Source organism: Harpia harpyja, chromosome 15 (genome assembly GCF_026419915.1).
Source record: "Harpia harpyja isolate bHarHar1 chromosome 15, bHarHar1 primary haplotype, whole genome shotgun sequence".
Taxonomy (NCBI): domain Eukaryota; kingdom Metazoa; phylum Chordata; class Aves; order Accipitriformes; family Accipitridae; genus Harpia; species Harpia harpyja.
The window spans coordinates 7,001,226-7,106,384 of NC_068954.1; the positions used below are offsets into that span (position 1 = coordinate 7,001,226).

At 39.7% G+C, this 105,159-nt stretch overlaps 2 protein-coding genes across 4 annotated transcripts; both read left to right on the forward strand.

Moving 5' to 3' along the window:
- Positions 1 to 607: 607 nt before the first annotated feature.
- On the forward strand, positions 608 to 85,721 carry CD2AP (CD2 associated protein). Of its 2 annotated transcripts, XM_052809568.1 has the most exons (18): positions 609 to 818; positions 24,585 to 24,745; positions 39,958 to 40,111; positions 43,828 to 43,928; positions 48,440 to 48,560; positions 51,086 to 51,270; positions 54,933 to 55,041; positions 59,079 to 59,170; positions 61,811 to 61,915; positions 64,391 to 64,427; positions 64,812 to 64,874; positions 68,298 to 68,457; positions 71,962 to 72,104; positions 78,497 to 78,612; positions 79,488 to 79,574; positions 80,226 to 80,410; positions 81,567 to 81,630; positions 83,374 to 85,721. In XM_052809568.1, exons 1-18 carry the CDS (start codon positions 815 to 817, stop codon positions 83,413 to 83,415), a joined length of 1,929 nt encoding a protein of 642 aa, XP_052665528.1. In that variant the 5' UTR covers positions 609 to 814; the 3' UTR covers positions 83,416 to 85,721. The 2 variants fall into 2 exon arrangements, with proteins under 2 accessions (XP_052665530.1, XP_052665528.1); XM_052809570.1 differs by lacking the exon at positions 79,488 to 79,574 and having other exon boundaries at positions 608 to 818.
- A 1,467-nt stretch (positions 85,722 to 87,188) lies between these two features.
- LOC128151848 (adhesion G protein-coupled receptor F4-like) lies at positions 87,189 to 100,973 on the forward strand. Of its 2 annotated transcripts, XM_052809567.1 has the most exons (9): positions 87,189 to 88,161; positions 91,662 to 91,760; positions 92,679 to 92,715; positions 92,858 to 93,018; positions 93,608 to 93,898; positions 94,640 to 96,004; positions 96,721 to 96,762; positions 96,864 to 96,923; positions 99,070 to 100,973. In XM_052809567.1, exons 2-9 carry the CDS (start codon positions 91,686 to 91,688, stop codon positions 99,073 to 99,075), a joined length of 2,037 nt encoding a protein of 678 aa, XP_052665527.1. In that variant the 5' UTR covers positions 87,189 to 88,161; positions 91,662 to 91,685; the 3' UTR covers positions 99,076 to 100,973. The 2 variants fall into 2 exon arrangements, with proteins under 2 accessions (XP_052665527.1, XP_052665526.1); XM_052809566.1 differs by lacking the exon at positions 99,070 to 100,973 and having other exon boundaries at positions 96,864 to 96,968.
- Positions 100,974 to 105,159: the final 4,186 nt, after the last annotated feature.

The window sequence follows — 105,159 nt, forward strand, 5'->3', positions numbered from 1 at the left end:
TGAGCCAGGAGGAACGGCCGGGCCCCTGCAGCCAGAACCGACCCCGAATCTCACCACTTTTCTGCCCAAAAGGGGCTTCCCGGATCCATCCCAGGGCGGGTGTTTTTGGGCAAAGGGCTGGAGGCGGGAGGCTGCTGGGGGAGGAGGTGGGGAAGCCCCTGGATGCCTGAGGCAGCTCGAGGGTCTCCCTCGCAGGGCCGGGGTTTTGCTGAGGGGCTGGAGAGCCGTGAGGCGGCTCCTTCCCGCGGGGGAGCGGCGGGTGCGCGGGCCGAGGGCAGGGGGAAGGGAAGGGGCCATCGCCCCTCTGAGGCGGGGGGTGCCTCCTCGGGAGGGCCTGAGGAGAACTGACGGCGGGGCGGGCGGCAAACCCGGCAGAAAAACCGAACCGGGGCAGGCACAAGCGGGGCGGCAGCGGGGCAGCCGGCTCCCGCCGCCGCCTGAGGAGAGCCGCGGCTGGGCGGGAACGCAGGCGGGGAAGCGCCGGCGACGTCATCCCGCCTGGCAACGGCGGCACGGCGGCCCTCGGCTCTCGCGGGATTTGGAGACCCCCGCCGCGGGCGGGGCGGGGCTGCGGCTGGGGCGGGGCGGGGCGGGGGCGGGGCCGCCGGTGCCGGAGCTCGCCTGAGGCGAGGCGGTGAGCGGCGGGACGGGACGGGTCTGCGGCCGCCTCTCCCCCTGCCCCGGGCCGCCTGGCGGCTCGGAGCGGCCCCTTTCACGCCCGTAGCGGCACGGATGGAGCCGCCGTGCCCGGCTTGAGCGCGTCGGCGGGACCCGGAGCCGCTCCGCCGAGCCCGGGCGGGCGGGCGGGCGCAGCATGGGTAAGCGCGGCGGGCAGGCGGCGAGGCTGGTCCCCTCTTCCCGCTCCCCCCGGGGCCGCCGCCCTTTGTCTGAGGGGGAGGGCGCGGAGCCGGGGTGCCCGGGAAGCGCCGCCGCTTCGGGGCAGCCCCCGAAGTCCCCTGGGGAAGGAGCGTTGCCGGTGCCCGCTGCCTCCGCGGAAGGCGAGGGGGGGAGGCCCGGGCCCGGCGGGCGGGAGCTGGCGGCGGCAGGTGCCCGCAGGTGCGTGGGTAAACGCTGCCGCCGCCTCCTCCTCCTCCTCCTCCTCTCTCCTCGGCGGGACGAGGAGCGGCGGCGGGGCTGGGAGAGGCCGGGGCCGCTCCCTCCTGCCCGGCCTGGCCCGGGGCGGGAGGAGGCGGGGGTTAGCGCCGGGGGTTACGTGGTTTTATGATGGGGAGAGCGAGGTTTACAGCCGTATAGCGAAAGCTGACCCGGTGCTGGTTGGAAGGAGCTTGGTTGGAGTGGCTTGGTGAAGGGTGGAAGTTTTTCTGATTAAATCGAGCGGTTTCACCTTTTTTTTTAGCTAGCTTCAGTTTGAGCTGCGCCTTCAGCCATCTCTCCAGCAAGGTGTTGGCTTAAAAAAAAGCAAGCGTACAACAAAGTATTCCTATTTTCGTAATGTGCTAGGTCAGGCTTACGATTAATTGAAACACTCAGTTGTACTGGGTCTAATTTTTAACGTAAGAGCATCTGCACAGGGAAGTATGAAAGAGTGACTCGAACACCTCTTCGGAGCCCTCTTTCCTTATGCAGAGTTCCCCCACTGGGGTCCATGAAGGTCCACTGACCATTTTGTCTGCGTTATCTCCACTCGTATTGTATCCCTTGCTGTGCCATCCTATATACCATCAGCTGCTTAATGTACTTCTGGAGGGTGTGCGTGAGAGCGCGTGTGGCGTGTTGTATGAAGAGGCGTCTGTGTGCTTACGCTGCAGTGTGCAAACATGCTGCATTTGAGCACGATTTAAGCTTTTAAAGTGGAAGGATACCTGAGATTTGGATAGCTTTGCTTCTTCCCCCTTGTGCATAAAAAGAAGGGAAGAAGTGCATGGTGTGCTGATGAAACGTGCACTTAGTGAAGTGATACACACTCCTCCTGGCTTGTGTTCCTCCTGATTATAAAGAAGTGCTTTTGATGTTTTCATCTTGGTGAAAATTGTCTTATGTGGTCAAAGCACACTTAAAATGAAGTCTGAGAATATAAAGTGAAATTGTTGGTTTAGGTTCTGATACAAACCAAACTCTAAAGAATTCACTTTTTGATGCTTCTTTTGATTGTCTGAAATAGGTAAGAATTACTGTTTCTTTCTGGGCTGCACTGCCTTACTTGCAAGTGAGAATTGTGTTGAGGTCATTGCAGTGACCTGTGATGGTATTTCCGAAAGCGTAAAGGTTTAGTGTGCTAATTAAACATTCTGAACTCAGACTGCATAATGCTGAAATGTGAAATACCTGAGGATTTACATATGGTAGGTCTGGGTTATTAAAATTATTAGTATACAGTTAGGAATACTGTATAAGACTGTTAATAAAAGACCAAGTCCAGTTTATGACTAATGATTACTATATGACATTGTTTTATGTATTTTTTTTTTTTCCCTCACCTCTCCTTTTCTTAAGTGTGGCTTCTTTCTCTGCCTCTTCTGATTACAGTAGTGAGCATATTATTACTGCTCCAGAGGTGACTGAATTGAGCGGGTGCATACACTCTGTGTCAAGTATTGTTATTGCATGGGTTGTTATAACCATAACGATTTGTGTGCATGTGTGGTTATAGAACTGTTTCTGCCAGAATGCTGGCAAACCTCTATAAATGATTGCAGGATGATCCCAGAGCCTTTTAAATAGATTTTCTATGAAGGTGTCATCCTTTATTCAGATTTTCAAGTGTTTCTCTCTTGTGACCAAAAGTGGAGAGGAATGTACAGTAAAACATCTCAAAAAATAGTAGTGGAAAAAAACCTACCTGTAATTGCACTGTACTCACTTTATTTAGTGATGGCCTCACGTTTACCTTGAGAAGTCATTAGTTGATTGTTTTATTACTGATGACATGGTAGAGCTGGCTCTTGATAAGAGATTGTTTGTCTTTTCTGTCAGTTTATGGAAGAGCTTTTATGTGTAAGAGGTGGTGTAGACGGGACCGTTGAGGTATCTGTTTGACAAACTCAAGGGTTTCTGAGATGTATGGAGAAGAACGAGGCAGTATGACTCTGGAGGAACCAAAAGGAGAAGGGAAGAAATACAAAATGCCTTAGAACAGGTTCTTTTATGTTCTTGTAGTAGCTGGAAACTAATGTTGCAAGAGCATGTGTCATTCAGGTGCTTGAAAGATGAGGAGGAGTTATCAGAGGTGACAAACACTAGTTGCTAGTAATGCCCAGTTACACGCTTAAGCTCTGTCATTGTAATTTTTTGCCTTCTGTACTAAATTGATCATGTGGATTCAATATATGGCTGTACAAATAGATAGAGAAATAGATTAATTAAAGTAAAAAATGTATTCAGATGTTCTGGGGAAAAAAACTTTATTTGATTGAATTATCTTTTTCCTGTCTTGGCTTGATATCCACTTAAAGGGAGGTAGAGTTCCATGTCTTGGTGCATTGTAACATCTGTCCAGTTTACTTCTGTGGCTCAATAACAGATAATTTTCCTAATGATAGTTAAGAAATGGTTTGACTATACAACTTGTATCTTAACAGGAAGGTTGAGCTAAATTCGCAGTGTCCCAACTGATTTTTGTATGGCTTCACAACTAAGAGTGAAATATTCTGGCAACAGCTGAGAAATTGCCAGTGGTACACTGAAATCTACTGGCCCTCTGTCAGTATCTTCTTAGCTATATGCATTTTTCACCCCCCCCCTTTTTTTTTTTATTTCCAAGAATTTGTGCAAACTTTGATTTGTGGTTCCCGTGAGGTAGTACATTTGAATTTGCTGCATTTCTTGTTTAGAAAGTTTTATAACTTTGGAATACTTTAAGACGCCAGACATACTTCTTTGTTGCTAACGGAATGAGTATAAATATATGTAAATATATTTGGTCTACAGAAACTATTTAGTAAGTTCATTGAACGTTAAACATGTGTGAAGCCTTTTGCTTTCTTCACCTTCATGTTGGCAACAGAAAAAAAAATCCAGAAGGTTTTTGTACTTTTAACATACTGTCACAGGGACAGTGACAGATTGTTTCAGTATTCACTAGTCATAGTACAAGAACCAATTAAAACATTACTTCAAGGTTTGTTCTCTGATAAAAAAACCAAACCAAAACAAAAAAACCCCCACCCAAACAAAAAACCAACCCAACACTCCCACCCCCACCCCCTCCCCGCCAAAAATCCACTCCAAACACCCCCAAACAATGGGATAGGATAGATGGAGAGTCCTTCCCCTACTATTTTTACCAAGAAATACATGATGTACAGTTGAACTTTATTCACAGTAAACTACTGAAGAATAAAATGACTTAAGTACAAGTTATTGCAACCCGTCGGTACTAGGGTACTTGACAAGCCTAATGTTCACAGGCCAACTGTATTTGTAGTAGCAATGTGCTTTCTTATTATCATTTTCTTTATTGTAGACAAAACTATAAGGGAAGATGGTGGAAGGTTGACCTCTGGAAGAGAGGTGCCTAAGCTACCGGGAAACCAACTTACAATAACTGAGAAGAGTTGATGGATACTGGGTTTGGGTCAAGGTAGAAGAGAAGTACCATCAAAAGGTGCTAGAGATTCTGTCTGCTCGGCTCTTGCCCTTTTGTTTTTCCAAGAATGTAAGAGAGCTGCTGTGCTGAGAGTCCTGTCTGTGGGGCAGGTAGGGAGGAAAAGGATATGGAAAGCAGGTCCATCATGGAAAGTTCCTTTTTTTTTTTTTTTTTTTTTTTTTTTTTATAAAAACCCATGGTCTGGCAGTTAGTAATTTACGGACTTGCTCAAAGGTGTTTGTAGTTTCACCGGACCTTTTTTATAGATAGGGGTGGACCATCAGGGACTTGTACAAAGGAGGACAAAGAGGAACGTGGCTCTTGCCCCCCACAACTACCTGTGGCAGTGAGAGTCCCTGTTTAGCATGAATGGGCGTGTGTGGGTAAAATATGTCCTTTCAGTGTGAGGTATTTTCGCTAAAGCTGCTGCTTGTTCTGCCTGACTCCTTTGTATTTTTTGAGAAATGGTGGATGATTGTTTGGTGGCTTCAGACTGAGAAGTCTCTCTACATCTGCTTTCCCCGTGTGCCAGCCATTCTGGGTGCTGGTCCCCTTTACTGGATGGTTATTTTAATTTTGATAGCACTTTCATCTTGTTGTGGAGAGTTGTTCAGGACTGTGTATGTGTTATTCAAGACTTAACTCCATGCAGGGGTGTAATTATATTTGCTGTCTTGGTTTCTTTTGTTTTCCTAACAGTTCTTAGAGTTTTTGTTTCAGCTAGGTAGGATCTTCCCTTTGAAGTCTCTTCACCTTCACTGGCCTTCTTCAGTCTGTTGTCCACCTGTGTTAGGGCTTTTTTGTCCCTTAGTGGGCTTTTGTTGCATAAACAGAGGAAACACATGGTTGGGCACACTGTACTGTCTGGGGCTAAGCAAGGCGGCTGCCCGGTCTGCCCCGTTCTGGCTGTCATAGCTCTGCTTTTCCCATCCATTTTGCTTCCTTGTAGATGCTGTCACATATGACTGCTGGTCCGGTATTTCCCTAACCTGTTTTCATAAAAATGATTTGTTAGAAAAGAGCAGCAATGAAAGTGCTTAAAGTTACTTGGGTCATCTTGACAGAAGTGGGTAAGTCAACCAGGTGAAATTTGTTGCTAGTGGGTCTGGGGTGTAGCAATTTCTAGCAGCTAGTCCAACCTGTGATCATGTCCTGGGCACTTAAAACATGTCTCTGGTCCACTACAGGGGTTTAGCCCTTTTCTTCTGTTCCTTGTAAAGTGGTGTGTTCGGTTTTGTTTGTTTGTTTGTTTAACTGCCTTCCTGTATTTTCTAATGTAGTTAAACTACGTTCAACTTTTTTTCCCCCGACACTCTTCCTTTCCATGAACACTGCTTTTATCTTCTACTCTGAATTGTGAATTTGCTACTGATCTAAAATGTGCCCCACTCCCTGTAAAGGGGATGCCTGTGCCTTTGTGTCCTTTATCTTCTTGGACGTGCAGTGATGAGAAATCGTTTTACGTAACTTTGTCACTGTGATGGTATGAGCCTAACCCTGCTTGTGCATCACCCTCGGCTGTCCTGTCGCAGTGGTTGTTAGCAGGACTGAAGTATACTGAAACTGCCTGTTCAGTTGCCTGTTTTCTAGAGTGATCCCTTGCTATGTTAAATAAAAGTGTACCAAAGATTTAACTTTGATGCTAGCCTTGCTTTGAGCAAGATCTTTGCCTAGATGGCCTCTGTAGGTTCCTCTCACCCTAAATTATTCTGTGTTTCTTAGCGTAAACTTCAATTCATTTGAATAATGTGATGCCAGCACAGCTATTTACTTTCTCTGACTAATGCCAATAAGTATTTTTGGGTGGGATTATGTTTTTATTGCTGTAGCCATATGCAGAATTGCCTTTCTTTATATAAAATCAATATGAAATGTTGCTTTTTCAGAAATCTTGAATGAAGAAAATGAAGCATTGTAGATATTTTTGAATAGTATATCTGCATTTCCTGAAAAATTTTAAGACCTGTCACTCCCAGAGTCCTAAATCAGACTAAAAGAGAAGTCACAGTATGTGTCTGTCTGCCAAATGAGTTAAATCTTTCCACTTTTGGGGTGATGTACACTGGAGAGAATATAATATGAGGTCATTTAGAATATTAAGTTAACTTTTCTTAAGGGAATATATATTGCCTATAACATGCTCAAGGTATTAGGCAGGATTGCTTTCAGTGGAATAAATTAGAATCTAATATTTTGAGTTACTGAAAAAAATGAACCATTTTCCTTTAATTTCAGCAATTTGGACAGTGCTGACTTGTGATGTTACAGGGAAGGGTTGCAGCTGGAGCTCTCCACTGAACTCTGGAGAAGGAATCGGGGATCTGTCTGCTTGTGTGCCTTAGTGCTGAAGAGCTTTCTGATAGTAAACTTTGAGTTTAAATTTGACATGACTGTTAGAGAAACTCAAAATGAATTTTATCACCTTTATTGCTTCAGCCAGATAAAGTATTATTCTAAATTATTTAAATGGCTTAAGCTCAGCTGTTTTCTTAACAGTACCTAAATTGCCATGAACATGATACTTCTTGATAGTAGAGGAATATGTAAATGGTTTTGGAATTAAGCAGTACTAGGTAATCTCTTTTTTTTTTCTTCCTTTTTTTTTTTTTTTTTCTGCAGCAGCAGCCAAGTCTCGGCTGCTGTGACTAGATTTTTATGGATTGGAATTATTAATGATTTTTATTTTATTTTTAAAGAAGGCAGTTCTGCCCAAGTTCCTGGAAACTTGCCTGGCTTATCATTTAAAGAAGACTCTTAAGTCATCAGTTTCTACCTCTTGGATAAAATTACTAAGTGGTCAGTCTTAGTTGAATGTTTTTGACTGTATATGTAGCTTGATCTTTTTAGGCTTGCGCTGAAATAAAGTCTCACCCTTCCTTCACTTAACCTCTGGCTAGTGAGTATTGTCCTCTTCCCTTGCTTGTACAAGCTGAATCTTCTGAAACTTCCCTGTCTTCCTAGATTAGCTTTCAGCCAGGCTGGCTCTCCAGAAACTGAGACTAAGCTCATGGTTGCAAAAAGAGTGAATGGAAGCAGGAAGAGGATGAGGATGCTACTTAACGCGGTGTCAGCCGCAGCACAATTACAGCAGTTGTCAAAGTTGTGCCTGTTGGAAATAACTGTCTTCCAATTTTAATTCTTCAGTTCCGTTGTGGATTTATTGGAGACATACCAGTTTACCTTAATTCCGCTTAGTGTGGGGTTTTTTTTGTTTTTTTTTTTCCAAGCTGCATTGTTTCTTCATTTTGGGGGGAAAAATACAAAAGCAGAACAATAAGCAAACTTCTCAGAATGGTTCAAGTTGTTTCCGCTCAATGCATCTTTGGGACTGGGGGGAGAAAAGTCTCCATCTTTGCTGCTTGAAGAAATGAAACTGCTAGTTTCATGAAGTTTGCACTCTCTAGTGAAGGAGAATCACATCACTTAACTCTGAGCTTGTATCTTTAGTTATGAGAGGATTTGTTTTAAGGCTACTTTGCATGTAATCTCTCTTCTCCTGAAGTCATCCTGTGGGTGCGGTTTCACATTGTGCTTCAGCAGAGATAACTTTAGGCTGCTGCCAAAAAGGGCCAGAGCTTTGCGATGCCTCTTCCTGGCTTGCCAAGGCTCTAGCGGTTGTGAGTCCACGGTGTGAGCTGACAAGCTGGCTGGTGTGGAAGAAACGCTTGTGCCAGGTTTGCCATCATGTCAGCAAGCTGAATGGCCTTAGTCTGACTGCACAGTCATTAGCTCCTGTGCGGGAGAGTGGATGGGACTGTACTTCAGGAGCCAGGGAACAGAGTGTGTTTCTCCTTTTCCATTTTAGCCTTCAGTTACTTTGCACTAGATCCAAGCTGAAATTTCTTGAGTTCCTTCTGAGTGTCTATACTAATTGCTCTCCCTAAGCGTTCATGATCCAGCAAACTGATTATTTCACAGCTTGCTTGTTCCTGATCTTTAAAATGCTTTTTTTAGAACTCCTTGTCATCCTTTCCCATCCATTTTAAGCCAGCCAAGTGTCCTTTTTAAACTGTGCCTCTCACTTGCATTCTTTTTTTTTGTTGGTTTAATAATACCTTTAAAGAGAAAATAGTTCCTAAACAGCTGGAACTTGTTATTGAGGTGCTTTTTGTATTTCTGTGGATTTTGGTTTTGGTTGTCCTCAGTAATGTGTATGTTTTAAGAAGAAGACTGAGCACAGTATGTTAAAAAAAAAAAAAAAGCCTCTGTGCTTCTATATCCAGTTTTTCCACAGTGGGACTGGACTTTAATGTTCCCATCACTTTTATGGAGTTTGGCTTATTTAGTACTGTCATGAATCAGTAAATGCAAGATTAACTAGAATAAGCCTGCCTAAAACTTAGGGTAAATTATACTGCTGTTTGCATTCATTTTAACATCTGAATGTTTCTATTGGGGAAGTTATTAACTGCTAGAACAAATTGCCAAGGGAAGTGCTAGATCCATCATTTTTTGATATGGTCAATCCCCTGGATGATGCCCATATCAGTGTGGTGTTTAATCTTCCCTTTTGGCAGATTTATTGATCGTGTGTCCATGGGATGATCTAGTTCAAGACACTGGCCAGAGTTGAATCCAACTGGAAGAGCACCAGCTGGCTGATTTGGCAGCAAACTAAACCGGCACACCCTGGAGCAGCACAACTGTGAGACCAGCACAAGAGAAGAGGCAGTGGTATGGGAATGAGTAGGGAGAGAGTGTGCAGGGTCACTCCTTCATCCTAAGATTGTTGGAATCATTGTAACAAACTCCATTCTCTGTAAATGACTAAAGAATCCGTTCCTGAAAAGCAGAGCCGATCTGATTGGTTTCCTAAGTGTTTTTTTAGTACAAGACTTCACAAATTTAGCTAGATTTGCAAGCTGCCTGGGAGTGTCGGTGGAGTTTCAGATGACTCCCTGAAGAGTAGGCCATGGGCTGTTTGTTTGAAACCTTAGTGTCCCAAACAACACTTCTTTTTGTGTTTATCTGAGTTAGTGCTCTTCTGACGCCAGGTAAAATGAGAAGCTGTTCTGAAATGGGGGCAGTGGTAGAGCTGAGGGGAGTAAGTCTTTTGTAGACATGAGGACAAGAGCAAGTATGTTAATCCCATACTATCATGGGTATGATAGATAAGGAGACAGCAGGTCTTTCAGAGAAGTGCAAACAGCAGAATATTGTCCTTTTATTAAGCATAAATTATTATAAATTGTGCTTTTTGGCTCTTGAAAATCAAATACGGTGCTTTGTTTGCCTGACTCAAACTATGCGTGCTACTGAAAGTATACCTTGTCCTTCAGCACAGGGAAGGAGAGTTTGTCTGTGAAGTGGAAGATCATAGTTAAAAACATTACATTAACATTTTCACATTATGAGAAGCCTAAGTATAACAGGATCTGCTTTTACTGCATACCAGTATCTGTGTAAGGCTGTGGTGCAGGGAAGCAGAGAAATTGAAAACTGTCTTGGATGAAACCCTTTGCAGCTTGAGGAGAGCTTGAAAGCATTTCTTGTAGCTGTATGTGCTATAGGGTTGTATGTGAATTAACAGTGTGGTTTTTCTCAAGTAAAAGCACAATTGAAAGTGCATAAAATTGCCTCTTCATTTTCACCTATTCATCATCTTACTAGATGCTTATTTGTTGGAAGAAGGTTTGCTCTTTCAATCTTAATGCTTCATCCTTACTGAGAGAGAATCATAAAATATATATATATGGATTATAATGTAAATGGCCTCTAATGTGTAGGTAGTAGAAGAAAACCTGCCCTGGTGGATAACTAGTAACATGAAGCCTCAGGCTTGATGAATAGCAGATGAAATAAAGCTGTTTATGAAATATGACATGTGCTGTCAGTAGAATAAGACAGAGCCTGCTGTCTCCATGCAGCAAGAAGACCGTGCTGATTTCCTATGTAGACAGAGTTGCTGGATCTTGCTATATGCTGCTGTATCATGCTTTTGTAGTTCTGAGCAGTGATTGAAGTGGTAAACCCTGACCTGAAAAGCTGAGGTTATATTGCTGATTTTTTTTTTCTCTTGATTTTACTCTTTATTTTTGTGTGTTGTGTCACCAGGGTTGTGCCTGGTAGTTGTGAAATATGTGAGGACAGTCAAAATGATTTCCTTTGTGTTTCTGAAATCCAAACTGCTACTTCAAGTTAATGTGTTGAGAATGGTGGAGGTGAGGGTTAGCTTTTTGTGAACTTGTGTTCGGGTGCTTTGTCTCCTGACCGCAAGGACTGGTATCTGTTGCCCCAGACAGCTTTTCATAACCTCCCGTAATGCCTCTGCTCCCTCCTCAAATTCTTCAAATACCGATCGTTCTGTGTTACTATCAATTAGCTGTGCAAGACACAGCACATGCTGTAGCTGCTTCCAAGCTGCATATTTGGTGATTAGCCAATCATCAGGTTAAAAGAACAGGAGTGTTGGGGCAGTTCTTAGGTCTTTTCCTCAGGGACGACTGTGATTTGGGTGCTTCAGTGCTGAGTCTGGAGAAAAAAAAAACAAACAAAAAAACCAAACCAAATACCAAAAACCCCCCAAAACCAAAAAACCACCAACTCTTATTTTTGAGATGCTCCTCTTCTGGCATGTTTCAACCAAATGGGTGTATGGGGGAAGAATTATTGGGAGTGAAGCAGGAGAATAGGCTGATAGGGATGCTCATGCGAGCCTGGTTTCTTCAAGTGCTCAAGATTATGTACAGGTACCTAAAAAACCCCACAGTGAATGAAGGGGGGATGGTTGATGTACCACAGTAGTACTGGGAGAATGGTCCAGCAGGAACCTCCTGCAGTTCCAAAAAGACAAATGCATAATCCAGCATCTAGGAAAGAACAACCTCGCTGTCTACCAGGTGGCACGAGCAGAACAGTAGCTAGCAGGTCATGGGGAGTGGTTGTTCCCTGCTACCCGGCACTCACAAGGTTGTCTTTAAAATACCCTGTTCAGTTTTGGTCCTCCCTCCCCTCAGATGCAAGGGGGATGCCAACAAACTGGAGAGTTGAGTGTGGTTAAGAGGATAGTGCATATAGTGTGCAAGAAGTTGATCTAGCCTGGTGAAGAGAAAGCCATACTCTCCTTGGAGGCACAGTGGGAAAATGTAAATGAATGGCTGCAAGTTAGGACAATGTTAATTCCTATTGAATATAATGGGGAAAAATTACTATGAGAATTGAGTACCAGAAAAGGTGCCCAGGGTGGCTGTTTTATCTCCATGCTTTGAAGACTTTCAAAATTTAGCTGGACAATGCCTTGAGTGACCTGATTTGACTTTTGAGGTTAGCCTTGCTCTGACCAGTTAGGAGTAAGTGACCTCCAGAGGTCCTTTCAAACCTTGTTTTTCTGTGATTGGAAGTATTGCAAGCCATGCAGGTTTAAATCATGGTCTTAATAAGATACGCTTAAATCCTTCTAAATTCCAGTTACAAATGGATGTTTAAAGGACCCGATCTCCTAGCTTTTAGAACATAATTGAGCTAATGAAGCAATTTTATTTCCTTTAAAACTATCTGATTGAAATTGTAGGGTGCCCTTGAGCATTTGCCATTTTGACTGGCTTTTGTAAAAATCCATTGCATAAGGATTTCTCTCTGTGCTTTTTAATCAATGGTTCAGTTTTTTGTATTGACTAAAATGTCCACACTAAGAAGTAAATTAACTTTATTAATGCCATAATTAGTATGGACTCTCCTGACAGCCTGGAGTCAGATAGGAACACTTGTCCCTGTTTTAATGCTAAGCATATTTTGTGGTTTTTGCAAAATCCCAATCTGGGACCATTCAGACTATTGCATCATGTCTGTTTTTAAAGATGAAGGGAACACTTTGTGCATGCTCCGAATGATGCTTTTAAGTTTCCCTAAATTTATTTCAAAGCTAGATTCTTGCCATGTTTGCAGAAATACTAATTGTCATTCTAAATTAGATATGTACCAAATCGTAGGCCATCTATCAAAGCATTTTTGCATTTTTTTTAGAGCGTGAAAGGAGTTTTCTTTTGGTTTAAGCCCAAAAAGCTTTCAGAGACTTTCTTGTTTTTGTAACTCATGAATTCATAACCGGGAGCTATGATCATGCTATCCTTTTTGGCTAGAAGAGTCCTGAAAAAAATCTGCAGGAGGACCTGAAGCTTTTGTAGTAACATGGGGTCCTGATATTGAAGGAAGGGAACTTCTATAAAATTCAAATACAGATTTTTTTTTTTTTTTTTTTTTTCTTGGCGGGTGGGGAGGGAAATGACTTTGTAAAAAGAATTCTACCTAAGATAAGTGTTGGAGTCTTCAGCTTCAAACATATTTTCATGAGCAAATTATCTGGCGGCAGTTTTAAGGGAAAAACCTCTAAATATGGTGTTGACCCTGTGCTACTTTTACTGCTTATTTGGTGCTTTGGATTTGAACTAAATCTAAATGAGGTATAATCTTTTTGTTCTTCAGAGCTTTTTGGCATGGCTTTGTTTTAGCAGCTTTTGTAATTTGATGTTTTGTGACTCACCTTGAATGTTTTGCCAAATAGATGTTATAAAATTAACTTAAGGGAAGGAACGGAGGAAGAGGCATAAATCTATATATGGAACAGTGTCAGAGTCATGACTTAAGAAAATGTGGGGTGCTTTTTTTGAAGTACATTCCCCTGTGCCCTCTAAGATCCCTGGTTTTCTCTGCATATTAAATTAATAGTGGTTTTTCACTTTTGCTTGTGAAGACATTTGCTACCTTTCCTGCTGGTGTCACCTCTCATTTCCAGGCTGGTTTCTTGCAGTGAGCTCTACTCAGGAAGGAAATAACAGGTACCACAAAACATCACTTTCTGCTTAATGTAACTTCCCAGGTAAAAACATTTTGACCTCTTCTGTCCTTACAAGGTAGTATCAAATACCTCTAGGTGGTAGAGCTTTTACTCGAATACTTCCTATTTCATGTCTTCTCTTGCTGTGAAAGGAGGAGTCTGGCAATTCCTGCTCATAGAATCGAGAGGGTAAATCAAACCCACAATTTTAACATTTATTAAATTTGCAACTGATTTTAAGAAAAGTATTTCTGATAATATTGGAGAAGACGTGATCAGAGTCAGTTTAACATTCCTCACTCCAGGTCTATATCACTAAAACGCTTTTTTCCCAGCTGGCTGGTAATGATGACTTATCTACAGGATACAGTTGTAGAATTATGAGGGTATGTGTGGAAGTGATTTGATTTAGGAAGGTGAAAATTGACAAACTTAATTTTTTAACTGTGTTCTATCATACACAGTGGTAAGCACTAGAATGCACTCTATAAAATCATGGGAGCCTGGAGTAGGAAAATGAGGCATGCATGGTTTGCATCTTTAATGCTTCAGGGCAGGCTGCTGGGCAGGATTTCTGCTATACTGTTTAATTTTCTTCACAAAGTATCTTGCTAATAGTACTGGAGCCAGCTAGAGAGGCTGGTGTTTGAGATGGTTACTGTTAGAATGCAATGAGTTTCTCATTACTTGAAATAGTTTGGGAGGAAAAGCGTACATTTTTACAGTTTTCAATTGTTCATTTTCCTAATTACTTCAGCCATTCTTATTGGGCTGTAAAACTAGGCATAGTCTTTTATTAAAAATGTGTGGTGAGTCATTCCTTGGAGAATGCACCATTGACTTCCCCAATCTAAAAATGCCAGGCGGATTCAGGGCAGCTTCCAGATGGACCAGTTCTGTGCTGACAGAACCAAGGCTCCTGGCTTTAGACTGTCTCAAGGGTAGACTGCTATTTTTGTTTTTATTTTACTTTTTTTACGCAAGCTATTGATGTAGAGGGATTGTTGCTCTAAGCAGAAAATGTTTGTGCTAGAATGGGGTGATGCAGCATAGAGCAAGTTACAAAAGGAGTAAGGAAAGATAGCAGACACTGCAGGATGGAAAAACAGAAGAAAAAGCGAAACCTTACTCAGATTGCCTTGTCACTGCCTTTGACAGCAACTGGAGCTGGCTGAGAGTTCATGACTGGGACGTCAATGGCATAGCAGCGAGAAGGTATTTTTGGGAGAAGTGTTCAGTGGCTGAAATTAATTAAAGTTTGGCCAACTTCTGCAGAGTTGTGTGTCAACTGTAGATGTAAAATCAAAAGTCCAAGAAACTTTAATGAGGGGTCTGACAGATCTTGTGGATCACAAGAAGTCTGTGAAAGTCACAGGATGTCTCTGAAAGAGAACATGCTAAAGCCAGTTACTGATAAGTTCTTTTATTTGTATGGTATATCTAACACCTAAGTAAAATCTCAATAAAAGATTTTTGTGTCTGAATCACAGAATGGCTTGGGTTGGAAGGGACCTTCAGTGATCATCTAGTCCAACCCCCCTGCCATTTGCAGGGACGTCTTTCCCTAGATCAGATTGCTTAAAGCCCCATCCAACTTGGCCTTGAACACTTCCAATGATGGGGCATCCACAACTTCTCTGGGCAACCTGTTCCAGTGCCTCACCACCCTCATCATAAAGAATTTCTTTCTTATGTCCAATGTAAATCTACCCTCTTTCAGTTTAAAACCATTGCCCCTTGTCCTGTCACTACAGACCTTGGTAAAAGGTCTCTCTCCATCTATGTTATAAGCCCCCTTTATGTACTGAAAGGATGCAATAAAGTCTCCATTATCATTAGAAAGTATAAAATGTGGTGGGACCCTGGACTTCAGGAGAATAACAGAACTACCTTTTATTCCAGCTTGTTCCTTCCCCTTTTCCAATGGTAATTTTTTTCCCTTGAAGCTCATGGTGTTTAATCAAAACGGGAAGCTGGTGCTGAAGTTTGGGCAAGCAAAGGCCCAAATGAGATATTGGATATTGTGAGACTTAAACAATATGTTTGAAAGTTGTTTTGTTGCTGGGTTTTTTTAAGTGTTTCTCCCCCCACCCCGTGTGTTTATTCTGACTTTTTTTTTTTTTTTTTTCCTAAAAGCTATCTTCATAACAGCTTAAAATACCCTCACTGTAAGCACTGGAGTGTACTCATTAAATTTTTAACTGATCTTGTAAACCGTCACATATATCCAGCACCTTTTTGGTGGCAACTTGTAATAGAAAAGATATACTGTATTCCAGAAGAATGATGTATTTTCTTAATAACCCAGTGCTATGGTCTTTGATTGGAAAGACTTTGATTTTTAAATTCCCTTCTAAAAAGTTGGTGTGGTTTTTTTTGGTTGGTTTTTTTTTTTTCTTATCTGATAGAGGAAGGGGGGCTGGGGCTGGAGGACTGAGCTGCCCCAGCACAGCGCTGCATGAATGTGAGCTCAGGCGGCGATGGTGCTCTGTCTCATCAGCTCTTATGCTGGGGAGGTGGAAAGGGGGCTTATTGGGAATTTGGCCTGACTCTGTAGCATAGTGGCTGATTGCCATAGCTCATGTAATGCTGCATCAAACCTAATGAGCCTTCTGAGATGTGGGGTGTGTTGGAGTGAGTATGAAGGCTGTTGCTTCAAATGGAGCAAATCCTGTTGGGATCCAAACTGAGTCCCTGCTGGGTGGCAGCAGGGTGTTTGTAGTGCTCCCAGACTTTGGGTGGACACAGCTGAGCTGGTTTTATGTAGAATCAGCTTGGGTCCAACAGTGCATATTTGTTCCTATTGAAGGTGTCTTTAGTGCCTGAAAGCAATGTTTGTTTGCCCAGCACCTGAGCTAATAAATTCTACAGATTTAGGTTCTGTCTTTGAAATAATCTGCTACTAGAATAATCAGCTTACAGCAAATTGGGAGTTAATTGTATGTGCTTAAAAGAAAATGTACATAGAATGGCATGAAAATCTTTCAATTCCATTGGCATTATGTTGTTTTATTATGAGCTAATGGAAGAATCCTGATGGCTCGGGGCACTTTGCTTAAAACAAGACCTTAAGTTAATATTTGAATATATGAGGTCAGCATTATCTTAAACTGCAGAGTACCTCCTCTGCCACATCCTTTCCTTGTGGCAGCAGCAGTTTGCTTGGCTGGCATATAGGGGATCAAAGCTTCAGGAGCAGGAAGCAATGTGACTGCTTTGGTACAGAGCCGTTTATCAGGACTGGAGCTGGCATGACTGGTATGGCTCACTTGGGAGTAGGCACAGGTAGAAATGGCTCTGCTGTGTGTCACTGCTATTTCTGAGGCCATACAGGAGGCGTCTGACCTCCTTTTGAGCTACTGTGAAGGTAGAACATCTTACTTGTGATGCTGAACACTTTCAGTAATCCTCGTGATGCAACTGTTCTGCAAGTCCTTCATGTGCAGCATTAACGTGATGGCTCTGCATGGCTCAGCTTGGTTAAGTGACTGCTGTTCTGTATAGTGTGACTTAAAACTATTGACTTATTGAAGGCTGTGGTGAACTGTACTGTAAAATATGTGTAGACTGCATGGTCTCCATTGGTTAAATATACTCTTTCCTTGTTCGGTTTCTTAATAGCTTGGAACTGCATCCCTACCATCAGAGTTGACAGGAATCCAGTGGCCTCATATTGTTTATGCATTATGTTAGGATGTGGTTTCATGGCACATTTCGGCTATGTGCAAAGCAGCAAGTGGTGAGGGGCAAGATGAGTGCATCCGTAGGGGGAAACTGCTGGTGTTAGGGACCTGCATGTTTTGGACGTTTATGTATCATCCTAGTTCTAGTCTTATCCCACGGACTTAATGCCCATTAAAGATTAGCATGCATTAAGAGTGTTCCTGGGCTGCATGTCTTTGATTTAGTTTCAGTGAAAAGAAATCCAGGTTGCTTGCTCTGAGACTGTTCCACACTGGGAACTGAAGCACAATAAATGAGGACGGTTTGGAGCTTCACTGAGAAGCATGTTGCTGATCTGGACTGTAACAATGATGTGGATGTTGATCTAAGTTGGGTTTGATGCAGTCCTGTGTCTCTGACCCTGCAGTGAGCCATCTTAGGGAGATAAACTTGCAGAAAGTTGGCACTAAATAGTTTTCTCTTGGGCTGTTTTCTTTATCTGATTCATCAGTAGTATAAATAAGTACTAATTTAAGCGCAGAGCAGGGGAAAGGAACTATGTGAATGCACACAGAAGAGAGGATGGGATCACAGCATCCTTGGGTTGAGATGTCTTAGAAGTACAACTTTGCAGGTTTCCCGCTTTCCATTGGTGATGTAGCTGTATTGTGCACCATGAGAAAGAAAGTAGGAAATACTATGTGTTTGATCTGTTCAAGGTTCAGTCCCTAGGCTGCTTCTCATGCTTATTGGTTTTGGGGCATGAAAGGAAGGGAAGCAGCTTTTTGCACAAGACCAGTGGTCAGAGCGGTTTCCCCAGTAGTGGGAAATGAGGTGCTTCCCTACTCGGTGTGAGGAAGACCAAACTCACCTCTGTATCCCCAAAGAATACTTTGATCTTTGGGGAATTGGTTATTATGGTCATTGTGGGTTGTTGTGTAAACAGGAGAGTGAATCACCCGAGCAGATGCAGAGTGCAGGAGGAGCCTGGCAGCAGAGCAGTGGAGGCTCTTGGCCAGGAGGGATTTGTCCTTGGTTGCCAAACCCTGGTGCTCACCTTGTGCATGTGTCTTACCAGTAGAGCTTCAGGGGGACAAAACTCTGGCAGTTTTGGAAGCAGGGGCTAGAATCTTAAGGGCAATGGGGAGTCCACCTGTTCTCTTTATTAGAGCATATGGGTTGTCATTAGTGACTCAGGTCAGGGTACGGGGAATTATGTGGTGTTGAAGTGGAAAAAACCCATTCTTATAACTACTACTTGTGTTTAACACTTACGGAGGTGTTTTCATTGTTCAGCATTTAAACACCTGAACTACTTTTTCAGTGTTAAGATTTGTCTTCAGTGGCCAAATGTATACTATGGTATTACTATTAAAAAAGCTGGAACTCATATCTCACAAATTGTAGGAAAGTTTCTGGGGAAAGCAATTGGAAGGAGCTTTCTCCTTCAGTCCAACACCTGATTTTGAGATAGTCATGAAGAAAAGTTGATAGTTAAAAAGTTAAGATTGTGTCTTCTGTTGTCTTTTGTCTCTAGTGTAAGCTTGCTGTCTGCTATAAAACTAAATACCTTTGTAACTCTGTGTGTATGTATTCATACATAATAACAAAAATGTTAGCTTGGTTTTATAGGAGACTAAACTTTGTTTTTTTTGTGATAGGTGTACAAGTGGAAATAACAGTACTAATAAAGTTTGTTTCGGGCATCTAGCAACTGTCTGTTACGATAAATTGGAAAAGCAAAATCTCAGTTTCTAATGTAACTGCAGTTCTGCTGGCAAGATGCTTTTGGAGGCCACACAACTTTCCAGGGTTCACATTCCAATAAATGACTTTGAATCTGAACTGACCTAAAACCTGCCTGAATAAAACCTGCCTGAAGAGACCTTTATGGAGCATGGCATGCAACTCAAGCTCCTCTTGCTGCTTGATGTTGGACTCTGTCCCTCCAGGTCTGCAGCAAGTTTCAGCAAGGCTTCCTGAATAGCTTGAGATTTATATGCAAAGATTTCAGTTATCCCACAAATGATTTTTTAAATTTTTTTATTTTATTTTATAAGCTATTGAATGTGTTTTTTTTCATGAGATTTATTTTATATCTGGTTTGTGTCTTTTTCTGGCTACTACAGAAAGGTCACTGGATTCTGACAGTATTGTAATATCCTAAACAAAGTACCAAGAACGTAAAATTGTGCTTTTTGCTGGATCAGTGTCTGATACTTGGTTATTTCTACTGAAGACACAGGCATGCTAGAATTTCAGTATATTTTCCACTCTTTTCCTTGCTTTATTTATGTATTTTTTTTGTAGGGCTCCAAGAGGACCTTAGTTACCTATGATAGCCAACTTCAGAAAGAATCTGACTAGCTGAAGACTCCCTTTGTTTAAAATCAGTGAAGATGGGTGTTACATGGCCATACTTATCGGGAGGCTTGGCTTCTGCTTTGGCATTGGGTTGTGGTTGGCAGAAGAGCCGGTTGTGTAAGTTTTGGAGAAGCGGAGAGTCCACCTGTGCCAGCAGTGAGTGAATGCCTTGTACAGGCAGCATTGCTATGTTGGCTAACAGCGTGAGCTATTTTGTCAAAGATGCAGTGCTGTTAGATAGGATACTTTTTGTCTTTGCCATGGGGAACAATGTAGTCTGTAGTTGTTGACTGGGCTGACTGGCTTTGACATGTTTGGTCTGTTTTATTGTTTCATTAGGCAGGCTGTCATCTTACTTGAAAGCAAGAGCTGAACAGACCACTCCCTTAAAGCCTGCTAGAACCACCTTTCCCCCAAAGATGTCCAGTCAATATTTTTTTACTTAGCACTGTTGATTTAATCGATCCCCTGCCCCTGAAAATGGGTCAAAACCTTCAAAAAGCACTGTCTGGGAAGTTCTGAAATTATGTTAGAAAGCTGTCATGGCTGGATGACAGAAAGCTGCCACCTAAGGTATATCTTTGGATCGAATCAGTCACAGAATCACTGAGGCTGGAAGGCACCTTTGGAGATCATCTAGTCCAACTCTCGTGCTCAGAGCAGGGTCAGCTACAGCAGGTTGCTCAGGACCATGTCCAGTTGGGTTTTGAGCATCGCTGACTACGCAGCCCCTCAGGACAAACTGTTCCATTGTTTGATCATTCCCGCAGTGTGCATGTATGTAGATGTATGTGTGTATATGTATGTTTAAGTGGAATTTGTTCTCTTTCAGTTTGTGCCCATTCTCTCTTGTGCTTTCACTGGGCGCCGCTCAGTCTTTTCCACACCCTCATCAATAAGATCTCCTTGAGCCTTCTCCCAGTGCTTTCAGCCTCTCCTTGTATGAAGATACTCCAGTCCCTTAGTCATCTTTGTGGCCCTTTGTTGGGCTCACTCCAGTATGTTTGTGTCTGTCTTGTACTGGAGAGCCCAGAACAGGACCCAGCACTCCAGATGGGTCTCACCAGTGCTGAGCAGAGTAGGAGGATCACCTCCCTTGACCTGCTGGCAATAGTCTTCCTAATGCAGCCCAAGATGACGTTGGCCTTCTTTTGCTGCAAGGGTGCATTGCTGGCTCACGTCAACTTGGTGTCCACCAGGTCCTCCTCTGCCAAGCTGCTTTCCAGCCAAGCAGTCCACAGCCTGTACTGGTTGTTCCTCCCAAGGGGCAGGACTTGGCATTTCCCTCTGAACTTCCCTCAGCCTGTTGAGGTCCCTCTGAATAGCAGCACACCCATCTGGTCTGTCAGCCACTCTTCATGGTTTTTTATCATCTGCAGACTTGCTGAGGGTGCATTCAGTCCCATCATCCAGGTCATTAATAAAGATACTGAACAACTCAGCATTGACTCCTGGGGCGCATGACTGGTGACTCTCTTCCAGCTGGACTATGTGTCATTGATCATTACCCTTTGAGCCTGGCATTTTGGACAGTTTTCAGTCCATTTCACTTTACACTCATCTGGCCTGTACTCCATCAGTTTGTTTATGAGGATGGTATGGGAGATGGTGTCCACTGCCTTCCCCTCATCCAGTGAAGTAGTCATTTCATCGTGGAACGCTGTCAGGTTGATCAAGCATGATTTCCTCTTCATACATCTTTGCTGATTCCCATTATCACCATGCTGGTGCTTTTGGGTGGCACTGGCTCAGCTGCCTCTGATGCTTCATTGAACAGAGCTTCCAGCCCCTCGACTGCTACCAGGGCACTGAATGTAGTCCTGTGTTTCTAAATCTGTTCTGTCAGTTCTTACAGTCTGTTATAATTTATTTTCTATAATACCCTAATCGACCTGATTTTGATTTGGCTTGTCATTTTTTTTGTTTCCTTCCCTCTTTTCTTGGTTGGAAGCATGTGCCAAGTGACGTCTTCTTTTTATATTTGAATTCTTGCCAAAACAAGATTGCCACTTAGAGATCTAGGATAAAGACATCTTCTTTGCAAACGGTGTAGGAGGTCGTTTGTGATGGCCCATGCTGCCTGTGAAAACTCAGGAGAATGTCGTCTCCCTCTCAGGTGAGCTTTGGTCCTGCTGGATGTGCAAGAAAGGCATGGTTAACCTCACAGTGTTCATGCTCAAGCTTGAGAAAACTATTTTTCATCCAAGACTCGGTCATTATGGGCTTTTAAGCTACAGATAATTGATTTGAGTTGGTTTGAAATTGAGAAAGCTGTGTAGAAAGCAGAGGGGAGGTAAGATAGGTGGTTTTGGTAGTTTGTGTTGCTGAGGTGTTCTGCTGCACCTTCTATGAATTGAGACTTTGCCGTTTTTGAAGGTTTTGACCAGCTTATGCTACTGCAGTCCAACTTACTGCTGACTGATTTTAGTATCACATTTGCTCTTGAGTAAAGCTTTTAAGTGAGAACTTGAAGCATTCAGATGTATAATTCAGAACTACTTCAAGCATTCAGAAGTGTAAGCTGTGGACTGACATGATTCCTAATTATTGTTGTTATAAGGAGTTGTGATTCCTTAAAACCATTTCCGTCACCACTGGACACTGTTTTTTACTTGGGTGAATATTATGCTTGAAGACTTTTCAGAGGCTTGTTTTACCTGGACTGTTTCGGTAGTAGAATGGTTTCTTGCCCATCACATTGCAGTCTGAATTACCTGGACGGTTCATCTAGTGCTACTTGCTAATATTGAAAACCAAAACTGTTAAGTGTTCCTCTTAAGGACCACATAATAGTGAGGTGTGTAGCTTCTTGCTGTTTCTGTGTCATCACAGGAAAAAAAATATATGGGATGAAACTATCTTGACATTCCCTATGACCCCTCCCACTTTACAGGTGAGAAAGCAGAGTTTAGATCTGTTTTGTGTACATATCCATGAGAGTGAAGGTAGTATTATGTATCACTGACAAATAAAAGAGGAAATTCAGCACCTAAATTTCAAACGTAAAAAGCTGATGTTCATTTACTGCTATTTGTCTTTGGAACACAGAGACACATGGATGATGACTGGGAGGTCTTGAGATCCTCCTTTGGTTGTTGGCATGACCGAGTCCATGTTTTACAGTCTGGAAAGGTGACCAAAATGAATGTGTTGTGCATTTCAATCGCAAATATAGAAAAGTTCCCTCAAGGAAATAAAGAAGCTTTCAAAATAATTAGTTCATGTTGACATAGTGTGGGTATGATTACCTACTACTTCAGTGGAAAAAGGACCAGGCGTTTGGCAGTTCGAGTTGTAGTCTATGATGCTGTAAGCATTTACTATGACTGACACTGTGTTCTGATCCATTTTCCATGTTTAACTTCGTAAAACTGTCCTGTAGTGTGTATATTGAAATATAATACCTGCTAATGTGCTTAAAAACAGAGTTTATCATGAGAGAAATATGTGACATGGATATTTTTACTTTTTAATGCATTTTTAAGTTTCCAAAATGGTTGGGTTGAGTTGGTTAGAAGATGACATTTTTATTTCTAGGCTATAGGTGATGAATGGCCATTGTCTTTATGATCTGTGGCTGCCAGAATTTCCTATCTGTTGGGCAATATTTCATGTCAGCCACTCAAAAGACAACTAAGTGCAGAAGCAAGACAAAACTACTATGCTTGCTGCAGGCAGTAATGGGGAAATACGATGCTTTGAAGCAAGCTTAGAGAATATGTTTGGCAAAAATAAATGTATACAGTACAAAAAAAAAAACTATGTTAGGAGTTCCAGAGTGTGTATCACGAGCAGATAACTCTGGTGATGACTTCTGTTCATAATGAAGAAAACAAATTTTCTTTCTTAAAGGAAAAAAAGCAAACTAAGTCTTCATGTTTATATTCGACTGGTTCCTTTGTTAATGGGCGTATTCAGAAAATACTTTGCCAGACAGATCATTCTAGCTTCTCTTGTATTCATGGTACCATCATGTAGTTCTGTTTTTTACCAAGGTTTTTCTGACTTCATCTATAGGCAGCAGAGGGATAAAGGCTATGTTGCAACATGCGTGCCACAGCACTTCTGATATGTGGAGAGTTTTGATCAAAATTATACATTGATTTAATGGAGCTGTAAGTTCAATACCAGGAAATAATACTTCTCCCATTTGAATCCTTAATTTGTGAATTAATTGTTGGATATTATTATGCACTGATAGAATAAAGAGTAACCTGGGAAAAAACTTATACAGCCATTCAGGATTTCTGTCTTTTAACCCTGTTGTGCTCTTGGCTTTATGCATGTTTGCTGTGGTCTGCAGAGGAGAGGGAGGTTTCAGTGAGAACAGTGTTAAGTTTGGTAGTGCCTGGGTATCCTGACTGGATTCGAGGGAGAGAGAAGATTATTTGATTGCTGCAGGTTTGTGGAAATTTCTGGCATAAACAGAATTTCTTGGTGAACAAATGAGCCTTTATTGCCAAACAAGCCTCAAGCTGTCAGTAAGCAACTCTCATGGATCTTGTGCAACAGATGGATAAGTATGTAAATACATTGCTATGCTACTCTGAGTAAACTTAATTATATTAAAATTAAAGCTTGTGTGCTTATTCTTCTTCACACAAAACCAGATGAATCTGAAGGAGGGTGCCTTTTACATGTCTGTGGAATTTGTGTGATCTTGTCAATTGCACACCTTCTGGCTGTATTACGTTTCTTGGATCAAACTTGCAAAAATATCGTGTGTGCAGCAATCAGTTTTTTGCAGATACAATAGCAGATGCAAGCATAAGAATTGACAAAGCGTTGCATGTACATACCATACATGCATAATTTGAACCTTTCTCCCTCTTTGGCCCCAAACATGCATTGAGTAACAAACGCTTGCCCTGTGGGGAGTGATTCATAATCGGTATATCTTGGATTGGGACTTGGTGGGATGGGGGACAAAAACTACTGCCAGCAATCCCTTCCACCACACATGCGCAAAAACCTACCTACCACCACCGAAATATGACCTGGTGTCATATTCCTAAATTTACTTTATACTAATAGGTGACTGTCCAGTTTTTTTCCCCTCTCCAAAATGGCTGGAAACACTACAATTCACAAATGAATGTTTCTGTAAGGGACACACTTGTTCTTAGCATTTGTTGTTAGGTCTGCCTTTTTGTACCTGCATGGCTTTCACATTGCATTTCCACGTCTGAGTTGCATTCACTGTGGTTTTTTGTTTTGTTCTGTTTTTTTTCTTTTTAGTGGACTATATTGTGGAATATGATTATGATGCAGTGCATGACGATGAGTTAACGATCCGAGTTGGGGAAGTCATCAGGAATGTGAAAAAACTGGAAGAAGAAGGATGGTTAGAAGGGGAACTAAATGGCAAAAGGGGCATGTTCCCTGACAATTTTGTCAAGGTGAGTTTTCTGCATTGACTTGGTTTTACTGTGATTGTACGGGAGGCTGGTTACTATTGAAATGGTTAGAATATGTTAGTTGTATTTGTAACAAGATAATTTTTTTCACTGGAAGACCTTTTGGATTATCTTTTTTTTTTTAGTACGCTTTTGAAGGCCTTTTTTGTTTGAGTAGGTTCTGCTGTCTGTTCTTATTCACTCTAGCATTTCTTTTGGTCTGTGCCCTTGCACTGCATGTTCTGTCTCCTTCCTACTGCTGCAGTGCACTAACAGTTGTCTGTAGCCATGGTTACCTGCTTTAGTGAGATGAACTGATGCAAAAACCAAAACCACAAAAAACCCTCAAACCTACCCCTACAGAAGACATCAAGTCATGAGAGAGTTGGAGAAAGTGGGGTCACAGTTCAGCCAGCTCGGCTATAATGAAAAACTACATCCTCAGACTGTGGTTGTGTGGGTGCTTCAGCCTGGATTAAGCTGCTTAAGGAGCAATTCTGCCCTACCCTGGACTCCGTGCTGCTGGCACTGCCTTTTTTGTGACCCTGCAAAGGGACAGGGCAGGGAATGGAACATGTACAGCTGAAAGGTAACTGTGCAATCAGGTTGGCTTTCAGCTTGTTTGATTTCCTGACTGGGCTCCCCATGTAAGTGCTCTATTGGGCTGCAGCACGGTCGTGTCTTCGGATTAGTCATCATCTTTCTAAATATGATTCTCTTCTCTGGGATCTCTATCTCGCTCAATGTGCGACTGACTTGCAGTAGTTGTCTTCTGCTATGAGATATTGCTTCTCAAACCTTTTATTTAACCTTTTATATTTATTCTGTGTTTGCGTCCTGTTTTCTCTGCAAATTTTCTAAATGTAATACTGAGTATGCACCTATTTATTAGTCACTTGTCTAATATTTTAAACTTGTTTGTAGTTTAGTTCAAAATCCATTTCCAGTTTTGAGTCCTGTATAAATAGTAATTTTACCTTAAATGGTATTTTGATGATTACCGTGTTGATGTACTTAATTAGCACTCAAGTGCCATAGAGGGAGAAAGCATCAGACATGGCTCTTGTCTGGTTCTTCTGTCATCAAGACTGTCTTTCTACTGAACAGCAGAGTGATCAGATGTGGCATGTTTCCATGTTAAATACTAAACTTGTTGGGTGTTTTCTTGCCCTTCTGCACCTGTGGCTGTTATAAACTTTGTTTTAAATTATCTCCACCCTGAAAAATCTTTATGCATCTCTGCTCCAGGTATTTTTAACTATACAGCTGTTCAATATGTGCATGGCATGGTCAGATATCCTGAATTACAGGGGACAATCAGTTTTCTAGAAGGTATAGGGATTTGGAGAAGTAGAAAGAAGTGTACAAGAAAATAATCTCTTTGGTTTCATGACAACAGGTGATAACTTGCTTTCTTGGTGCTGGAGTTGATTGCAGTTATGAGGCTGATCTTGGGAACTTTTAAGATGGTACGCAAAGGCTAGACAACTGTCGTGCAGTGATGAGATGATAGGGCAACCAAAATGTCAACAGGAGGATCATGGCTGCATGCCGCCTGGATGTGCTGGGTGCCCCGGATCCAGACTGTATCATCACCGCTAAAGCGGATCAGTCCCCTTCTGTTCCCTCCTTCTGGGCTCCGCTAACACATAGGATTTACTGACATTGTACACAACTCCTCATATTTCGACTTTGCATGCTTTGACAAATGTGTCTTTTTCTGTTTGAAGTAAGACCAAGTGCTATCAACTTCATTTTGAATTGTTAAAGTCATGCAGCAAATAGCTTCATATGCAGAAGGGAATGTATGGAAGCTTCCTGTGGATACTGATGTGATGCTGATGCTTGGTACCTTATAACATCTGTTGGTAGCTTTTTGGTTGGGCTTTTTTGGCTTCTACCCAAACTTTTTGCCCATTGGCGGTGAGATCCTGCAGAAGGATCGGAGCTTGGTGGTGCTTAGTTCCTAGTGCCAGCTGGGACCGGGGAATTTTCTGTGAGCTCATCACTTGACGGGTTAACCAACAGTCTGAGACGGTCTGTCCCAAAAGGTGCAGTTCTTGGTGCTGACTTCCACTTGGTTGTTTTGCATTAAAAGAAAGAGAACAGGTACACTCAGTTAAGGGGAACCCCATAAAGCCTCCAAAATATCCTCAGATACTAGTGTGACGGTGTCACTGCACTGGATGGAGATCAGGAGGTATTGTAAAGGTTGGGAGGCAGGTCAGGGGGTGGGATGTCCAAAACAGTCCTGAAACCAGAGCTCAGGTATGGTGGAGAAGCTTGCAGTGACTATATAGTTGAAAACAAGTAGGTTAAAAAAAAAAAAAAAAAAAAGTACAAGCAACTACACTGCCCACTTGTGAAGCTCATTTCCTTGAATTCACTTTTCAGTACTAGGCCTTTTTAAAGATTTTTCTGCCTGTATTGCAGTGTTGGATTTTGGAGTGCATAAATTTCCAATTTTATTAACAAAACCTGATTTGAAATTCATGTTTGGACTGTGTATATATATGCTTTTAGTGGGCTTGAAATACTTGAATTAGAGTTCTTGTTCCTGACATTGTTATTGCCATTTTCCTCCCTCTTCCTGTATGGCCAATTTAAAATAAACAACTTCACAAATTCCTGAAAGGAATCAGCAGTGGAAACCTAGCAGACTTTTATTGTTTTCTTTGAAAGTGGCTTTTCCTTTCTAAAATTCACCACAATGCAAAATGTGCACACATTCATCTCCAGTATGTGTTAGAGCAGTGCAGTAACCCTGTTAGATTGAATGTGTGAGGTTTTGGGGAATGTTAAGGGGTGTGATGTGGAAGACTCTTTGGTTTTTGGGTTGTGGTTTTTTTTGTTTGTTTGTATTTTGTTGTTTGTTTGTTTGTTTATTTTTAGTAGCTCTATTCACTCTCCAGCCAACTGTTGTGTTGATAAGATGGAAGTGATGATTTGGTGTTCATCCTTTGGCTCATTTTTGAAGGTTGTTCTCTGTACGTAGCTTAAAGATTTTAAGAACTTGCTATCTTAGTTTTGTAATTAGCTATATTGTGAGTAATATGGCTTTTCACAGTAGTAAAACCAGTTCGATCATAAGCTCGAGGCTGTAACTTGAATGAGAGAGGAGCAGCGGATAGGTTAATTAGTAGCTTTCATCAGTTAAGGTAGAAAAGTTCACCAGTAGGCTTCGGAGGCATTCTGGTGAGCAAGCTGGACGCTTCTACAAGTGTGTTTGGAATATGCACCATTTCAGCTGCCCGCTTAGCGGAGGATGTGTCTGTGATAGAGCTGGTTCAGAGAAAACTTTTTGCCTGTGCAGGTGTGTGCAGCTGCTCCTGCTTAGCTTATCGCTGAGCCTGGTTCCTTTTCAGGTTAACACGTGAACTTTGCTCGCTGTGACATTTTTCTTCCTCCCCCTAAATAAAAAAACCTGTAACACTGGGTGTGTTCGAGCAAATATGTCCTTGGAAGTGGTAAGCTTGCTTTATTTTCCATATGTTCTTAATGTCAAACGTAAACAGACTTTGCACTTCAGGGCAATGAATGTGAACAGCAGCATAAATTTAAAAGTTGTGATTGCAATATAATTTTTACATTTTATTTGATATATAATGTAAATTGTTGGCCTTAGAGTTGTTTGTGTAATAAAATTACTTGAGTTTGGTTTAGCTTATCTACCATGCTGTACTGTATAGAGATGCTTAGGAACTGCAAACTAGGGTGCTTGCATGAAGAATTTCTTTTAGAAGGGGTGATTTGGTTTTAGGAGTTACTTTCTCGTTCAACTTCCTGGTCTATGTGTTTGTCCATGTAAACAAAACAAAACCCAAGCCCCTTTCCTTCCCTTAAGAGCCCCCCTAGACCAAAACTTTAGAGTATTAGCACAGCTGACCTACCTTCTTAAGACTGCATCTTTGCTGCCTCCTTCCTATGTTCCTGCTGGTGGGATGCTGTTAAGCACTGAGCGTGCTGTGAACCGGTGAGAGAAGTTTTGGCTGAAAACTCCTTCAAGCATAGCATCTTCTGTAATCCATTTTCAAAAATAGAAAATTGACCTCGCCCAGAACTTTAAACAGGAATCATGGAGTCAGAAGGGATTGCGGGTGAGACAGTGTCACTCTCTTCTGAGTTGTTCTTAATTCTAACCTAGGCATAATTAAATAGTGTAGTAACATTAATTAAAAAAACGGATTAATAACCGCAAGCTTTTAAGCAATGTATATAGGATAAGCCACATGCATTTAGTTTGAAGTAAGTAGGATGTTTTTATAGAATGGAATAAAACACGTATCTATTTCTAGAAATTTGGGGTTTGCTCCTCTGCTAGGTGTTCTGTCTGAATTCTTTGCATCCAGGTAAGGCTTGGAGAAAATTAGATATGCAGTAATTTAACAATCCTATCAGTCAAATGATATTTCAGTTTATACAGCTTTTTCCTTTGCTTTATTGTTGTTTTGAGGAAACTGTCATTGCAGTGAGTTGTGTAGGGAGGTGAGACTGAGGAGCACGGAGGTGTCATTACCTTCCCAGGGAGAGGTAGGCAGCTCTGCCAGTAAGATGGTCATGCGTGCTTTGAGGTTGGCAGTTCTTGGTTTTCAGAAACAAAGATAACATGCAAGATAGAAAGCCATATTAAGTAATTTTGGTTTCAGTGCTGAGTATATGAGGGAAAGGATGGGTGTAAGGTGGCTCTTTGTCTCCTGGCAGGGAGTGAAGCTGAGTGTTCAGGCTGAAGCTTTAAGACCTGTTGCCGATATGGTGGTGCCATCCATTGTACCTGCTGATTTTTCGTCTGGCTTTTGGAGAAAATAGTGCCACTGGAGAGTGTGTTATCAGGGGGTGCCATGTGGGTTCGCCTGAGCTGCTCCCACTAATCCTGTCCATTGGCATGTGTCTGGGATTTGCGAGAATGGTGATAATGATTCCTGTGCTTGTGGGGTGAGAGACAGGTCTCTACTAGCCAGCTATTTTGGCCTGAATAAACAAGGAAACAGGTTTCTTCCAACCGGAATGTCAGGATAAATGGCTTGGGTGAGCCTTTCTTCTGATGGGGGAACCATTGTTTCTAAAAATACTAAAAAAACCAAAACCAAAACCAGCTGAAAACATTGCAGATACAGCCAATGGCACCAATATATAGGCATATAGTCATATATAAGAGCTTTTGCTGGGATTCAGAGCTCATCATGTATTGTTCTTACTCCTGTGACTTTTGCAGTTGAATCACTGGATTGACTGCTTGGGTTTATACCAGTCAGGTTCCAACCCTGTGAATTCCTTCTGCAAGCTGACAGTATCTGGCATGAAGAGGGGCAAAGCAAAGTCTTGAGGTTGATTTGAGTCTGCAGATGGTCTGAGACTTTGCACTGTAGAGCTGCTGTTGCTCACACAGGTAGGCCAGCACAGCCCCTTGTGGGCACCTGTGTGCCAGGTGGTCTTTTTGTATCGTCACTATGTCCACACTGGAATTTTACTGCCTTATTGGTTTTGGTTGGGGATGTGTAAATTATTTCATATTCCAAGGCAGTATAGGTATGTTGATTAGAAAGATATGGTGTGAGAAAGTTATGTGGCTATATGTATTATTTATTTTGATGGATTATTAGATCTGAAATGTCATAGATGCTTTCCTTAAAAGTTAACTACAAACAAAAAGTTAAATACAGAAAATTTGGTGAAATGATGTGGCCCATTCCCTGTTCTAGATAAGCACCTGTGCTTTAAAAAGTTTTAAAAAATCACCTGTCAAGAAGGTTTCAGTTTGCATTTGCAAATTGTTGTTTCACTGCAAGAGTAAAAACCTGTAGCATTGTGAAGTCTTTCCGTGGCTGAATGTGAACACAGAAAGAAGAAAACACTGGTGCTTCTTCTAATATTTAATATTTAAAAAAATATTTATATATTCTGTATTTTAAAATACTGTGTTGCCAAGAGCACGGGAGAAATGAAAAGAGCTCCTAAATTTTGCCTCGGTGGCAGTACTGGTATGGAAGAGAACTTGAGGTACTGTTCCGAAGGTTGGCAGGATAAAACGTGATTAATGACTTATGAGAATCCTGCTTGATATACTAATTATTCTCTCTGATTTGAGTTATCCAAGTTTCTTGATTGTACACGTGCCTCTTGCTTCTCTAAATGGCATATTGGCTTGTGATGTTACTCTGTTGTAACTGCACACTCCTGGATATTCATCGTGCTGTTCAGTTTGGGTGTAATGGTTTGTTGCACAAGCTAGTCTGGAAGGGACAACAGGTATGTACAAATAGTTATTCCTTTAATGACATGAAACAGTCTGCTCTTTTGTCCTTCCTTATTTAGTTTTTACACTTGATTTGTGCGTAGCTTTATAACTTCCTCTCTGAGCAGCAGGGAAAGGTAACCATTCTCTGGCTGGAAGCTTGCAAACAGGGTGTGTTCCATCAGATGGTGTTTGCAGCCATCACTGAGTTAACTCCACAAAGCATCGCCAGCATCTTGGTCAGCAATAATTGACTGGACGTGTGCAGAAAACTAACCTTGACTGTATATAGAAGTCTAAAATACAGCCATAAATATGTACTCTGGAATTAGCATATGTAATAATACCAAGAAGGTCAGTTATCCAGGTACTGTAATATGTAATGTTTGTTACATCTTGGGAGGCTCTGGGCATGGATTTCAGAGCTGTATTTTTAGTACTCTGCCATATGTCTAATAAATCAACATGTGTGTACACCCAACATGGTTAATATTAAATCTGTTCTCTTGCTTTTTTTTATGAGGTTGAATGGAGTAAGCTACTTGTGAACTTGAAACTTAAACTTGCGTGAGGCTAGCTTATCTGGCCTGTCATCTTGTAACATTTGCACCACTTGTGAATTTTTTTTTTTTTGGGTGGGTCATTGTTTTGGAGGAGGGAAGTTAGCTCTCTTGTACCGTAGTGTTTTCAGTATTAAATTTATTTTTGAATGTATGTTTTCCTTCCTTGAACACTGGGCTCTATCTAATGTTATGAGCTGATCTCAAAGTTAGGTGTGGTAAATGTTTTTTATGCTGAACAAGCTTTTTGCATACTTTTCATTTTCTAAAAATATTATTTTAGTGTATGTATGTGAGTTCATGAGCTTTGGACTTGGTGTAATAAGCTTTCAAACTTAGAAACTGATGATGATGGGCAGTTGCCCTGTCACCTAGCTGCTTACAAAACAGGAGCAGAAAGCAAGATGCATTTTCAGTTAAAAGTGATAGTTAATGTGTGAATCTTTGATAAAACTTAATCTTTAAACCTCTTTTAATCTCCACTGAGATTTTGAGATTTATATTTTTAGCCCTTATTCAGCAAATCTCTTAAGCATGTAATTTTGTGTCTTAGGCAAGAGTTCTGATGGGACGTAGATGTGGCAATGTTTTAACTTGCTTTAACCTTTGTGCAGAGGTGGCCACGAGTGAAGTGCTGGAGGTTTTACAGGGATTGGAAAGAGATGGGTGCCCTGGAAAAGGGATGCGGGGAAGAAAAGCTGAGTACGACAGCAGATGCAGGAAACCAGGAAGATGGTGAGAAGGAACAAAGGATGTTCTGAGTTAAACATCAAAGTGGACCTGTGGTGGTTAATGGATCACACATTTCTCTAGAGCAGCAATAGAGGCACTTAACTGGGAAAAGGGAAAGAAATGTGTCTTCCTGCCTGCCCTTGTGGGGGAAGCTTGATAAAACATGATGTGCTGCGGGAGCTGGATCTATGTCTTGCCCTCTGCCATGTGCGATTCTTGGTTTCATTGATCTAAAGCAGTATTTTGTGACTGGTGGTTGACAGGACATTAGCTGTTAGTCTATAAAACAACTACAAGAAATATAATTAATTTTTGATATGTATAAGCAAGTAGAATAGAAAAGAAATGCAATTAACATTTTAAGAAGTTTTTATCTGGCTGTGAATGTGGCAGCACCATAAAATGTTATTTAGGTATTATTTTTTAGAAGTATTTTAAGACTAACTTTTTTTCCTTAATTAAATGGTTGGGAAACATTGATGTAAACATCTGTGCTTCCTTTAGTTACTCCTGTTAATTTAGGATTCTTTGCTCCGCTGTTGGTAGGCCTGGTGATCTGACTGCTGTGCTTTTCAAGTTTTAGTCTGTAAGTCTGAAGTGACTCAGTAATTTTCTTATGCTTCCCAGCGATCCTGCTTATTCCACGTTATGTATTGTGAGAAAGAAGTGATAACTTGCGTGGCTGATGATGCCTTTCTTCCTAACAGGGAGGCAGTATGATTATATGATATATATTTAGCATAGATTATAACACATGTAAAAATATTGGTAACTTGTTAAACTTCATGCTGGGTGACGTGATGCGGGTGTGATTTAATAGAAGGAAATGCTGGGGTTCTGTCTGCAAACCGGAGAAGTGTGAGCCTGGCTTGAGTCACTTCTGTAGCTAAATATATTTTATTCTTGGGGGGAAAAAGTTAGAAATTGTGACTTGAATCTGAGCAGACACAAATATTAATAATTCAACTTTCTAAAAATACTTCTCCAAGCATTTATGAAACTCTGCTATGCACAGAGACTGTCCACAGATGTCTTCTGGCATCGCTTGATGGTAGAGAAGTTTATCTACCAAGACTTTGCATCCTTGCTTTCTGTACTCTTATGTTCGAAGCATGCGAAAACTTTGGATGCAAATGCATAGCTCTGCGTAAAACTCTTAAAAGAAACATTTAGGGGAATTTCCAAAGCCGTGCTCAGCCAATAATGGCCTTTGAGCGAGTGGTGTGCTGTGTTGAGGAACTACAGCAACAGTTGCTCCCATAGCAGTATGTGTCTGTAGCTCCTGTGAAAACTGCTAGGGATTCGTGTCAGCTGGAAACTTTTTTCTAACCTTAGACTTGAACAGAAATGCCTTTGACTGGGGTGTACAGAAGTCAGAATATGAAGCAATTTCAGTTTTGGAAGAGGCAAAGACAAGGAGTGATGCTGCCTTACTGTTGGTTCAGCCTGATCATGGGTCAGCACTTAAAAAATAAACCCAGTGATTTACTGTTAAACAGTCCCTTCTTTGGCCATAAATTAAGCCAAAAAAACCCAACCCGTAACACATGTTAAACTGCCCAGGAGGTAATTTGTCTTGCAAAACAAAGGTTATCAAGTTTGTCCATTCTTCAGATGGTACTATTTTCATCTTTAAAGTGATTTGTTTCTAGTTTCAATAATACATTTAATCCTCTGGGGAGTCAAGGGCAGCTTGTGACCTCTCCCAGCTGAGCTCTCCGGTTGGGAGGTAGTACCTGCTCTGACCTCCTGAATGCTCCAGGGAAGGACCTCAGGAGCATCTGTTTTGGTTCGTAAATTATCTTGAGTTGTCCCCTTAGTTCATGGCAGGTGTGGCAAAGGAATGGGTCAGACAGGAATAGCTGCAAATTACTTATCTTTCCTTTTTTGCCTTTATTAAATATTTCACCTCTGTGGGTGCCTGCATTGATGATGAGAAGACATCTTTTTCTATTCAAGGAGGAGATACTGGCAAAATGAAAGGACATGGGATATCTTAGATTCAAGAGACTGGAGCTGTTAAAGCTGCCTGGTGCCTGCCTGGCTGTTGCTGTAAATAAGACTATAAATGCAAGAGGTAATGGGTGCTTAAATAATTAGCTATGTGAAGACTTTTGTGTTCCAGGAACCACGGTGTTTCATTGCACTTGAACAGATTATGGCTGACAATATCTCATCTGTATGCAGCTGTACAGATTTTTATACGTATTTGTATACTGTCACACACATATGTATGTGTTATTTTTCAGTGATGGGGTTTTGCAGGCTGTGAGGGGAAGAGGTAAACTTGTACAAAGCTATTGCCTGTAGATTTATCGCAAGCTTCCAATTCCTCCCTCTCCCCTAAAATAAGTGACAGGTTCAATTCTGACTTGCTTATTTTCTGCCCAGTAAAATATGAATTGTAATCTTAATTTGCCAGTCCATGGGTTCTTTATTGCTGTTGTGATGGGGAAGAAAAGAAATGAGAAGAGGGGAAGAAAAGAGATGAGATAATCGTATGTGGAGGCTCAGACATTTACCTTCATGTATTATTCATCTCAGCCTCTTTAGAGATTGAGACCATTTTCTGCTGCTTGAGGTCTTGCTTTAAAGTGTACTCAGCCAATAACAGAAATGCACAGTGCTGTTGTACAAGCTGATGTTTTGTAGTTTGCAGTGGAAATAATGTAAGAAGTCTAAAGATGATTGTTCTTGGTATAATGATATATATAGAAGGAGATGGGCAGCTAAAGTCTTAATATTTATGCTTGAAGAATCTAGCTAAGGATTTAGGTTTGCTGGATAATGAACTTCTCTGTGCCCTGTAATTCAGGAATAGACTTCGTATTTACAACCATCTATTCCTGATGGCCTTTCAGACGGTCTGACTTGCTTCTCTATCTCCAGTGCCCCACTGATTTTAGTGCTCTTTGCTTCTGGTGAGGGAAGTGGGTAGGATCCTGCTGTCCCTGCTGGAGCGATGTGTGGGCAAGCAGCTGATGGTGGGAAGGCTGCTTGCTTGTTCGCTTAAAAAGTAGGTCAGGACCGCCTGCTTATTTGATTATTTTAATGGGCATCATGAGGCTATAGATGAATTTAGATATGTTAATCTTTTGTCTGTGTATAAAGAAGAATAATTCTTGTTTCACATGTTGCTGTACCTAAGTGATTTTGAGATTTTACGTATATATAAATACATACATTTCCCTGATGAATTGTTAAACTGTGACAGGTGCAATTAAAATAATAGCCCCTTAAGATCACCCCAATCTTTTTTTGCTATTGAGTTGGATTATATGCATTTTTGCACGTCAGCCTGTAGTGATTTCAGCAAATCTTGCAATTGTTGTGAAATACACGTTTAGTGGAGATTATGAAAACTTCAAACCTTTATGACTAGTGTTGTAGTTTGCAACAGAAAGAGTGGGTGGTTACTTCCCAGTTGAGTGCGTTTTATGCCAAGAGACAGTCTGTATTGACCTTCTACTGCCAAGTCATAAATGCATAAAATCTATGTTGCTAATGGAAACACTGACAAGCCTTGAACTGCAGCAGGCTGGCATAATAAAAATATTAAAATTTCCAGCTGCAGTTAATGTCATATTTTCATTTTGGTTTTGCTGGCTGGCAGCTGGTGGTGGCCTCATCTCAGAACAAGCTGAAGTGTCCCGGAGGTTTTTTGTTGGTACTGTCACAGCACAGACTCTCTGATAGTTTGGATGTATGAGGCTGACTTAAAAAAACAATAAAAACAAAGAAAGAAAAATGCCTTACTTGTTGTGAAGCCAATGAATAGGAGTCTTGGGCATGTTCAGGTTGGTTATAGTGGTACCTGGGAGATGAGACCTGTGGGCAGTGTTGTTTTCCAACCACTGAAATTCAGGCCAGCTGTTCGGGCAGAGATGTAAGAATTGTAGACTCTTATTAACATTTAACGTTAGTTGCAGACTCTTACTAATGTTATTAATGGGGCATCTGTTAATGTTTGCATCAGTTGGTGTCACTTTTCAGAGATCCAAACCGATATGTGTCTTGTTTAGAAATTACTTCCTGTGTAAAAACTTAACGTGTCCAAAAGGACAGAGTCATAGCAATGATGCTCAGGATGAAATTGCTGGCAGTGGTGATGGATACATATGTCAGGATCCTGATATGTGCTTTTGAAAATGAATCTTAGAGCAGTTTCCTACTGTTAGAGAACTGATGTGAAATACAAGTTTGTGGTGTAGTGGACCACATGCGGGTATGGAGACCAGGGATTCCGGAATTTGCTTTAACTTGGTTTGGTTTTAATGTGGGTTTTAATGCCCTGAGGGAGGATAATTAATGCTGCAGTTCCTCTTTAACAAGAAGAAAAAAAAAATTGTCCTTACTTTACAAGGATGTTCTAAAGGTTAGTAGGTTAAAGATAAAGAAAGCAGTTGTTGGCTTATCCATTCACTGCTTACTAACGCCTTCTTCTGTAGTTCTTTGTCAAAACTAGACTTATCACTGGTTGCTGTAGTGGTAGACTCTTGTGTAGTTATTTTTCTTTCCCTTGTTGCAAAGCTGCTTCACTTGATGCTATGGTCACGGCGTGCTTTCTGATATGTGAAGTAAAATGTCACCATCCACTCTCTGATTCAAGCATGGCTGGCATCGGTTCTTTACCCGTGTGTATTTATTGCAAACCTTTTCTAGTTGTTTGCAGTGCTCTGCTCATGGTTTTTTTTTCACATAGGCATATTGATTTTTCCTTGCATCCTCTTTCCTTTTATATGTATTAGATTAGGAAGGTTTCTTTTAACTGCGTATTGAAGTATTCAACTTTCATATCTTAGCTGTATTGGGAAGGTCTGGTGGTACCAGTCTCGCCCAGTGCTCGATCATTCTTTCTGGTTTCTGCTAATGAAATTCTTAAATAAATCTTCAGCTTTTGAATCTGTTTGCAATATTTTCTTCATGTAACTGTTACTCACAGAATTATTTTAGATATTATCTTTTAATCTAATTCCACTATATTTTCTGTTATATTTGCCATTGCTAATCTTGTGTTTTAGACTTTGGGTATTTCCTACCTGTCACCACTTCAATTACTGACTCAAGTCAGGCAAGAAAGTTGTTCAAGCATTCCTTCTTTCATTTTTGGGCCTTTCGTCTTTTGTTGTGGTCACTGCTTTTTGTCTCAAATAGTTTCCTGTTGTTTGTAACCTATCAATTACTTTGCTGCCTTTGATAATACTGCTGGACTTAAAAGTATGTTGTCCATACTACAAATTACTGATAGTGATGCTTACCTTACAACCTGTTCTAGCATTTGGAAGTGGTTTGTGTTTTTTCTTTTTCTTTTTTTTTAATTTATTAGAAGTAGTAGGTCATGCTTTTGACCAGGCCACCTGTGTATGTCTTCCCCATTTCTCTTTTGCATCTCTGCTTTTCACAAAATTATTGCAGCAGCAACTTCTGAAGTCTTGTGTAAGTGCAAACCTGGGGAAGGAGCCTGGCACTGACTCCTTACCGAAGAGCATTATGATTGAGAAACTGGTTAACTGGGGAAACATTAGTTCTGGAGCAGCTGGAAGCTTTTGGAGGTTGTATAAATTGCATAGCAAAAGGTTGTAATTTTAAAAATCCAGGGACAGATCCATTCTAGGAAAATTTTCAAGTGCCAGTATGTTTTTCATTTGAGCAGAATGGCCTTGTCAGTAAGGCACCTAGAAAGGTGTTTTGGAGGTGGCAAACTTTTCAGCTGTAGCCAAATTGAATTCCTTATGGTTTATCAGACTTGCAAGTAACTGGCCAAAAACCAACTATAAGACTGAGAATGACAAAGTCTTTGAAATGTGAAATGTCTACTCAAATGGGAGGTAGACATGATGCTGCGCTATTCTGGAGTTTTGGGGTTTGACTTTTGTTTTTTGTTTTTGTTTTTTTTTTTTTTTTCACTTGCAAGATGGGATCTCAGCAGAGCTAAGATTTCTGGGGCAGAAGTCCTTGTGGATGAAGGAGAGTAACAGCAGGAACTACTCACCTGTTTTCTGAAAAGCCTCTTTATGTAATGTAGATGAGTGGGAGGAAAAATTGTGCTGTCTGTAGTCTTGCTTCTACTTGCTCTGCTCTTTTGGGAAATAGGAAGGTGCTGTGGAGTGTTTGACTTGAGGTTCATAGTATGTTTGAAAGCATCAGTAGATTTCCAGACCTGCTGAGTTTTCCAGCTGGACAGCTGCAGTAAGTAACCTGGGTGTTAATGTTCCAGAAAGCACCGGATAGGTCCTGGTGAATATGTTTCTCATATTTCTGGCATTTCATCAATGCATGGGTTTTGTTGTCTTAAAGCTCATGTTTAAGAGTTCACACAACATTAGCAAGTGTATATATATGCATTGCCAATATTATTTTCAAATATTATTAAATATTTTATTGCAGCTACAGCTTCAATAACTAGTGGAGTTGTTAACCAGTGGCTACTGATGGTGGATGTAAGAGTTGTTCAGAAGTGGATTACAAAAAGCTGCAAAGTACTTATGGGTGTTTGCTTTCCTCAAGACATTGTAATGCTGTGGTGGTGGGATAGCTGATAGGCTTTGAGGGTCTTAGCACACAGGTGCGCAAGATTCAGCAGAGGTAACACTTGGGTTGTCAAAGTCTTTGATAAAATTCTCCAAGTTATTGAAGGCATGAAGTTGCTGTGAGACTGAAGGAAAAATTCTTGTATGGATTGGAAGATACTTAAGAAGCAAAGTACTTCTCCATCCTGACAAGTCACTGATGAGAGTCAGCATGAAGGGGAGAGAGGAGGGGAGGTATCTCCTTAATGAAACCCTTATTGGTGCACTGGGAATGTAGGAGGATCTGGGTTGTGGGCTAGCTCTCTAAAGAGTGTCTGGGATTGCGGCTGCTGGGAGCTGTGTTCTGCACTAGATAGGCCATTGATCTGACTTAATGGGCTTTTTCTTGTGCAAAGTGATGATTTCTTTCTTTCAGAGTATCTGTTCTCTGGTGGAGTCTCATTTAGTGAGCTGATGCAGCGGAGTAACTGCTGAGTACATGGCCGTTTCTGTGAAGAACTGATGCTTTCTTGTTTATAGGCTTCTTACTCGATTGGCACATTCCATTCCAATGCTAACACTTTAATTTGGAAAGATAGGAAGGTGGGAGAAAATTATCAGAAAAATGATGTCTCTGTTACTTTCCTCCTACACCTTTCCCCTCACATCCTCCCACTCTTCCTTGTATGTCACTCTCTTTTCCACTCATGTCTTTCAGCTGTATGACTGCATCTTGTCAACAAACAACCTTTGAGCTTTCTGAGGCAGAGTTGATCACCTAATACAGTTTTAAATACTAAAATATTTTTAGTGCCCTACCCTATGGGTCTGTCACTGAAGTAGCCTGTGACTTAAGAGTTGCAGTATGGGACTTCTGGCCTCAAAGTTACTTTTCTTAGGGTTGGAATAGATGGCTAAAATACTGCCCCTGTTACTTGAATTTTCCCAGCACATCAGCTTACCTGCTTACTAATGTGATTGTATGGAAGGGTCAAGTTTATTCAGGCCTTTAGTGTTATTCAGGCCTTAGTTGCAGAATGCCATGATTTTTGAGTATAATACATCATTACACACCAAATGGTAAGTACCTGAAATCTGTTAGTCTATGGAGTGCCTGTCTAGAAACACTGACCTCTTGGTTAATTTAAATGGCCTCTCAGTCTTTTAAATCTCTTGTTTCAGGAAGTTAAGAAGGATGTAGAGCCCAAGGATGATGCCATACCAGTCAGGAGAGAGAAATCTGGCAATGTAGCCAGTCTTGTGCAGCGTATGAGCAACTATGGGCTTCCAGCAGGAGGATTTCAGCCTCATCCCCCGTCCAAAAGCATCAAGAAGAGTATGTAGTCTTTCCAATTCCTTCAATTGCGTAAGCTGCTGACGTACTTTTTTTTTTAATAAACATGAATTATTTAATGTCTGACTTGGTTTTAAAGTTGTATGGAAAACTAGAGGCATAAGAGCAAAAATTTTGATTCTAAGCCAAATTCTGCTCCTAGATGCACGGGCAGAAAGCTTATATGTAGTTCTTAACAGCAGCAATAGGGATAAATTTTCCTGGGAACAGGACTTAGATCCCTTCCAGATTCCAGAGAGTTGCTCTGTAACTTCATGTGAGCTCTGCTCATATTGTCAGGTACTTGAATGAGAACTGCAGGCCTGTTCACGATAATCAAAAATATTCCTGTGGTCATTTCTCTTAAATGTAAAAGTTTTGCTACAAATTCAGGGCTTTGTGGCAAGGAAACACTCTGTAGTTCAGGTTCCTCTTGTTTGGTAGGCTTGCTTCTAGTATGAAATAAGGTGGAGTTGGTGGTGTCTAAGAGCAAGTAGTGGTCTTCCTTTGATTGTAACTGCAGCCCCCAGGATGGTCAGGAATGCAGACTTGGTGCCTCCATATCTGTGGTTTCTATGTTTTAATGCCAGTATTTAAATCAAGGTGACTAAAACCTAGAGCAGAAAACTCAGCATTCCCTGCATCCAGAAAATTGACTTGTGATTTGTATTTGGACACCTCATTCATACAAGAGACATTGCTCTAAATTACACTGGCTTCCTCTCTCTTATAAGAGATTGCAGGCATTTATGATTTAAGCTTGCTTTTTTTAAAAGAAAGAATTCAGAACTTACTGTTTCTGGTATGTTTATGCTTTGAGTTTTTGCCCATAAAAGGAGAAGAGCCACTAGTCATCTTTTAGAGCCCTGAAACGGGACCACCAGATTTACAGATTTGTTGGAATCTTCTTCTAGGCAACTAAGGATGTTACCTTCAAAATCACTTTAGTAAATCTGATTTGTATATGCATGTTGGCAATAGCACGTATATGCCTGTTAGATGTTTCTATCAGCAGGCTTTTGAAAATCTAGCCTGAAAGATTAACGGTGTTCCTAGATTAATGCAACCAGGTTCTGAAAGGGAATCAACATGATCCTTATGGGTTCTTCCAACTCGAGATATTCTAGGATACTGTGGTTCTGTGAACATGATCTGATACTGGTTCAGGTGTTGGCTACTCATTCTGGTTTCCCCAACCTTGCAACAATCCCATATTCAGCATGTCTTGTCCTCATGCTGGTGGCTGTGGCCAGGGTAGTAGGTATGACTTGGTCTCAAACACTGTAGTGCCCTGGCTAGTCTTATTCTCCTACAAGAAAATGGTGTTCAAGCACCTTCTTTTAAGCACGCAACCGTTTACTTGGCGCAATGACAGTCTCTGCGTTTCCATTTTACTTGCTGTTCCCTCTTTTGTGAAAGACTGTTTAAACAGCTCCTGCAGATCCTGTTTGCTCTGTGCCTGGGCTGTCGCTCACTCCTTTCAAAAGGTTTCCAGTGCTTAGGAGTCTTTCTGTTTCAGGTTCCTAACCTGGTAATATGAGGTTTACAAAGTTAAAAACAAAGTTAAGCTGCTTTAATAGCAAGTTTCCAATGTGCGCTGAGGTAGGTTGTCTCTGCCTGGGAAGTCCTTTGTGTTGTTCTCATGTGCAGCTCTCGCTGAATTCAGGTATTTTATATCAGGTGTGTAGTAAGCTGCAGGCAGTATTCCTGTCAGTTAGATGACTGCTTTTATTCAGGAAAAGGAAAATACAGAAGGTGTGCGAAATTACTGCAACAAAGGGCTAAATTTGGTTTACACTGTACAAAACAAATAAAACCTGAAGCCAGACAAGTTGTTTTGGAAACAGACAGAATTGCCCTGGCACTGCCAGCCCAGCAGTCCTGTGGCACCACATGAAGCTGGAGTGTTATTTTCTGTGCGGATCGGTTAGCTTCTGAGGTTAATCTAGGGACTTTCAAAACTGGAAGGCAGTACTTCCTAAACTGGGTATCACTCAAAACAGACCTCAGGTGAGAGAGTTCTGGATGTGAAATTCATCTGTGGGTTTGTTTTTTCCCCCTCTTCCCCATTTAGATAGAATTCTGATATGAAAAGGAATGCTGAGATCGGATTTATACCAAATGGCCATGACTTTTTAATTTGCCTTTTTTTGCTATCAGTTAATCTCATACAAAAGAGGAGCCCTTGAAAGTGCTGTAGGAGGTAGTAAAGGCCAGTGAACCGTTTATTGCAATTACTGTTAACCCAACAATCCCTCTTGGCTGATGTATGAGTTTCAGTGGAGTTAAAAGAAGGGTGTATTATGTGGGCAATTATGTGTTATTAGAAATAATCCATAGACCTTCGTACTTTTGGTTTATTTGTTTCCTGCCCCTTTTAAGCTCTTTAGAGCACAGACCATAAACCAGCATATAGAAAATTCTTGATTTGGTGAGCCCTCTCTCAGAAATTTCAGATGCTGAATATTACTTAGACGCCTGGCATGTTTTGTACTGAGGTCGCTGGGTGTGGCAGTCTTCTAAATGTCTGACTTTGGACTTTCAATGCTGCTATAATAAGACAAGGATCAATCTTGGAGGCAGTATCTGTATTTTGAAATGTTTTTACACAGCTAATCTTAATTGTTGAAGCTTGAGTATGGAAGGAGTGCAAAGTATAAGAAAGAATATGGAAATTATACAGCTCCTATAAGATTAAGCTTTACCATTTCAAGCTTTTGATTCATATTTTCACTTAAACCGTGGCAGACTGTTTTTGAGGAGGATAGGGAGTGTGTGGGTCATAGCTCAGGATGACAATTTCTTTCAAAAGCATGCTGGCTGCTCTGTTGTGGAAAATGTCTGAAGGCATGGCCTCTTGTTTGGAGAGCTTAAACCCTCCAGGTTCAGCAGTAGCATCACTCCAGGATACGTACAGAGTAATTGTGCAATCATAGGTTCACACTGCTCTGGCTGGAGGGGTTGTTGGAAGCCACTTCAATGCTCTCCCCTTTCGTGATGTTATTTTGTCTTTTTAATGCCTGAAAAGCTTTAATGATATGTGGCAAACTCTAAAGACTGCACTTTATTTTAATTTTGCCTTTGTCAAACACTGCTAATTGAAGCTTAGGTTGAATTTCTTGACTCCATACTGGCACTGAGAAAAGGAAGGTGTTTTGCATTTGCAGATAAAAATGAGTTTGGATTTTGAAATACGAGCCAGGCAAATGTTAGCAATGTTAGCAGACCTGTGGTTAGCAAGGTCTTTGTTAGAGAGCAGAAAGGCTATCCGCACTTCAGTGTTGTGCAGAACAAAACATGTGTTACTTTTTCAGGATTGCTTAAAGACTGGAGGTGCAAACTTGCACATTTTCTTCCAAGCAGGTGCTAACACTGCAACTGGCAGTGGTTGTCATTCTTGCAGATTTTGGGCAGGAAATAGCTTGAAAAGTCATTGCAGTGGGGATTTATCTGACTTGCTTGTGTCAACATGTTTTTTATAGCATGTTGGTAATTGGCGGTGTAGTGTGTGTTTGTTTGTAATCAGCATATCTGTCTAAGATATGGCTTACTAGCCTAAAGCGACACAAGCAAACTGGAAAACCAGCAGCAAAAGCTACGTAGCTTTTTGGGATAGTTTATGGGTCTTCTGGTCAGATTTGATCCTCAGGAGCTGAGTGTAGGGAAAAACTAGTTTTCCTTTGCAAATGTTCTTACTTTTGCCATTTCCCTTTAATTAGGGTCCAAGAAGCGGCAGTGCAAAGTGCTCTTTGAATACGTCCCACAGAATGAGGATGAGCTGGAACTCAAGCTGGGGGATGTGATCGACATCAATGAAGAGGTAAGCTGTTTTACAGAGCTTATCATCTCTTTGTGGCCAAAAGTCAAATTGTTTTTTTGGCTGATTACTTGAATTAAAAGGATGTTGGAAAAATAGCATGGAAAGTAGCGTTTCTGAAGCTAATAGTTTTAGTTCTTTCTCTCAGGATCTAATCCTAAATCAATGAATGCTAAATGTTTAGGGGAAGTATTTGATCATTGCAGCAATAAGTTGTGATCTGTTACACAGATTCCTTTTTTGAAAGACTTTTACAGTCCTTTGGCCCTGTCTATGTGATCCTTGTTTTTAGGATGCTTATGCTAAAACTGTTGGATCAGTTGCCTTGAAGTTGACATACTCTAACTTGGTTTAGGTGAAAAATGTTATTTGACCTGATTTTCCAGTTTCATGCTTTCTTGCAAACTTGTTGAAGCTTTGAACTAATAGTAACAGTATTCAGCACAGAAGCCTATACATGTAGTACAATATACTTCAACCCACTTGCACAAAAATATGCAGCATACAAATGCACTCAACAACATGTTGTTATTTCTATTGCCTTCCTTTTCCACTGGCTAAGACATACAGTTAAAGATACATCTTGATGTTCAGAATTTGATGGCAATGGCCCTATGTATTTGAGTAGGGGTTTGGGGTTGGGAGTTTCTTATCTTTTCCTACCTACGTGTTTCCTTGGTGTCTGTTCCATTCGATAGCAACTTGTGTTGTGGGAGGCTGGAATGTCAGAAGAGTATCTCTTACAAGAGTGAAATCTGTCAGGGAACCTGCAGAAAAGACCAGAGCGATCGTGGACAGAACCTTTTCAGAACTAGGTGGAAAACTTCTGCACAGCATGCTCTGACCTTCACTGGTGCCATCTCTTCTTACTACCTCCCTGAGGGTCTGAGGATGGAGAAGATTGAACCTTTCTTTCTAGCCATGTGTCTGGTGGTGCTTTTTAAGTAGCTTTATGAGATTGTGTTTTTCACATGCATGACTACTTTTGAAGAGAGTGCTAACTCTCCAGGATCCCGACAGTTGCCAGGAAGGACTTTTCCATTCTTCTAGCAAGGAAAAAGTTATGCTTTTAGATGCATTTGCACTAATGACTTCTAGAATTTGTTCTCTTTGAATAAACAGAGCAAGTGACTTGTGAAACCTGCTCACTAAAATCAGTTTCATAAATACCATTGTGTGTGGGTGTTTTGTAAAGGAGTGCCCCAGATAACCTCACCAGTTTAATTTGTGGGTAGTGCCTGTACACAGCAGTAATGACTTTGAATGGTCCGACATATCCATTCAGAAGAGAGAGCATGTGCAGTAAACTGTTGCGGAAGCTGCCATTTCGGGTCGTACATGTCAACATCTGGAATTATTTGGGGAGGGGTGTTCAGTGTGATGTATCAGAGATGACCAAGTAGCCAAACAGAATAAAAAGATCAAAGCGTTTCCTCATCTGCTTTCTTAAGGAAGCAGGGATTTTATTTTATTCTTTTAATTTTTTTTTTGTCTGTCCCCATGTTTCTTCCTTTTCCTAATGATTTGAAAATACATGTTTGTAGTACCCAGCCTTTGCTACTTCTGAGAGAAACTGTTAATCAAATTTTTAAGCAAATGCTACCCGGTAGAAAAATATTGTAGCTAACTATTAGCACAGAGCTGTTTACACACTGTATTTATGATGGTCTAGAATAGACCTGACAGGTGTGGGCTAGGGCTGCTTCACAAAACTGTACTCATGGACCAGAAATGTGAAGAATGGTAGAAAATACCATCCATTGGTTGTGCGATACGCTGGGGTAACTTGTCATAGGTAATTTGTCTTCGCTACTGTGAGACTATCTTTGCTTCCATTTATATATAAAAGGTGCTGTTTATATATATGCAGATAACTCATAACTGTTACTTCAATGAAAGATCACTTAGTCACTTTTTTCATGGAGAAAATAAGGTAAAATCAGCTCCACAAGGGGGTCAGTTCTACCAATTACCTGAGAATAATTCAGTATTTAACCCTTGCAATTGTATTCATGAACTGAGTAGTTACAGCTGACACTACTGATTGTGAAATCAAAGGTGGAGGCCAATGGGTTCAGAAATTAAATGGCTAATATTGAAGAGAGCAGACTACAAGAATCAGAAGTAGCTTTTAGGGAAAAAGGCTCTTGTTGTGCTGGCTGAATCCGCAGGGTTTTTTGTTTACAGAACATGTGGGTTTTGTGTGCATAATACACGCATAAAGTACGTGTGATAACTGTGTCAGTGCTGCACAACTTTTGTTTCTTCCTCATATCTTTCCCCTGCTCCTGTCAGATGCAACACTAAATAGCAGATTTATTTTTGTAGTATTATATTTTTAGTATTTGCATGCTGTGTTATCAAGCATAATTGAAATTCATATGACTCCATTAGTGGAGTTTTTATTAACAAAAAATAAAATCAGATTGGCAAAACTGCTTGTTTCAGCTCCCCCCCCCGCCCCTTGTTCAGAAGTTTGAGTTTTTGTCATCTTATAGAAATAAGTTGATGGAATTCACGCTCAAAAAAAGGACTGATGTATGTACCAGAGCTGTAACTCCCTCTTGTGGAAATTGTATCATGTGGTAAGATTTTGAAATGGAAGATAACAGTTGTGAAATTGTCATCTGTATTGCTAGCGCTCAGAGATGCACAGATGTTCTCCACCAAAGCATGCAAAAGGTTGGTTTTTTTTTTTTACCTGTTTTGTTAATGTCAATTAAAGGTACCTTTTCTGGTAATACAGTAGTCAGTTTTTTTAAAGACAGTGTGGTGAGGAGGCTGAAGCAATTACACTCAAGAAATTTTTGTTTTATTCCTGGCTGTCTCTGAACTGGCATCGCTTTGCCTTGCAAGCCTGTAAAGTGCTTTGCTGACCTTATTTTTTGGCAGAAGAATAAATGGATGCTTGAGTTGCTTGCTGTATCGTAAGCATTAAAAGTCCCTTTCTCATGGCTCATGGGTGTAGTATGGGTGAGTCAAGGCATTTGAATTTTAGTTTTCTGTAGTGTATTATGTAAAGCACGAGGTGCCAGAGCCTGGTCAGCGCTTGCCAGTAATCTTATGCTTAAAATTTGTTTCAGAGGACCAGACTCTGAATTTGAACCAACCAGAGCAAAACTATATTTGAGCACCAGGATGTCTTTAAAAATAATCATTCTCTTTTCATTGCCTGTCTGTCTCTGTAGCTGCCAGGCATGCATTCTGCTTGCCCGGAGGTAGGCTAGCATTTAAAAACTATGCCTGTGTGTCAGGCATAGTGACCTACAAAATAAGGCTAAAAAAAGATTTTGTAAACAACTGCTGGTTTGGGTTTTTTTTCCTGTTGCTTTTCTTTCTTATCTAAAAACAGCTTTCCAGCCACAAAACAGCAATCAAAATGAAATATTTTGAAAATTTATCTTACAGTTTTTAAAATAGTGCTCATTAGGCAAATACATTTGATTTATTTAAGACATTTTGAAAACTGTTCATAAATTTGAAGAGCACAATTCTTAGTCTTCTGACATTGTTTTACACCTTTAGCTATGTATGCCCAGCTTTTGCTTGTTCTGCTTTGGACCGTGGGGCATTCCAGATAAATGTTCCATTAAACTTTGAAGTATTGCAGTGTAAATGACACACCAGGAATACAAGCACATAACTGAGCAGTAGAGTCATTATGTTCCCTAATTCCTGAACAGGTTTATTTCCAGTGCAAAAATGAAAAATGAGTTGTTTTGTGAATAGCAAAGCCAACAACAACAAAATTTGGCATCCAACTGACTTCTGTCCCTAGGACTGCTGTGTGCCACCACAAAATCCTTGTGCTACCTTTGTCAGCTGGCCAGCTCTGATGGGAAAGTATCTGTACCTTTTGACACATGTAGAGCTAGGTATATGCTGTTTAGCCGGTTGCCTCCTGCCAGAAGGAATGGATAGCTTAGTTTTCTGTTTCACTGTGATGTCCTTAAGGACTTTTCTCTATTCTACCCAACATTATCTGCAGAAATTATATCTTTGAAACTTGTGTCTTTTGATCAAAATTGTTCAAAGCTGCTCAACGGATATGAGGCCAGTGGGAATAGGACTGGAGGAAGCTGGACAAGACAGAAGAAAAGACAGATGGACAGCAAGAATACATAAAAATTTCCTTAGAAAGCCAGGCTAAAAATTGCATCTCTATTTCATAAACAGTTTAATGTTTTCTTCTTCTGTTAGATGTAAAATGCCAGTTATTCTGTCTTACCTTGAGAAAATTGATGAATATTTTGCTGCTCTTCTGAATTAATAGGCATGAGGCTAGTCTCGTGTTTCAGGATCATTGCTGTAGTGATAGAAGTGACAGTGAATTATTTTCTTGCTCTTCTTTTTGCCTACTGTTTCTACATCTTTAGCAGGTTTCTTTAAAGAGAAATCGTGGTCATTTGAACTTTTGAGAAAGCTGTTTGTAGAGTTTTATAAGTGAAGTATGGATGGAATTGATAGGAATTTCCTTTTGCTTTATTGGTAATGTGCAAAATATTTCTATACAGGTAGAAGAAGGCTGGTGGAGTGGAACACTAAATGGCAAGGCAGGGTTGTTTCCTTCAAACTTTGTGAAAGAATTGGAATTGATGGATGATGGAGAAACACAGGACGCTCTGGATGACACAGGTGGTATTCTGTTTGTTGAAAACCCTTAGCAAAGTCATTTTAGATCTCAGGTATGATTTGGAGTATTACAGTTGTAGTACAACAAAAGTTGTAAAGAATTCAAGCTTCCTAAAAATGGTAAGTATTTAATTTCATTCTAGAAAATATTGATGCTGAGTATGAAGATACCTGTCTTGCTCCCAATACACTTTTTAAATAGAATTGCGATCAAGGTCTTGATCTTGCAAATGTATATCTGGCATTTTATCACTAGAAATTTTAGAATATTCAGCACTGAGCTTTTTTTTAGTATTGGATATAAAATTATTCTTCTGTTTAATAGCTTTTTTCCAGTCTTATTTTCATAGACATGAGTACTCTAACATGGAAAATGTAAGTGTTTAACCATGTCAGTTGAGAATTAAAACTTGAATTGAATCAAAACAGCCTCAACTTAAAATGAATCCTGGGAAGGGGGCCCTGGTTCTTTATTATTTTTTAATTGAACAATAAAATATTTTTAAGGCAGTATTTACATTTAGTCATTCCTTTGTGGCTATGACTCTGTAGGTTGGGCAGAAGCAGATGGTCTGTGGCTGAACAGTAGTTGAGGGCTGAGTGGTGCCAGGCAAGTGCGTGCTTTACAGGGAATTACTTTGTTCCCTTGAAACTGCATTTCAGAGGCATTCTGTCTGTGAAGACCAGCTTGAAGGCTCGGACTTGGGATATGATACTGCTGGAATGGGAGTGTTCTTTGGGAACAACATCTTGACACAAGTTAATCAATGCTTAAAGATAGTTGTGTATATTCAAGAGAAAAAGTGATTTATCCCGCCCCGCCCCCCCCCCTTGTAGTAATGTGTGCCCTCATTTACAGGATGTTCAGTATTGATTGTTTCTAACAAGGGTTTGCTCAGAGATAAGAAAGAAATGTCTGGCTTGGATTTTTTTTTTTTTTTTTTGGCAAATTGTGGAAATAATTGCAGTAGTGTAAAACAAGAGTTGTTTGACTTGAGCAGTCCCAAATAGCTCAGTGGCTGTCACCTTGGAGGTCAAGTTCCCTGAGTTTAGTGGGGTCTGGTGAGATGAATTTACAAACGGGTATGTGTTGGTTTTAAGTCCTGAATACTGAGATCAGTGGGACTGAACAGTAATTTGAAGTAATTGTATCTTCTGTCAGTAACTAACAGGTTACGATTTTCAGCCCCTCACACCCCCAGGGGTTATATTTAATGCTCAGTACTTTCACAGTCAGGATCTCAAATATCTGCTAGTTTTCTCCTCGCTCCTGGAAAACAGTAAATGCCCCATTCACTGAGCCATGGTCTTTCAAACATGCAACCTGGACTTTTTTCATCAATGAAATGTCTAGCTATTCTTTTAGGTATCCAAGAGGGATGTAACTAGGTGAAGAGTAACTTGGTTGAGAACAGGTGAGAAACTGAAGTCAAGAGCTATATAACTTCGTGGTATTATCAAAGCCCCTTAAATTTATGGTAAAGGGAAGAGGCTTTAATTTTTATTGCAATTCCCAGGCGTGCATACACTGAAAAGAACTTAACTGAAAGGCTAAAAGATGTGGAGGCTATTTTGAATTTGATTTATAAAAGCTGTCTATTTTCACATGACTATCTCCTGGAATTCTGCACGTGGAAGTAGTTTGCCCATGAATACTAGCTTCTAGGTTTTAACAGATTTGACTGTAACTTAAAAATAAAATAAAAAAAACCCCAAACCCCAAAACCCCAAACCCAAACAAAAAGAACAGTCTTAAAAAGCTCCTAACACCTAAATTAAGTTCTTCTCTGAACTACATTTTTTGTGGGTGGATAGATGTTGTCCCTTAAAACTGAAAAATACTTTTTCAAAGTATATACTTTGTATATGTAGAAAATATTAAAAATACTTGTGTTATCTATCAGTGATTAATCTCAAACAACTATATCTGATTTTAATGCTTAAGTCATTTAAAATAGGTTTTAAGTGTTATCAGATTAAAAAGCTATTTAAATAAATTTGCAAGAAACTTCTGGTATTTTCAATAGTGCATTTTGAGCAAGAGGAAAATTTCACTTTGGAGCCTTGAGAGGCATCACTCTACTACTGAAACACACCATTTTTTCCTGTGGCTGTTGAAACGTCGTAGGACTCATTATGGACCTTTATTGATTATTGCTTTCAGCAGCTATAGTTGTGCAAATGACAAGCTTTTAAATGTTGGACTAAATACACATCTTCAGAGAATGTGTAAGCAATGTTTCATAAAACTGGAGCCTCTGTGATAATTGAAATAGCAAGAAACGTTAGCAATCTAATGACTTAGTTGCCAGAGTATTCAGTTGCAATACCGGTGTTATTTCAAATGGTCTTATGTTAAATATAAAACTAGAAAAAATGTGAGGTATTACAGCTACAATAATGTTCCTAGAAAAGCTGTTTAGCAAGAGCAGTGCACACAGCTGTGTTACTTTCACTTTTTTCCCAGAAGAGCAAATAAAAAATTTCAGATATTAAAACAAGTTATTCTTTCTTTTTTTTACTTTCAGAGCCTGTTTTCAGTGGTCCTACCTCACCTGTGGCCTCTCCAGGAAATGGGAGTGAAGCTGGATCTGGACCAGCACAGCCAAAGAAAATCCGAGGTATTGGGTTTGGAGATATCTTTAAAGAAGGCTCAGTGAAACTTAAGACAAGATTATCCATTAATGAATCGGAAGATAAAAAGCAAGATAAGGTTTGTAGTGGTTCATATTGTTATTTCTGGGTTTACTGTAAAAATAATTTAAAAGATGTGGCATCTGAAGACGTAGTATCTTACAGATGCTGAATACGGTGGCCATTTTAAAATTTGTCAATATTGTTCCATAATCAGACCATAATCATCTTGCAGGGCTCTTGCCTATAAAACAAAACAACCCCCCTCAAACTTCTTTTATACTAAGTTATATTTAACATTGATTCCAAAAGGTCTATTTGAATGTCTTGGTATTTAAAACATTAGAGAAGGAGAACCAAGCTGATACAAAAACTGTCATTTCAAAGCCATATATTGTAAGACTTAACTTCACAAACACATCTACAGTATGAGGTCTCTTGTAGTTCTCTTTGTAACAGACTTTATATATAGTCTGGGACAAGACTGTTAAGTCTTCCTATACAAGTTAAACTTGGCCTTTAAAACAAGGAATTTTGGGGGTTTCTTGAGGTTTTTGGTTTGGGGTTTTTTTTCAAGTTTTAGTAGATGTTGAGTTTGCTGTTCTGGGTGTTGACCATCATAACCAATGTAAATTACCTTCAGTGAATGCTGCTGAGCTTTGGTCTTGTCTTAGGTTAATAAGCTACATAAACTGCTGATTGTGTAAGCCTGAAAAATACTGTTCTACAGTTTTGCATCCTCTTTCATTTTCTATTCCCTCCTTTTTTATGAGTGAGTGGGGAGAAGGAGCACTTCTGTTCTCTGTATCAAACTTAAAGCTTAGGAGAGAGCAGATAATGTGATGCTGGTGGAATTACTTTAGTTTGAGTTTTATTTTGATTTGAACCCAAGAGCGCTCTCACCCCTTGGAAGCACAACAGCGATGCTTAGTCCTTTATCTTGAACTTATGCATCATTTATACCAAGAGCTTATATATGGATTTTCAGCTTTTGATAAATTAAAGGCAGCTGAGATAATCAGGGTTTCAGTTTTTACTCGGGTGATCAATTCAAGAAAGCTTTTAAAACCTTCTCGTCTGTGGGTTGTGGTCATTAAAGCTGTTTTGCTGACTGATTTGCTTTCCTCTGCTGCCATGGAAATAATTGTAATGGTGTAGGGCAAAAGGTGGGGTGAGTCCCTGGGAAAAAGGTAGGGACAGAGACTTCCATGAATGTGTTTTCCCTTGGTAGCAGTGCTAAGAGCAATGCTTATCCACCTATAGACGTGGTGTGTGTCCTCCTTGTTTGTGGTCCAGTCAAAACATCAGATGATTCAGGAAGTGAAGGTTATGAGTGTGTTGCCTTCTGTTTAAGGCTTGGGGACTGTTACCTCCTGAGGAGGAATGTGTTCAGCTTGGAGAAGAGAAGGCTCCAGGGAGACCTTACACGGTCTTTCAGTATATAGGTGAAGAGAGACTTTTTGCCAAGGTCATTAGTGACAGGACAAGGGACGATGGTTTTAAACTGAAAGAGGGTAGATTTACATTGGACATAAGGAAGAAATTCTTTATGGTGAGGGAGGTGAGATGCTGGAACAGGTTGCCCAGAGAAGTTGTGGATGCCCCATCATTGGAAGTGTTCAAGGCCAGGTTGGATGGGGCTTTGAGTAACCTGGTCTAGTTAAAGACGTCCCTGCAAATGGCAGGGGGGTTGGACTAGATGATCATTAAAGGTCTCTTCCAACACAAACCATTCTGTGATTCTATGAAGGCACATTGATTTTCCTCGGTTCTCTCCAGGCTTTGTCCCTTCAAGTAGGAGTCTGTGGGATCACTACATCTTCATGCGAATGCTGTTAGAGTAGGGTTTCAGTACCTAGCTTTCAGTTTGCTTTCTTGTCATGTGATTGATCATTCAGAAGCACATTTCCATACTTTCTACCTTGTAACTTCAGAGTATAAAGAGCCTATCTAAAATATGTTCAATTAATACAAAGTCTGCTCAGACATTTTGAATTGTGTTATTTGACTGTGTTTAAACACTAAAATATGTTGGCACTCTGTTTTGTTGGTTGGCTTGTCTGGAAAATTGTTGTAGGCCATTTCTCAGCAAGAGGGGAAATGAAGTGAGAGAACAATTTTGCGTAACTTAAAGACAATGAAATAAACAGTCGAGTTTAGCACTTAATATTCTACTTAAGCTTGCTGCCAAAGTCATCCCAAAGGTGGACAGACTTACAGAAAAACATGGAGAGCCCTAGGGACATAATTCTTATGAAGGTCTTGTGAAAATGGATGGCTTCTTTGGATTTGTGCTGAACTCGCTTTGGAGTTAGATGGAGGGATGCCTCAAGGGCAATCTCAGTCTTTAAGCCAGTAAGAAAAAAAGCTGTCATCGGGAAACTCTATAGAGTAGAGAGGGCTTTTTTTCCCTTGGGGAATTCCGAGACTGTTCAGCCCAGGAAGGCTGAGCACTGATGTATCTGAAGTGCTCAAGAGTATATATGCTCCTGCAGGAGGTAGTTTCAGCTGGTCCCAGCATCCTGCCCTGTGCTCAGGCTATTTATACCCCGCCTGCCTAAACTTCCCCTCATACTTCTAATTGCATCTTGTTTTAGAAGGGGGAAATGTAGAGAACTGTTTCCATGTTGGACTTGTTTAATCTCATAGGTGGGTTATTTTAGTGCTTCCTTCATATAGCATTCTGGAGCGAGTTAAATTGCATATGTACTCCAAGAACGTCCCAAGTGACTGTGTCTTCTTCTATGGTATGTTAGAAGTACCAAACACCAGCCCAGAGGCATCACCTGGTTTTAAGGAGAGTAAATCTAGTTTCTTTGACAATAGAAAGTCTGCAAAGTTTAACTGTAAATGAAAATGAACAGAGTTACTAAAGGCAATGGGATTTTTCACATCAGTAACACTATTAGGGCTGCTCAGGTAAGTACTGACTGTGAGATAGTATTCTATGATTGTAGCTTATAGGACTGTGAAGAAGTGGATGCAGCTGAAGCTGTCTGAATCTTCCTGGCAGCTTAGTAAGTCTCCTGGGGGTGTGTGTGGAAAATAATATATATATATATATATATATATATATATATATATATATTTTTTTTTTTTTTTTGGAACAATTGTTTTAGTTAGATGTTAACTCTGAAACTCGTTGCTGGTTACGATGCCTCTGTTTTTTTGGTTCAGCAGAAATCTCTAGTGACACTTAGCTGTTCTGTTCTGTATGAATTGCTAAGAGTGAAGGGAAGCTGGGATGGGTTTTCATGTGTTCTTACAATTGTCTGAGTAGTTAAAATCTGATTGCTTCTTCAGCTGAGGTGGTGTATGGCTACTGAATATTCCAGCTTTATTCCAGTGCAAAGTAAGTGTGGTCAGCGAGTTGCTTTCAGCAGAGCTGTTAAATAACTGCTTCTGTTCTGTGCTAGAGGAGGCAATTTTCAGGATACTGGAAGAGTGACACTTAGAACTGCTGAAATACGATTGCAAAAGTATATCTGGCAATGTCCTGAGATTGGCTTCCGGTTTGAAAGTTGTGCTCTGTCTTCAATCAGTGGACAAAATTCTAATTGCAGGGGCTGTAAACAAGTAACGACAGTAAATTAAGTACTTAATGGGAAAGCTCAGTGAATCTCTTGGAGGTGGTCATTTGCATCATCTCAGCTAGTAAAAACCTGAGTATGTTCTGTAGCCTAATAAAAATTAAAACTCATAAAAAATTTTTGTTAACAAAGTTCTTTTTCATTCATATAGCCATTACCTAACCACCCTTCTGGAACAAAGCTAATTAATTTTCCCAGTACAACAAAAACTGAAAGCTCATCAGAAGTAATAAAATCAGAAGCTGAAAGTAAACCAAAAGGTAAGGCTAATAGAAGTTTACATCTATTACTTGGTAGTCCTCTCTAGAGAAGTATTTGGTTGTCAATTTTTTTGTGTTAAAATCTTAAACTTTTGTGTATACTGGGTTGTTGTGTAATGTTCCATACCTTTGAGGAGTTATGCAAACGGAAAAGAGTCTAAAAGAATTTTTGTTTGCATTTCTGTGGAAAATAAATCAAAAACATTTGTAGCATTGTATCCCAGAACAAAATAAGGCTGGGGTATGAAGTTTTATTGCAGCAGTCCCTTTGCATTAATTTTCTATTTTTACATGCTCAAACTGACTTACTTTCTGCCTAGTTTTTAGTGTTCAGATGGAATGCTGGAAATGTATTGCTATGGAACAGTCCCCTAACTCAATTTCTGTTCCTAGATTATAGAAGTTACTTTCTAGGCTCAGGATTTACTGTGGAGTTGCTAACGTGCTGTCGTAACTGTATGCAAAGTTTCTTGCATCAGAAAGTTGGTGGTTATGTTTTGTTGAAGTCTGTTCCCTAGATAATCCAGTTCCATTATGGTTCTGTTTATAACAACTTCTTTTTTATTTTTCTTTTTTGTTATCTTGAAGAATGTATGACTTCATTTAACTACCAAATTGCATAGTTCTATCTAGAGAGATATTTTTAAGCCAACCCAAAACATCTTGTAGGAGTGCCAACCCCATATAAAAAATTAACTTCAATTATGTGATGTGTAGAGAGCTCATTTCACCTGGTTCCTGAGCAGACATTTTTTTTTGACTTCTGTATTGTAATTTCAGGTATATTTTTGTTTTATGTGCAAGTACCTTATTTTGGTGTAAGTGGGTTGTTTTATATGGAATGCACAATTTGCAGAAATAAGAAAACTGCAACAAACAGTTGACTTTTTGCCTGTGTTCAGGCAGAGTTAAGAGGAGTTGTGTAATCTGTCACAACAGGGCACTTGAAATGGCAGGTTTGTTAGTCAGAGCCCTAATTTATCTGTATGTATAGCAGTATATAGGGCATTCCTGCCATTTGAGCCATATTTTGGCTTTATTGAATTGGATAGCTATAAATAGCATTACCATGTTTACAAACAGCTGATTATTGTCAAGAAGTGTTTGATGTAATGGCTTGAGAGTAGTTAATACTTAAGTTTCGCAATTGCAGAGCATATATCAAAAGTTTATGTACCATGCATTCGATGGAAGTTGATGCTTACTTGCAACTTTGACATCTTTATTAAACTTCAAAATTGGGATAGTCTTGGGATCTTGCTTTTAAACCATTCCAGTGCTATTGCTGGAAGAGCCAGGAAGACAATGTGCAGCCCTGACCACTGTGAAATTTGACTTGTCTAAAACTTTGCATAAAAATTAACTCTAGTCTACTTAAGGAATGTGAACATTCAGTATTGAACACTCAGAATATTCAGTATTTAGCTCTTTTTCATAATTTCAGGTGCGCCTTATGCTAAAGGCATAGAAATTGGACTAATCCAGTAGCCGTGCTGAGTCTCTGCTCCCCAGAGAAATGAATACATCAGAGAGGAACTTAAATATAGTAGTAATAGATGCTGTAGGAGAACATCAGTAGATAATACCTATAGACACTATTTATGAACATTTTGTAACCTTTGGAAGAAAACTAAGCTTTCTTCCTTACTGTTTTTATTTTAATATAGGCCTTATTATAGTTTATGTATATCATCCTCAGTTTTGAGAGAGCAAGATTAAAATAAACTGTTCAATATGTTAGCAAATAAACAGAGATCTCTAGAATGTTTAGACTAGTGTGGCTTATTTTGGTGTGGCTCCGCTATTTCTGGAAAGCTTGTTTTGGGCTTGTGCAAGTATGTAAAAATATTTTGTTTTTAAAAAAAAAAAAAATCACAATTTGACCCCTCTTTCCCCTCATTATGTTAGTATACAACATCTGTGATTCCTGCTACTGTATTCTTAGTCCCGAGTCTTTGGAAAAGATTCAGTTTTAAACTACCTTTTATTAAAAATATTTACTGAAGTTCAGATTTACTGTTTTGTAAATAGCATCATAGATTTAAGTGCTGGAAAGTTAAACTGGACTCCTTCTTCATCTTAACTACTGGCAGAATATCAGGCTCACAAAATCAGATGCTGAAGTGGCAAATTGAATGTACTCTTAGTGTCCGTGGCTGGGTTTCTCGGGTGGTGCTGATTGCTGGGGTGTGCAGCCTCCACATATAGGGAGCTCGGCAGGGTGCAGGGTTCCCTGTCTCCTGCCTTCCTGGCAGCTGGAGCAGAGCGCAAGGTCCCTGTTCTGGCATGGTTTTCTGTCTGGGTGGGACTTGGTGTATGTGAGGAGGGGAGAAGTGCTTGGAGGAGGAGGAGAGAAAGGAAGGATTTAGTAGTTCAGCTGTACTGACCAAATCCCCAGGCAGTAAGGAAATACATGTATTTTTACAGAATCAAGATGTATAGAAATGTATTCCACTTGTGTTACACTTACTCACTGCTAATGAATAAAATCCCCGAATTTGATAGATATTTGTACTGTACCTGTTGAATTTTTTTTTGTCATTGTGATTTCCTCCCCTCTGCCCCAGACCTTGATTTAAACATTCATCTTTTTGACATGGTTCCGCTTATTTTTCTGTAATTCTTCAAAAACCACAATATAGTCAATCTATAGTTGAGCATTTTTGATCATGAGATGAGGCAGTAAAATAATGCAAGTTCTTGTACCTAGGATTACTCACGTGGTTACATATATCTATATATCTCTATACATAGCTAGATATGTATCTATCTCTTAAGCTTGGCATACTTTTGCATTTAGCATAGTGGTTGGCACTGACCAAGGTAGATTTTTATTTAAGAATACAATTTATGCATTTTTTTAGCTAAAGATTTGTATCTTGATTAAACAAAATGCAACAACAAAATGATTCAACTGCAACTCACATTTTCTTACCATCCAGCAAGAGGCAGTCGTTAACAAGTTGACTTACAGACAATCCTAATGAGGGCTTGATGTGCTGCTGTCTAACTGGGGGTTGATGCAGCTGCTCACCTGTGTGTATTATCAGTGCCAAACACCTGATAGGTTATGGCAGCATGTTAGAGTCCTTTTTGTTTGCTTCCTGTTCCTTAATCTGTCAGATACAGAAATCCAGCCTTTTAATCCGCTAAATAATTTTCAGCGTGGTGGGGTTAAAAAAGGTGCAAAAAATGCTTTGCAATTAAGACTTCTATGTAAGGTATTTTGGCCTTTCTCATGTTATTTTTATTCTAGCATTGGAAAGGAAAGCAAATCGTCCTGCTTTTTCACCTGAAATTATCTCAATTTCAAATGGATTAGTTATTGAACTGTACCAAATGGAAAGAAAGGAATTATTCTTTCTACTTTTGCAAATGAGGCTGTAACTTGTCTGAGTTGATCACTCAGATGAGCTCTGGTTTCAGGTGCTTAGCCAAGGAATTCCTTTGCTTCAATTGCTTGATTTCACTGCAGAATTTCAGCAAATGTGCTGCTCGAGTACTTGAAGTTTCTGTAGTTGTAGGTGTTAATAAATGATGTCAACGTGAAACAATTGCATGTATTTAATTATGAATGTAAATTTGAAATTTAGATTAATTTTGAGATCATAAAAATCTCATATGAACTCTCAATAAAAAACTTGAAACCATTTTTCTGTAAAGCAGCTCAAAATTGAATATATAATGCTACGGGATGGTTAGATAGGCTGTTACAGAGAGGAGGCTCCTCTCTTCTCCCTCTGAACTCAGAGTACCCAAATTAAGTTGCTGTTGTGGATAAAAATGTTTTAGAGCTTAAACTACTGACTGCACAAAGATTTCTTTCTATCACTCTGTAAATGTATGATTTTATTTTTCTTGTGATATGAATGGCATAGTGAACATTTGTAAAGCAGTCTCAGATGGCTGGTCTAGAAGGGAAGTGTGACTATAGTGTTAATTTCTGAGCTCTCCTTTCACACAGCGCAAGTGAGCTAGTATTATGTATGTTACTACCCATGGTATGAAATGTAGTTAATTGCGCTGCTTTGTTTCAGCCAAGGAATATTGCAGGACAATATTTTCCTATGAAGGCTCAAATGATGAACTCAGCTTTAAAGAAGGCGAGATCATTCAAATAATCAGTAAGGTAAGATGTTCGATCTGCTGTAACAATTCATATAGCTTTTGTGGATTTTTGTACAGGTAGGTAATGTGGAAAATGTGAAAGCAGGAGAGTCTGTTGGAGTGAATATTCCTGTAGACTGATTTGTCTCATGTGAGGGTCAACTTTTCACCTCTACACTTGGTGGAGATACAGATGTCCTTAAAGATCATTCCAGAGTGGGAAGCTATCTTATATTTGTCACAGGCCAGTCGGATCAGTATACACCCAGTACCAAATGCCTTTTCAGTGAGGAAATTGGAAAAGCTTTGCAAATAGCCCTTTTACCTTCAGAACTTGTACTTTTTATCTGGTGAATATATCAGGCTGACCTAGAGGTAGTGGTTGGAAGTATTACTGTGTCAAAAGGTGAGAAATTAAGTTGTGTACTTACTGATTTTGATCTAGGTACTATGAAAAAAAATAAGCAAATGTTTTCAGTAGGAGAATGAAGTCCAGGTGTTAAGAGATGCTTGGCATTTCAGAATAACCATACAGAATTTAATTATACTGTCTGGCTCTTTAGAGAAATGTGATTATTTTGTTGAATGTTCTTATTTGTGTTGAATATTGAAAACACCTTTTTCAAAGGTCATCTTGTTGCAGAGATGGTTTTAGACAAGTGTCACGACCCAGACTGGACAGACCAGGGTGTCGTGTTTAATTCGAAATTCCCTCGGGCTAAATTAAGGTGAAACGACACCAATCGATCAGTTAAAGATTTTATTCATGACAGAAGCAAACTGAACTGAGGAGGCGTGGTAGTAGGTGGCAGGGTTTCTCACAACAGGACCTGGCATAAGACTACTTCTGTAAACTGTGTAACCACATACATCGATTCAGGGAATAAGGAGATCCCTCCCGTTGAGTCACGAGGTTCAGAGCAGACCCCCTTGCTTTCCAGACTCCTCCTCAGAGAAGGGTCTAGGGGTGGCTGGATCTACTCTTAGTCTCAGACTTGGTCAACGGTTTATATCTTGAAACGGATGAGGTGTGGGGATTGTGGAAAAGGAGAAGGAAAGAGAGAAGACAGAGAGAAAAAGGAAGAGAGAAAGATTTCACCGGTCCTGGGTGCAGCGTTGGTTCAGTCAGCCGAGGGGTCCAGTCCCGGCGGGCTTGCCCACCCGGTGCTTCAGTTGGTGTCCTTTTATCATCCTTGCCCCTTCTTCAGGCGGGCACCCAAACTCCTCAGGTTAATGAGCAGTTTGTGAGCCTTTGGGCTTGGGGGTCCTTTGGGGAGTAACTTCTCCTTCCCTGCAGACACGGCCATTGTTTGATCTTTGTATCAGAACAGCTTATCAGGACAGGGAGCTGCGCACCCTACAGCACGCCCTCCCCCTCCTGTTGCTGATGTCTGAGCTGATGGGCTTTTCACCTTGGTTCCTTGCTGGGCAGGGTTTGTCTTTAAGCAGAACTTGCCCCACCACAATGTTTGAGACATTAACTCTTTCAGTCTCTCACAACAAGAAATGAACCTACCCATACTTAATTTCCCTGCAGTATTCTGCAGTCTTTTGTTGGTTTATATGCTGCTATATTAAGGAATAACAACTTGCCTAAAAAAAAGTGGAAAGTTGTTTGTTTTTTTTTTTTTTTTGTCTTCAGCTTTCGCACAGTTGCAGAAGAAAAGTAACACTTTTTTTCTTTAGGAGGATTTTAAGGGTGATGGAGGGAGAAATGAAAGACAACTTTAGCAAACTTATTTTTAGCAGTAATCACCTATTCAGGTTTTTTTCCTGCCAATTCCTTCTTCAGTTTAATGTGGGGTGGGATTTCTTTTTAAATTATTTTATATTTTATTTTTCCCCCTCTCCTTTACCTGTTCAGTGTCTCAGCTGAACTGATTGCTGAATTGTCCTTGTTTTGTACTGGACTTTGGCATGAGCTACTTGGCGCTGTTAACTGCGGCACATTATCAGCAGTGATCCACTTGGACTTGTATGCAGGAGTGACATCTGCAGTATTTTGGATCTGAGGCACAGAGGAAAGTTGTTATTTATGCTGCTAAAATATTCAAATAACATCATAGTTTCTGTTATGGACAAACTAAGGCCTTGATCCAGTAAGATCATGTAATGGATTTCTCTGCCACTGAATTAATTCTCTGTTTTGTTTTGTTTTTCTTCTTATGTCTTAATGTGGTTATTTTTTCCCTCAGTAGGGTATGTGCTCTTGCATCTTCACCCTTTTCAAACCAGTGGACCTGATCAATCCCATCAGAATCATTTTTATTTAGTAGAATTGTGTGTTAGTCCAATGATGCTTGAAGTATTTACTGAATAAGTTGCCAGTCAAGGAAGTTGAGAATATTGAATATTGTGCATTAGGTCATAACTGGGTTTATGTACTTTCCTTCCCTTTGCAGATCTTATCCTTATACCCTTATCTTATATATGATGTAATATCATTTCATCCTGCTTTTTAGAAAACAAAGTGACCAAACCTGATCTGTTCTGTAGCTGTTGCCCCTTGCTAAGGTGGCCAAAGTATTCCTCTTATAAATGTGATATTTCAGACAAACAATTATTTTATATTGTGGGTAAAAGCAAAAACGTTGTTCCTGTAACTGTATTTGTTCTGGGGAAGAAGTAAATATTGATTGAAATGTCCTGTTGTTTGTTTTAGGACACTGGAGAGGCAGGCTGGTGGAAAGGAGAACTCAATGGTAAAGAAGGAGTCTTCCCAGATAATTTTGCTGTTCAAATACAAGAGTCTGATAAAGACTTCCCTGTAAGTTCTTGCATGTATCGTTTAGTATCACAAAAAAGTATTGATGGAAATGCAAAGAATAAAAGACTTCACAGCACATTATGCTGCTTAAAATATTACTACTATTGTGGCAGTTTTTGACTTTATCTTGAAATAGCTATATCAAAAAAGAAAGATTTAAAGGTTAATGTTTGTGTTTAAACTTCTTCTTAAATATTAAACTGAAGCATGCTTTTTGAGGTTAACTGTAATTAATGAGGATGATTAGGCCATATAGAAAAGGATATAGTTCTGATAACATGCTGTTACGTGTAACTGATGACTGAATTAAACCCTTACTGTTTTGAAAGGAGATAAGCAGTTTGTCTCTTCCATCTGTAGTCCTGTAAGTAACTGTAATTGCAAAATGCTGAATGACCCCTGTGGGACTGACTGGGATTTTTCTATGTTAAGACTCGCCAGTAGGTTGCAGTGCATGAGGGATAATCTTTGGATGGGATCTAGAAATATTTTTTTACCATCTCATGTGCTAACTTATGGAAATTCATGTTTTCATGTGGTACTTCTTGGTCTTGTAATTTTGGTTCTTATTTTATAATTTTTTTGTTGAGATTAGTGTGATGTTTTGGTTTTGACAAGTTTGTGTAGCAAAGATGTTGTGTTAATTCACAAATGTACATCATCCCCAGATGGGACAGATTCAGCTCCAGATCAGGACATCTAAATGTTGAAGCCTATATGTCAGTAGAACAGTTTCAGAGTTTCATAGTTAGTGCCATTTGGTCTGGAATTGGAGACATTCACAGAGGATTGCTAGATACAACCTGACAGATAGTTATTAACTTAGCATTTAACCTCAGCTACCTAACATGCACAGAAAGTCCAGTTACTCCAAGTCAACGTTTTCTTTTCAAATTGATTCTCAGCTTTGCAAGGATGGCATAAATGCTGTAACATATGGCTGACTCAATTTGAGGGGTGGGTGGGTGGTATCACTCTTTTGCAATACAGAATTGATCTCTTGAGGGAGAGGAAAAAAATTATTCTTTTACCATAAACAATGTTTCCTATAGACAGACCTTGCTTTGATCCTTTATTCTGTTCTGTGTAGTGTGTTTCAGTACAGGGATTCACCTTGCACTGAGCAACTTTGAAGTTCAAGGCATTGGACAGCTGATTATTGTAATCAGCTGTTTGATACCGACTTAATAAAAACACAGTTCAGAATCATATAATGGCAAGTTGATGCTGAACTCTCAGTGTAATTGCTTTTGATATAGGCAGCAGTGCTGTACAGCTGGGTAATGTATTTGCTTTTTTGGGAAAGAAAGAAAATATGGTCATGTTACTATAAGTTCAGTAGTGTTTGTGTTCTCTGAAACTAGAGAAAGAAATTTAATATGGGTTTTCATGCTTGCTTAATTACATTTCACTTGTCAGAATAAAATCTTTCTGCATTAAGAAGAACTTATTCAATAGTGGTAGGGGCACAGAATTGAAATCTGTCCATAGCAACTTTTTCAAAAATACCCACTACAAGGCATTTTTGTAGGGGCTATATTAGACTGAGCCCAAATGGTTTCAGCAGTGTTTGTATAAAGAACAAGTGTTTTTGTAGGCTTTTGTGACTGTTTTATCAGTGAGTCTTGTCCTTAATACAACCACAAAGATACCTCTTCTGGAGCATTTTCATGAATCAGATTCTGAGGATGAGGTTGCTTGAGATATCTGTCCTGAGAGGTGCCAGTACTCCTTCAACAGGAGAGAGATTCGGGTTGAGTTTTACCAGTTTAAGGAAAGTGATGAATGACTGCATTTTAAAATAGAGTTATTTTCAATGTACTAATTGTAATACTTTGTAAATTTTTAATGGCTGTAGTTTGTCCAACTCTCCCACTTAAATATACAGTGATAAGGAAGCTTAAAACAATGTTTTTCATGCAACTGCAGTGTTTGTTGCAAATGCTGTGAACTATTTTTTTTCTTACATTACTGTAATTTAGAAGTCAGTTGAAATAGTTCTTCTGATACTTAATTTAGAACTTTTTTTGTGAAAGTGACCATTTTTGGTTCAAAAATTTACCTGATTACTCTTTTAAACTTGCATTGTACTAACTAAGATTGAGGTTTACATACTGAAATTAAAATGGGTGCGATCAGAGCAACTCTTCAGGCTGGAAAAGATGTAATTCTTAGTTTTTAGTTCTTTGTACCTCTACTGCTTATGCATGTTGCTGAAGCACTGATCTTATTTGAAGAAACCTGCATTTTGTTCCTGTTTTTGCAACTGGTTGTCCGGGAGATACCAGAGGAATTACTCCAGTTCTCTGTTTCCTGTCTGTGAATTGATTGCCTCCTTTGTGAAACACTGTGAAATCAGCTAGTAAACTAGCTAGACATTACAGTATGCAAAGCAAAACACAAATAAGTCTGTCTTTGATAGAGAATATCTGTCTGCTTATTTATTTGACTTTTTTTTTTTTTTTCCCCACCCAGAAGCCAAAGAAACCTCCGCCTCCAGTTAAAAGTCCAGGTATGTAGTGTATGTATGGTGGTACGTGTCTGAGGAAATATTAAATTTCAGAAGCAGTGCATGACCTCAGAAGAAAATTCAGAAGTAGCTTTGTATTTCCTAGTAATGCAGCCACCCATAGTCGCAGTTTAAGGTTACTTTTTATGCTTTATGTATTTTTCTGCTGCTATATATTTTTCAAAATTATGATGGAGCGTACCTACTTTGGAAACATTTTAATACAGGCCTACCATTTTCTGGGCTTAAATGAGTGTTTATAGCTGTATTACACTCCTTGCAAAGGAGAAAATATAAACACAAATTGGTGTACGTCATATTTTTAGTTAGTGACTAAGATAATTAAAGCTCTTTGAGAAATGTCTATCATTTGTTTTTTACATTCAGCTCCAAAGCCTGAATTGCCAACTGGAGAGAAGAAACTCCCTACTTTGAGGCCTGAAGAAAAAGGTGAGACCAGTTTTCTTCATAGTGAATTTCAGACTATGCTCTTGTAAATGAGTTACAGTTTTTAGCTTGGCTGCTTTGTGCATTAGGTACCTATTTGAAAGACTTCACACAGATTCTCTTGATATCATCTACTGAAGCTGTCATGTCTGTGATGTTATGGAAATGTCTTCAGAGTGATTAGAAGAACTACACTTCTATGAAATGTGTATTTCTTGTTATTGCATTACATTCTGAAAAATGTTGATTGCACTGCATAATAACATAGTTACTATTGAATTAATTTAAGTATAGTTCTGTGATAGTGACTACAGTTTGAATAGCAATAGTAAATTATTAGAAATGAAAACATTTGCTGCTGCTTCTGAATGTTTTGGCCAAAATCAGTCTCTGATGGAAAATATTTTTGAAAGAAATACACACACTCCTTAGATGGATGTTACAGTCACAGTGCTCAGAAATTGAGATTTCTTGTCCTGTTAGTTCTTGCTCTATTCCATATTTTCCAGTTCCACAGAATATAGGGATGCTTACCACTTTATTCTTAAAATTTAAAGGATACCTTTTTTTTCAGAACAAAAGCTACTATTATCACCCAAACACATTTCTAAAAGGCTTCTTTTCATATTTGAAAAACTTGCCAAGTCAAACTGTTAAACTGTTTTGATTGTGTTTAAAAGGTAGAAGCTTAAACAAACATGCTGGTTGGGTCTTAAAGAAGAAATTCTGATGTTACTGCAGCTCAACCTTATTACAGAAACATACTCTGTTCTGTGAATAGTGAACTGTGGCTGACCATGGCTAAACAACATTTCGACAAGTAAGCCTGCTCGATGGGTTTCTTGGCTTCCTTGGGCAGTTTTTATGACCCACATTTTAAACAAAGCATGTTCTTGGGTGTTTCATATGAAGAATACTTGTTTAAATCAGCTATGTTTCCTCTGCATGTGAGCAAACCAGTTATTTTTATCTGTTGGAACAATATCTTCAGGTGTGAATTGAGATCAACTGTATGACTAGAAATTTTGATCACTTGGCTCTTTATAAGTTTAAGTTTATTTAAACTGAAGTTTAATTTTAGACTGGTTCTGTTTGTATTATGGTGTTAACCTTTGCATAGTTGAGCTCAACTGTTTATGGTGGAATATAGGAAAAAAAAATTGAGTGACGCCATCCAAAATGCTTAGGAACAAGAAAGCTTCTGAAAAATTAAGTAAGGTGGAGAACCGTCCTTTACTGTGGTACAGGAAACAATGGAGGAAAAGTTTGTCTTGTGTTCAGTTGAAGGTCAGGTCTTAAAAGTTGCTTATTTAGGTAGCGGTAGTGTTTTACTAGAAATGCCCATTTATCAGTACAGTTTTACTTGTGGAAAAATAACCATGTTGATACTAGTGATTAAATTCGTTAAGTATGAAATTGTACTGTAATTAGTTTTCAAAAAAAATACTAATTGAGCAGCTCTAATCACAAGCTATCAAGCCATGTAATTTTTTTATGCCTATTTGGAGACTAATAAATCTGCCTTTAATTGTCATCAAACATTGATCAAAAATTAACAGCAACACTCCTATAAGTACTTCTGTGTTTATAGTGAAGGACACTTAGTGGTATCACGTAGAAATTTTTGTCCAGCGTAAATGTCTTCAGATTAGTATTTTTATTTCCATTACTAAACTGCTCATTTTTAGCCAACCCTTTTATTTTTCACTGCGGAGCAAAATCCAAAAAAGAGGCATGCCATTTTGTCCATCAGAATTGTCTGACTTCTGTGCTCATGGTGAATCTTGACCTTTGGTATTAACTTCTTCCACTTAGCTGTGGACGGTTTTTATATTTGGATTTTGAGTGGGAGTAATTGAAGGGAAAACTGACATGATAATTCAGGAATACGATTTGATGACAGTATTTTTTCAGACCTGTTTATGAACTCACTTATTGTTAAAAACAAAAGGATTAATTCTCAACTTGTGTTCAGCATAGCTAAAATAAAGCTAATTGATCTTCAGTAATGCTAGCTGCTATTGGGCATTTAAAATTTAAATCTTCCATATAGGATCACTAGTCAGAAGTGGCTAGCACTGTTAGCAGGCTCTTTTACAGAGGACAGTTAGCACCACCGTGTGGCAAAATCCTTCCACTATGTCAGGATTTTATTTTTTTGATACTAAGAGAGACTGGAAGGGAATGCCAACCAGTTCAGGTTTTTTGTTCATATCTTCTTCAAATGTTCCAAAGCAGGAAGACAATTCTGCCCTGGATAATGCTTTTTTTTTTTTTTTTTTTTTTTTTTGCAGAGGTATATCTCTATGATCTGTTTACTTCCAAGTGTACTTGTGAAACAAAATCGGTGTTTTCCCATTTTACAGTTGGAGGGCTGACGCTCAACGGCTGCAGAACTTGTCCAAAGGAAGTCAGTCATAGAGCCGGCAGTTCAGGCACTTAGCTGGGATGGAGCTGAAGCAGATTTCCAATTCTACCCCAAATCCATAACATATGTAAACATTTTACATTAGACCAATGCTTGATTAAAAGCTGTCATAGGAGGGGAGGATGGGAAGAAGTCTCTCCATCCCAGTTTACTATTTACTGCCCTGTAAGGGCAGTAACTGTAAAGGACTGTAACTCCTTACTGTACCCTAACAATAGTCTTTTAAATCCTCAGTACTTTATGCATGCCTGACTGAGCTGTAGTATAGTGTTACAAGGAAAAGTAGAAGGTATACTCTGGATATCCCACAGGGTGTGGTTAGGGAACATGGGTTGAAAACTATTCAACTAACATTTGTGAAGAAGCTTGAATTTTTCAGTGTCCCATATGTTATATGTCAGCTTGTCTGGGCAGAATTCAATTAGGTCATGCAGTCATTGAACAATAAATTTAACTTTTTTTGTTTGTTTGTTTGATCAGCCATACTTAATTTGTATCTTGAATTTGTAGGAAGGTAGACTTTATCTAAAGTAAATTCAGTTATTCAGATAAATATTCATTTTTTCCCCTTTTGTCCATAGATAAATTATGCTGCTTGTGGGTACGTAAGAAGTCCAGTTACAACAAAATAAAACAAACCCCTGCCTTTTTAAGTGGAGATAAGGTGAATTCACAGAAAACAGAAAGCACTAGCAGTACAGAGAGATTCTTGGTTCCTAGCTGTCATTTTTAGTGCAATAATGTGAATCCATAATTTCTTACTACTGTTTCATGTCAATAGAAAGACATTTTGCTTGCTTTAACATAATGTTTTTTAAGTTCAGGTAAGTAGTTAGTGTGTTTTGATAAGGTATCACTTAAGACACTTGCATATCTATTTTTCACTTTGATCTTCAAAGAAAGTATTTCTGACAGCAGTTGCTTTCTAATTTATTAGCATTGTAAGAATTCTAGACAACATGCATTTTTTTAAATGTTATGGTGACTTATTTTGTCAGATGAAAAAGGAGCTTTGGATCAGAAGCCTTTGAAGCCACAAGCTCCTCAAGTACCACCCAAGAAGCCTATTCCTCCAAGCAAGACTAATAGCTTACTGAGAGCAGGGCTTCTGCACCCAAAACGTCCAGATAAACCTGTTTTGCCATCATCTGTATCCAAGTCAGTATAACTTAAATTTTATACCCCAAGTATATTTTATTTGGTTTGTTGTTTGATCTTCCTTCATGGATGAGGTGGGAAGAAACCTATTTTTTAAGGGTGAAAATGATGCAAAGATAAGTTTTGCCCTACACCTACCAGTGTCTTCATTCTCCAAGTCTTTATCAGTGTGAACTTACAACTTTTTAATTCTTTGAGACATTGGATCCATCTCAGAGTAGATAGTACAGCATAACTAACCATGGGGCAGATGAAGTTATAAATCTGTGGGCTGCTTTGCTTTTAGCCTTCCCCATAAGAAAGAAGTTGTAGCTACAGTAGCAGTAAGGTGTAAAAGAATCTGTGGACATGGCACTTGAGAATTATTGTGTCGGAAAAAACCAGAAGATTTGAGCTGCATCAACGTTCAATGTTTCAGCACTTTATATAGAATAAGATAGATGGAAAGGAAGAGTTTAGCACAGTCAGGACCTGTGCTAAAGGTACTCAGTATTGCTCATGTGCTCTTCTGGGGAAGAAAGCACCTATTACAGAACCACATCCAGTCTGTATGCTCTGTCTTGAATATTCTCAGTTGAGCTACTGTACAAATAGGGATGTAATTGCTCACTATTTCTTAGATCCACTTTTAAAAATGTTTTTTTCTCATGAGTTTGAAAGAATTATTTATGGTGTTTCACTAAGACTCATTTTGCATCAATACAGTCCCTCACATACAGTTTTTCTTTCTGTCTGCATCAAAGTATTTACTAGATCCTTGCCCCAAACTGTAAATAAACTGCTGATGGGTAACTGTCCCTTTGGGGTGTTTAGTTGACTTGAAAGGACCACAAGAAAGTAAGGTCATGAGGCACTTTGCCTTGTACAAATAAAGGAGGAGACGGCTGCTACATCAAAGAGCTTGCACCTTAAACACCTTCAAAGATACAGGGTGGCAGCAAGCATTTGTCGAGGTTTATCTTTGTTTATTTACAGCAGACCCTGTATAGCTGAACCACAGGGAAGAATATCTAAAGGGAGAAAAGGCTGAGCAGGAGGGCAGTCAGGAAAGGGAGTGTGGGTAAGGCACACACTTTGGACAGTTGACTCCAACAGGGATCAGCTGCCTCTGATCCCACCCCGCACAGCCCTGGGAACACTGGATGCCTGACTGAAGAGTTAGACCATTGCCACATTACTTCTGTTTAGGTTTTCAGTGTGTCATTGTGTTATATCACTTGCTATTTTGGAGAGTTTCCCAAGTAAAGATTGATTGATTGATTTATTAGCCACAAGTCATGTTCTCTTTCATTTTAGAAAATAATTATGGCTATAAAGGGATACACATGTGCAGTTAAATAGAGGTCTGTAGTAAACTGTGGTCGTTTAATAATTGAAAACTTTAAATCCTAGGGGTATTTAAATGTTTAAATATCTGAAAGTTTAACATTCTTCTAGGAAGATAAGGCTGCTATCTCTTTTTCTACTGCAATAAAACTTCCAAATAAATGATTTGGGAGGTGAGTTAATGACAGGGACACATTGAAGCTGACAACTAGTCCATTTATATACTTTATATATGGCATGTACAGGACAACGAGGTGATCAGGCCCAGCCAGTGTGGGTTTATGAAAGGCAGGTCCTGTTTGACTAACCTGATCTCCTTCTATGACAAGGTGACCCGCTTAGTGGATGAGGGAAAGGCTGTGGATGTCATCTACCTAGACCTTAGTAAAGCCTTTGACGCTGTTTCCCACAGCATTCTCCTGGAGAAACTGGCTGCTCATGGCTTGGATGGGCGTACTCTTTGCTGGGGAAACAACTGGCGGGATGGCCGGGCCCAAAGAGTTGTGGTGAATGGAGTGAAATCCAGTTGGCAGCCAGTCACAAGTGGTGTTCCCCAGGGCTCGATACTGGGGCCAGTTCTGCTTAATATCTTTTATCAATGATCTGGATGAGGGGATCAAGTGCACCCTCAGTAAGTTCACAGAGGACACCAAGTTGGGCGGGAGTGTTGATCTGCTGGAGGGTAGGAAGGCTCTACAGAGGCATCTGGACAGGCTGGATCGATGGGCTGAGGCCAGTTGTATGAGGTTCAACAAGGCCAAGTGCTGGGTCCTGCACCTGGGTCACAACAACCCCGTGTAACGCCACAGGCTTGGGGAAGAGTGGCTGGAAAGCTGCCTGGCAGAAAAGGACCTGGGGGTGCTGGTGGACAGCCGGCTGAACATGAGCCAGCAGTGTGCCCAGGTGGCCAAGAAGGCCAACGGCATCCTGGCCTGTATCAGAAATAGGGTGGCCAGCAGGAGCAGGGAGGTGATCGTCCCCCTGTACTGGGCACTGGTGAGGCTGCATCTCGAGTACTGTGTTCGGTTTTGGGCCCCTCACTACAGGAAAGACACTGAGGTGCTGGAGCGTGTCCAGAGAAGGGCAACGAAGCTGGTGAAGGGTCCAGAGCACAAGTCTTATGAGGAGCGGCTGAGGGAACTGGGGTTGTTCAGCCTGGAGAAAAGGAGGCTGAGGGGAGACCTGATCGCTCTCTACAACTACCTGAAAGGGGGTTGTAGCCAGGTGGGGCTCGGTCCCTTCTCCCAAGTAACAAGTGACAGGACAAGAGGAGATGGCCCCAAGTTGCGCCAGGGAGGTTTAGATTGGACATTAGGAAAACTTTCTTCACCGAAAAGTGTTGTCAAGCATTGGAAGAGGCTGCCCAGGGAAGTGGTGGAGTCACCATCCCTGGAGGAGTTTAAAAAACATGTAGGTGTGGCACTTAGGGCCATGGTTTAGTGGTGGCCTTGACAGTGCTAGGTTAACGGTTGGACTTGATGATCTTAAAGGTCTTTTCCAACCTAAATGGTTCTGTGATTCTATTTTTATGCTGTGGCATAAACGATAGCAAGAATTGTAAAGGAAAATGTCATGTGTTCTCTTTTTTGTTTGTTTGTTTCGGTGGGTTTTTTTTGTGTGGGGGTGTTTTTTGGGTTTTTTTTTGGTTGGTTTTTGTTTGGTTTTGGTTTTTTGTCCCTGGACGATGTCACCAGACATGCAAAGAACACGTGGTAGAATAAAAGCCGCATATACAAGGTACTTTATTCTATACCCAGAAAGAAATAACTTGTTCTTGGTAGCGTTTTTCTTTACAGGAAGATTTGATGTCAAGGACTGAGTATGTTTCTGAGTATTTCAAGAGATACTACTGAAGGTGCTATTTAGCTCTTTTGTTTTCTGTTGCACTGAAGTGCAAATAAATATTTTATATTTAAGTGCCAAAGTGTGCCCTGTAGTAGAAGTTTTGGATTATTTTTACAAGAGGATTGTACATGTTTGACAACTCTGCAAGAGCTGGAACGGAAGAATTGGCTTTTATAGGACTAGAATTGCTCTTCAAAAGACTTGATTTTAAGCAAGGCTTTAGAAAATGATAAAATCTACTGAAATTTTTCAATTTACCTGTAATTCTTGGTATGTTTCAGTTGTAAACTGTTTATTGACTAGGTATGTCTTGTCTTTTTTTTCTTACTACAGACCTAATGGAGAAGTTGTTTCTCTTCGACCGAAATCTGAAGTTGAGCCAGTAGCAAAACCAAAGTTAGATTCTGAACCATTACCACTTAGACCAAAATCAGTAGAGGTAGATTCACTTGTGGTAAAGAGCTCTAAAGAATCGGGTAAGAAAAGAATAAAACATTCTTTTTGGTCTTTCTGTTTGGATTGCAGTATTTTACAAGTTTAGAATAAGCTTTTTAAGTAATTTACTCAAAATTCCACAGAGTGCGATTATGCCTGTTCAGTAGAAAGTATATTTTTTTTAGAACTGCTGTAGGTAGCTGAAGGTTAAGAGTCAGCAAGCGGTGAACAGATGTCAGTAGGCTATTTGGAAGCAGTTAATGAGCTCTGTGTTGTAGTAGATGACAGGAAGGGAGAAACATAGGTAATGGTTTGTTCTTCTAATTTGAAAGCATTTTTTTTTGCTGCCACTTTTATCTTGTGTTTTTACGAAATTGTTTTCCTTACTGACTGGTTCTGTTTGTTCTGCTCTTGCATTTCAGATAACTTTTGCTTTTCTGGCTAACTTGCGTATTTTTAGTAATGCCATTACCTTCAGCATTCTGTGATTAAGTTCATAGCTATTTTAGATTATGACTTCATCATACGTTACATTTGGGCCAGCATGGAGCATTGTACACTGGAATTTCATACTTACGGCTTTGCTTAATGCAACTCGAGCCAAACGTGGCATCTCTTTAAATCTAAATTTGTCCAGCCAAAACCTTGATACTGGTTAAAGCACCCACATTGATGATCAGGCTCTCTGAGCTATTATAAAGTTACCTTTTGTCCTTTACAGACAGCACAACTGATTTCAGTCCTCTGTGTGCCTCTTAGGCAGAGATCATCTGCTGTGGGCATATTTTTTTTTTTTTAAACTCTAAAATATTTTTATTGTATGATTAACCACTGCAGAAAAAGCTTTAGTGAATTGTACCTGCAGTGTTTGGCTCGCATATCTCAAATGCAACCTTTCATCTCAGAAAAAGTTTTAGTAATAATACATTTTGAAATAATATAACATATATATGTATATATATGTGTGTGTGTATATATATATGTGTGTGTGTATATATATATATATAAAATTTAGGCCAATTGCGATATTCAGGTTATAGAATAGTTGGTCCTAAAGTGTAATAAATTGATCTAGGAGATAAAAATAATGCATTAAAAAACTGAAGCAGTTTATGAATAGAAAAGAGTACTGTTGATTTTTCCATTAAGCATTTTAAAATGTGCTTCTAAGCTTAAATGCTTTGTATGGGGAAAGGTTAGTTTATGTGTATTTTTAATACAGAAGTTATATTTTTCTGAGCCACAAAAAGCTGGACTTCAGCAGGTATTAAAATATCCTGGAAATATTACAAATATTATTAGTGTTACTCTAAAGTATTTATAAGTTCTTTTTTTATTCCCCAGTAAAATCTATGCATATGCTGTGATATGCCTTGTCTTAAAGGGTTTGAATTGGCAGTTTAACTATTGCATCTATTTAAAGATGAGTTTGAATGAGGGTACGGAAGAAACACTTTCCGGCCAATGTAAGCTGAGAGATGAAAGAGCGATGCACAACCTAGCCTTAAAAATGTAAGCCTTGTCCTACTACTCAGATGTTTATCTCTAGGACTGTGCTAGATCTGTTACTGTGTAGCATAGTATCATTTAGCCGCAGGAAAAAACTCCCCATGAAAGCAGATGGAATGTCTTTTTTTTTCTTTTTTTTTTTTTTTTCTTTAGGTGCAATTATCTTGCCACTCTGGTTATTAAAAGATGTCAACATAGTAGCTGTGATATTAGGTATTCACATATACATAAACCCCCCAATTTTATACAGATTTAGAAAAAAAAATTCTATGAATTCTGATTTGCTAACATAAGATTTTACAGGCTCATGGAGAAATTCAACATTTCAATACCTGTACGGGGCAGGGGACAGGGGTGCATAACAAGCAAGTGGGTGAGGTCTGTTCAGTGATCCTCGTCTGGTGCAGAGCAAGCAAAGGAGGGTCAGGCAGTCCATGTGGGGATGCAGCACTGACAGTGTTAAGGAGCTGCTATTTAAGGAAAGTTTCAGAAATCCTCTGTTATGTGAAAGTGCCCTTGTTTAAAGCGATCTGCATAAGTCACTTGTGGTTTTACTACTCTTGTGAAAATAGACTAGTCCAAACTCCTGCCAGTAAAATGTAATGAATCTCTTGCTTTATGTCTCTGTATGCATTCTGCTGCTAAAGACATAATACTCCATGCAGCAACTAAGGCTATATAAAGCTCCAAACATGTTGGGTCCTTAATAAACAGTCTCAAACTTTGTATCTTACAAGCATTGGAATAGATGCTAAACCACAGGGGAAAGTGTATGGCTGCGGTTGGCAACTGCATTACCAGTCTCTCTTCTTCCCCTGCCCCTCGATCCCACCTGCCTTTAGATTGAGGTCCTGAAGTGAATGAATTTTTAGAAAACCAATTTCTATAAGTATGGGTCTTCTGTTTTGCAACTTAGTTTGACCATGAAGTGTGGTGTAGGTTGAGCCACTTTCAATTTAGCCTAAGGAGAAGCCATAAATATTCTGTATCTATAGAAAAAAGCCAACATACTCCATATCAAAATTAGGCCCCAGCCATCAGATAAGGACAAATACTCAAAAGCATTCAGAAGCATTGATCATGTTGAAATACCTTCTCTTGAAGCTTTATTTGAAAAATTGCATATGTGTTTCTCTGTTCAACTAGAATTAAAGTACTGTAAAAGACTAAAGCTGTAATACTAGCATGCTGAACATGTAAAGCGATTCTGTTTCTTCTACAAATGTTTCTTTTTCCTGCTTTGTAAAATAATTTTTTTGTTCAGAATCTTTTTCTAGACATTCCTCTCCTTGACTTTTCTTTCCAGATTTTGTTTCCTATCCTGTTTGCCATGTTTCCCTTCTTACGTGTCAGGAAATTACCCTACCCTTCTCCATTTTGGTAAGATAACAATCTATAAGGAAATCCAAATGCTTTATGCCATACACATAGCCTCTTCTTAACGTCATAAGAGTAATTTTGAGTTGCAGTTATGGATACTAAAATTTTTGGGTTTCGATTTAAAATGCTTTTTTTGTTTGTTTGAATGCCTGTTTTGCTTAGCTGTTAAAGAAGTTGTTACTTTAAGTATACTTCTCAATTAGGAACTTGTGGGGATAAAAAAAAAAAAAAAGGAAAAACTTTACAGTCTAGCTATAGATAAGCCAAACCTAGTGTTTATAGTGAAATGTGTTCAATACTTATACCACTTCTGGTGTATGTAGGTTGAATGGCTTTATCCTTCTGTACACACAAATTATGCAGTTATGAAGCCTTTAGGCACTGAATCCACTAGTGTTGGCTATTTAGTATCATGAGTCTTGTAAAATGGTGGTTTTGAAAGTTACATATTAGGCATGTGCTTAATTGTAGCAAATACCTTCCTATTGCTCCACTGCAAGTTTAAATATTCTGAAGCTTGTATCTGTCCCCTAAATTTTTGGGGTGCAATCTCAGCAAGATGAGTAACAGGAAAAAGGGCTGCCATCTTCTTTTACTCTGCAGATTAATGTGAGGTCCTGTCTTCTAAAATATTGGATACGTTTCACTTCTGTCATGGGTTTTTAAACCCCAGTCACATGAGATGTTGGAACCATAATTTCTTTAGACACCCCTTCAGCTTTGCTTCTTTTTGTGAAGGCTTTTTAAGACAAACTGCTATGAGTACACTTGAAGCGTTCACAAATTTTAACAAAACCTCTCACCTAATTGTATCTGTTAAAGCTTCTAACAGTTCTGTTATGGATCCATGGTAAGCTTGCAGAAGAGAGATTTCTAGTAGTCTGTCCTAAGCAACTGTTTAAACTTGACTCATCTTTCTAGAAAGAAAGGTGCTCTTGCTCAGCCTTAATATCATTTTTTGACTCAAATTATCCCCACATGTATAACATTGCTCTTTTGGCACTATCATGGGATTTCCTTTAACAATTATCTACAGGCTGTCTGTAAGAAAGTTAACTGATAAATCATTTTATTGGTTGAAATGGGTGTAAATTGTGAAGTTTCAGTGGGTTTCATTGGTATCTCTATTGGTTTCAGTGGGCCCAGGCTTTCTCCTAAAATAACTAAGAATGCTGTTTAAAAAGAAAACAAACAAACAAAACCACCACCACAAACACAAACCCTAATCTCCACCAGCCTGTGCTTTAATTTCTTCCCTATACCAAAGCAACAAAATGGAAAGGTTAAAAGGAAAATGCAAGTACAGTCAGAATTTCCTCTGACTGTAATGTGCTGTTAATATTTTAATGCTGAGCAATTGTCTCAGGTGTAGCAATTTCCTTTAGAAGCTCTTAACAAATAGGACACCCCCCCCCCCCGGCTTTAGTGTCATCCCACCATCTATATTGAAATCATGTACAATTCAAGACTGTAGCAGTCTTCATCTTCAAGCCTTGTCAAATACTGTGGGGTTTTTTCAGATGTACACATTATTCTTAATATGTTCTTAATATTCTTAATATGCCTGATGTTTACTTTGTTTGTGGACACAGGGCTGGCATTACAATCATAATAGCAACTCAATTTTCAATTCTTATTTAAATTTACTGCCAAATGATTTGTCATTTCTGCAGAATGACAAAAGGAGGATTGTTTAAAGGCAAAAATTACTGAGATGGGGGAAAGGGCATATATATTTTTTTTTCTGCTTTCTTTTTACCTTTTTAATAATACCTAACTAACGTAAATCCTGATTTACATTTTGGCATGGGTTAGTGCTCTGGGATTGAGTAAAAAACGTGTTGGTCACTGTTGCTTGACTTTTAATAAGTTAAATATTTTATTGGCACAGACTACAGCAGAAATACCTTTATAGTTATTTAATTCTCCCTCATCCTCTTTTCCGTCAGCTGCTTGCCATTCATCACTCTTCTGTTTCTTCCTTCTTTGTTTTTTTTCCCCCGCTTTTTTACATTGCAGATATGATTACATGTTTACAAAAGACTGTATTTACGTTCTCTTTAATAAAATTAAAAAGCAGCAAAACTGATTGGTAACAGATACTGTTATAAAAGCTTGCATTTCAACAAGGCAACAGATGATGAAATAGATATGTTCAGGGATGTCCAAAAGTTGTGAATATCTTAAGGACTTCAAGGATAGTAACACAGAATAGAAGACAATAAAATCAGTTAAAATATTCAGTGGAAAACTTAGTTTCTACAGGTATAAATTAGCTTTGACAATGTGTGATTAAAACTCTGATTAATCAGATGATTTTAAGTCATCCATCCAAACACGAAAGTGGTATCAATAGTCTGGCTCAGTGTTCTTAGGGCTTTTTTGTTATATGACCTCTTTCTATAGCTTTAAAATGAATGAGAAAATAGGGAAAGAACTATCATAGCTGCTATTTGATAAATCATAATGTCATGTAAAAATCAGAGGTTGCAAAACCACCACCTCCCTGCCCAACAAACCCCAAACCTTGAATGTTACTTTTGGTGCCCATAGTAAATTCTGTGTGGTATTTTAGTTAAACATTTAGAGTACCTAGAATAAGTCTAACGAACTTGTGTTGTAAAAACATATATAATACTTATGATCTTATGTCAATGCTTAAACAAAAAACCTATCTCATTGCACATCTGTTGACAGGTAAGTAGTAGTATTATTTTTGTGGAGAAGCAGTTAAGAAGTCCAGTTGTTAACTAGGTGAACTACTTACGTTGTTAGATTAGATATGTTCTGTTCTTCCTATTAATGTTAATCTTCCTATTAATAGGCAGCCTTTTTCCTAAGGTTGCCTCTTCCCATAGGATGTAAAGAATTTCTACTGATCTAGGAGAGAGTATACCGAGAGCTATGAGCATAAAGAGACTAATGAACAGAGAGATCTGTATGATATAATAAAGTATGAGAATGGAGTTTTGAAATGATTTATGACAGACTTTATGAAGTTGTGTATTTTCTTTAGACAAAACACTGCATATGAAAAAACTACCCTGCACAGAAATATTTGCAGTTAATGTAGTCTTAACTTATTTCACCAACCTGTGGAGATGTACTTTACCGTACTGCTTTTATTTTTGTCTTAGTCACTAAACTTGGGGTTTCATGCTTTTCATGCAAGTTATGTGCTCTCTTAAACAGTTGAATATGGCACCTCTCAAGAAAAGTCATAAATATATTCTTTTCCAGATAATTGTTAGGTCTGTTTTTGCTGCCATGTTGCTACAGCATTTCTGTTGAGAACTTGTATTTAAATGCTAGTTGAATTAACTCTTAATTTTTTTTCAAGGTGGAAAATGTGGTTTCCCAGATATGCCAAAGTCGTGTAGTTGTTTCATATGGCTCGTGCTGTATATACTGAAAATCTTTCAAACAATAAGAATTCTGATAAATTACGTATTTATTTTTTGTCTTGAGGAAAAAAAGTGATAAAAAAGAATGCAGCAAAACCTTCTGGTCTTGATGGTGGTCTATGTTTTCATTTTTTTTCTAGATCTGTTAAGCTTTGATGATGTAATAGCTACCTCAGATAATCTATCACACCCTACTGCAAACCGACCCAAGATGCCTGGTAGGAGGCTGCCTTCACGTTTCAATAGCAGCAGTCCTGTGAGTATATTGGGTGTGTTTTCCTAGTAGTGAACTAACTTCCCAGGAAACAGGGTTGTACTGGGAAACAGTTTTATGAACCATTTATCTGAGGGCAAAATGCTGTAGAGGTTCAGTTCCTATAGACTTTGTCTACAGAAACATCCATTCCCCGGAGGGAAGCGTATGTAAGAGAAACAACGTGACTGTGTTGCAGCTGAAGGAGTCTTTCTGTTCTCTGGGGTATTACTGCAGTAAGTACTTAGCTCTTCTAGCGTCACTGATGATGAAATAGGTGGTGTGCATACACACAACTCTGAAAGTGTCTTTAGTGCTTTACAGGCCTAACAATGTATAGTCTTTGGCCACAACAGATTTGTAATTTAATTTTGCTGTAATGCGGGACTTGTGATCTCGTGTGCTAAGACATGGCATTGTCAGACCATGAGAACCAGGTGGTGCAGAGTCCCTGAAAACAAATTGTATCATCGGATGTCGTGTAGTTCAGTCATGCCAGTTACCATCTACAGTTAGTATCTACAGTTACTGACAGTTACTGTTTATGTTTTATGGAAGTACCTACAGGCTCCCAAAAGCATCAAGGACTTGTTTTGTTAAGTACTGCAGAGATGCTTGAGAATCCTGCCCAAGATTCCTGTGTTTGATGTAAATTCAGCTGAATGAGTATGGTGGGGAAGGGAAGTTCTGACTGGCAGGGAAAGAAAACCATGGTAGTCTAGCAATTTAAGTTTGAGTGTTTGGGTTTTGTGGTTTTTTTTTTTCTTTTTTCTGTTGCATTTTAGAAACATATGACAGTTCTTTTTTTATTTACTTTTTTATTTATTTATTTTTTAAAATTCTGAAAACCTTTTTATTTTTGACGAATGGTTTACCAGGCAAGTCAAAATGTGAGTCCAGAAAAAAATTTGAAGGTGCAGAAAGAAGAAGAAAGTGCCAAACCAAAGCCAGTTGAAACAAAAAAGGTATGATACCGAGGAGCTAGACAAGTAACAGGCAGCTAGGTGTTCTGTCCATCTTGCTTGCATTTCCAGTTTAGATCGATGCAACCACCTAAATGCAAATGATTGTATTTAAATGCAAGTGAGCCATGTCATTTAGTATAAAGTTCATATTAGAAATTCTAGTATAAAGTTCACTATACTAAAGTATATAGTTCTTCAGTTCTGATGGGAGCTATTGTATCAGGTAGCATAAAACTATGGTATAATTTCCCAAATAAGCTTCATGGCTGCTCATCCTCTAGTCTCCCGACAGACAGAACAACTGAGTAGAGCAGAAAGGTGCAGAAAAGATTGCTTATAATGAACCTGTGGGCCCCATTAAATCACGTTGCTTTTTTGTTGTTGGGTTTTTTTTTTTGAGAGAGAACTGCAGTGTGAGCACTTTTTTTAGTGACTACAGGAACCTCAGGGAAATGCTTAATAAAGAGCTGTATAAAATAACTGCATCTCATATACTACAGTAGTCCATTTAAACTGGACATTGTTTTTTGCCTTTTGGGTAGAAAATTAAGGAAGTTGTGCACATGTAGCTCCCATAACAGTACAACCTGTATGCTCTAAGTAGTCAGTATGATTTAATTTCTCAGCTTTCCACTGATGTATTTTTTTCAGCCATCTGCATTCAGTCCACCAATTCCATCTTCATCGCAGAGACCAAGTTCTGTTATACTCAACTTTTTTCCTGGAGACATCCAACTTAAAGGAGAAACAGATGATGAAAAAATTTCTGTGGAAGAGCTCAGGACTCAGATTAATGATTTGATGGGTTTAGTAGACGTACTGAAGAAAGAACATGGGTAAATATTTTCCTTCTCAATCTCAAAGGGTTACACAGACATCTCCCAAATGTCTTTAATGCCAAACTTCTTTAAAACAAAAAAGAAGGAAAAAAGTGCTATTCTGTATTAATATTAATTCAGAAGTTCGTTCTTTAGAAGTTGATCCAACTAGATGTCCTAAATACGGACAGATTTGATGTCAGAGTATTTTTGGAATTTGTACACATTTTTCCTTCCTACTTTGCACTCCTGCATGCATTACAGCTTTTTGAAAATACTTCTTAAACAGTTAGTACTTTCACTGTAAGGAAAAGTAGATAATTTTTGTGGTATTTAATGTAAGTACATGTGCTGGCCTTGTGTAACACTGCGCACAAGTAATTGCAGTATTGACGTGACTGGTAGTAGGGAAAGATATTACTGAGCTTTTCAAATTGGTGATCATGGTGGCCCGATCATCTGTGTGCCTGTGGGTAGGGTTGTGTTTGGAGAATGATGTAGAAGAAAAATGTAATTGGTGTTTGAGTAAACATAGTAAAGACCAATCTGCAGGAAATTTACCTTTTCTGTTTTTATTTTTACAGCACAGACATTCATTTTGGTACTCTTTAAGAGATGACTAGTGCTAACCAAACCAGCTTTTAGATTGACCTCTTAAGAGGTTGTAGAGCATCAGGATCAGTTGGTCTCCAAAGCAAACTAGTAAATTATGAGTTCTGGAGATTAATGAAGTAGTTCTTCAGTGACTTGATGATAATTCTTAGCGCTTTCATGCCTGAACATAGTTATGAAATAAAACATATTTTAGGAACTTTTTATTCTAAAGAATTTCTATTCTCTATGTAGAAGTTGCCAGGTTATCTTGGTTTAAATTCAACTCTTCAAGTAAAATAACAGTAGAAATTTTAAAGTAGCCTACTTAAAATTGTGATTATAAGTTAGGGGTAAGTGCACAGTGATAGATAAGAAGTGTTGAGAGTTGGTGGAAGCTTGTGGTGCACTAGATTTGAGTACCAGTTCACTAGTGGGCATGTACTTATATGGAAGTTTTATTTATAAGATATAGCATCAGACAGTTGTTACAGGAATTTCTCTTGTAAAATTTAAACAAGACCTGTGCTGCCTGTTCTCAGTAATGTGAAACTTGCATTTCTGGTATCTTAACTACTTTTAGGAGAGAACTGGAAAAACTAAAGAAGGATTTGGAAGAAGAGAAACTGTTACGAAGTAATCTGGAGGTAATATTAGCAGTTTGAGTGGGGGTAAAGTTTTAGAAGTCTCTAGGCAGTTCTGGTATTTGATGCCACAAGAAGGTCTTAATGAGCCTGCTCAATTTTTTTTTTGATTGCTGTGTTACTGTGTGGTTGAATGAATGCCTCAGGAGGCATTTGGATGTATATAGAAGATTCACAGTTCATCTTAGTTGAGCTTGCTTTATCTGGAAAATTTTTAACATAACATATTTTTAACAATATATATGGGTGTTGGAATGCGAGTTCACTTTAGTGTTGCTGGCTTCTGCTCTTTGCTCTGCTATGTTCCAAGGGAGAAGATTAATACTTTGCTTTTGGAAGATTGAAGGACAGATTTACTTTATGTAATCAAAAGAAAAACAGGGCAAAAGTAAACTTTCCTAATTTTTTGATGAACTGTTTAAATATTAAGTGAATAATTTGCCAAAAGAATGGAATGCATCTGAAAAATTTCCTTATGAATGAATGCTAGTCCTCTCAATTTACTGATGAAGAAGGCTACCTGCATTATAATATGATGCCATTAAGTAGTTAATGGGATGAACTCATTGTAGAAAATTATTTCAGTCTGGTACAAAAGGGCATTTTATTTGTGAACTAGTACTTCTTATTGACTACAAAGTTACTTTGGAAACTTGAGAAGAACTTCTGGTGAGTCCCCTTTTTAATGTGTCTCTAAAGTAATCAATGAAGTTGCCTTAAATATGCACTGGGGATGAAGAGGAGGTAAATTCCATGTATCCTCTAAATCCATTTGAAGAAATACAAATTAATCATGTGTCGTGGTTTAACCCCAGCCAGCAACTAAACACCACACAGCCGCTCACTCACTCCCCCCCACCCAGTGGGATGGGGGAGAAAATCGGGAAAAGAAGCAAAACCCGTGGGTTGAGATAAGAACGGTTTAATAGAACAGAAAAGAAGAAACTAATAATGATAATGATAACACTAATAAAATGACAACAGTAATAATGAAAGGATTGGAATGTACAAATGATGCGCAGTGCAATTGCTCACCACCCGCCGACCGACACCCCGCCAGTCCCCCAGCGGCGATTCCCGCCCCCACTCCCCAGTTCCTATACTAGATGGGACGTCACCTGGTATGGAATACACCGTTGGCCAGTTTGGGTCAGGTGCCCTGGCTGTGTCCTGTGCCAACTTCTTGTGCCCCTCCAGCTTTCTCGCTGGCTGGGCATGAGAAGCTGAAAAATCCTTGACTTTAGCCTAAACACTACTGAGCAACAACTGAAAACATCAGCGTTATCAACATTCTTCGCATACTGAACTCAAAACATAGCACTGTACCAGCTACTAGGAAGACAGTTAACTCTATCCCAGCTGAAACCAGGACATCATGGCACGGTATTTTGCATGCAGGCTGCTTTAGGAAGTTAGTCCGAGGTGATGATGCAGCGTTACATGGGGACATGTCAAGTGATTCCACAACCTAGCTTTGACTGCTTTATTCAAAGTGAGTTTATCCAATAAGATGTACCAGAACTATAGGCAAATTTTTAATTAATTTAAATTCTTGTTTGTTTAGCCATACAGTAGTATGAAATCAGCTGTAAATATCAAGCTGTCAAATGCTTCTGTGTTAAGATTTTTTTTTACTTACGTGTCTTTGAAATATAAAGGTTATAATATTGGTGAAAGCTCTGAAGACTTTAGATTGTTGCTACTTTAATACTGATTCTCTTTCTTTTCAAAATGTCCGTTTTCCAGCTTGAAATAGAAAAATTGAAGAAAGCAGTGATGTCTACATGAGACAGTTATGGACTCAATGTTTTTAACTCACCAGGAATTCAAAGCTGAACACAAGGAGAACTGACTCTTATTTCATAATAATAATGGATGCTGGTGTTCTACAGTCTTAAAGAAAAAAATATAGTAAAAAAAGGAATATAGTCTTTTATTCAGAGAGATAAGAAAACAAAAAAGAATAATGGTGTAATTTTTTTGCCAATATAAAAGAGGCCTTATTTCTTACTGTGCTGGAATTGCAGACCTTATTTTTTGGTTTGCTTGAAAATACTACTGAATCTGTATAGAAAGGAGAGGGAATTCGTAATAGATTTTTATTGAATACCTGTAGCTTAATTTTTAAAGAGATCTATACTATAAATAGGGTGATCTATCTTTACAACTAATCTGTAAAATAGTCTATTGGGAGGGGTGTAATAACTGTATCGTAATTGTAGTCACTACTTTTCCCCTAGATGCAAAAGGGAATATATGATATTTGTATAATTTTGGCAGTCTTACCCAGGGTTATGCTGTTGTGCCTGTCTGCAGTGAGAATATTAATAATATGCTGTTTATAAGTTGAGTAATGAGATAGGAATTTTTTAATGCAATGAAGCAGGTGAAACTCCTATGCATTGTAGTAAGAACGAATGATCTAATCTGAGTAGTTTAGCAGAATGTTTTGTCACTTGCACTATTGGATTAAAAAGGGATTTGGGACTGAATCATGAAGCTATGACAAAATTAACTTTTAAAACCACAAAATGCAAGAAAAACAGAAACAAGGCTACAATCCAGTCTTAACTCAACCTGTTGTGCCTAAAATATTACAGCATACAGCATGAAAAAGTAAACCTTAAGTCACAATGTCCGTGCTTCTGTGTATTTAAACTGAAGTCATCAATCTTTCTAGTGGTTAAATATGCATCTTGATCTGTTTTTACGATAGTCAGGTTTTGTTTATAATATGTCTCTAAATAAATCCTTTTGGAACTTTGATACTCTCAAAAGGTCTCAATATTTATATATTTATGCCATAAACTTTCTCAGTGTATTGTGTATCTCTAAATTTAATAACATCTTTGTATTTTAATGAGTGATTGGAACAATTGCTTTGACAGCATTGTGCTGGTGTCCAAGATGGCATCTTTCACATTTTATGGAAAACAGTTGAAATCTTGTGGATTGCCATTATCTTTAACCCCTGAGCTCAACACAGTGCACCAGAATAATATACAAGTAATATGTAAAGTGGTGGGAGACAATGATATTTATTGCTGTGTTAATTTGATCAAACAATTAAAAAACATACAGCTCAGAAAGCCAGTCAAATGCATTACTTCTGTTAGTAATCACCATATCTCCTTTTGGTTTACTAGAATTTAAATGACAAAAACATGCCACGTAGTTTGGCAACTTCGCCAGTAAGAGAAGTAATTAAGTTTCTATTCATGGGAATAGTCATAAATATAGTAATTATTTAGTGTGTCACTTGAGCAAGTGACAGGGAAGTGTTACTTCTTGAGAGTATACATTTTCCACAGTTGATGCATCATAAAATACAAACATCAAAAGGTCAGTTGGAGGATGTTTGTCAATTGCTGATTTAAATTGTTCATAAAATTTGGTTAATATACTATGAGGTATTAGGGAATATTTGCTAGTCACATTGCTAATAAGCTGATTCAGTATCAATGCTTTTAAGTTTTAATTGCCTAGATGCATCACAAATGAAGACTTGAGCCAGATCTTTATATTGAGGAATAATGTGCAGCAGTAATGCTTCTCATCAGACACTAAACTCTTACTTAGAATTCATATCTCTGAGTCAGGTGACGAAAAGCAAGAGTTGAGCCTAACGGAATAGCCAATTTTGTTATACAAGCTCTCACTGTGATTAGAGCATGAAACAAATCTTGGAATGGATTGCTCTACAGAAATTGTGTCTGCATGTAAGCTTGTAGCAGATGAACAGAACAAGACAATCGGCTAAAACCACAAATGAAGGGTGTTTGTTATTTAATGGCCTTTGTTCGCTGTAGCAATAAATGACCCAAGTGCAATGACTTGACTTAATAAAACCCTTCTTTAAAAGTCGCTGCTATTGAGTATTTTTAGCCATAAGGAAGTTGCCCCAATATATCTCTGTCTTGTCTTCAGCTAGTGTTACGTACTAGAGTGGAGGGGGAGAGGGTAATGGTTTTGAAGACATTCCACAGTACAAGTTCGTAAAAGCAGTATGCTTCACTGACTTGTTTACCGGTGCTGTAAAATGATGCATGCTATCCAAACTCAGCAAATAAAGTAAGTTTAAAAACCTGTTGAAATGTCTGCTCAGTTCTGTTCAGGAATGTTTCATATGCCATTAAATTCTTTGCAGGAGGAGTTTGGCGGGTGGGAGTGAAGTGTATTGTTATTTATATGGTCTGCCTTTGAGGCTTTCAGATTTTAATTTACTCACTGGGATGCTCTGGTTCCTGACTCTCAGGATGGCTTAGGATCCAAACAGTTGGAAATCTTACTGTTTTAATTTGCAAATGTAACTGGGAATCTTACCAGTATCTCTTTATTCCTTTTTTTTTTTTTTTTTCTTGTTGGTCCATATTGAACTGACCTTATTGTGCATCTTCAGAGCCTTTTTTTAAGATCCCTGTTGACAATCAGTAACATGGATAAATGCACGTTTGAATCACTTCTTAAATATATAGTGAAGAACTGAAGACTGAGAGCATGGCATGTTTAAAAGGGGTATGTACGAGGGAGAAGGCAGATGAAGAACAGAATAACAGAAGGGCATTTTTCAACTGCAAGGTTTTTATTCAGTCTTTGTAACTTTCTCTAAAAAGCTTTTGTTTGCATACAAGGTACAGTGTTAAAAAAAATTACGGGTCTACTTTTTTTTTTTTTAATTTATTTAAACAATCACCAGCAAGATAACATTTTTCGTTAATGTTGCTTCGGGGGAATTAAGTTTCTGATGATACCTGTAATGTATTGCAAGGTTTGACTTTGGGTTGTGTAGCAAAGTATCTGTTAAACTTTTAAATAAATACCTTGTATTCATTGAAGTCATAAATTAGTAGAAGTCTGTTAACTCTTTCCAAAGGAAATGGTAAAACCAGTTTTTCACACCTGCCTTACTTTTGACTGCTATTAAAGTTCTCTGAGATGTTCCTGATTGCTGACTGTTTGCTTTCTCAGAGCGGTGTCAAAGCAGCTGGTCATATATCTTGGGTAATTGGATTTTGCAAGAGCTGAAAAGACAAACCACTCCCTTTTGGGTGCCTAGGCACATACCTCCCGGCTTGAAGAATGCAAGCAGCCTTGACCAGCTTGTAAAGTGTGAGACTGATGCTGCTGGGTTCGGGGTTTGGAAGTACCGTCCTTGCTTGTTGGAAATCATGGTTTGAATATCTTTTTAAGCCCTCAGGAGCACAGATTCACACTTCTTTCTTCTGGGAGAAGCATGTGTGTGTGTCTGAGTGTTGAAGTGTGCCAGCCTTTGTGTCCTTCAGAGGACTATTGCTTAGGTTGGGGAGGTGTTTGAGAATCAAGGGGTATTCAGTCTTGCCATCGTAGCAAAGGTTCAGGGAATGTGTAGAAGCACAACTCCAGGTGACTAGGGGAAGAAGCCTTTTACAACAGGTGTCTGTACCTTGATGTGATCTGGTCTTTGGCCCTTCTGACTTAAAAGGTAGCTAAGGTGCCACCTTTTAATTCAGCTCTACCTGGTACTGTATTGAGTGCAAGTCATTTAACCTTTCCAGATGGGTTTTGTTGGCTGTGTCTAATTGTGCTTGGCTTAATTCCTACTTGTTACCAGTGTGAGATGCAAGGCTGGCTATATCAAAACAGAACAGTAAATAATACCTATCTTTAGGCTAAAATTGGAGACCTACCTTGTGGCTGAGGACTGACTGAAGTTGTGGTAGCAGACAAAATGACATTATCACAGGAAACCCTATAAGCTCATGACAAACACATTGCAGGACTGTGGAAAAAATTAGTGACCAAAGCTCTTCCAAAGCAGCCTTGTGAGTAAAAGGTGTGTTAGGAATTGCTCTTCTGTTATGATAAACTACTTGCTGTAAATTGCTGGCTGTTGCAGGTGAGCCAATACTAAGAGAGGCAACAGTGAACATGGCAGAAAGTTCAGCAGACAGCTCTCACCCCTTACAATGGGTGCAGCCTGTAAAGAAAAGATTATTACTTGCTCATTGAGCTTTTCAGCTGTGCAAGATACTATCAGTAGTGTCGCCTTTGATTTATGAAGGGTAATACATTAACTTGACCAGATTTTGATCATGGGTTTGTTTGGTTTGGTTTTTTTTTTTTTTTTGGTCTTTAAAGTCTCGATCTATTAAGTACAGAAGAGCAGAAGATGCCTTCTCCATGAGGAGGAAAGATACAAACTACGCGGGTGTGATTCATCTGTGTGGACTCCTGGCAAAGGTGGCAATCTGGCAGTTCTGTGGGTGTGTTTTGTAACTTGTTTTGTCATTTTGCAGTGCAATACCTTTATTGTCATCTGCGGGTTCCTCAATGTTAATCCAGTTGGGCAAGAAAAGAAGCAGGCTGATGCCCAAGGTTATTTCTTCATGGGAAAACTGAATGAATCGGAGCACTCAAGCAACGCTGGGTAAGACCGTAAGAGTGGGACTGGGGCACAATGGCAGCAGATGAATGGTTAGACACTCGCCTGTGGTATCCTGAGGATCTCTGGCTGCATTAATTTTGCTTACAGTAGAACCCAGACTTCTAAAAACAGTGAGTACTATCGCAAAACAACGTTCTTCCAGAACTGCTTGAAAAATATCAGTGGTCTGTGAAATTGGTTCATTCGTAATCTAAAATGCACTTAATTGCTTAGGCTGTATTTACTTTGCACTTATTTTCTCAGTTTTATATTCTCCTTACATCTGTGGAAACAATTAGATATCTTAGTTATCCTCTGAGCTTTTTGCTTGTAGCTTTGTTACTGGTCTCTAATCACAGTGTTGTTACTTTTAAGAAAATCTGAAATTTTCTTATAGCTAAAGTTACTGTAAAGATCACTCTCAGAACTTGCTTTACTTAAATTCATATTTTCCAAGTGTGGTCCCTTTAAAAATACAAATAATATGATTCTGTATAGTTAAGACCTTTAATTTTTATCTTTGGATGACCATGTTGAAGACTCTAAAGTCTCCTGCTGCAGCCTTTTTAACTTGCTAGGTAGCAATGGCAAGTGATCACATTAGGGTGGCTTATTGAGTTTTAAGCCAGCCATGTAGCATTCAAGCCCTAAAAATAATAGATTAGTTTCTGTAAAAACAGATTTAATATTTTTTAAATAATGTTAAATACAAACAGTGCGAGTTTGCAGTGTTTGGGAAAATATATTTGTCCAGCTAATTATGGCAAGCCCAGTGTAAATTTTTTTTTTTTTTCCTACAGTATGTGCTTGTAATTTTTGTGCAGGATACTTTTCCCCAGAAACTTAACTATAGTTTGTCTTCTGGAGTAGTGGAGAGGGGAAAGCTGTGACCCCAGGTGATGGAGAACCCTTCGGCCAGAGCAGTCTGGGGCTGTAGTTCCCTCGGTTGTCGCTGCTTGGGCTGAGCCCTCTGGTAGCTGTGAGCATGGGGGGGCCAGGCTGCCTTGCAATGCATCCTGCCAGAAATTAAAAGCACGAAAGCGCTTGGGGTAGTGGAAGGGAGGGATAGTTTCGTGGGGTTTTACAAAACACTTTGATTTTAAGCCAACAGAAGTCACAGAGTAGGGGCTTTGAATTTAACGTTATGATACATTAACCGACATATGGATTACTTTTTAAATACATGGTCAGTTCACCCTTTTTTTTACTGTTTTAAGAGGCTTTTTCCTCTCTTGTAACCACTGTCTAGCCACTCATTCCTCACTCTTTCCCTCCTTTTGAGGGCTTTGCCCCCGCTGGGGTGCTGTGACCAAATGAAATGAGCTGGAGAAGGAGGATCAGCAGCTGGTGACAATCTCCGGAGTTGGGTGGGAGATACCTGAGGGTATGGAATTGCCTTCTTACTAGAAAGTCCCTTCCATCTGAGAAGGTTTTGACAACTCAGCTGCTCACGTGCCTGTACCCTGATGGAGCAGAAACATCTGGAAGAGAGGAGTAACGTGTTTACGGTTTCTTAAAAAAGGAGGCAAAGTTAGTAGCCTAGTGCCTTGCAAATGTGAATTAATCCCAGCAAGGATGGGTGCATGAAGGGGCAAGGTGTTCTTCATCCAGGGGATGATTTTCAAAAAGTGTCCAGTTTTCAGTTGGGGTGTCTTGGATTAACAGCTCAGTTGCTCTTTATGGACCTTTCTCCAAAAAAAAAAAAAAAAAAAAAAAAAGAGCATTGCCTGAGTTTGGACCAGATCACTGTCTGATACCCTGCATTTACAGTGTGTTCCTATTAATGGAAGTAGATAGTTTATGATTAGTTATACATCATCCTTTATCTAGATAAAGTACCATAATTGGATGCTGTGGAGGGAGAGGAGTAGCTGTATATGCTTTCCCATGGCCTTATGTCGGTATATCCATATTTTTTCCCTAAAGTGATGGTGACTTGCTGCTGTATTACCTGTTTTGCTCTAAGTTTCTATTGCTGCATAGTAGTTACCTTGGCACATTCTTGCAGTGGTGAGACTGGGTGGTTTCCACGATGAGTCAAGCAGTGCAACTGAGCAAGATCAGTGTTTTGCTGGTAACATGGGCCAGTATCTTGGTGAGCCTCAGATACCTGGAGCTGTCCCAGATTTCTGCCTCACTTAAAGGTAACAGCCCTAGGTGGAGTTACATCAGTGATTAAATACAAAATGAATATGAATTAATTAATGATGAAACATGATGTGCTCAAGGATTCCCAGCTGTGAAATGGAATTAGGGCTAGGAGCATAGAGTAAACATTTAATGATTTCAGAAATCGGAAAAGAATTCAATACAGCCCTTTGCCTCAAATCTGTAGGTGTTTCCCATCCACCTCCTGTTCTTCGGCAATATTGATCTGAGTCTTTTGGTTCACTTATCTATTTTATTTCCTTAGAAGAGCTAATAGTTGCTAGCTTTAAACCCAGAAAATGCTTTTATTAATACCAGTTGAATTCAGAGACTGGCACAAGGTTCTCCTTTAGAGCTAGCTTAGAAATTCAGTGCATCGATCTAGCTCTTCCCTTTGTGATCTTTTTGTAATTAAGTAATAAACCTGCAGATATCAAAATACAGTAAGGTGAACAAATGTCACAGATGAAGGGGGCAGCCACCTGTGTGCCTGGTCCTTTGATGCCATCAGATTGTGAGAGCTTGGAGTTTCTTGGATAGAAAAACACATCTCTGCTCCGTCAGTGCAGGACCCCTTCTGTTTCAGCATCCTCTGTCCTGATCAGTACGTATCGGGGAAATTTGAGTGTCTTCTATCAAAGCACGGTGATTTGACCAGCCTTCTCCTGTGTGCATCTTCTGAAAACCAGCCATCATCCTGCTTTTGTCACCTTGCATCCATTGTATGGATTTTTTTTTTTTTTTTTTTTTTTTAGTACATGGCTTAATCTACTTATACATCCAGTGATAGAAGATCGGTGTCTCAATTTTGTTGAATCTACAGGAGCTGGGTTTTTTTGTTAGACATGTATGGCATCTAATAATCAGATGTGATAGAATGCATCATTTTTTTCCTCATTCCCTTTACTGGATTGTTTTCCTCCAGTAAATATGCCTGTAACAAGTTGCATCCCAGGATATTAAGCTTTTACCAAGGACCACGGGAATCTTCATGGGGGGAGCAGAGGCCTGAATACTTCTGCAAAGCAAATAACACTTCAGTCTGGTCCTTGATTCTCAGATTTGGATATCTGAGCCCCAAGGGCCTGAGTTTCCTACCTCACACGGCAGGTCTCATCAGGAACTGCCCAAGGAGGCAGAGTAGCAGTGTTGAACCCAGTGGAGGTGAGGCTGTCTTAAATCCCTTCAAAAGGGAACCACAGACTGAACTGCTTTAATAAGCTCTCCACCTTGCAGTTTACAGTAAATTATTAATGCAGTAACTTCCAGTGTTGGACAGATTATTTTTTTTAAATTTTTTTATTTTTAAGAAAAGGTTCATAAATAATTCTCATTAAAAAAACTTAAAAAATATCTGAAAATTACCTTGCAAGCCCAGAAAGGACAGTCTTTGGGATGGGTTTAGCTGCTCTCTTACGAACTGGACTATGTTCACAGGTGAAAACAGATGCATCTAAACTTCTTTAACGTCTCTTTCTTGCAGGAGGAAAGCAGTAAATGGGAGGCGATGGATGTGAGGGTAGCCCACTGTCTCCTCCTTTGGGCTGTGCAATTCCTGGCCGCACCGCGCGCTGCTCTCGGGGTGAGTTTCACTACACCAGGTTGCTGAAATCCCCGTCCCACTTGACCTTGAACACTTGCAGGCATGGGGCATCCACAACTTCTCTGGGCAACCTGTCCCAGTGCCTCACCACTCTCATTATAAAAAAATTTCTTCCTCATCTGATCTAAATCTACCCTCTTTCAGTTTAAAACCATTGCCCCTTGTCCTGTCACTACAGGAGAAAATACTCTGAAGTTTTCAGTACGTTCAGTAGGCCAAGCAACCTCCAACGCAACCCTTGGAGCGTTAGAAATCTGCTATTCAGCCTGCTCTACCCAGCAGTAACAGTGCAATTTCCAGGGCATTGCGTAGCCAAGCTTTTTTTCCAGACTGGCAGGGTTTGGCTGGTTGTAGGTGATAGACCATTTGACCAAGCAGCGATGGAAGCTGTTCTGGATTGTGCCTGGCCGTACGACACGCAGTCCCAGCAAGTGGTCCTGCCTGCGGGAGCCCGGTATGCCTACCTTGGGGTCGCTTCCCAGTTGGGAGAGGAACAAAGCAGCCATTGGTATTTGTACAACTGTACATTTATCTTACGGCAAAAGTCATATAGATCGTGTATCCTCATCAGTAAGTCACATATTCTCATCAACATGAGAAATACTGGAGAGCTTAAGCCTAATACAGGCTTTTTGACTGAGGAATAACTGCTGGAGGCGTGTGTGATCCTGTCCACTAGCTCAGTATGTCATTTCAGTAGAAGGGTACAACTGAAGGCTTAATATAGAGGCACTGTTAGTAGAGAGTTCTCAGTTGGTCCGTACAAGCAAGGGGCCATGAGCTTTGCATTCTGGACCTTGAAAGGACTATTTTGCCCTTGAAATCACCTTTCTGGTTTGTGCCAAGGAGTCTTATTTATTTTAACATTCAATCTACATTACACTTCTTATTTTTCAGGTTGTCGCTAAGGAATCAAAGACTGGTAATCGGCAAGGTACAGTGAATAGCTATGTATCTTTGTTAATTCTTTGTGAGATATTACCAGTTATCGATACTTTACACCCTGATACTCACCTCTTGGACCATGGTATGCTGTCTTACACCTTATAACAATATCTGCTTGATCTGTTTTTCAGATGGCTGTATAAATCTCATTCCCTGCAAAGATAACGGAGCTATTTGTATTCAGCCTTGTTCTCCCTCCTTCCACGGGGAGACAAGCTTTGTCTGTGAAGACAGAAAGTGGCAAATGTTCACAGATGCCTGTGCAAGCCTGGATGTTCAGTCCCTTTTTCAGGTGAGGTAACTGTTATGCATCTACTTTAGCCTATGCTCATAATTTCTAGCAAAGACAGCCCCTCCCTCCATACGCTTTCAGTCTTGAGCAAAGGGAAGAAGATGAGATCCTAAAACACAGATTACTTTGATAACAGGCTTTGACTTCATCATAAATGAAGTGATAGGAAATAAATTTGGGAAATTCCTGTGTAGAAACAAAATTCAGAAATGAAGTTGCCTTGTTCACTTGGCTAACGTTCCTCATGTGAATCTAAACTGAGACAATGATACACTAGGATGAACCTGGGAAAAGAGCAACACCAATATCTGTAATAATCAGATGATTCACGGTAAATTCTCCCCAACTACAAAATAAAGAACTTTATTCAAGTCACTTTAAGAATAAGGCACTGCATTTAGTTCTTGCCCCTTCCTTCATGCGTGTTGTACGAGCAAGACATTCTTCTCAGGTGAGCTTTGGTCCCTGGTTTCAGGCCATCCAGCACATTCATTGCACACCCCTGCACTGTACCTCTTGCCTGATTGTAGCTGTAGCTTCATTTTCATTCTCTCCATTAATTTTCTCAAATTTATTTTTCTCCCTCCAGAAGATTTCTGAACGTGATCTCCTTCCAAGCTCTGGAGGACATGTTAGTGTTGCTGGAGGACACCTTCCTTTTGTAGGGGAAGGAAAGCCAGTGCATGGGAGGCCTGGAGATGGAGCAAAATATTTTGGTGCTGATGACCATGGGAATAGTAACTGCCAAGCTGATTTTTCATGCATCATCCCAGATATCCTGTCTTCACCAGCCGTTCCAGGAAACATTGCTGATATAGTGGAATTGCTAAAGAAGATTTCCCTGCTGTTATCAGAGAATGTCAATAGAAAAAAAATGCAGGTATTTACTTTTATGGGCTTCAGGACATGTTTCTGAGCTTACCAGAGCATCCATACAGTGTTTTGTCCTTATAGCCACTATCCAATGAAGTGGTGGCTGCTAGTCACGAGGAGATCACCCAGAAAGAGTTTTTAGAGAGGGCCATATTTTGTTGTCAGAGAAACTGTTTGACCTATTCATGTATGGTGAAAATACTCTGTGGAATTCACTTTAAAAGCAAAATTGTTTTCAGGAACTGCTGTTACAGAGATGGGAGAGCAGTACAAGGAAGAATTCATTTTTGAAGTATGGCACCGTAGGGAAGGCAGCCTTGGAGATGCTGACCCGTCATGTGTTGTCATGTGTTGCACAATGAAAACTGACATCTTTCCCTGATGACCTCAGAAGTCAGAGAGGTGGGGGAAGACATATAGGGAGGGTGATGTAAAGCAGATGTGCATGGCAGGTCAGCATCTGGAATAAACTTAGGTGTCCTGATTTTTGCTTTATACTTGCTTCTCTAATCATCTCTTGAGCTATGATGTGAAGAGGATAGGACAATTCTGGTAGTGACCATGCCAATGAGATGTTTGGGTTTAACTGGGATGGATCATGGGAACCTGTTCGTTGTCAAAGAAGAATATTCCCTTTATAGAAATCGCTCTTGAATTAAATGAGCCTTTCTGGAGGCTCTGTCAGTGGAATAACAGCTGGTTTCTTTTAACATAAAAAATAACTTTATTTTTTTCTTGTTTGTTTCAGAGTTACAGCAGGATAGCAAACCATATTCTGAACAGCTCCATCATTTCCAACTGGGCTTTTGTAAAGGACAGAAACGCCAGTTCAATATTACTGGACTCAGTGAATTTATTTGCAGGGAAACTTCTTCTAAGGAATGGGTCGGAAAGTGTACAGGAGCACTTCATCTCTATAAAAGGCTACAGCGTACATAAAAATACTTCAGGAAAGAGCTTTGATTTTTCTATGGAGTTCAATAACACAGGAGATATCACTGGGCGTGTGGTCATTCCAGAAGAAGAGCTTTTGAAGTTACCCAAGACTTCCAAAGCCATCAGCATTGCACTTCCAACACTTGGAGCCATTCTAGAAACCAACCGGTTGGACCCTGGTTTTGTGAATGGAATGGTGTTATCGGTGTCTCTGCCAGAAGAGCTTCAGCATATTTTGCTCATCTTCGAAAAGGTGAATAAAGTGGAGAATGTCAAGTCTCAGTGTGTTGGGTGGCACTCTACTGAAAGGAGATGGGATAACAGGGCATGCAAAATGAAGTCTGACAACATCAGCAGCGTTGTTTGCATCTGCAAGCATCACCGTCGGACATGCAAATCCTTCTCCATTTTGATGTCCCCCACCATGCTACGAAATGCAGTGCTGGATTATATTACACGTGTAGGGTTAGGCCTTTCCATTTTCAGCTTGGTTCTCTGCCTTGTCATCGAGACTGTTGTCTGGCATCACGTTACAAAAACTGAAATAACCTACATGCGCCATTTTTGTTTGGTCAACATTGCTACATCGCTTCTCATTGCAGATGTTTTGTTCATCTTCGCGGCTATTGTGCACAATACAGCCCTAAACTACCAGTTGTGTGTAGCAGCCACTTTTTTCCTTCACTTTTTCTATCTTGCCATGTTTTTTTGGATGTTTACCCTGGGCCTCTTGATTCTCTATGGATTATTATTAATTTTTTTTAAGATAACGAGATCTGTATTCATAGCTACAGCATTCTCTATTGGATATGGATGTCCCTTGGTCATATCTATCCTCACTGTTGCTATTACTGAACCAAAAAATGGGTATTTAAGGAGTGGAGCCTGCTGGCTCAATTGGCATGAAACGAAAGCCCTTTTGGCCTTTGTTGTACCTGCTCTGGGCATCATCGTTGTGAATGTGGTGGTGGTGGTGGTGGTCGTGGTGAAGACTGGGAGATCCTCTGTTGGAGAAGGCTGCAAGTCACAAGATTTGAGCAACATGATCCGAATTAGCAAAAACGTTGTCCTTCTGACACCTCTTCTGGGTCTCACCTGGGGATTTGGATTAGCAACAATTGTCGACAGCCGCTCTCTGGCATTCCATGTTACGTTTGCGCTGCTGAACGCCTTCCAGGTAAGCTCAGTGAGACTGGGAATAGCATGTGCTCAGACTTTGCTGAACTTGGGAAAAGGCAGCAAACCTAAGAGGGTCTGGCAGCTTGAGCTGTGCATGAAAAACAGGATCTAGGCTTTCCCTTCAGCCTAACTATCTTACACAGTGCGTGCACTAGGCATCCTGCATTGACATAGTAGATGCAGATGGGTAATGGAACAAACTAGTTGGTGTAAAGTGTGATGAAGAATTAAGATGACAAATTTATGTTAAAGTAGACTGCTTAATGTCCAGTAATTGCAAAGATGTCTCATCCTTATCGCTTAACAAATACACAGGAAATTCTCCCTTGCCATTGAAGATGGTTTTATTTAACTCATCAGTATAAACTTGCAATGATACCTGACGTACTGTTGTATAGCCAGTCTGCCTTAGCTCTTCTTGGCTAATGCTGCTACTAAGTGGGTTGAGAAAGTCCTGGTATGTACCCATCAGTCCAGTTCGTAATGAGAATTAGCATGGGTTATATATCCATTCTTGACATTCCCAGAGAGTCCGTGTGACCTGGGTGGATAAACTCATTTTGCATATTGCTGTTATCTGAGTCATAGATGATGAGATCTGTTACACTGACAAAGACATTATTTTTTCTATCCTTAAGGAAACGACATCTAGAAGCATTTCAGAAACGTCATGTGGTTATGCTGGTTTTGTTAATTTTTTTTGCAATTTTTTAGGGGTTCTTCATCCTGTTGTTTGGAACACTGCTGGACAGAAAGGTACTCGGGTCACTTCAGCACTCGTTCTAAATTATATAAACATTTTCTACACTTTGAGAAACTCTTCCCTTTAATTTTTTTTTTTTTTTTTTAATTTACAGACAAGAGAAGCCTTAAGGATGAACTGCATTTCATCAAAGTGGAAGTGTAGTCCAGCAAAGGTAAAGTTTGGGGTTTGTTTTTTTTTTTTTTTTCCCCTCCCTTAATGGCTTAATTTAAAATTTATACCAACTTACACACCTTCTTATTTGTATATGGAGAGAATGGAACTATGCACTAAATCTTACCTAGTTTAAAGTTTTTCTAAGGCAGGTGCTTGCTGAAGGAAATACAGGTATCTCAAAAGAATGTTCAGGTTGTTAAGCTTCTAAATATTAGCAGTGGCAATCCGTAGATTTTTATGAACCCTACATAACCTACTGCTGTTACAAAATTAAAAATGGTATTTTAATCTAATCTCTTCACCTGTAGATATCAAAGCCCTCTAGGTAGAGAATGCCTATGACTTTTTTTCTATCTGTAAAATATATCTACTTTAAGGTTACTGACGAAGTAAGGAACAGAATTAAGAGTCCAAAATCCCAATATAATGACCTATTTGCCACCTTCACAAAAATATGGATCTGTACGACAGCAGGGCTGCTCTAGGATGTCAGAGGATTGTTCCGCTACCAGCTGAATGTCAGCTCAGCATGGAAACCTTTTGGAGCCCAGCCAGTACATTTGGTGCTAATCAATGTTGTGTACTCATAAGAGCTTGAGGTTTTTTAAATATCAGGGCAATTCATTAAAAGGAAATGTTTAAACCGTAAGGAAACAACTGTGTTTCAGCAGCTTCCTAGGAAAACATAGGCAGAATTGATGTGTTGACATCATTGAGTTAGTGTTTCCTACCTCTGCTGGAAAACTTTTATCTGCTGTTTGTTAGATTTCTTTTGGTACTGAGGCTTTAATGGTTTCAGGCTGTATTTGTAAAAGGGAATCCCCTTTAGCTGTCTCACAAGAATCGTCTGCAGTGCTCCTGCTATCCGCCAAAAGAAACTGTGTCAGTTCAGTTTGGACTTTGGAACAATAAAGATATTTCCTTACTTTTCTCCGGTTTATTTACTAATCAGTCCTGATTCTAGTATTGAAAGCTGCAGAGTGTCTTTTAGCGACAGTGTGTCCAAATGTCCTTGGTTTCTGAGGAAAAAATAGAGGGGTTAAGGAAACTGTACCTCCTTTCTGTTGTCAGCGTTGCCTGGTGTGCTTCGGGTCATTTGGTGCAAGAGAGGCTGCGTGTTTGTACAACTTCTGATTCCTCTGCATCCCTCCTCTCCAGTTTGGTCTTCAGTTGCATCCAGCACTGATATTATGTGCCAAGTTTAAATGCAGTGCAGAAGGTCCTCTCTTAAAACAAAACAACCACAGAAAAACCATCCAAAAAACCCCAAACAAACCCCCTCCCACAACAAAACATAACCCAAAACAAAGCCCCAAAATGAAAAACAAATAACAAGACCCAACCCCAAAACATGTGCTAAAATTAACTATTTCCTACCTAAGAGAGGGGAAAAAAAGAGAAGGGAAGTGTTTGAGATTGCTCCATATTTAATAAACAGAGGTTACAATTCCTGCTTTTACAGATCCAGGATCCAAATAACAGTGAAGATGTGAAACATCTTAACAGGCTGTAGGTCAGGATTGAAAGTTAAAATTCTTTCAAGTCACTACCAATATAATATTCTGGAAGCAACAGGTGGAAATATCACTAATCTCATGACTCAGCAACATTTACTATAAAAGTATTAAGTGATCTCACTGGGCAAAACTTGATGTGGAAACTATGGCTGCATGTGCCCAAGAACTTGGGTCAATGTCACTCACCTGGGTGGAAGAGACCACATGTAGGTGTTTACCATTGTGTTAACAGAAGGGGAAAATGTTAGTCATCCACTTTTGTAAACGGGTGTAAATATGGAACTTGACTCATGAGAGCTGGAAAAGTTTGTCACACCTGAAATGATTGTTAAAAAAACAAACAAACAAAAAACCCAAAAAAACTTGTTTTACAGAGCTTCAGAATGGGACTGTGTATCTGGGCTTTTAATAGTGAGTATGTAAAACATCTAGAAGGGTTATGCAGACTTTTGCTTCAGGTCTCCTATTTTCTTGTGACTCCTAAGAGCCTTTCTTCTGGGTCAGATTTTAAGACGATCATCTTGTGGCGTTTCTCGCAGGACTCTGAGGCACCTCCTGTTTGAAATGGAACCTCCACCTACATGGACGATTACATCTAACCTGACCTGCTGATGTGTTTTCTCCTAGTCCTAGCAGTGGACAGTTGTCTTCAGTGGATCTGACCAGTGAGAGGAAAAGGAGCACTTCTTACACAGAAATCCTGGTTTGAGATGAACCAAAGTGGCTGACCAGCTCGGAGCGTGGACAGCGCTGTCTTGGAGCATGACCGTGGGAAGCATCGTGAAAACCAGAAGAGAAAAGGCCCTGAACCTGCTGTCAGGAGCAGGAAACCATCAGTGTTGGTGCAACCCTTGGAGGAAACGCGCTGATATATGAAGGTTGTTTCTTATGTTTGTGAAAACTGCTGTGAGGAGAGTTTGTCCTCGTTTGCCATTTCAGTGCTTCAGTTTCTTTTTTTTTTTTTATGTCAGTGCAATAAGGAGCTGTACAGCATGTGGAGCTGTTCTAAAATTATTTAATTTTTAATGTGATATACAAATGTTGAGTGTTATCTAGCTGGTTTTGGCTGTCTCTGATCAAAAGTGATTCTATTAGGTGGCACTGTATTCATCATTTCCATTTGTCATCCCTGACTGATGGACAACGTAACTATTTCTGCATTACAGCTGTTCTCTCCATCTCAGTACTTGTGTGTCAGAGAAATTGTACAAAGCCCTTTTTTGGTCTGTCAGGACAGAATTTTCATTCTTTTTCCAATCCTGCAAGATGATGATAGAGATAAACAAGAAAGAGCACTCTGCAAATAATTAGTTTCCCTCTTTAGATGTGGGAAAGCAAGCTTTGAATGTGCTTCAGAGTTGAATCAAGTGGATGGAGATCTCCTGTGTCCTGTGCAATGTGCTAACAAAGGAAACGGTTTGTCCATGTGTGATGGTGTATCTGGTTTCATTAGAAAATCAGTCCTTGGTCTGAGAAACCCTTTCTAATGAAAGCTTTGATAGAAACATTATTGTCTCTTGTCAGGACAAATTGATGCTTTCAAATGGCAATAAAGTTGAAATTTTGTCATCGTTTCTAGTAAGTGGTCCTTATCCTCCTCTACCAAAAAAAGCAGATAAATGCCCTTTAATATTAGCCGGTATTACTCAAGTCAGGAATCACTCATCCCCCTGTGGCTTTACGTACATTTGAAATACAGAAGATTTAATTGAAATAGTGCTGTTTAATGTCATCAACACCCCTTTACTGAAGGAGAAAAATGCCCTGGCAAATGAACTGAGGGATGTGGGGCATCTGACAGGTACTATGGAAAAACTCACAGCCAGATGTCTCGTGGGGGGAGAAGCTGGGGCTCTGGAGGGGGTGATCTGGAGGGCAGAGCTCTGCCCTGGGCCATGAGACAGTCCTTGTCCCCAGGACTCTGTTGCATCCTTGCATTTTCCTCTCCTATCTTCTTTCCTCATAGACTGTAGTCTTGTTACAGGAGACTATCCCTGCTCCTTTCATACAGCACATTTGCATGTTGGAGAGCTTTGATCAGGTAAAGATAAAATTGGGCTTATGCTGCTGTAACATAAATTTAAAAAGACCATTTGCCCAAAGTCTGCTTCTTGGTGTCAAGCAGCATCTTCTGTGCTTTAGCTTCTTTCTCTCCTTGAAGCGCTTAGAGGTTTTTTTCTTTCCTTCCCTTCTGTTTCCTCCCCTTAAGCCCAGGATTTTTCAGCTTCTGCTGCCCAGCCAGCAAGAAGGCTGGAGGGGCACAACAAGTTGGGAGGGGACACAGCGAGGACAGCTGACCCAAACTGGCCAATGGGGTATTCCATACCATGTGACGTCATGCCCAGTATGTAAACTGGGGGGAGTGGGGCTGGGGGAATCACTGCTCGGGAACTAACTGGGCATCGGTTGGCGAGTGGTGAGCAATTGCATTGTGCACCACTTGTATATTCCAATCCTTTTATTATTATTATTGTTATTATGATCATTATTAGTTTCTTTCTTTCTCTTCTATTAAACTGTTCTTATCTCAACCCACGAGTTTTACTTTTTTTCCCCGATTCTCTCCTCTGTCCCACTGGGTGAGGGGGGGAAGCGAGTGAGCAGCTACGTGGTGCTTAGCTGCTGCCTGGGGTTAAACCACGACAACACTAGAACAAGTTCCTGGGCAGAACATTGATTTACCTCAAATACCTCAAGTTTTATGTTGCCTTTCCAGAGCCAGGCAATTTCCCCCCCTCTATTTCTATCTAGCACAGGCATCTCCTTCACAGTTGGTGGATCAAAAGAGAAGAAGATGCCAAACCAGCAGAGTCTTGGCAGGCTGTTAACAAGGCTGCTGGGTTGCCCCATAAAATGTGCTTACGGTAGATGCTGGCCTGCACCACGAGGCTTGGCACTGCTAGCTCCAGGCACGCTTCCAGCCGGCTGTTCACGGCTCCAAGAACCGGTGGGTGTTTGACCTGTGGTCCTTCGCAAAGGCGTTGCGTGGCTCTGGGTCCGGCTCGCTGGTTTGCCTTGCTGGGAAGTGTCGCGGTGCCCTGTGGTCAGTCTGCTTGGCTTTAGGTGTTAACGGTACACGTTGCTAGGCAAGCAGGGTTTGTAGGGTAATATCCCTCCCGTTTAAACCTGATTTCAGGGTTATGGGGGGAAAGCACGGTTTGGGGCATCCAGCACTTTCACCTCCAGCCCCAAAGTGAAGATGCACCTAAAATCTCTAGTGGGTGTGCTCCTGGGAGAGAGCCCTGTGGGAGCACTGCCTCCTTCTCTGGCTCCAGTTTCAGTGTTTTTGTTTAGGCTGGTAGTACTATGATAATATATTGTTAGCACATCTGTGAATGCGATCGGGTCAAAATTATAAACCCAACAGTATTCCCTCAGGTCAGATGTCCTATGGGCAAGGTGATGCTGATGACTTAGTTTACAATTTCTAACATCATCTGCACTATAAACCAGATTTTTTTTGTTTTCATTCTCCCGAGGGGGACATAATCAATATCGAATGCCATTGGACTTGTATATAATTTTAACTTTTCTGTTATCTTTTGATGTAATCAAATCTTTCCATGGTTTTGCTCTGAACACTGTAGAGATGTTTTTCTTGAACGGCTTCCATCTGGGCGTAACAGAGAAACCTTTCTAATGGTGTGAAGTTTGTAAACTTGCTTACGTGCAGCCTGTGTTTCAGGTCACATTTAGTTGGATACCGTGTTCCTTCAGGCCCTTAAGGTTCCCGTTGTACCTGAAACCCAGCCCGACTTTAGTGATACCTTGAGGCTAATTCAAGCTTTGGAAAAAGGTGCATGCCTCTTCTGATTTTACAAAAATAGTTCATCTGTCACTGCAGCCACGTTCTAAGGTTGTTCTTTTTCACAATTGGAAAAAGTCATCTTAGGTCAATTTATTTACTTAACTGTAGCCAGTAAATGGAATTGTGCTTCTATTTGCTCAGCAGTGCTAAACTTGAAAAGCCCAGTGCTCTCTTGCTTGCTTAAGCATCAGTGTTTAATTATAGCTCTTCAACCCACATGAAAGATGTACTTGTACCCTTTGGGTACTTTTGTTTCAGGTTGAGAGCAGTAATAAATCATCTGATTGGGCTGTTTGAAGATTAAGTGTTGAACAACAGATTGATTAGAAAAATCATTCCGACCCTTGGGGAGTACAAGTCCAGTTTTATAGTTTACTACTCATTCATGCTGCAGCGTCTCTGGTCAGGGAACAGGCAGACTATTACAATTACTGGGCTATTGGAAGTTCAAGCTATATTTAGCTTGAATTTGTCCGGCTTTAAATACCCTGCCTTAAGAAGGGTAAGTTAGTGAGTTTTCTTTTCTTTGGTGTTGCTAAACCAGGCTTTCAGTAAACACTAATTATTGGGATCTGTACAGTGGTGTGAAAGCAGTTCTCCAGCCTGTGAAACACTCCCTTCTGGCCTTAATGCTCGATAGCTATTCCAGCATTGTTATCAGCAGCCAAATGTGAATTTCTAGTATTATAGGTGGCCATCCCCAGGCAGAGCTCTCTGCTTTGGCTGGCTCTCCGATGGCAATTATAAGGGAAAGGAAGGTGGGGTAATAGCATCAGTATACTTGCATTGGTGCCAACCTTTTTAATAAACCCTGCTGTTCATTAGTAGTATCTTTGGCCCCCATCCCTGCTCACAGAGTGTTTTTCTTCCAGAAATGCTCCATTGACGTCAGTAGTTAATCCTGACTTGTTGTGGTACAAGAGAGCAGAACTGGAGTTGGGGTACCACTCACCTGTTTAAATCAACGTCAGATCCATCACACTGCTGTGTGTGTCTCTGAGCGATTGCTATTTCCACAGTAAAGGATTAATTTTTTCTGGGTAATGACACTTACTCGTGCAATGTTTTTTTCTGTCATGGCGTAGCTGAAAATCTCCTACATTGCCAGGATAGTTGGCTTGGGAGCTCTGGGACAGCCTGGATTTCTTGCTTAGCTTCTGCATTATTACAAAATGTTATCTTAATCTCTGCTTGCTGTAGAGAGCCCAAGGTATTCATCTAGCCAGCTGGAGAGGTACAGCAGAAATCCTCTTGTTATCTTATGTACTGCAAGTTTAGGAGCTGCTGGGCATAGCAAGAATAGGGCAGTAGAATAGAGGATTTTGACCTTTTTATCAATAAGCTGTAAAGCCACTAGAGTACAATGTGCGTCAGGATCTGCCAAAAGATCTATTGAAGACAAGACTTGAAGGCTGACTTTGAAGTGTGCTGATTAGCAGTAAAATTCCCACTGACTTTAAAACGAACTGCCAAGCCGTAAGTGTCTTGAAAATGTCTGCTTTTGGGAAAAGGTTCACTGATCCATTTTTTTTTTAAGCTTTTATTTTTTAGGCCAGAAGAAACTGTTGAGATTAACCAGAGCCTTCTCCTCTCAGATGTGATCAAACCACCCTTCAACCTTCTTTTGGGCAAGCTAGATAAACTGACCTGTCTTTTTTCTTTCAGAAGAGGAGTTGTAGTATTGAATTTGTATTGATTTCCATTTTTGCTAGCAGACAGAAGAATAAATTTAGTACACAAATGCATCCTTCAGGTTACAAGCTGTGTTAAACTAATAGGAATTAGGGTCTTCTTCCTGTAATGAATGTGTGTGGAAACCCACAAGAAGAAAGGAGAGTTGAGACAAAATTTTTGGTTACTGAGACTGAAGCTGCAAATACAGGAATAAAATTAATAAAAATTAGTGGTTGACATCTGAAACAGATACAAAACAACTCAATCGCAATGTTGGCAAAGAAAAAAGCTACAAATCTTCAGGTTTTTTGACTAGCTCATGGGAGATTTTGTGCTTCAGCAACCACCCCTTGAAAACCCCATATGGGACCTGTTGCGATAGCCAGGCTGTAGCTGGACGCGGGGTTTTGGCCATCAGGCTGTCCCAAGAGCTTTGTCCCAAGGCGTTTGGGATGTCTGAGCGTTCGGTGTGTGGTGATGAGGTTAGCAGATGCCTCAAACTGAAAGCAAAGGGTGATGCAGAAGGTGATGAGATGTCCAAAAGTTGCTCTCCCAGGTAATCTGGAGCTCTGCAGTTGTTTAGCAGCAGCAGCAGGCAGCCTCTGTGTAGGACACTTTACTACGGAGGGTTTAAGAGGAATAAGCATGCAAAATGGGATGCTCCTGATGAATACAGGATTCCTTTTTTCTAAAGGAATGTTTCCCTTTTTGCTGGTCACAATCCTAAATTACTTGAATTATAGAGCTGTATAATAGCTGGCATGTGTTCCTGATCACTTGAGCTACTGCAGGATTCTTAAAAATAAATGTGCTTTATGGAAATGGCACTTAGAGCCAGAGGGGAGAAAGGAGATGGGCTGAGTGAGAAACACTGTCATTGCTTCCAGCTTTTCTATGAATACTAGTTTACAGAGAGGTGAAAAAATGTGAAGGAAAGCTGTGTAATTCGAACGAGCTTGACTTTCAGCTGAAATATGCCTAAAATACAATTCTTCTGATGAAGGAATAGTCATCTCTCTCCCGACATTAGCTGAACTGCTGTCAGTCCTAATTTCTCCCAGTGTGGAAATTCTCTGGGGAACCTCAAGAAGCGAGGGGGACATTGGCCTGAATCCTCCTTTTCTAAAATCAGTACGGATCGTTGTATCCGAGAATAGCTCTAAGGCTGGCATCCTCTGTGGAGGAGATGTGTGGGGAGTCTGAGTGCATAATTTAATACTGGAGGATTTAACATG

What these genes read in the sequence shown, in the direction of transcription:
- CD2AP (XM_052809568.1), top strand. An exon ending in TCATTCAAATAATCAGTAAG is followed by an intron (nt 59,171 to 61,810) that starts GTAAGATGTTCG and finishes TGTTTGTTTTAG; the next exon opens with GACACTGGAGAGGCAGGCTG. An exon ending in GCCTCCAGTTAAAAGTCCAG is followed by an intron (nt 64,428 to 64,811) that starts GTATGTAGTGTA and finishes TTTTACATTCAG; the next exon opens with CTCCAAAGCCTGAATTGCCA.
- LOC128151848 (XM_052809566.1), top strand. Translation starts at nt 91,686, where the DNA reads ATGGATGTGAGGGTAGCCCACTGTCTCCTCCTTTGGGCTGTGCAATTC. An exon ending in CACCGCGCGCTGCTCTCGGG is followed by an intron (nt 91,761 to 92,678) that starts GTGAGTTTCACT and finishes CTTATTTTTCAG; the next exon opens with GTTGTCGCTAAGGAATCAAA. An exon ending in AAAGACTGGTAATCGGCAAG is followed by an intron (nt 92,716 to 92,857) that starts GTACAGTGAATA and finishes TCTGTTTTTCAG; the next exon opens with ATGGCTGTATAAATCTCATT.